Below are 144179 nucleotides of genomic sequence, written 5' to 3'. Positions count from 1 at the left end.
ATGTGGAATTTACTTCTAGTGCATTGTGAAAGCAGGAAATCCAACTCCTAAACAGATATTACACAGAATATTAAAACAGAAGATACCTTTTTACACCTGGAGGAGTCTACATGGAATGATTTGGGTTGGGAGGGACCTTTAAAGGCTATCTAGTCCAAACATCATAAGGTACACAAGGGGAAACCACTTAAAAATTTACATTGTGCTCATAATTTCTATACATTTTAAATACCTCTTGATGTAGTGTTTTAGATTAGCATTTTGTTCTGCACCATTCTTAAAAGAACACTAATGTAAAATAATGACTGGATAGGTGCAGTCTATATACCTCATTTTTTATAATTATGTCCACTGACATGAATGGTGTGACATATGATTAATTATTTTAGACCCTTCTATATTTTTTTCCAGAAAACACAAAATTATTTTCAATAGGTGGCCTAGATTATTAAGTATTAAAATTGTCTTTAAACTCTTCTCATATCCATTGTGATACTCAGATTATGTAGCCAAGAAGCTGGCCTATATTATGAAGATGCAAGGTTTACAACAGTTCTCACCAGTTTACTGAATGTGCAAGGTTGTTTCCTTAATGTTTCAGAAGCTTTCCTCTTTTTTTCCCCTCTTTTTTTTCCCTCTTTTTTTTTTTTTTTTTTTTTTTTTGTAATCAGCTTTGGACACACTTTCCTCTCTGGTTAACCTAGCTTTTACCAGGATGAAAAAGTCATTGTCCAGTGATGGAAGAGTTATGTGATGAGGAAACCACTTCTGCAGGAGAAACGCTTGTGGTCAATTTTCTCCCTGTGTACAGAGCAAAGAAAAAGCCTTCTGTAAAGAGGAATTTAAACTAGAGTTTTCATGAATCATTGTTTTCTGGACATGTCAGGGAAATCTAAATTAAGGAAGACATCCTTTCACTTAGTTGGGGAAAAACCACAGTTCATAATTCTTTCAGAAACACACAATGGCAAACTTTGTACTATTTAGATACTGAAAGCCAAACCAGATTAGATTAAAACTGGCTAGCTATATTTTGTAATTCTCCAGGAAGTTCTTTTTATGAGAATTGGAAGGACCAAAACTTAACTGCAGTAGGACTGATCAGGAATTTTTGACTACATGTATTTTTATTTGAAAATATTACAGTTCAAAACCTAGATTTTTATAGAAAAATTGAAGGTTTGGAATTAATTACTTTTGGAAAACTTCAGTGTCAAAAAGAGATTTCAGGCTTTATTATGATTAGACTAAACTGCAGAGATCAAGAGCCTGGCAGATGTCCCACAGCCCTGAGGCAACGGCAAAACAGGCTTCCAGTGTAAAACATGTATGACATGAAACATGAACACAGATCTGTTATATTCCAGGTGAATGTCCTAATGAAATTGTACATATGCAGTGTTTTTCTTGCTCGTTGTTATTTTTACAAGCTCAGACGACTCCAAACAGGAGAATTGCATGGCTGCTGCTCAATAAACTGGTGGTAGGACATGCACCTGAAATATGGGATGCTGAGAAGTAGTCCCCGGCTGCAAGGTGGCCAGAACAGTAACTGTCTCTCGGTTGTTTCATAAAAAGAGAGGGAGGTAACCTAATTAATCAAATCACTGCCATTATTATTTATTGGTAATAGCATAACTGAAATTGCTAACTGTGTCCAAGTCATCACTAAACTATACTTCACTAACTAAATATCTTCCTACAATAAACTGATCTTTCACCATTCCTACCACTTTGTTTATCTGGGAAAATGTTTATTTCTTTCTTTGGATGGTGAAGTTAGAAATGAAGCGTCTATTAACATAGTTGTGTGAGGGAAAGATGGTTACCAAAATTAGTGCAAAATAAAGCCAAGATCTGAAGGATTACACCGTGAGAACTTAGTCTTCATTTACATCTAGAGCTTGCTGGAAGACAACATTATGGAGGTTCCTAGAGAAATGAATTATGAAGCCCTCAATGAAGAATCAAAAGCCCTCAAATTAGGGGTGGTTTACATTTGAATCAATATGATAGCAATACAATCATAAAACTTAAAATTTTTTGAAATATAATAAAAATATGAAAGAAAGTTAACCTACATTTTATTAATAGTTTTCAAATTTTCTGTTATTTTACTTATATTTAAACTTCATGGTCAGCATTTGAAACAGAAACAGGTATTCAGGAAGGATTGGCAAGACATAAAAAACCCAAATTAATCCCATCATTATTAAATTTTTATGATCCATTATAATTTTTTATTAACTCATCCCTTAGCTCCAAACTTTAGTATTGGTCTCTGAATTGGTATAAAATTTTGAAAAACTTAGAAATGTTACTAGCTTTTTACTTGAAGTTAGGCAAAACTTGGACCAAATATTATTTTAATTGGATGCATTGAGTTAATTCATGGCTATGACTAAAAATGTGAGAAGATGCAAGTCCATATGGATGAGGTCAGATATTTGCAATTTCATTACTCAGCTTTGAAAATACTGTACACCTCTAATTATTTTTCTCTGAATGTCCTTGCTTGGCAAACAGACTAAGTCTTAGACTGAATGAGTCAAGTATAAAAATTGTATTACTACATCCACTGTGGCATTGGGGTGTTAGAGAAAAAAGTGTCTGCAGAGATGATTAATTGAACTGTTGCTACAGAGGGGAAAAATGAGGGCTTAGAGCCAGCCCTTTCTTACTTAAGTAGAAGCGAGTTAGATACATGTTAACAATAATAACTCTATTTCAAACATAACTGTCATAGTCAGTAAACCAATTGGAAAGAAATGGGTGGTTATTATCAGAGTGGAATATCAGCAAAAAGAAAGTGGCAAAAGTTATCAGCTCTGTGAGTTACAGATGGTGACGGTGACACAAAGGCTCGTACCTAGAGAACTACCATGAAGAGAACAAAAATGTTTGCATGTATCATGAAAATAACATCTCTTTATTTAGTCCATGATCATTAGAGACATCACAAACATTAATGCTGAAGGCCATCATTAGTAAAAGTTTTAAGTGTTAAGAGGTTGAAGGATGATGAATTATTTTGGAAAGGTTTTCTTCCTCAGTCCTTCACTGTCTTTGTGAGCTCCTTTGGATGCATAGGTATAATTTCATAGATGATTTTAGATGTATGAGCTGATGGATGCTGTGTGCTGGAATACACAGATTTCAGTCTGCTGGATTTAATTAGTTCTTTCAGTGTTGGGGGCAGGTTTTTTTGGTGTCTGTAGACAGGAAATGGAAAGATTTGCTAATACAGAAACTAAGAAATGGTCCTGAAAGACTGAGAGATAAGTCGTTGATCATGCAGATAGAACACTTTACTAGGAAATCACAATTTTCCAAATTCTTTTTGGCATTATGGTAAGCATTTGATTTCTCTGTGGAAACACTCAACAGCCAAACCACAGAAGCTTGCTTCAAATTCCACTGAAGCCAGTGCACAGCATTGAATCATGTCTCAAATTGGACCTAGATATAATCAGCATAATTAAAAGTTGAATTCACAAGCAAGGGCCAGAACATAATTTCATAACAAATAAAGGCCAGAGAAACCAAGATGAAGCAATAAAAAAGTCTATTCTCAATGTAGCCATCTTGTTTCTGTGGTTCTTTTCCTACTGGCTTATATCATCCAGCTCCTGGGATATCAGGTGCTTCCTGCCAATTGAAGATCATTAACACTCTGAAAACAAACACATGGTTTTCTGTAGATTCTTGTTAGTGTAATATTAAGGCTCTTACTTTATGGGAATACATTTTGATCTAACCTCAGACAGGTAGGTGCTTCAATGTGTCTTTTTAGCTTAAAAGAGACAAATGCTCAGTTTATATGAGATCATAAATCAGGATAACGCAGAAGAGACACAAGAATGAAATTCATCTCAGATAACTTGGGACATTTGTAGTGGGAGATGTCTGCATCTCAGCAAATAACTTCCTAAACAACCAGCTCAGATGTCAATGCTTACAGTGTAAACACTTGCATCAATTCAGGTGAATCCCTCTCTGAATTACTGCAACATGTAACCTTTAAATTATGATGTCATGCTCTTTAGTCTGAGATGATTTCAAATCAGTAATATACTCAAGCAATAGCCTGATTTTAAGCAGATGAATAGTCCTATTAAAGTCAGTGGAATACTCACATATTAAAGATACACTTCAGTGCTTTGCTGAACCAAGGCTGATGTGAGTAATGTGGCACATGTGTTTTTTCTTGCAATAACTTTGTTACATCACTTTACCTTTAGGCAGTAATTTCACTGTACAGTGGAATGAATGTTTTCAGAAAGCTCTCTTAAATTTTTAAGATTTTGGCATTTTTAGAGCAGATGCTAGTAAATTAGTAAGGCCTGTATTCTTTGCTCTGCTTCATAATAGCACTGAAATCTAATAAAATATAATTCAATGTTTTGGCTACTGCACTAATTGAACACTACAGATGTTTCCATCTCTTAGTAAGGGTTCAAAATATAATTAGAGACATACTAACTTTTTTCCATGTTTCATGTAAAAAAGATGAGCCCAAATAGTAACACCAGTTACCAAAGGAGTAAAGATCTTTTCAGCTGTTTCACAGTTAGACAGAGCAATATATCCATCACTCATCTATGAAATCTCTAATTCTTACAAGCATAAACGACCCTAACAATTTCTGAGTGTATCTAAATTTTTTAGTGTTTTTGTAATTGTTCTTTGTATACAATTTATACAATTTCATTAAAGATAGCCTAAAACTGGGGTTTGTTTTAAACTGTGGATTTTTTATGTGGATCAGTCTCCTGGTTCAGCTGAAATAATATGTCTCAGTCATAGTGAACTGGAACCTGAAGCAGTGAATCAGGAAGAAGGAAACCCTACTTCAGAGGTGTTTGATGCTTTGCTTTGTTTTGATCTCAGTGGACATTTGAGCAGAACACAAAATTCTGGGTTCAACAACATCTGACAAATTTCCAACGTAGCCTTGGTAGGGTCAAGGCTTGGCCTCTTCTTGAGAAAGTAAAAAATCCTGTTCTGCTTGTAGTTAACTTCCATATCAGTCAGCTACTCTGTATATTGAGATCTTCCCAAACAGGCCTCACTGTAAACTATTTTTATATCAAGATATCCTGTAGCAGTCATTATAAAAATAAATGAACTACTGACATTAAGCTGAAAGGTAAGCAAAGGTGCTGAGTGTTAAACATATTAAGAGAGGGAAAAAAATCTGTTAATCATTTTATTAATGTTTTCTTTTCTGCAGAAATCCTTGAAAATGCTTGTAATTCTTTGCAGCTGACAGGCTGTTGATCTTGCAGAAAGAAGAGCTTTTTGAGTCCCTTAACTCCAAGTCACAGTTGTTCCTTGTTTTGACTGTTGGAGAATTAGTTCAATAACCTCCCGAATAGTAAGTGCCTATGCTCTTACAATTTAAGTATAAGAAGGTCCGCATCTGAGAAAAATTACAGTCAAACAAATACTACATTGAAACACGAGCTTAATGAGTTACACTTAAGCTGTGTAAGAGACTGTCAAAGACATTTTGCTCCCATATGGAGTTCTACATCACTATTTTTTCACTTGCTTTGCCAGATTTAGTCCCTGTTTGAAGGATTACTCTCTTTCACACACACTAAGCGTCACTTCAGCATTCCCAGGCTTGTGGGAAGCAGCAGTCAGTATGAGGAGCTGGGTCTGCAATCTGCTCTGTCCCTTTATGGTGCCCATGACAAAGTCCATGAGTCCCAGTCCCCATCATCCACTCCATCTAGTGCTAAAGCTGTCTGGTGGACAGTCATGGCAGCACCTTTTGAAATTCTGGTGGGGAACCTCCCACTTGTAGGCATGCCTCTTATAAATGTCTCTAAGTAGACCAGATAATCCCCACTTTGGAAATGCACACACCTCCCTACAAGAAGCTCCAGCTGCCCAAGTCCACCAACACATCTCCTGCAGACCTGCAGCTTTCTCAACTAAGCCAGCCTGTCCCTGTGACTTCGCTTACGGAATCACAGAATCACAGGACATTATGAGTTGGAAGGAACCTCAAAAGATCATCTAGTCCACCCCCCCAGCCAGAGCAGGATCATCTAGACTGTTTCAGTGCTCTGTCACCCTCACAGTGAAAAACTTTCTCCTTACAGTCACATGGAACTTCCTATGCTCCAGCTTGCACCCGTTGCCCCTTGTCCTATCACTGGCCATCACTGAGAAGAGCCTGGCTCTGTCTTTCTGACTCTCACCCTCTACATATTTATAGACATTAATAAGGTCACCCTTCAGTCTACTCTTTTCCAGGCTAAAGATACTTACTGTTCAGAGAACATTGCACACCAGGTTGACCTGTCCAACCCTGCTGCCCACACCACATATGCCAAGGAGAAGACAAGTTCTTCTTAGAGAAGAGATGTGCTGCAGACAAGTGGAGACAGGAGAACATTCCCTCTGCAATAATGAATTGAAAGTTATCCAGGGACACCATTCCCATCAAATCCCTGAGGATTTTTGGCTTTCCTAAACCATGTGCTCTAGTACCTGATGCTCCTGCTCTAGCCAGCCACCAAGACTGGGCTTGACAGCTGACCCAGGTCTGACTAGCTGTTGGCTTCATATGATCGGCAAGTAAGAAGAGCCATTCACCATTTTTCATAGTCACACAGCTCTCTACCACTGAGTTTTCTTCCCTTGCTCTGCTGAATTGATCCCCTCCCTTCCCTTTATCTTCCAAGTCAGAGAAAGGTGTATTGACAGCTCAAAAATGAGTAAGAGAATTTATCTCTCTGATCAAGAGCCACTGCTTTGCAGAACAAGCAATTGCATCCAGTGTTCTTACAATAAAAATGAATTTGATAGATTTAGACTACATTTTAAAATACCTTTAGTCCTGATCTGATTTTCTTTACTCTTGTATCTTACTACTAAATACATCTTCAGATTTTGGCATGAGTGTTTTTGCTGCAGTGCTAGGCAGGCTGAGGTTCCTATATGAAAACACCTATGACATTTTTCACCATCTAATGTTTTATGCTGACAGAAACATTCTAGAATCTTTTTTCTGTGTACCAACACATTCCAGAGACACTGAAACACCGGACTGCAGGGTTTCAGGTTGCAGAAATCTGGAACAACCCCATCACACCGTTCACTTCCTAGCTTGTCTGAAAAGCAGTGGCTCTTAACATACTGTTCTTGAACGAAATAGGCTGAAGAAGCCCAGGCCTTCCTGGAGACAGAAGAAAACAACAACAACAACAACAAAAACCTCTTAAAACAAAAGAAAAAAAGTAGTGTCAAATCATGTTTAATGTGAGGCGTGAGTATGCTTTTTGTATTTATCTGCAGACAATGTTAAACTTGGATAGTGAATTGGGTTTAAGAAAACTTTTTAAAGGCAAGATACTACTGTACAGTCAAGTATAATTAGAAAAGTGAACAAATTTATTTTGTTACATTTCACCCTCTAATTTCTAAGAACCATATACACTAGTCAGCCTTTTCAAATGCATGGTCTCACACTCATTTTTCTTGGTTCCATCCTATTTCTTGTTATCTGAACATTACATTATTCTGTGAATCAGCCCTATTATTTCACAAGTTTGATGAAATAAATGATGATATAAATGATGAGATTGAAACAGACTTCTGCCATCTTTCTTCTTTTCTGTTTTCCTAATTTTTCCAATGTAGATTCTTTTTATTTCTAAGGATTTGGCATCATCATGTATTGTTCAGTCTAAGATAAAATATATACTTTATGCCAGGAAAAAAGTATTTTCCAAAAATCCTTCTTTTGCCACTTTATAATTACCTGGTCAGTCTTAAATCCTGCATTCACCACAAGATATTATGGTGCCATTTCAGAGAAATTACTGGGTTAACTAGGGTCACTGACTTTCTAAATTAAATATTAGAGCATCAAGAGCAGTAAATGAGTAAATATGAGTAAAGTACAGTTGCAGTAACATATAGGATTTACAAAGAGTTTGCCAGAAATACCAATCTCATGTGGAGACAGGAAGAATTACCGTGGGGTACATATCCTCACATGGGGAAGAATGGGGGAAAGAGTTCTTATTTCCAGCAAAGGAGAGTGGAAAACAAAATACACAGAATACATTAAAAAAAACCCAACTAACTTTAACCCTGCATTGAACAAAGAGGCAGGATCAAAGTTGCCAGCAGCCCTGAGGGTAGTGCTCCATGGTTTTAGGACCATGCCATCATATCACTTCTACACCTGTTTTAACCCCTGGCTCCCTTGTTATCTCCACACAATCTCTCCGCGCTCTGTGGAATTCATGGGTTTTTTCATGGCTAGTGGGCATGGGTAAAAGCCAATCTCTGCTTCAGTTTATGTTGGCATCTCTCCACTTTGCAATGAGAATACAAAATTACTGATGATCCTCTTATGACCTTTCTGTATTTCACTGGACTTTTGCAGTTAAGACCTTTTGCAACTGATGTTATGGGCTTCTGGTAACTGAGGACAAAGGAATGATGCAGGGATTTCCCTATGGAAATCACCATGCTCAGGGTGGTTAACCTCAACTGAAAATGAAAACACAAATGTGGATGTTGGTGGTATAAAAGATATGAGCTGGGAGATGAGGCTATCTTAGCAACTATCATTCCTTTGGGGAGCAGATTGGGCTCAGTTCCTGCTTAGTTAATATGGATCCACTCTAAATATGGCATTAGTGAATTCAGCAAGCAAATGCTTCCAAAATTAATGTTCTCAACATAGAGTTAGGATATTCTTAAAATTAAATTCAGTGTATTACTACTTCACTAGGTACAGTATACTTTGGGCTACACATTGTCTGTCTGTACTTAGCCAAGTTCAAAGTGGGCTGTGCAGTGTATTTTGTGATCCTTCTGGAACTTAAGCAGTATGTAAAGGTGGGTGGAAATGGCATTCCGTGTTGTTCGGAAGAGTGTTATGCTTTTTTGATAACCACTGGCAAAAGCTTTAGAGAGCACTTTGTTTCTCAAATATAGAGTGAATTATAAATTTAGAAAATTATCCCTGTTGTGTTAACTCTCTTTCCTTTGTTTTCAGTGAATTCCAGCAGCTTTGAGGAAAGCTTCAGAGAATTGATGACTGTTCTCTTAAATCTGAAGAAACACAAGGAACAGAGCAAAGAATCAGAAAATGAGATAAAAATCTGTTGAAGTTGAAGGGGATAGAAATGCCTTTCTAATATCAACAGTGGGTTTGGTTGGTAGATGAACCTGAAAGTGGGATGTAACCCACATATTTAAAGAGAGAGCTTCAGATGACCCAGATATCAAGACTGCAAGTGGCTCCCTATTGTGCAAAGGCTTTGCCTGTCATTTGTTTACACAGGTTCTTTGTAACTGCACCACCAGCTAAGTGCAGATTTATGTGAAATGCTCTTGGATGCATATTGGTACTGACCCACAGAATAGAAACCCTTTGGTAGATGGTCCTTGCGGTGCTTGGGATAAGAATACTTAGATGATGGGATTTATCTTTCCTTAATCTTCTCCTGTCTAGACCAAGCCTGTTTTCTACATTTTTCCTAATTTTTTTTTCATTCTATGTATTCTTTTATCCCTCTTCTTCTGTTTTTGTCCCTATCCAATTTGTCTACCTTATTTTTATAGCAGGCTAGTCAAAACTGGACTCCAGCTGAGGCCTTATGTGTGCAGGATAAAGAATAATTACCTCCTCTGTGTTACTTGCCGCAACCTGTTACTTGTTAATAGCATCACATTTTTCACCAGGATTTAGCTGCTTTAACCTTCCTTCCTCAATCTTTGTTTTTCCTTTTTTTTTTTTTTTTTTTACTAGCATGTTGCCTAGCTAGTTATTCCTGATTTTCTGTAGTGTGTTCAATTTCCTCTCTCAACTGTTGCCTCTCTATTTTTCCATTTCATCGTGTTGCTTTTGGACCATTTCTCCAATTTGTCAGGATCAGTTTGGACAGTAACCGCAGCTTCCAGTGCTTTCAGCTCCGTGTGACTTACAAATGGCATGGGTAGTCTCTGTACTGTCATTCATGTACTTAATGAAAGTAAGGGATAGAAGAGGGTACAGCAGAAATGTGTTGCCAATTTGTGAGAGGAATGTTGACAACTTCTCTCTGAGTGTGTTTTTTCAATCAGTTGTGCATTTGTCATAGAGTTATTTGTTCAAGCCAGTTTTCCTTCTTTGGCTTAGGAGAATGTCATGCGAATCACCATAAAAAAAAAAACCCTCTCTAAACTAGATTGGAATATGTTACTGTTTCCAATTTATGATCTAGCAGACCTTTCCAAAAGGAAATGAGGTAGAATGTAATAGGTTTTTATCTTTGTTCTCCATTTGTGTCTTTTTTACTTATTTGTGCCATCTCTCTCTTTTTGTTCCTCCTTCTGAAGGAATTATTTGATGTAGTTGCCGAGCCACACTCCGTGATATTTGAAAAGTCATGGCGGTCAGGTGTAGTCCCTAGTGACTGGAAGAGAGGAAACACCACAGCCATTTTTAAGAAGGGTAGGAAGGAGGACCCTGGGAACTACCAACCTGTCAGCCTCACTTCTGTGCCTGGTAAGATCATGGAACAGATCCTCCCAGAAGCTATGGTGAGGCACATGAAGGACAGGAAGGTGATTTGTGACAGCCAGCATGGCTTTACTAGGGGCAAGTCCTGCCTGATCAATCTAGTGGCTTTCTACAATGGAGGAACTGCATCTGTAGACAAGGGAAGAGCTGTGGATGGAAATCTATCTGGATTTCTGCAATGCCTTTGACACACATCCTTCTCTCTAGAGAGATACGGGTTTGATGAGTGGAATGTTCAGTGGATAAGGAATTGGCTGGATGGTTGCATCCAGAGGGTGTTGATCAATGGCTCCAATTCCAGATGGAAGATGGTGACAAGTGTTCCCGAAGGGTCCGCTCTAGGACCAGTGCTGTTTAATATCTTTATTAATTATATTGACAGTGGGATTGAGTGTACTCTCAGCAAGTTTACTGATGACAACAAGCTGGGTGGTGAAGTTTATGTGCCAGAGGGACAAGATGCCATCATCATTTGCTCTTCTTTTAAACAGCTCTGGGAATGATGACTCAACCACCTTCCCGGGAAGCCTGTTCCAATATCTAACAATCCTTTCAGTAAAGAAATTTTTCCTAATATCTAATGAAAATTTCCCCTGACACAATTTCAGACCATTTTCCCTTATCCTGTTACTAGCTACCAAGGAGAAGAAACCAACCCTCACCTCACTACAACCACCTTTTAGGTAGTTGAAGAAAGTGGCCATTGGCCATTGGCCTTCTTGGCCACCTGGGCACACAGCTGGCTCATATTCAGCTGGGTGTTGATCAACATCACCAGGTCTCTCTCCCACGGAGAGCACTCGAGCAACTCCTCTCCTGAGCTTTGCATGGAGTTGTTGTGATGCAAGTGCAGGAGCTGGCACTTGTTGAACCTCATGCAATTACCCTCGGCCCATCAATCCAGCCTGTACTCAAAGTCAGTCTTGATAGATTACTGCAGGGGGGCTGGAGTAGACCTTTAAAGGTCCTTTCCAACCTAATACATTCTATGATTCAATTCCATGAATCTATGGTTTTCAACCTCAAACTGAAGTGATACTAAACGCAGTGAAGGAGAAATGTGCACCATAACACAATATAGTACTGTTATGGTGGACAAGAGGAGATTAATTCAGCTGATTTGCTAAGAAATAACATTGAATTCATAGGCAAACTTTACCACCTTTGATCATAGCACCCCAAACTTCATATACTCCTATTGACTTCAGGCAGATGGGTACATTGAGGCATTTTTCAAGAGCCTTGAGCAAAGTAATGGAAAGAATCCTGAATAAGTAATGTCTGCATCTGCCCACAGAAAAGGGTGGCTCTGGAAGTTTTTAAAGGGAAAGCACACTAAGAAAAAAATCACTTTATGTAAAACAAGTGCTTCCTGATATTTAGGAATAATTGGTTTTGATTTTTTGCATGCATAACGTTCACATTTCATCCAGTATATCAAGTTCCGTACTGATATTTTTCTCATAAAAGTTGTCTCACTCTTATCTTTTAGTCCCCACTTAAAAGCAAGAGGCAAGGTGACATTCAGTGGGATGAAGAGTGTCAAATGTCCATCTGGCACGAAGAAATGCTTTCTACAGAATGCAAGATGATTCTGTGGAAATTGCTGCCTCAGAAGATAACAGCGACCAAGGGTTTTTTAGATGATTTGACACATGGATGAACAACAGATGATCTCTCATACATGAGAGAAACTTACAATGAATGATGATAGCAGTTTTGAAAAAAATATTTCATTTAATATCTCGAGATTTGGAAAAAGGACTAGTATAAGAGTAAATTGAAAGGGCAGACTAGTGCTGACTACAGGGTTTTCAAACTGTAGGTCTGGTTTAGATAGACATTGTGTCTCAACTGGTATGACAATTTTTCTGCTTCTAAGTCCCCACATTAAACGCTATGAAGAAAATTATTAGCAAAACCTTAAATGCCTTCTTTTCCCTCCAGTGTACAAAAATAGTACCAGAAAACCAGACTGGTTTGCATGGCGTAGGATAAGTCAGTCACCTGATCCTCGGGCTCTGGATCACAGTTTTATTAGTTCCCTCCAAATAACAATGGTAGCTACTGGCTCTGTGCTGGACAACATATGATTCTGCAATAGGAACTGGGTTCCCTGTTTTCTTGGACAGAAATTGTTAAAACAGTTCTAAACTGGTCATCAGCTAAACTGGAGATGATATAGAATGATTAAATTCCCTCAATCTCAGAATTTGCAAGAAGAACAAGTAAGCAGTTGAATAAATTGAAACATGTGACCTCTGAGGTTTCAATTACATAATTTATAATAGGTTATGGCTTAGTCTTCATTGATAAAAGAACTTTTTTAAATTTCCAAGTTTATACATATTTCAGATATTGTGGAAAGGAAAAGGCCGAAGTAGATGCAGAAATTTTGTCCCACATTTTGACCAGATGTATTTTAAAATGTATTCTAAAAAAATACTTTTGCCTATTTACTCTCTGTGAATAAACCTTATTTTCTACATGGAAATAACAGAAATTAATTCAAGGGAAATTACTCACATATGTCAAGAAGGTAATGTGCCCCTTCACTTTCAAAGGTTTGGCATCAGTGTAAATTATTGCTTACAGGTGTTAAGTAACCTCTTTGATGGTTTTTTTTATTAGCTGACTCACATTTCTTAGGAAGATAAAAAAAGCTACTGTAACAGAGCAGTTATTTAATTAAAAAGAACTAAGGATTTTCACAGAAAAGAAATGGGTGTGGACGGGTGATTTCTGTTGAATGCACTTGGACAGAACTGAAAACATTTTACCAGGTATTCTCTTTGCCTTTCACTTCCACATTGTTATTTGTATCACATGCTTGAACATTATTTTTGTTGGAATAAAGACTATTACACTATTTTTTTTGTCATTCTATTGGCACAAATCGTGATATTTAAAAATTGTGTAGGTTCTTTTAAGTTCTTAACACAAAATAGTCCTTCGCATTTACTGGTTTGAATCATGTCCTAGATACTTTGCTTTCTGCAAGTTCAATGGAAATGAAACTTCAGTCAAACGTAATAGACATGGACAAATTCCAAGAAGACTCTTGCCGCAGTGTTCTCAAAGTGATCATCAAAAAGGCCCAAATTTAATAACTTCCTTTTCCTCCAAGTTCAAAATTTGTTAAAACATTTCAAAGTGCAAAAGGCAAAAACTAATTCTGTCTTGTTTAAATACCAGTAATTTCCCATTGCTTTCCTTTGTAGTGAGGATAGATAAGAAATTTAATTTATGATTTTCATACCTCCAGAATATATTTGCAACAATACTTGTCATCCTTTGCAAGAAACTTTATGATGGAAAACTATAAAAAGGTTTGTTTTTCTCTCCCCTTCTCTAAGACAATATGCTTCCTTCCCCCAAAAAAGGAACATATAAAGTTCTGCTGCTGTTTTGTGCTGCAATAAAGCACCCAGACACATAGTTTTATCAACTGCTAGTATGCCTTTAACAAATCACAATTAAATATTAACAGCCCATGGAGCAGCATGGAGGGCTCTGCAATCCTTTGAAGGCATATTTGCCAATTAAACAAAGTCTGACATTAGAGTAAAGGTGGCAAGGATCCAAACCAGAGAAATGAAAGTCAACCACTTCAGTGTCATTCATTAGCTCAACAGACATTCTTTGTGTGGCCTGTTTCTTTACTACTGCCAAATCCACACCCTGTTCAGGAACTTACCCAGGCTCAGATAAGCTTATTATGGAAATAACACTTTGTCACCCTTTACAACTTGCTTCTTGTTAAATTATCTTTTATCTTCTTTGTAGTATTTGTCACCTCTCCTTGGGTGCCCCTTGTGTGGCCAAATGGTATTGTGTTTGATTTGGAATAATCAGGTTCCAAAGGTTAATTGAAGTTAATAGGATCATATTTTAAAGATTCCCTCTTCTGAATCATCACAGAATGGTGGTTATGGAGAGACATTTATGCATGTACATCATGTTGGGGGGGGTTTGACTGTGTGGGGGGTTGACAGTGTGTGAATGTTTAGATGCTTGTTTGGGTCATATGGAAATAGGCCTTGATGGGGGTGGGTGCAAAGGAAAAAATCTCGATGGGAACTCTCTAGCCTGTACATGGCCTTCCCAAATGTGTGTTGCAACTCCAGACCCTGTGCTGAAACAACAGAAATGATTGCTGCTGTATTTGTGTACTGAGAACATGAGAGGGAAAGAAGGAACTTTTCCACCACTTTTTTTTCTGTTAGCTGAGGGAAAAGTTAGAAAACACTGGTGTCAGACACTGAGCACCCTCAAGTAAAAGCCTATGGCAGCCTGGAGCATGCATCATCCATGAAACCTACAGACCGCATGCAAGCTTGTGTCCACTTTCCTTCATTCTGTAGCTTCAGTTACCCTGCTAAAGGGCTCTTCTTCAAATACTTGATCTGGCCTGTGCCTGGCTTGATCTGTGCCTGGAAGTATAACCACACAAAGAAAGCTATTTCTGCTTTTGTGCCGCAAAGAGATAAAGATGTAGCATGAAAGAGTGGAACTGTCTCCTCAGACACAGTTCAAACAATAAAACTAAATATTACCATCCCCACTGGGAAAGGCTAAGGCTTGGCAGGGAGTAGGAAGTGGATTGGTGCTAGGATGGAGAAAGACAGGTGGATAGCTGGGCTTGTTGCTTCTACCGGAAGGTACAGAAGAAGTATGTATGAAGACCTCCTCCTGAAGTGGTCCTAATTCTGTGGCAATAGCTAGCTTTGCACAAACCCTGACCCCAGCAGACACTGAGAGACCTGGCCTGTGTCTGTGGCTGGCAAAGCAGGCACCAGGACTGGTTTTCTGCACCTATATGCACATTTTGCCTGTATATATCCCTGCCTGTTGGAGATTGACCGTTCCATATAGAGTTGTCCCACCTTGCTGGCAACACAGACATCTTTGATGACATTTTCAGCTCTGTGGTTTTTTATCTTTTATTCTTTTCCTCGACTGAAACACTGCATTTCATTTTGCTCATCCTCCCATGCTGACACAGATAAACAAGATAACCATCAGCAGTAACTACAAAAGACAGGAGAGCCAGGTGAAGAGAGAAAAGCAGTTTCTTGGGCAGACACTTACTTAAACGACCATCATATTTTGAATGGGTCTTTGTATTTGCCATATTTAAGCTGATGCCCTGGTCATTGTCATTATAATACTTATCTGTTGGTACCCAGAATTTATAAGAAGTATTATAATAAACATCATAGAATAAAACACTACTGGCACAGAAATTATTTTATATTTTTCTTTTCTATATTCTATATTCATTTGTGTATATACATCACACAAATTCACCATGGTCACATGAAATGCATTTTCTGTAGATGCATACAAGTGTAGCTTTCACTGAAGCAAGAAAGAACAAGAATATCTCAGAGTTGCATTGGTCTGCTTAGGCCTCACTGGCAACACTGAAATATGTCTCATTTATAGAGAGATTCTCAGTTCTGCCCAATTCTCACATTTCTTCAGTTTGACTGCTTAAAAAAAAAGCCCCATTTAGCATTCTCTACACTGGAAAATTCCTCACCCAAAGTCCTAGCGGCATTCCTAGGGGGTTGGACTCAATGATCTCTGGAGGTCATTTCCAACCCCTGCAATTCTGTGATTCTGTGATTCCCCTTCCTGAGAGATACAAGAGAAAGGGAATTAAAAAACAAGCCTTCTTTGTGAACATCAGGAAGGAAACATCTTTTTTTTTTTCCTTGCTCCAGTAACACAGGCTTCCTCCCAAGCTGCTGAAGCAGTGCCTCAGCAGGTGTCTATCTGCCTCCAAGTTGCTGGTGCTGTACAGATTTGCAATAGCAAGGGGGTTTGCTTCTAATCTGCTGATTTTGACATCACCCTCACTGCTGATTTAATGAGCCCAGTGTCATAAATAGGATTATAGACCCCAGAGGTCTAACTCTCAGCTCCTGAATACCCTGAAGAGTAACAGTAACTATGGTAAATAATTACCTCAAATCAAATCAAAATTACAGCATTAAAATTTGAATGCCAGAAATATTTGTTCAGTGGTCTGTATGGCAGGAGTCACTTCTCTTTATCTAGCTCCCAAAGGAACAAGATAGCACCCAAGGAACAAACATCAGCATCACAAATAGCATCTTTGCAGACAGGTGGCACTGAAGTCAGCTGGAAACAGCTGAAACCAGTGGTTTTGCAGTGGGAATATAGTTGAACTGTGGCTGTTCTTTTCCCTCAGTTGCTATTTTTTTAAATCTTTTGGATTTACGTAAAATCAGGATCTGATTCTCGAAGTACAGATGTATCATGAAGTTCTTAGTGTGATAGGAATTACATGAATGCTTCAGAAAGCCAATCTTTATCAGGATGGTTAAGGCCTATTCTGCCCTTGATTTATGTCCCTAATTTTCAGATACTGTCTGATTACCAGAATGTCCACATGGGATATTTGGTCACTGTGTAATGATAATAAATATTCTGCTTTTGTCTTATTCATACATAGATTTTCAATTGTGGTTTGTAAAGGAGGATATTTTGTAGTAGAGAGCCAGTGAAGTCATTTGCTAATAACACGAGGAGGTCCATAGAAGACCAAAGGATGGTACTCAGGTATCCTGTATCTCATCTGGTATTTACAATCAGATTGTCTTTTTCATTCATCAGCCAATTTTCAGCTGTTGTCAGTTGGACTAACACTAGTGAATGTGATCTGCTTTAGGATACATACATGCAAATTACTCAGGGTGTTTTCTAGTACTCATCAGCAGTGCTAAGTATATGACACTTCTAGATGTGATTAGCTCTGTGTATCCCTAGATACAAATGCACATATGTAAAATAGATGCAGCTATATATTTTAATGCACACAAACATGCTGTCCTGTGCACAGAAAAACACTCTTGAACAGATATGCATACACATATACTGCCCGTGGCAGATAAGTATGTCCTAGGGAGGATTTTTAGATGAACATGTAGTGTGGTTCCTTATTATCTTGATGAATTTGACTATAATTTGTGCAATATTGCAGAACTGTTTTCTAAATGAGGTAAAATACCACAAAGATGCTTATATAGATTTTATATAGGACCAGTTTCCTACATGGAACAGCTGAGTTAAACCAGAGAAGGCAGAAAGCAGTAGGCAAGCAGGAAGGGAAAAAAATGCACAGTTAGGAAAAAGACTTGAAAAATTAGGCAGCAAAGGAAAGAGCAAATTGAAATCTGCTTAGATTTACTGTAGCTGTAATGTGTGTTCTGCTTATTTACATAAGGTCTGTGTGATTATCTTCTTTGCTGTTCAGTAAGAATAGTCCTCACTGTAGTATCTGCCGCAACACATGGTACTTTTGTTATCTCGGATAAGCAGCCCTCTTATTAAAGGAGCACAGTAACCAATATGTAATGTGAACTTTTGACCACTCGCAGTGTTTGGAGGCAAAGAATTTATCCCGCCACTAGCAGATGCAGAGGGCCAAGTTTGTGTTCCCAAGTGTGCAGGTTGCCCTGCTTTTATTTTAGGCTTTCAAAATTTCTGTTGGTTCTTTGATAGTGGTGGTGGTGTCCATTTGAAAATGCAGGTTCTCCATTCAGGATTTTATTTTAATGCATTTCTGAGACCAAATATTGCACTCTGTTACTTATGAAACCAAGGCCTTTTCATAAAAATTCTGGACTTTCTTCTGGGCTTTTATTTCCCTCAAAGGTTCTTTACTCACACCACATGCCTAAATCTCCATTGTAAATGTTCTCCAAGTATCAGCATTCAACATTCATTTGCCAAGGGAGAAGCTTTTCCCTTTGCCCTCCTTCTGTAGTACTGGTAGATTAGATGAATATCTGCTTTTCTTGTCAGGTTGTCTTTGTGTGTGTGTGCGCCTCAGAAATCCATTTACATAGTATCTGGTATTTTGCTCATCTGCAGCAAATTCATCACCATATTCTAACTCCAAATCCTCAGAGCAATAGCTCTTTGGTGACCTATCTTTCATTTTACCCATGGCAGGCTCTGCCTAGTTCCTCAGACAGAAAGAAGGCAGGAGTCAGGGTCTTACCACCAATGGTCTGACACAGCACTGGTTCAGTTCTGGGGCAAATAACAATTTATTTGTAGTTCCAGTAAATTTATTTTTTGTACACTTGTTACACTGGGACTGTTAAGTCCTTGCTGGCCCTTTGCAGAAGCATCAATCCGATTTCAGCTAAATGGCTTTCCTCCAAAGGAAAACATCATTCAGATATTGGGTTCTTCCCTGTTCATTCTTTCTAAGGTTTCCCATTGGTAGGAATGCAGTATGACATGAGACATATACACATTTAGAAATAAAATGTGCAATTTTTTCTGGTAAGGTGGCTTGACAGCTTTCAGTTTTCAGATTATATAGTTTTTGAGATTTTTATGAACAGGACAAAGCCGAAGTAAGCTGGAAAACATTTTTTTTCACAATCCAACAAATACTATTCAGCAAGACAGCTTCATAGAAAGAAGAGGTAGGCTTCTTAGTAGTGATTCAACCCTTTATGGGTTCATTCATAACACACACACCTTTTTTTGCTGAGAACAGTGGGTACGTGCTTCTACGTGGGTACTCAGTTACAGATTCATACAGAGGAAATACTTCTCCATCTTTCAAACTTTTGTGCTTTGTTTACTCAAAAGGGCTTTTACTTTCTTTTTTTAAGTTTTGCATAGTTACCACTTTCAATGTGCAGGAATTGTCATTCAGATCCCAAAGGGTAGTAAATAAAGTACCCCAACACATCCTGTAAAAGACTTTAAAGCTGTTTTAAGGATTTCTTCTTGGAAAAGCAATTCTCACGGATATTTTAAAACAATAAAATGCCTGTCTTAAACCACCTTAAAATGCTCATGCTGACTTCTACATCAGACAAAGGAATTTTGAATTCACCAGTGACAGAAAGTTATTAATAAGTTATTCATCATTTCATCATGAGAGTGAGATCTTTGTGCTTTTTTCCAGACTGCTTTATGTGGGAGAACATTTCACACTTTCACAATTTCTTCTCATTTCTTTTCCTTCCTAGAATGACAGGATGACACTAGAGTAATGCTACTGAAGCACTTGAAATTAATCAGCCTATTGTTTGAAAAAAGCAGAGCATGATATTGCTTATTAGTTAGGTGCAGGAAATATTTTATCAACTGTTTAATCTTTAGTCAGTATGTACCAGGACTGGTCTCTGACCTATGTGTCTGGCCACATATGTGTTATTAAACTGTCTTTTCCTGGTGGTCATCTTTACGCTCTCTGTTGTGTGCTAAATCTATACATGTCTTCTGGTATCAAGCACAATAGGAAAATTAATCAAACTAATTGCACCATCAGCTAAGAATAGCCATGCAACATCACTCAAGATATCAAGAAAAAGCTAACATTCCTTCAAACTTGTCCACTTCCAAACAGGTAGGGTTTCTAATGCTGAATCAAATTTAGTCTTACACTCTAGTCCTGGTAGTGCCCATACAACCAACCAACCCCCAGAACCCAAAGGCTTGGGTGTTCTGAGAGCTTGGGTGGATAGTGGTCACCGGATAGTGAATTGTCCACAAGCCTCCAGCTTTTGTTCTTAAATAATGGAAACATCCTTGGCAAATACTTTTGCTTTAGTTCATCTTTCACTGGTCCAAGAATTCCAGGTGAAGTGGCACAATATGAATGCCCCTAGCCATTGCTCTTAATCATAGCCCTGCTTCCAAAAGACAACAAAAGAGCCAGAGTCCTATTCTGTTATTCCTGGCTGGAGTGAATCATTGGCCAGCCAGCTTTGAAGACTTCCAGTTCTTCAGAAAAATGTATCAAACTTCACAATGAGTGCACTCTAAAGCATTGGGTTTTGTTGGTTTGGGTGTTTTTTAAGTTTTTAATACTATTTTTAGTGGAGGCTAGCCCAACAGAAAGGACAGTCTGGCCAACAGTATTTTCTTACAGTTTCTCTGGCTGAATGAGTTCTAATGAGCATGACCAAGGACGACTCCGGATTAGCGGTGAGAAGAGTTGGGTTTTCTTCAAAGCTTGCTTTCTAACACACAGTGTAAAAAGTGCCTTGTTCTTCTCCTTCTTTCCTCAGTTTACTTCAGCTTTAAAATGGAAGTGATCATTTCTGTTGTAAAATACTTACATCTGTGGATGGAAAGCATTACAGGAAAACTAATTATTGTTATGCTTAAACATTCCAGCATTGCGATTAAGTGATTTTTATGCCTTGATAATTATATTCCACTGGGGAAGAGTGGGCAACCATCCATCAAACTTCCTGGCTGCAACTGAAATTCTAAGTTGACAGAAATTTTGCAGTACAGTCATTGATAACCATGGTTATGAATAGCTCTGAAACAAAGCTGTGAAAGAATTCACAGCCTCTTCAGATTGACATTATTTATAGCACACCCCAGGATGAGGTAAATTTCAGTCACGTACAGCTTGCTTAAAAGCAGAGTAAATTTTTATCAGTCTCCTGAACGCTAACAGATGAAAGTCTGTGTTCAAATCTTCAGGCCTTATATGGTAGATTACATAGCAAGAGCTAATTGGTGCTGCTGCCTTCATTGGCGAGGTTAACATGAACTAAAGCTGTTTTACAAAACTATTATTTGTTGTTTTGTACAGATGGATTTGATTTGTAGCTTGGAAGTTTCACAAAGCATCTGTAGTACCAAGAGGAAAGTAAAAGGAGTAGAATAAATAGAAAGTGTAAAAGGTATGTAGCATGGCTTTAGAAATATATCCACTTCAGACAGCCTCACTGTAAGTACAACTTCTGAAGTCCTTATTTGGCATACCTTCTTACTGAATCAGTGTTGAGCAAGGGCCATATGATTTTACTGATAACTAGGTAAGAGCAGTTTGTTCCAGGCTTATATGGGACAGAGCTTTATTTTACAGTTTCTTCCTTTCAACCCACTGGGATTTTTGGAGAGCAAAGATCTCAGTAAATCAAGAACTGCAAAATATTGGCTGAGGAGAAGTCATAATTTGGTCTGACTACAGTATGGCTAAAGCAGACACCATGTCCTGGCAACCCAACTTCCATCCATGCATTTCTACAGTGTTGTCCCTTACTGTGGTGTGACAATGTCAGAGCTCCCATCTCATGCAGAAAGGCTTTTTGTTGACCTTGGTTGCCTTGTGGCAGAATAACACCTTTGCAAGCCTCTTCAGAAGAAAATAGTGTACACTTCGGTTCCCTGGATGTAAAAGGCAGATCGACCTCTGATGACAGCAGCAGCAGTCTGACCAGGCATTGCATGTTGGCATAAAGGAAACCAACAGAAAGATACAATACTGCTGCTGAAAACCAATGCCACCATAATGTGGAACAAAGGTGACTTCAGTATGACTAAAGTCTCAGTGAAGGAGAGCTAATATATATTGCATAACCTTTTACAAATGTACAAAATTGTAATTTTTGTTCAATAAATAAGGAATGCCTGGGTCTTGGACTTAACCACTAGCACAAAGCACTGCATTGTTGAAAACTTGGGAAACCTCTACTTTAGTGGTGTTGAAATTGCTGCATAAAGCTCCTAAGTTCCCTAGATATTGAAGAGAGAGACCTGGATGCCTAAAAATGGGATTCCCCAGGCCTAGCACACAGCATGGAGTGGAGTCTCAGCTAGAACACAGAAAATGCCTGAGAGGAAAAAGCTGTTTATTCAACTCCTCTCCCCACCTTTCCCATTGGCAGCTCTGTGGTAGGTACTAATGTGAAATGGGGATTCAGAGCCAAAAACTCTTTCCAGATTCCAGGCTCCAGCTTCATACATTTCCATAGAAATGACTGACTCACTCTCTTTCAAAATAGGCAATCAGTTCATCCTACTCCTTCCAAATTAATTTAATGGTTAAAATATTTACCTCCTTACCCTGAAGCATTCAAAGCTGCGCCTTCTGCTCCCCTATCCAGGTGATGGGCAGCAGCAGGCGGAAGAGATCTGTGTTTGCTACTAGTGTATCTGGGCCACTCTGTATCACAGGACAGAAGGTCCCATGGAGGGAGTTGCTTCTGTAAGCCTGCAGATCAGGACAAGATCTGAGCAGATTTGAAAACTCAGGGCTGCCTTCTTCATCAGGAATACCCCTTCCACAACCTTTAGCCTCTCTTGTCTGGTTCATGTGAGCTATTAATATGGGCAGCATGTAACTCCTAAGCATTAACTTAGGGGGACTAAGATATTTTATTGCTATCCTTTGTGTGCGAGCATTTGTCATTCTATACCTCTGACTAACTTTAACAAGAGTTGAGGGATTCACATTGAGAGAAGACTTAAACTTTTTCCAGTGAATGACATCAATGCAGCCCTTGGCACATTTTCACAAATCACTTCTCTGTACTACATAGTAGTAGCGTATGGAGAAATAAGGGCAAGTATTACTCCTGGAGTTCAGCTGGCTGAACAATCCATCTCAAGAAAGAGTGCATGAAATAATAGCTGCTATGGGCAGTGAACTTATAAAAGTTATTTCTTTCTGTTATAATAACCCTAGTTGATTAGGGAGGAGGGGATTAAGAAAACCCAAACAACTGGGAAGAAAAAAAAAACCCAAAACAAAACAACTCTGTATAATAAAAGGGTCATATTGTGCATTACTGTAATTTCATTTAACATCTAGACAGCCGTATGCATTTACTATTTTGCTGGGAGAGTTTAAATACCCTGAACTAATTATAGGACAGTATTTTGCAACTTACAAGGGTTAAATTGAAAGCACTGCTAATGAGCTATTAAACTGAAAGAAGAAGGGTCTATTTAATTATAAAGTATGTAAAAAAAGTATAATCATGTTGTAATGTAATAGCTCTCATCTCAATTATTATTTTTGTGCACATTTATAAACACTGCCTGGCATATTATTAAATTGTTTAACAGTATTGACACCATGGGTTAGTCTTTTTATTTCATCAAGAATACTTTGTATCTACTAGACATATTTTGTCCTTTATCAGAAACAGAAAATAACAAACTCCCTCCCAAAACCATACAAACCCCCCAAAACCACCAAAAAGACCATGAAGGAGTTAGGAAAGACAGGAGGAACTATTAATGTTTTCTGCCAACACATCTGTATGTAGTGGTCACTTAAAATACTAATCCATTTTGCTAAAAAGAGCAAAAAGTGTACTGCATCTAGGACTTCTCAGTAACCTATGAGATGAACTAAAAAGCAAATTATGTTGTTTTCCTCATTCTAACTCAGTTACAAAACCGTTTTTAACATAGGCCGCTCTTCCAGAATAACTGAATATATGCCAAGAGTTGCAGAGATGTCACTTACTGGAAAACTTTTATCCCTCTTTTTTTGCAGCAGCCAGGTAACTTCTGTTAATTCTTTGCTTTCTTTTGTTTGGCAAAAGCTGCTGGGAGTCTTTAGGTGGCACTAGCTGTACCCACTGCAAGATTACCATGCCTGGAAAGACGATTGAGATCCGAGGCAACTGAGATGAGCCATGGAAGGAAATAAGATGGAGGAAGGTGATTTCCATAGTTTGGCTGATAAGGAGATACTACGCAGCTAAAGGACTTGAAAATTTCAGAGCACATCACTGAGCCACTGTGTAGGGTCTCTGGGAGACTGCCAGAGACTTCTTGCTGTGGCAGCTGTCAGCAGATAAGTTGGAGATGTTTATGTCTATGGGTTTAAGGACTAGTTTGTGCAGTTAATTGCATGCCTAATAGAGGCTTTTCTTGAACTTCTTGAACGCACTGAACTTCTGTGAAGTAAGCAAAGCTTTTGACTGGAGGGAAGCTGTACACGTCTCGCAGTAGATCAAAGAGAGAGTAAAGTATATATATTATGGCTCTACTGGGGCATTATATATCACTTCAAGAGGGTGAAGTATCTTAACTCTTTATATCCTGGATTTAAAAATGGACGTTTTACTGGACTGGCTGTTCTGAAAGGTCACAAGTAATTATCAACTGTCATTAGCTTCCTGATAATAGCTTTTTGTACCATAATTTCTTCAACTTTATAATAGAAAGTGAAAAGGTAATTTTTTATAGTTATTGTGTGGGCCTCAAATTTGAACAACAATTCTGACCAGATATACTGGAAGATAGCATTCATCTTATTGAATTGAAACAGAGGTAAGACCCATAATTGCATATATGCGGTTACCCACATATGTGCTGGCAGGAACTGTGGACAGTTGGGTCTGTTCCATTATCTGGAAGTCAAGCATGTGAAAGACAACTGATGTGTTGCTGTCCTCCTGTCTTACACTTTCCCCTAAAACACACAGGTCCACATCTTTCTATCACTGTTTCCCAGACGACTTTCATTGATTTCTTCTCTTATTAAGCTACTAATTACCACGTTAGAAGCTACTGGTATACAAGATCTTGCTTTTTGTCCCTGAGGCTTTTTGATGCTGTCCACATCTGTCACTTGCAGCAGCTGACTACTGAGTCAGAGGTGGGGTAACTCTAATAATCTTGTCTGAACTTGCACATTAAGAAAGGAAAAACTCTCCCTGAAAAGCCTGCCCTATGAACAGTAACCTGCGGAAGTGTTGCTCTAAATTAGCAAGCCTACATGTTCATGTGGGGAGGCTGGAAGAAGAGCTAACTCTCAGTAGATTCAGTCCAGACTTTCCAGATCCCGCTTTATGCAAGGGAGAAGGAGGACGCCTAGGATTTCCTGGTAGCTGTGTCATTTGAAAAAACATAAAGGGGAGAGGGGAGTATGGAAGAACAAGAAATGGAACAAGTTGCAACACAATCCTCATATCCTTTTAATTACGTGGGAAAGAAGAGTACATGGTTAATGTTTTCATTCACAATTATTTTACCTATTCTATTTCTCCTCACCTTGTTTTTCATTTCTCCCAGTCTTTTCCTGCTGTCTGAACTGTCTCCCATCTTCTTACTTATTTTCCCTCTAACCTAGCCCTCAGGTTTGCATCATTTTCTGTGATCTTCATCTTGAAAACATTTGCATGTGGGTTGTAGTTACTTTTTGAACATAATTTGGGCAGTTTTATGATATACAGTGATTATGTTTCCCCATAAGGAGAAACTAACACAAAAAAAGTGCTTTGCTAGAGGCACAGAATATGTCTACATTGAGCAAGTGGAATGACCAAACCTAGTAAGTGCGTATCTGTGGAGCAAAACAGTACCAAGGACCCAATGCCAGCAGTGAACATACTTCAGGGCCTTTACTTTGGACTAGTTCTAGTCTGACCATGTGGCTTAAATACTTGGTAGCTATCACATGGTGCAAAGCAATATTTAGTTGGAGTGCACCTACACCGAGACAAGACTGCTCCTATTCAGTGAATATTGCGTATTACAGCAGAGTACGTAGCTCTTAACAGAAAGGGGAGTACATATTTCTTTTGGCAACTACGTCTGCGAAGGCTCAGTGTAATATGTTTTGCTTTGCCTTGATATGTTCCTGTATGGAAATATGATTTTTATTTTCAATTTTGGTTTTGATCCTTTTAAAGCACCTATCTGGAAATCATGGAGCTGTGGCTTTTTACCCATGTGCTCATGTTGCTTAATTCATTTTGGTAAAGAGATTAAAAACATTTATAAATTTAGATTCTATTTCAGTAATACTAAGACATAGTGTTGATTACAAAAACATAATTATTATGATGGGTCAGAAAAGAAGTTTTGCAAAATATGTCATTTTTTATATTTGTTACAATTGGGTATTCCCTAGAATTTTGCATTGTCATGTAATTATGATATTCAATTCGTGTCTGACTTTCTCCCTGTGGCTTCAAAGAAATCTTCCCAATTGGACACATATATTTCTATGAAGATGTGACCATTTTAAGATTAAAAATCAGAAACAGTGACACGTACAAGGGGGTTTCTGGGACCGCTGAGCTTATTTTCATGTTGCTGCAGGCAGACATGTTAGGAATAACCCTTTTTCCTAAACCAATTCAGTATTATATGTAGTTCAGATTTTGCTCTCATTACTGCCATTGGTAAAATGCTCTATTATCTCATTTTTTTATGGGCAAATTAATTTAAATTATTTATATCTAGTTGTTGTTATACCATACTGTGCTTCCTAACATGATATTGAATTTCTTGATATCTTAATGGAAAACTTTGCTATTTTCTTTCAGATTTTCAGTCTTCATTTTGACAAAACAACACAGCAAACATCACCAAATGAGGAAGAATTTACTGTATCATTTTGTAAAACAGCACAAGTACTTACCTATGTTAGGTGATTTAACTTAGGATCTCATTTACTTTTTTCACAGGAACAGCTTGTTGATGATGTAATCCTTTTGTTAATAAATGCATGTCCAAGTCTCAGTGGTTTCTAGCTGAATACCTGGCTTATAACAGAGATGTGTTTTATTAGTCCGTAAGATAAGTTGCAGCCTGGACTATTGAATTTAGTCTATTCCTCTGGTCCTTGACACCATTCTGCTATTCATCTTTCCTGTTACTAATCATTAAGTCACCTACTTCTCGGGCACTGAACCCTTTGATTGCTTCTTCTTTCAACACCACCCATGGCCATCTCTTTCTTTTAAACAATACATGGCCTATTTTATAATCCCTTATCATTTGCTTCTTTACTTTAATAACCTACGTGATACTTTAAAAAAATTGCTTGTAGTAGTGGAAAAGAACAATTTTTTAATCCACTGTGTTTCATTGCAGAAAGCTATCAGAACAGTAAGGCACAGGCAAACCTGAATAAATCCATGTTGCACTCAAGAAGATTTTTTCAGTGAACTACAAACCTAACCTATCCAAATGTTCAGGTTCAATCTTGTCATTGCGTACACAACTTTCATCTACTTATTTAATTGCTAACTTACTATTCTCCACTTATCCAGTACTACTCACAAAGACAATTATTAAAATTACTTGCTGCCAATGCAGCAACTTCAGAATTCTGGAAGCTTTTCACACATTGTCATATTAAGTTCCTTCATTTACGCTTTTAAATCAATATTATAATTTCTATTTTACTGCCTGTTTCTATACTTTCATTCACACTAAACCTCTGATTCCATATTCAGCAGAACTGCAAATGTTAAAAATTGAGGTAACTATTTTTTCAGCCACACCTTGAAGTATCTCTACCTTTCAACCAATACGCATTGCAGAAGAATTTTTTTTTTTAATTGCCTTGTCTTATTTATTTTCTACTGTTTTAACTGCAGTGTTTAATTGGGTTTGTTTCCTGACAGTTGTCCACACAGAATCACAGAATATTAGATGTTGGAAGAGACCTCAAAAAATCAACCTCCATGCCAAAGCAGGATCACACAGATTAGGTCACACAGGGACATGTCCAGGTGTTGGACATGTTGAATGTCGCCAGAGAAGAAGACTCCACAACCTCTCCGGGCAGTCTGTCCCAGTGCTCTGTCACTCTCACAGTGAGAAAGTTCCTCCTTATATTCACATGCAACTTCCTCTGCTCCAGCTTGCACCCGTTGCCCCTTGTCCCATCACTGGCCATCACTGAGAAGAGCCTGGCTCCATCCTCCTGACACTCACCATTTACATATTTGTAGACATTTATGAGGTCACCCTTCTGTCTCCTCCAGGCTAAAAAGGCCCAGCTTCCTCAGCCTTTCCTCATAAGGAAGGTGCTCGACTGCCTTAATCATCTTGGTGGCCCTGTGCTGGACTCTTTCAAGGAGTTCTATGTCCTTCTCGAACTCCGGGGCCCAGAACTGGACACAATATTCTAGGTCTTACCAGGGCTGAGTAGAGGGGGAGAAGGACCTCTCCTGACCTACTAACCACCCCCCTTCTAATACGCCCCAGGATGCCATTGGCCTTCTCTGCCAGGAGGGCACATTGTTGGCTCATGGTCATCCTGCTGCCCACCAGGACCCCAGGTCCCTTACCCCTGTGCTGCTTTCCAACAGTCCAGTCACCAACCTATATCGGTACCTGGGGCTGTTCTTCCTCAGATGCAAGACTCTACACTTGCCCTTCTTGTATTTCATTAAATTTTTCCCTGCCCGATTCTCCAACCACTCCAAGTCTCACTTGAATGGCAGCACAGCCCTGTGGTGTGTCAGCTACCCCTCCCAGTTTTGTGTCATCAGCAAACTTGCTGACAATGCACTTAGTTCCCTCATCCAGGTCACTGATGAATATATTCAATAGCACTGGTTGTTGTTATGCTCTTTCATGACTTGGCTTCAAAATATTATTTTCTTTACAAAGCAGTCCTTATTTTATTTTATATGGGGTTTTTTTTTTGTGTTTTAGTTTTGTTTGGTTGTGGGATTTTTTTCATTTCTTGTAGAATCTCTGCTTATTCTTAAATATCTTCTGTGATTTAGTAAAGCCTGGGTTTAAAAGCTTAGAAGTAAGTTTTCTATAGCTGGGATAGGAGTTTTTTGTAGCTTATGTACAGTGAAGTTTATATGCTCATCAGTACAGTTGACTTTGTTAACTAGATGACTTAATTTTTAGAAGTACAACCAGATCATAAACACCTCCTCACCCCTCCTTTCTTAGCAGACTTCACTTTAGTCATGATTTTGCTCCCTTCTTCCCCCTCATTGTGGCACGGGGAGGGGCAGGGAATGGGGGAATGAGGGTTTTCATCAGTTCCTCATGAGGTGTTTTCCTTCTTAGCCAGGGGGGCATTCACTCCTCACACCCTTCCCCGGCTGCACCATGGTGTCCCACCCACGGAAGACAGTCGTCCACGAACTTCTCCAACATGAGTCCTTTCCCATGGGGCTTCAGCTCCTCACCAACTCCTTCAGCATGACTCCCTTCTGTGGGGTGTTGACCTTCAGGCCCAGAATGCTCCAGCCTGGGCCCCCATGAAGTCACAAGTCTCCCCAGCAAACCTGCTCCAGCATTGGTCCGTCTCTCCTCAGGCTGCAGGTTTCATTGCCAGGAGCTTTCTCCAATGCAGGCTTCCCACAGAATCACAGCATCCTTCAGGTGTCTCTACCCACTCTGGCATGGGGTCCTCCAGGGGCTGTAGATGGGATCTTTGCTCCCCGTCATCATCCATGGGCTGCAGGGGGACAGCCTCCTTCACCATGGTCTTCTCTGCAGGTTGCAGGGGAATCTTTCTCTCTGGCGCCTGAAGCACCTCATTCCCCCATTCCTTCTTCACTACTTTGGTGTCTGCACCGTTTCTTACATCTTCTAACTCCCTTCTCTGGTGGCAAAAAGCGGCTGCTTGAGGCTTTTTCCTCTTAAATGTGATTCCCAGAGGCACTGTGACCATTGCTGATGGGCTTGGGCTTGGTCACAACAATTCCAGTCTTGAGCCGGCTGGTGTTTGCTCTGTGGAGCCTGCAGAGAGCTTCTGGCTGCTTCTTGCAGAAGCCACACCTGCAGCCCCCGTCCTTCACCAGAACCCAGCCACACAAAACTACACCACCATTTGAAATTGAAAAACCTACTTACAATCATACTCATGAATATACTTCCATTTCATTTAAACGAATCAGACAAGGATTGGCTAATACCTAATAATTTTCTGTGAATACCTCTGAACATCGTGAACTTTTAAGGCTAAAATGACCTTAATGTTGTCTTTGTGTTTGTTTTATTGTCTTTTCTGTAAAAGAAAGGTCTCAGAAACTGTTGGGTCTTGTAATTATTAGCACCATTTGTCTTTCTCGCTATACTTGGAAAGAGAAGCCATTCATGCTACAGTTCCAAAGAGTATTTAGTGGCTTATACATTATTCAAGTTCACCATTATGTTTAGAGGCACAGAACGTGCTACAACTCTCACCAGGAATGATGCTGACATAGGCAGGTTTTACTCCCTTCTCAGTGTACATAGTTATATTTCATTAGTTTGCTTTAAAGTCAGTGTACGAATATGAATATGTTGATCCACTAATTCTTGCTTTAGTTTTAGCTTTCTTGAGCAACACATACCCTCAAATGCCTCTGTTTCAGTCATTTTTCCTGTCTGACAATCCTATAATATTTGCTGTCAGTTCTTTTGCAGCATATGAAGTCTCTCCACTGGATTTTGCAAACATTCCTATTATTTCTTACTGATCATACTGATTTTGCAACTAGTTAAGTTCTTTTGCTAATGATATTGCCTCAAATCAGTACTTTTCCAGCATTGTTAATAGTGGAGTTTGGGGTGGGATTTTTTTACTTGTTGTTTGTCCCCCAATTTCTGGCACTGCTTTATAGCAAAACAAAGCATTGACCATGTCCATTGCATAAATTAATGGAAAAGTCATTGGGATGCAGTTTCTAGCTTAATTGAAATGCACGCAGATAGAGTATATGACAGGGTGGATATAGAAAGTTACAGTTGAAATTTAAAGGAAGCCAAACCCAGACCAAAGCCTAAAGCTGCACAAATACATGCCAGGGGTCCCAATGTGTGTAGAACACAGTCCTTGCTCCTGGTCTACAAGTTGTGGAGGAGACCAAGAAGGGGAAGTGTTGATCTGCCTGAGGGTAGGGAGGCTCTTCAGAGGGATCTGAACAGACTGGACTGATGGACTGAGACCAATGGGATGAAGTTTAACAAGGCCAAGTGTAGAGTGCTGCACATGGGACATAACAACCCCATGCAGCACTACAGGCTTGGGGGAGACTGGCTGAAGAGCTGTCAGCCAGACCTGTGGGTGTTTGTTGACTGCAGGCTGAATATGAGTCAGCAGTGTGCCCAGGCGACCAGGAAGGTGAATGACATCCTGGCTTGTATCACAAACAGTGTGGCCAGGAGGTCTAGGGAAGTGATTGTGCCCCTGTACTGGGCATTGGTGTCGTGGTTTCACCCGGCTGAGGGCCAAGATCCACGCAGCTGCCTGCTCCTTAAAGGAAAAGAGCAGGTTAAAGGGAAGGAGAGGGGGGGTTGAGAAGTAAGGGAAGGGAAAAGGAAGAGAAAGGGGCAAATAACCCCAAGATCAAGAAATTAAAAGGCCCGTGGGTTGGGATAAGGATAGTTTACTAAGATAACAGAAAGATACAATGTAACAATACTAACAGGACTTCAAAGCAGAATATATATAAAGCAGTTGATACACAATGCAGTTTCTCACCAAACCACACAACTCAGGCCGTGCCACCCAGAGCCGTCCCAGAACCCGACCGTCCCCCAAGAACCGCGCGTCCCGGAGCCGCCCCAGGCCTTCCTCCCGTCAGCCCCCGATATCCTGGGCAGGACGTAACTGGCGTGGAATACTCTCTTTGGTCAGTTGGGCCACCTGTCCTAGCTTCGCCCCTCCTTTCTCATGAAGAGCTGAGAAAGTCCTTGACTGTCTGACAGCAACTAGAAACATCAGGGTGTTATCAGCACTACTCCCATTTTACTCTCAAACACAGCATTCATCTGCTGTTACAAATTAACTCCATCCTGACCAAAACCAGGACAATTGGTGAGGCCACACTTCAAATACTGTGTCCAGTTCTGGGCTCCCCGCCATAAGAAGGACATTGAGGTCCTTGAGTGAGTCCAGAGAAGGGCAATTAGGCTGGAGAGCAAATCATATGAGTGGCTGAGGGAGCTGGGGCTGTTTAGGGGAGACCTTATCACTGCCTACAACTACCTGAAGGGAGGTTGTAGAGTGGTGGGTGATGGTCTCTTCAGCCAAGTGACAGGAAGTCAGACAAGGGGAAATGGCAAGAAGCTGCACCAGGGCAGAGTCAGATTAGATATTAGAAAAAATTTTTTTACTGAAAGAGTTGTTGGGGCCTGGAACAGGCTGCCCAGGGAGCAGGTTGAGTCACCTTCCCTGGATGTGTTTAAAAAAAGGGTAGATGAGGTACTTAGGGATATGGTTCAGCATAGGACAGGAACAATTGGGCTTGATGAACTTCAAGGTCTTTTCCAGCCTTGTGATTCTGTAGGTGATTCTGTGTGTAACTTCTCCACTGGCATCCTTGTTGGCCTGAAGGTGCTGATCCCACTCAGCAGAACTTGGAGATCTGAGTAGATCAGAGAATCTGGACATGCGATCTGATCTAACTGGCTGTCGTCTCCATACTGTACACCTCACACATGCCTTCATACTACACACAGAGAAATGTTAGAGAAGAAAAAGGGCATGAAATGCTAAAGGCACAATGTGCCTCTGCTGCCTGTCCAGTGCTTAATGTATGGGTTCATCTATTAATTTTTTTCTCTGTTTCACTCAGTGGTAAAATACAAGTAGCTACTATGGCAACATCACATGGTACATTTGTTATCTCTGAACAAGAATGTGTTGAAGGAAGTAGCAGATCAGTATGCCATGTGTGCTTTCATTTTCTGGAATGTTTTCAAGGGAAAACATCTGTTCAGATATTTTTCCTGGGATTATGGCTTTAGTTGAAAAAATGTGAAGAGGAAAGGATACATTTCTCTCGCTCTGCGCTCCTCTCTATAAAATTTCAATTTTTTCTTAGAAAGTACAGCTCTCATATCCTACATCATGCTGTTTTCCCAGAGTAGGCTCTATTATTTGGATCTTTAGTAGCTTCTTTAAATGAATAAAACCTAAATATTCCTTTGAACATTTATGTAGGGATATTGTGGGTAGGTGGGAATGGAAGGTATGGCTGGGAGGTTAGCCAAAATATTTCTGTACTAGCTGGAAGCATTATTTTAAGATGTGAAAATTTTTATGTACCTACTCATAACACCTCATAGAAAGGATGATCTGTGGTTAAGTTGTTAACCCAGAATTCAAGAAATATATATTCCATTCTTGGCATGGCTACTCAGGTGTCATCTGTGATGCTAGGCATGTTCTTTAACATTTGTATGGTTCAGACTTTCCTCATATGATATCCACATTCTTGTTTTTGGGTTGTGAACTCCCTGGATTCCTTTCACTTAACTTCAGACATCTGCAGTGTAGACATTTACATCTGAACAAGCTGTCTAGACTTCCTTTATAGTCAATGAAAAAATGTAGAGACTTAGGATGTCATTCATCTGGACAGTTTTAGACATCTAGGTTAGACTAAGATAAATTGTATCTTAAGAGTGCCTTTTTCTTTCCATGAGACACAGGCAGAAATTCCAAATGTATATATCAAAATTTGGATAGAAAAATGTGCATCTTCTCTGAAGTGCCCCTTTGTTGCTGCTGTGGTTTCTGTGTGTACTTGAACACAAGCTACAATCAAAAAGTAAACTGTAGGAGGCCTCAGTGTTCTTTCTTTCTTATGGACCAAGGCAAATTTCAATCACAGGCACACAGATGAGAAAACTGGTTGAGAGAAAGAAAAAAAAAAATGCTGGCCAGAATCCCAAGCATTTGCTTTGTTAAATACTAAAAAATAAATTTTCTATAATTGCAAAACAGTTTTAGAAATTGTTGTTTAAATAATATCTGTTGCACTGGTCAAGTATTTCAAGGAAAAAGAAAAAAAAAATCTTTACTGGAAGGTGCTTGTTGTTAGGGACTGAAATATCTTCTGCTGTGAAACGTTTTCAGATCCATGCCAGGATGTCTAGCTGAAATGCAATTGACAGAATCTGACTGACAAGGGAGAAATGTTCAATTAATTTTTGTCTTCGTGGCTAGTACCACTTGAGATGCCCAAGTCTCCAAGATGCCCCAATGGGTCAGGCAGCCAGTACAACACAGGATCTATGAGAACCTGTGTCTGTCTGGGACGGCACTTGGAAAGCAGGTGAAACAGACTTGACATCTAAAACAGAACTGAGATGCTTAAGTATGCACAACTGAGCTGGGCACACAGGCAAGGATAGTCACAGTTCCTACAGTGAGCATTGCTTCTCAGATGCTTAAACAGTTGGTAATTAATCCCTCTAAAAGCCAGAACCTTACTGTCAGAATATTTTTCAGAAGAGAAAGCTAGGTCAGAGGCTCTGAATTGCCTTACATAGGTTTTATCTCTTCCAAGTAACTGCAGCAAGTTAAAAGGGCAAGATCTGGAAATCCTGCACTTTGAAAGACCCAAGGTAGGATATGACTTACTTTGTAAAGTCAATGGGGAGAGGTGTTTCTAGCCTGAAATTAGAAGTTTATATAGGCAGAGGAAAATGTCTTAATCCAGAAGTTCATTTATTCTTCTTTCTGTGTCTAAGGTTAAGATGACATCATGCCCTACTTATATTAGCAAGAACCCTCACACAAATAAAAACACAGCAAAAGAGTAAGAGAATTGAATCTGAAATGTGTCTGAGACAACCTTAGGACAAACAGTATCTATTTCTTCCAATTTTTTAATCAAAGGCTAAAATTTCATCCAGATGCAAAATTCTAAAATTTCTAAAATCACAATAGTAATGAGATATATTAGACATTTACTTATACAGTTTTGGCACATTTATCTTGTAACAAGGGCAGTTTTGTGAAGATTAGCTAATTTTTGGGCTAAAGCTCTTCAAGAGTCACTATAGATACAGGTTAATCGCATCCATGTCACCATTCCAGTAACTTTGATGCAGGTGGGAATAGAATTATTGAACAAAAACAAAAGCATAACTTTAATTCCAAACATGTAACTTTAGTCACAATGGTTTAGAAAGTGTGTCTTCATCGTGCCTCCATTGACTTGAAAAGTGTTGTAATGTAAAAAATCTATGAAGAAGCCAACTTCTAAAATACATGAAGTGTGTTTAACAGTAACAAGGACAAGAGACAATGAAATAAACCTGAAATGGTAAGCAATAGAAATGTAAAGGAGAACAGTTTTAAGGAGAAAAAATAAATCAGAGGACCAAGAAAATGTAGGACTCTGCCCTTGGCCACATTCTCAAAGCATTTGTGATCTCATGGGAGAAGACTCAAGATTTTTCACTGCTGCATGAGCTGAAGGAATCTAGAAATACATGCTTACTGTTCCTGCAGGATGGGATTTTGGACACTGCTGCTACTAGGAAGGTCCATTGCCCCCAGGCCAGTGGATGCTGCTCTGACTTCTCCCTTTGGGACAGTAGCAGCTATGTTTTATTTCTTTGCTTCTGGCATAGGAAAAGCTGGAAATGAAACTGTGGCTGTTTTGCCACTGTCAATAACCCAATTCCTTGAATGACTGCCTGCTTTGCTTCTGCACATAGTCAGTCCTGGTGGGAGGGTTTAGATTAGTCTCAGTACAGGAAATACTTTCAAAGTCCCTTGTTAGTTTTCTGTCTTTGATGTCAATCTCAGAATTCTTACCTTTCCTGAGGACTGTCGCTTGCTGCACATTAAGAGCTCAGCTTTCTGTCAGCCTGTGAATATCTGCAGGATCAGATCTTTTCCTGGTAAATGTTAAAAAAGGAGTTTCCTCCTGAATTGTTTTACATTTTTGCATACTGTGCACTAAAAGAAGCAGGAAGGATTTGCTGATGGCAACCAGGCTTGGGCGGAAAGATGCTGTGTTATCCTCTGCAAGGCTTTTGGAGTGGGCTGGGAAACAGAAATTCAGTGCAGACTGAAACTTCTTGTTAGACAGATACTGTGAATCAGGTGAAATCTGGGATGGAGCCTAGACAGAACCAGCATGATCTGCCTGAAAAAATTGAGAGCCTCTTTCTGTAACTCATTCATATTCAGTTCTATAGATGGACTATATAGGCTTCTTTTATGGGATCTTGTAAAAATATCCCTGACAACAGATGGACTTTGAGTCAATGAGAGGTAATTACATTTTAGAATTCTGCAGACATGTAAATTTGTTAGGATGAAGGAAGGAAGGATTCTGGAACCACGAGCGGGGTTTTTATTGAGTCTATATTTTGAATACAACCTGAGAAATTATCAGGCTTATGTCGAAGCTAATATTACGATTTTTTTTTTCCTTCAGATGTTCACTTTTTTCTAACCTGATGTTTGTTCAACATGTTTGTCCATAATTCCCATTTAAGCAGTGCTCTTGGAAACAAAACAGTATTTCATTTCAAGTGTTAAAAGCGTCCATTTCTAGGAAAGGTCACATACAGTGTATGTGATGTATTAATCTCTATTAGTTTAATTAGGATAAGTGTCCAATACTGGAAAAAAAGTCATAATATAAGAAATGTCCTAATGGCTCAGATCAGCAGTTGTTCTGAATATTCTGCTTCTGGCAGTGGCAATATGAGATGGTCTTTTGGGAGAGAGCATGAACCTGATCACACTCTGTAGTCCATCTCCCATCAAAATTTGTTTATAAGAAATGGAGAAGACACATCTCCGCTTGGTCTTATCAGCATTGATTTATGAATCTGTTGTCCATGAATTTATCTAATATACTTTGAACCTGCTGAAACTGTCCTCTCCCACAGCCTCCTGTGGCTGTAAATTTCCAAAGTTTAATCGGCCACTGCATAAAGAACTACTTTCTGGATAACAGTTCTACATACCATCAGGATTTTGCAGAAGTTTATTATATTCCTTCCAGATTTTTCCTCTTTAAACAAAAGTGTTCAAACCTTTCTAATGTTTTCTTGCAAGACAGTTCTTCCATCACCTATGTACTCTTCTCTGTACTCTTTCTAATTCCATTATGTCCTTCTTGAGATTACAAAACCACGTACAGCACTGAGGAGGTAGGAACATCAAAAGTCTAGTTGGTGTCCCAGATATCAAATGATCTGGTTGGACATGTTTGACTGCAACCAAACACACTTGCAAGATCATCCTGCTGTTTCTTGTCATTGGCATGATGCTTAACTATCTGAAAGATCCAAATTTGATCTTTAGATTTGGATGTGTGACTGTTCACTCAAATTTTCAAGTCATTGATGGAGAAGTTGAATAAAGCAGGTTCTAGAAATGATCACCGAGGGACCATACTGTTCTCTCTTCTCCATCCTGAAAAGTAGCCATTAAGCCTTGCACCTTGCTTCCTATCCTTTAATTCACTTTCAGCCCTGAAACTCATATGCCCTTGCAGCATATGAGTTGATTTCTATAACAGGTTTTTTGTTCAAAGCTGGTTTGAAATTTCAAATACATATTGCCCACTTCATTCTCTTTATAATTTGACACAGTTGTAGGCATGTTTGTTCCCTGGTTGTGTGCTTTGAAAAGCTTCCAGTCTAAAGAATAGCATAACTGTATCTGTTACTTTAAGAAGCTGAAACACAAAATTTCTCTTTAAAAATGTCTCACTTGCTCATTTGTGACTCAGTTGGGCCCACTTCATTACAGTAAGATCTTCTGTAGCCAGGCTTTGTGCTCTCTGCTCCTACAAAACCAAAGACAAAGTTCCTACTCAAGTGAGACTTTTGAAAACAGCAGTAGCATAACAATATCTAAATTTCATGTTTGGCTTTCTGTCAGTTTATCTCAAAGCATTCATCATTTCCCTTCCCAAGGAAGGAAAACCAAAGAGGGCAAGGCACTCAAATGGAAGAAGCAGGAGTTGAACCCAGGTCATATGTGACGCTGGGCTCTCTCCTAAGCCCCGGAATCCTAAATGTAAAGATGCATTAGAATTTTGACCACATCTCCTCTCCTCTCTTTTCTTTAGCAGAGAGATGAACTAAATTCCTGCACCTAAATAATGAAAATACTCAAATTCTGTGGAAATTCAGGTTTATATGCATTTCATTTTTTTTTCTGTTTAAGCTCATCCTGTATGTTAAAGAGATTTTTTTGTACCTAACATCTTTACATTTTCCCTATCCTCAAGCTTCCGTTTACTTGGCAAGAGTTCCCGCCTCCAGCACTGAACCAGCTTTTGACTGCTTGACACTTAATCACCATTCCTTTATTAAAAAGCTATTAATTAGCTTCTCAGTGGCCTGATCTACTATTATGATAATTGTAAAACTTTTAGAGCTTTTCCCCCCACTTTGTTGACAGACCATTGGACTTGGAAACAGCACCACAAGGAATGCAGGCTCATCTTTGTTTCAACATACTTAAGGTGCTTTTATCTCTAGGTTTGCCTTGAACAAAATCCTGTTCAAGTTGTATTAAGCCCCAGATAAACCTCTCTTTCAGATTATGGTTTCCAACTGAACTGCTGTGCACTGAAGAGAGGGCACCGAATTCTTGATTGTTTCAAGAAAACCTCTTTGAGTAATCCCTTGAGCTTGCCTACAGGGCTTGGATTTCCTAATGGATGCTTTGATGACAGGAGATAAGAGCCAAAGGTACCTTTATTCTCTTAGAAATTGCTCCAAACAAACAACCTCGATGATTAAAGCTAATAGAAATACCTGGAAGATTGATAGCTTGCAAAGCACTGCTGAGTGAATGAATAACTTCCCCTTTAGTTCCAAAGCTAATATTTGTCCACATTTGCTGCCTTTTAAGAAAGTGCAACGTTTTTTGTATGCAGAGTGTTGATCAGGAACAAACAGACACCATTCAGCTATTATTTGAATTTTAAACAAAGCCTCCCTACTTCAGCTATTGAGGCAGCATTCTGCATGGGCCCATTTATAATAATTCAAACATGGCACGGGGAGGGTCACTAGAGTAAAGTACATATAAGTGTGAACATGATACTCTTGTAAAAGTCTTTAATGATGTGAATGGGCAGCGCACTATGGCATTCTATACAGGGGTTTTAAATTGCACAAAGGGCCTGTAAAACTTCTATATCTGTTCCCAAGCAATACACCTATCAGAGAGTTTAACAAATGGAAACCAAACTCTGCAGCAAATAAAAGCCTTAAATTTACAATGCTGGATTATAAAATGGTGTCTTTCAACAGCAGCTCTGACTTATTTCATGTCCTGATGAAATCATTGCTTGCGAATGCCAAGAAATTCAGCTGTAAACTTTTGGCAATAAGTTGACTCTCCATGGAACTGCTGGTTTTGAAAACATCTGTAAGTAAGGAATCCACTGCAGAACCAATAAAAGGGGCTGAAGAGACCAAAACTTTCACTAACACCTCATAACACAGGCAGTGCTCAGAGTGCCACCAAGCCCTGCTCCCTGGTATGTGGGTTGTGTACATACCAGAGTTCATTTCCAAAATGGGGTTTTTATGATTCCCAGTGTCACAGAGCATGCAGTCGGGTGGGGGGATGGGGGGGTAGTGGTGTATCACATAACAAAGCAATCTAACAATAGAGCTGCAAATAGTTGAACATTTGGTTTTGAAGTGATGCAGCCCAGGGGTGGGGTGCTCTGATATTGAAAATTCCTCAGCTTTCTTTCGCACAACAGAAGCGAAACCTTAAAAGGATCTGCTCTGAGAGAGTGGTTTAAGGAATTTCCCCTTTTATAGCTACACTGAGGAAGAATCCGAATTAATCTCATTTTCCTTAAAAGATAGTGGAGCGTGGAGTTAGAACTCAGAAAAGCAGCCAGGCAGTTTCAGGGAGATCTGTGTATGGATATGTTTGGACAGTTGAAAAGGAGGTGCTGTTGACTCAGAGATTCCTTCCCTTAGTCCAGCTCATCAACTGGCCTTTGGAGTTCAGCTTGAAAGACCTACTGAAATGGAAACAGAACTGTGAAGGGAGATTTGAAATTATGTTTGATTTGGCTTTGGGTATTCAACAGCCTTTAATGTGTCTTCTCCAGAATCAGCCTTGAGAACCAATTCTGATATAAAGAAGGAACAGGTTTAATTTAACTCTTCCTGGCCCCTTCTTTCACTTGTTCTCCCCTTACTGCTTTGACACAACCTGTGGTCCGCAGAGGATGAGGGTTCCCAGGCAAGTCAAGAAGGGAGCTTAAGATCCTGTGCCTTGAGTAGTGCTGCTCTGATTACATCTGAAACTCGGTGATCAAATCCTTTCCCTGTCCTCTGCACTGTGGAGGGAAAATGCTGTGTCCTGTCTTCTCTCTCCTAGTCATCTGATCCCTAGAAAACTGCAAGTCCTCTGCAGCTGGCAACAGTGCAGCTTGTTCCTTGATGCTTAACCAGCAGGAGGGCAAACATGGCTCTTTTTGCCCCTTACTTGCGCTGCTTGGAGAGAGGACAATTAAATATTTGGTTTTTTTCATTACCGTTGTTACTGTTTTATTAAACATGATGAAAAACAAATTGAAAATCTTATTGAAAGGCATCAGAATATTTTTTTCATGTTATTTTTGATGACTGGATTCATGAGGCTACTGGCTGAGAATGTGATTTTGTTTTCATAAACAGTCTTGGTTTTATGCTGGGGAACACAATTGCAGTTTTGAAGACTTCTTTTTCACATAGAAAATCAAGAAAATCAATCATTTACAACTTCCAGTTCAGGTTTAGATGATCTCCTTCCTCCACTGACATGTCTTCCACAGAAAAGGGGTTGCATTTGAGGTTATTACATGGGACTTGTGGGAAGATCTTTTTTTTCTTTCACAGTCCTTTAGAAGACTGGAGCACAAAGCTCTCATCCATCTGGAAAGCTTTTGGGAACACAGTCCACTGGGCCAAGGTGGAGACAGGGAGGCTGGGTGGAGAATGAGAATATGACCTCCACAAAAGTTTTGAGGAAGTTTATGCCCTTATGAAGACTTGCACTGGAGAATTTTGGAGTAAAATCTGTGGTGGTCTTTCAGTCAGGCACTGGCTCATACCAGGTTATACTGATGCATGTGTCCCCTCATCCACACATGAAAGTCTATCATGATATACAGTGTTCAGTAACTCAACCTTTCAGAAGAAATCCTATTATATGTAGCACACACTACTCAATGACAGTAGCAGAATTATTAAAATATTACTTGGCTGACAAGACTTACCATGATATGCTTTAATTTGTGCTTTCTGTTTGCTCCCAGTCTCCTGTTTTCATTTATGCAGTGATCTAGGAGCAGTCACTCTGACTCGCTGACGGTATTTCTTAATTGTCCTTAACGGGAACAACCCCAACAAATCTGATCCTGAAAACCTAGTTTGTGAGTATGGAAAAGAGTAGATCAGTATTTTGGAGCTGTTGCATTAATAGCAAAATGAAATATAAATAAATGGGGTTTTACCCCATATGCTAGGAATATTTCTTAAATCTGCATCTCAAAAGCCTTAGCATTTATTGAAAGAAAAAGTTACTTATAAAAGAGCAAGTTGAAAAGATCCTAACAACCAAAACAGAGGTGTTTGTTCCTAGCATACTCCATTTTGTATAAATAAATAAATAAGGATATGATTTCATTTCTCATGGAAATTAACTACTGCTAGTCAGAAAGTAATTATTCAATTCAGTTTCACGATACATTTTCAGTTTCAGCATCCTGGCTTTGTTTCACATTATCAAGAATCAAAATTGCTTGTGATCCCTCAGCAATTTGACATGGAAATCATTCAATATACCAACAACCACACTAAAGAAAGTGAGAAAAAAAAAAAGCTCTGATTGGAATAAACAGTAGCTTCCTACTTTCGTTGATCTTTTAAAACTGGTGGCTCAAATCCTTGATCTGCTCTTCTCAAGCCCAAATGTTAATGCTGATTTCCTGCATCAAGTACTGTGTTTCAAAACATTGCCTTGCTGATGCTTCTGGGAGCAGAGAAACAGAATCTTTTTTGAAGCATGTTTGTAAAAAATGGTATATTCTCAGCATCAATAAAAGTAGAACAAGTCTGTAGCTACACCTGAGCTTGGGAAAGCTGGGGAAGGACCCCATGGAGTATGGGATTGCCAAATGTCAGAACAGGGTTCTTCACCCATTGAAGACCCTGACTCATATTTGTGATGATAGCCGTGGTGTCCATTACCCACTCCTTCTGAGCATAGACATCCACTCTCCTCCATGGACAGAAGGATGATGAAAGGTGAAAGTTAGTGTTCCTTGATATTACGGATACTTTTGCAGTGTGATAGTTCAGACATCTTTAATGAAAAAATATTCTTGCTTCTCCATGACTGGTCATGTTTGTAGACAACTGCAGCCAAGATCATCTCTTTCCTAGTTTTGCACCTGCACAGTGCATAGTGTTGCTGTCATGCTGTGGTCTGTAGGGTAAAATGGACGACCAGAGTTCACTCACTTCCTTGTTAAAGGCCAAAAGTACATACTTCATCCCAGCTAATCCTGTTCTCCTTGCAGAAGCTGATTAAGGAGGCAGTTGCTTAAAGAGAAAAACCTTTGATGCTCAGTTGGTTTCCAACATCTATAAGCCACCAGAGAGAAGGAGCTAGGGAAGAAATTATATCAATAAATCTGTACTATCCTATCCTGCCTGAAAATTTTTGGTCTATCACCAAAAGAAGGCATGAGAGACAAATAATGAAGAATAAGAGGCTGTCGAAGTTTACTGTCACTGTCCCAGCTGATGAGTGGGGGTATACCAAGTCCTCAGCTTTTGACAACATTGCTCTCAGCTTTTGGGAGCTGAGGTAGGCCACTACTGAGGGCGCTTGAAAAATCCCACCCTATGAGTCAAACAAACTATATTAGTCTAGTGACCTGCGTTTGAACCCACTTGCCTTTTAAAAATAAACCCCTGTACAAATCCCAAAAGCAGCATATGGTTAGTTCACATCATGGACTAATAATAGCTTACATCATCTTATTTTTAAAATCAGTCCTTTTTTGAATTATGGGAATGCCAAAAATAGTGTTGGAAAATTCCACAGCCCACCAATCCTACAACTTAAAAGTGGCCAATCCATTTTTTTTTAATCTATTTAAAAATAATAATAGTTAAAAAAAAAAAAATCCCAACCTCTAAAACTACAACCTTTGTCTGCCAAGTTTCAGCCTGGAACACATTTTTACAGCACTTATAATCCCCTGAACAAACTAGGTTTATAATGGAAGTGCTGACAGACCTTTAGCTATTTCAGCTATCTTAATAGCTCAGCTGTATTTATTTTTCATTACATTTAAATATAATTGGTTGAGGTTTAGCTCCAGTTCAATTTGATGAGAACCTTTTCACTTAAATATCAGATCTGGGAAAAGGGTCCTTTCTTGGATGCCTTTTGGGGTTATGATGAACATAATTTTGGGGGTTTTTTTTATAGTTTTCTTACTACCCTATTTGTGTGGTTTTCCTTTTAATTCAAAGTGTAAGATGAAAAATAAGCATTCTCATGGACCATATGGTACTCAATTGAGGTTTGAATCCCAGTGTGAGGAATTCCACTAGAAGTTTCATACATTCCATTTTGGTCTCAATTAAAAATTATTTGAGCTAGCTGGGCACATCAGTGGAAAAGCAATGTGCTGATGTGCATGGATCCTTGATGTTCTCCTGAACTTCTTTTGATAAGTCTGAGTCAGGGCAAAGGGAAAAGAGGTGAGGTGTGAAACAACTTTGGAAACACTGATATGCATGTGTTGGTGGGGTGCAGGTGGGGTAATTGTGGGATTATATGAAATATGAGGTGTCTGTACTCTCTAGACTGAAGAATAGTTTTCTTTTTTTCTGTGTGAAACATGACTAAGACAGAAGACCTTTGGAAGTGAGAATTAGGAAGCAAGAAAAACAAACTCAGCAGAATTACTTTAATATACCAAATCTAGCCAACTGTTATCCCATAGGAGTAAATAACTTCTGAAGTGAAAAATCCGGGATTTGAAGTTTATGTTTGACTACTGTCATATAGAAAAGTTGACGGCAGTGAAGATGGAGTCACAGTTATTAATACTATTACTGATATTAGTTAGACGGTAGAAGTATAAGTTTAATGGGGAATCAGTACAGCAATGTTTATACCATTAAGAGGAACCATTTATTTCAATGACTCAGTCCAGTATTTTGCATAATACAGGTTAAAGAAACACATCCGCTCTTTTCTAAATGAAGACTTTAGCCTTTTGCTAAGGACTGTGGGATTATTTTCTAGATGTGATGTAGATAGGAAGCCTCAGAGATAGATATTCCACTAGAGAATTTGTTCCAATTGATCTCCTTTTGTTGAAAATATTATTTCAATTTTTTTAAATCCTTTTATGTCTCTGTCTGCATGAGTATAGAGCTTTCAGTATCTCTTTTCCTTATGATAACACTATTAGTGATTATATGTAATCACCATTTTGTTTATTGGTATACTATTCCGTAAAGTAAATAAACTAAGCTTCTTAAATCTCCTGCCAACAAAGATATTTTTCCAAGCCTTGAATAATTTCTCAGGGCAAGGACTAAAGTGACTGATTTAGCTGCATTATTACATTGGATGTTCATATGGACTTGGTTACCCAAGTGATCTGTAAAGCCTTTTCAGAATCACTGCACGCAGACACAATTTGCCATTTTCTGGAAATGGCACTGTTCTTTTCTCTTTTAACATGGATTTTCCTCTTGCTTGTACTGTGTTTGGAAACATGCTTGCTGGCACTCATCAAGCAATCTTGAGAATGCAGTATATAGTGGCTTTTCATTATCAATTAATGAATTAACAGCAATAATTGAATATAATATTTTCTTTCAGATAATTGGAAAAATACTAAATTGTAACTGCTTTAGAAACAAAATATATAGAAACAAACACTTTCATGATTATCCATTCATAGATAAAATGAAATATATTTGTCTTTTTTTTTCCCAAGATTAGGTGGGATTATTTTGGGGTAAGTGGTATATCATAGAACGTGAAATGAGAAAGACCATTGGGAGATGGGTAATCAGGTAAATTAAGTGAGAGAAACCAACAGCATCTGGGGAAAAACAACTAACCAAACTAAACAACCAACCATACATTCTTGTATTTACTCATGCAGAACAATTTAGCCCACATATAATGAGATCATTTGGTGAAATCCTGGTCAATATTCCTTTTAGTGACAGTGTCTTTATCCTTAGAGTGGCAGTGCAATTTGAGAGTGAGAAGAAATTAAATGCTAGTGTTCTTTAACTTGAAACAGAAGTGACGAGCATGAGAAAGATGTAAAAAAGTCCTGGTGGGCAGCAGGATGACCATGAGCCAACAATGTGCCCTTCTGGCAAAGAAGGTCAATGGCATCCTGGGGTTTATTAAAAGGGGGTTGGCTATTAGGTCAAGAAAGGTCCTTCTCCCTCTTGACTCTGCCTTGGTGACACCACACCTGGAATATTGTGTCCAGTTGTTCTGGGTCTCTCAGTTCAAGAAGGACATAGAACTCCTTGGAAGAGTCCAGCATGGGGCCACCAAGATGATTAAGGGAGTGGAACACCTTCCTTATGAGGAAAGGCTGAGGAAGCTGGGTCTCTTTAGCCTGCAGAAGAAGAGACTCAGGGGTGACCTTATAAATGTTTATAAATATGTAAATGGTAGTGTCAGGAGGATGGAGCCAGGCTCTTCTTAGTGATTGACAGTGACAGGACAAGGGACAATGGGTGCAAACTGGAGCATAGGAGGTTCCATGTGAATATAAGGAAAAACTTTTTCACTGTGAAGGTGACAGAGCACTGGGACAGACTGCCCAGAGAGGTTGTGGAGTCTCCTTCTCTAGAGACATTCAAAACCTTCTTGGATGCGTTCCTGTGTGATTTAGTCTAGGTGATCCTGCTCTGGCAGGGATTTGGACTAGATGATCTTTTGAGGTCCCTTCCAACTCCTAACATTCTGTGATTCTGTGATTAATGCATCCACCTTGAAAGTGCTTATAAAAGGAGGTGGTTCAAGTCTGCTTCTACATGCATAACGCATTCACCTTTTAGTATGCCCTTTTAGAAAAACACTGTTGAATGAAATGAATTGCACTATTGCCTGCATGACTATTTCTATATTTTTCTTATGTGTTACTTACTCTTGTATGGATGTCAAAGGAAAAGCTGAAAGGAAATTAACTTTTAAGTTGTGAAATCTCAAATAGAAAACTACACACGGGCATTTATTTCAGGTACAAAATTTCATAATTTCAGGATACAGGCAAAGAACATTTTGTTTTATGTGGTGGTGTTTTTCTTTGTTTGCTTGCTTACATTTTTTTTGCTTATTTTTTAAAATTTTAAGTCTCATGAAAAGATCTGCTTTTATTCCTTATTCATTACTTCAGTTAAGGAGTTCATCAGCAGGTTTAATGCTGAGGTTTGATGGAATGATGCAATTATATGCTTGATGAAAAAAATTGGAATAAAAATTGTCTATTTAAAAAAAATGGATATAAGGGAAAATATTTTCTAATACTAAGTCTAATTAAGCATTATATGGTTTAGGGACCCCACAAAACGTAAATTATTTGAAGTTTAGAGAACATACTGGACAAAGTGTGCTAAAGGCTTCCATTCTTTCTGACTAGCAGAGAGAAATCTGAGAGATGACCCCTTAAAATTCCTTTCAACTCCATTTTCTATCATTCTGTCTTTTTAAATATATAATTTGTTCACATTTTAGATATTGTTTAAGCCTTTGTACTGACAATGCTCTGAATTTATTCTCAGCTTGCCCAACAAGAAATGACTTTTTGGTTACCTTTAACAGATGAACCAGCTTTAAGCTGAATAGCTAATTTGTGCTAAAAATATATAATACTTACATATAACACTTAAATTTCTGTATGATTTCACAGTCTATAACCCAGCATCAGATATTTTGGCAGGGTGACATAAATAAGTTCACCCTTATTTTCCTTTCTGCAAGACAAATAGTGTAGCAATACTTTCATCCTTTGGGAGAAATTTTCAAGGTGTGAATTTTCTTTTTAAATCTGAAGTGAAGGTAAAGAAACAAATTCGATATCATGCAGCAGCATTCAGATTGCAGTTCTGCCACCTACCAGCCTTGAGAGGCCTTAGATATTTCTTCTTTTTCCTTCTTTTATCTTTCAGACTGCGTGCTTGCTGGGGCAAGAACAGTTTACTTTATCCCTAACACAAAGCAACCGCATCCTGTGATGCTGTTGCCCAATACACTTTTGCACTTAGGAAGTAAATGCCTAATAACAGTATCAAGCAACCTGTGATGAAACAGAATCAGAATGCAGTGTGTTAGCAATGTATCGGGCTCTCAGAACAGCAGTAAAGAATAAGATCTCTTTCCCTCCTTTTCCTAGATTTTAATGTATGCACTGACTGTGTGAAGCAGCTGTACAAGGCTTTGAGTGTTCCCATGAAAACTGCCAGGAAAGCCCCCTGCACACTTCGCAAAGAGCAGTGCTGAGCAACTGCTGCTCTACGGACTGACATGCATTGTGCCACCCCATCCACGCAGGCCAGCAGACACAGTTTTAGCTCTGATGTAAGCAGAAACCTCTGTGACATGAAAAACCTTCACAGAACAAAGCCCGCATGAAAGCAAGTTTCCAGTGACTTTTGCTTTGACATCCTTTAACTGATTTATGAAAGCAGAATAGCAACAAACAGCATTGTGTCATTACTTGTTACATCACGGAAATGCCTCCAGCACTACAAAGGACAAGAAGAGGCAATCTCAAAGAGAGATGATAGAGATGTAACAAGCTGGGAAAACTTAAGAGTTAATTTAGGCCCAGATCCAAGTATCTGAGAAGTCATTAGGATTCTTTCCACTAACTTTTCTTTTAGTCTTTTTTTAATGTATATATTTTCAGTTAAAATTACTTTTTCTTCCCTAGCCAAATGTAAAGTGCTGTTGGACTCTGTAGGGAAAATTATTAATTTCTTCTTTTTTCTAAAGGTGATAGCAGTTAAATGTCAGCTTCATTATATCATCAATTATCTAATTTATGACCATTGCCACCTACAAGATAAAATATTTTTACCTGCAACACAAAAAGCTAAGGGAATTATAACCATTTATACCATTGTTTTAACAGCAACATAATGAATTAATGTAATTTATTAATTACTATAACCCATTAAGAGTCATTAACATATTGTGGCACAAATTTGGATCCACATTACTGCATAAGAGGTGGATCAATTTGAGTAAATTCATACCTTGGTGTAACTGAGATAAAAATCAAGACCACCAAGAGATTAGAAGACTCTCTGAGTATTAAAAAACTCTTTCTTTTTTGTTTTTAATAGTTCTTTAAATTTGTGTATTATCATCTGCTTCTAGTTGGGTGGTCATTTTCTTAAATGCCTCCCTTCTGAACTGCTGCTTCATGCGAAGGAGCTTGCTCGTGGTGCACTCCTCTCTAGCACAAGGGTCAGGGAACAAGGGAACAGATATTCTTCTGCAGACAGACCTGCCAGTTTGTTGCTCTTTTGTTCCAGTATAAAGTAAAAAGACATATTTAAATTTAATTAGAAGTCTTTTGATGTGGAACAGAAGAGAAAGTTACATTTTCTACTAATGTTCACTCCAAATTGAAGCAGAAAGTAAAAAATTTTCTGAACTGAAAAATTCTGAAAAGTTCTGAATTGGAAACCTCCAAGAGGAGAAAACAGGTTTTGAATCTAATTGAAGATAGTCAACATAATAAAAGTATTAAATACAGAATATTTTTTTGTTTAGATTCTCCTGGGGAAGAAAAAAAATCAAAAAAAATGTTAAAGCAGCATGACCATGTTTTCCAAAGCTAATATTATTTACGTTGGAAAAATCTATTAAAATAAACAATACTTAATTATTGATTTAAAGCAATAATAACTATATTCAAACCTCTATTTGTAGATCTGGCATTGTCAGGTACTTCTCTCCAAAGAATTTCACCGAAATTCTTTTTATTTGTTTCTCCTTCACCCTTTAAACTTCTGTCCAGTAAAGTCTTCAAAATCAAGTTGTTTGTTGTTTTTTTTCCTGAAGGAAAAATCAAGTTCAGAAAGTTGTTTTGTTTTTTTTGTGGTTTTTTTTTTTTTTTACAGTGTTCTCCACTCATGCACCATTTCTATGTAATTTGAAGGATCCAGTTCACATGTCGAGGTGGGAGGGAAGGGACTGATGACCACAGTTCCAACCAGACAGCACTGAAAGAGCTGATAACTTTCAGGTAAAATAGACCCAAACTTTCCATCTGCAGCAAGAATTTGTGGTCATTTACTGAACAGCAGTTGAATTTATTTTCCCTATTTCATACACAATAATACAAGACAGGTTAAGCAATTTCTGAAAGCCCTTGGAGGTCATAGGAAAGCATTACATCCACAAACTAATACAAAGCCACAAGGGTGGATTTACAAGATGCTTTTTTATTATGCTGGCTGTCCATTTGCAGTCTTACTCTAAGGAAATATGATGCAGCTTACAGTACTTTCATCAAGGCATAGACTTCTTTTCATTGACTGTAAGGATGAGCATGTAGGAAGTAATTTATTGTAGAATATCTAATGAATAACAAGTTTATGAGGTATTTGTCTTATAAAGTATAACTCATTTGTCTGCAAATTCATCATTTCCTGAACCTAAAGGAAAGCCTTTAAGGACCAATTGCCCAAACATTAAGGTCAAATGCTGGTGTTAAATTAAAACATTGGAAAAATACTTTAATTCCAGCTTCCTAACTAAAAGGGCTGAAAACATGCAGAGGTAATTATCAGTGATTCAAAAGCTATTGCTAATGTGGTAATTTATAGCTGTGTTCTTTTGAGTGTCTCTTTACCTTCTTTGCTACACAAATAAGGTTATTTCCAGAATCGTTCTAACCTAATTAAATCTCCTATTATCTCTCAGCCAAGCATAATTCACAGTTTATTCCACCAACATCAGCCCTGGCAAGCTTTACAAGGACTATGAGGTGGAAAACTTTTCAATGAAAAAGCTGAAGGATGTCAGCTTTCTACATTCAATTATCTGATGTTCTGATGAATATAAGGAGAGAGATAGAGGTAGAGATAAAGACCACTGTGTGATAGGAGGAGGTTGGATATAGTCAGTCAAGGATATAATCAGTCAAGGACAACTTTGTTCAGTAAAGGTTGCCATAGGTGAAAGATAAAGGAAAAAACCGAAGTAATGTGAGAAGGAGTTGTAACAAATAGAGTTTCAAACCAGGATTGCCACTTAATCTTTGCTCTGATTACTGTTTGAATCCAAAATATATGCATTTTGCTACTATCTAAGGATGTATACAGGAGATTTTATTACTGATGCTTGAGAGAGCTACAGAGCGGAAAGGGCATACATCCGCAGAGATGGAATGAACAGCTTTCACACCACAGGCATTTCATGTACCAGTTACCATCTCTTTTTCCTGTCTATGCAAAGCAAGAAGAGTAACCCTTCTGCTAGTTCATACTGGCAGCAGCCAGCACTGTGTTTACTTTCACAAGACCATCTCAAGAATACTCCTACCCCCTTATTGGAAACGAAAAAGAAAAAAAAAAAAGCCTTTTCTTTTCCTAAGTGGTTCTTCCCTGCATATAAGCACACTTGAGTATATTGGAAAGAACTAGACTGAAAAGAAAGAACAGAAACAAAAAAACTATGTGGAGTTCAAGTTTATTTAGTTAAGAAACCTCAAAATAGTTCACAAGGACTGTGTTTGGTGCACATCCTATCAATACCTCCTTGAAACCCTAGTTATGTGTCAGGGTGGGTAGTCCTGGTAATTCAAGAGCCATTCCCCACACCCATTTTAGCTGTCCCTCTTGCAGATGTCTGCCCTGTTATTCTACACTTTGCTTCAGAACCTTCAGACCACCAGATCTTTAAACCCTTTGATTAAAAAGGCATTTCTTCCCTTATACCTGCTTATCAGTACAGCTGATTCTACTGGTCACTCTAACTCCAAAGAACAAGACATATAAATTAGGCACAACTGACTGTTTCTTTCTTCTCTCCCTTCCACATCAACTAGAGATGAGGGAAACAAAAGGTTTTCTTCACTCAGTGCTGTTGGCCTCATGCTGGATCACAGCCTGGCCTTCACTAGGTTTCTGTGCATAGGAAGACAGCAAGGATTTTCATCTGGGCTTCAACCTAGTTGGTGTCCTCCCTGCAGATGCCCTTGCACTTTCAGGGTATTCACAGAATCACAGAATGATTAGGTTGGAAAAGACCTTTAAGATCTTCAAGTCCAGCTGTTCCTGTCCTCTACAATTTTATTACACAGGGACTGTATTGTATTCCAAAATAAGACCCAAGATCTATGCTGTAAAACTTATTTTGAAAACCTGACAGACCAAGTAATTTCTCCACAAGGTTTGTCTGTGAGCAGTTATACATTTTAAAGAGTTTTTGTTTAAGTAATTGCCATTTCACTTAGTCCATTTTAGACATAAAACTAAAGAAAAGCAGGCACTGAATGAAATTTTCAAATCATCTTTGGTCATGTAAGAACTTTCAATGATTTCGACCTTAGACCTCAGAGAAGGAGGGAAGGAAGGAAGGAAGGAAGGAAGGAAGGAAGGAAGGAAGGAAGGAAGGAAGGAAGGAAGGAAGGAAGGAAGGAAGGAAGGAAGGAAGGAAGGAAGGAAGGAAGGAAGGAAGGAAGGAAGGAAGGAAGGAAGGAAGGAAGGAAGGAAGGAAGGAAGGAAGGAAGGAAGGAAGGAAGGAAGGAAGGAAGGAAGGAAGGAAGGAAATAGGATATACCCTTTCTTTAGTGCAACATTTTCACTACTGCCACACAATCATCAAAATTGTATTTAAAAAAGACATTAAAAACACTGTTTCTGGGAGTACAGATGAAGAGCCACCTTTCTTGTATGGTCTCTGCACAGAGACAGGCATGGATTCTCATGAATTTTAACATATTTATTCTGGGGTTTTTTGTTATTTTGCTTCCCCCCCCCCCCCTAAGAATCAAACTAGAGCAAGCTTTCCTAAAACAGTTGGTAGAGAGGAAGAAGAGGGAGTACAGATCATCAAGCTGTCAAAGTGATGTGTGGACAAGGAGAGGACTTAGCTTACCAGTGCAGCTAGTTCTGTAGCCAAAGGGAGAAATATCAAGATAAAGGATCTTTTTCCTCCTGGCAGAGGCCCTGGAAGTATGCTAGGAATGCTGCTCTCCTTCCAGAGGAGCCGATTCAATTTCACTTATGGAGGTTTAGTTCCCACTGTCATCACTCTTGCAGTGACAGTTGCTATAGTGAGTGAGAAAGTGCCTTGCCTGGTTTTGGGTACTAACACAAAAGGCTGCCTGTCTCCTCTGCAGTTTGGCAGGAGACCCTTTAGTGCAAGATGATGTGTAGCTGTGCAGTTCCTCACTGCAGACCTTGCTGGAGCTTACCGGCACATTCCTGGAGAGAGCAAGCAAGTACAAGCAGTGTTGACTGGCCATCTCCCTTAGAGGAAACCTACCACAATATCTGCACTTGACCCATGTGTTTTATCAGCTGTCCCTCCATCATTTTATAGACTTTACACCTGTTTTGCAAAAAAAAAAAAAAAAAAGGATAATATTTGTTCATTTGAATGAAGCATAAAATGTCTCAGCTGGCCACCAAAGGTCCCCTTGCATGAAACCTATGAAACCTGACCCAGGTTTAAGAATTCAGAAGTACAGAATGGCCCTTGGGATACAATTCAGTAAAAGACTGTATTGCTCTCGTTTGCCTGCCAGCTCCCAAAATGGAATTCAGGACACTATATTACACCATTGATCTCCCTGTACAGCAAGAAGAGATCTAAAAAGACATTGATTTAAAAAGGAGCTACACAAAGTCTTCATGCTGCCATTTAGCGCCAGGTAAGGATACAGGCTTCCTCTCCACTGTGAGACGAGATACATCCATCCACTTAGGAGCCAAAAAGTGCAGAAAGTTACTTCAAAAGATATTCTAAAAAATTTTACTCCATGTAGGTAATTAGTGCTTTTCCTTTCAAAATAGAGTAAACCAGCCCTGTACAATACAGTGGTTTAGACTCTGGGCCACCCTACCTACCTAGAAACCCCAGTTTCTATCCCTTCCTCAGACAGAAGACTTTAAATCTGTCTCATAGTGACCAAAATAAAAGTTTCTCATGCAATGAAATTGGGGTACTTTCTTAAATGACAAGGACAGTCATTTACCTGTAATGCTGTGGTCATAGGAGAGCTGCACAGATTCAAACTTCCTGAGCTGGGCACCGAATGTGAACAGGAAACACGGGCACTGCTTTTCCCAGTGAAATGAAAGGGTTGGCCACCACTGCTTTCTCTGAGTCTGCATCTTAGTATGCTCTGAGAATGTCTCCACACTGAGTGTTTCACACAACTAAAGAATATTTTGCTACTATCCTCTGAAAATACACTGGTGCCAGCCCTGAGTCAAATACTCAAGCCTGATTTTTTGAAGAATTTCTAAGAATATATAAAGTGCAGCTCCAAGGAAGCCAGAATTTTGTTGTTGCAAATTGAAGTGCTGTTAGCATTTATCTACCTCTGGATTTGGGCAACAACTACACAAAGGGGTTATTATTCTCCAAGAGGATATGGTAGTTGAAAAGAGCTTGAAATCCACTTTAAGACTTTTTTTTTTTTTTTTTGCAAATAGAGTCTCTTTAAGCCTGACTCATTTTAGAACACCTAACACAGGTGTTTCTGAAGATATTCTGCTTTTCTGGTTTTGTGTAGATTGCTTTAAAGAAAAAAAAAATAGAAAAAGCAGAAGAAAGATACACCTTCATTTCACAAATACCTGACCCAAAATGGAACAAAAGAATGGACTCCTGTTTAAGGGATTGAACTGTTATTCAGGAATGACCTGGAGCAAGTCATTTAATCTGTCTATACCCTGTTTCCATAGCGAAGGTGTCTTTTTCTTCCCCAGCAATTTAAGCAGTAAACTCTTTTACTTTGTGCCTATGCATCTGTATTACAGCAGAGAGTTCACCACTTCAATATAAAAATATACACATAGAATATAAATATAAACATGAAGAAAACTTTACCATTTTTATGATTTCTGTTGAAAATACTTCAAATTTTGTAAAAAAAAAAAAGGTTTTCCTCAATACATATTTTGAGATGTTGCTTTAGATATATAAATTTACTATTGCAGAATACAGTTTCATTTGCACGCAGTCTTCAATGAAGAGAGCATAATCTGGAAGGATGATCTAATGTCATCTTCATTTGGTGACAGTTTATCATGGGCTATATTCCTATATTCCCTGAAAGCATCATTATTGGAGATGTTATTATTACTGCTTTAGGAATTAAATTATCTCCAAGAAGGAGCTATAGATATAAAATGGAATGAAAGCCCCCTTATCTTCAGCAGTATTTATGTTATAAATTATCTCAGGGACCCAAATTAGAATGTCAAAGGAATTTGGCAGTGGAAAACAAAGGAAGTGCATGAACCTCCCTTAGGACAAATCTGATAGCTCATACTTGCATGTCAACTAGGCACTGCCCTTACCATGTAGCAATCAGACCCCAGATCCTCAGCTGAGGTAACTTATCCCCTCCCTACCAGTGAACCCCTGGCAGTTTACACCAGATGAGGATTTGGCTCATTTGTAATTTATAGCAAGCTGCCATTCCTTAGACTGTGCAGCACAGTGTCTTCATCCTGGGACACTCACAACAGTGGAGATAGCTTTTATTGAATTGTGGCAATTTGGATTTTTGTGCTTGGAAAGAAAATTTTGTTCTTTAGCTTATGTCAATAATGGGTAAATGGGCACTTCAGAGGTTTCATGGTTTAGCTTAAGGAGCAAAAATAACATAAGTGGTCAGGAAGGTCATAAAACACTTTTCTCTTAACAAAAGCTTATTATTTCTGATTGTGCTGAAATAAACTCCACTGTGTACCAAGTCTGCTTCCAGTATATCATCTACGAGGAGTTGCATTGAATATTTTATTAAATAAAATCAAAACTCAAATAAAAATTTTATGTCATGTGCAAATAACATTAAAATTGCCAACATTCCTATTTCCACATTGTTTCATGGTAGAGTCAACTGGAAATTATGCACAAAGTATTGTATTTGTGAGAGCAAAGGAAGAATGAGATAGGCAGCCTAGATTTTTAATTTTTTTTAATATATATCTGTTATTATCAATCAGAACAGCATATGCTACAGAAGAGGCAGGACTTTTAAATCTTGTTTGCCCTGCAAGAATGGGAAAAAATAGGGAAATGCTTCTGAAAGTTGGTACTGAGAAACATTGAACCTTATTCTGAGCAGTAACATTCCACTATTTTTACTACAAAGATTTAAGCATACAACATAGTGGCTTGCAGGGTACTATGCATCAGGAGATGGTTCAGAGGCTACAGTGGTCTAGCGCTTGACAGTTGAACTTGGTGATCTTGAAGGTCTTCTCCAACCATGATGATTCTATGGTGTCTGTGACCTATGTGACCAACTCTCAATTCCCAGGGTTAATGTGGTCATGTTGGTTTTGTACAAGTAAGTTGAGGAAGGCAGAGCTCCACACAAGGATGCACAAGAGCCTGTACTGGAACACATCAACCAGCCAACAGAAAATGCCAAAGGGAGGCTATATCTGAATTCTGCCTCTTAGAGGTACTCACTTCCCTTCCTTGACTCTGAGGATATCTCTGAATCTAAGATTTGAAACCTTAGAATTTGAAACTCTTAGAATGTCTTAATTTGGAGAAGTATCAGGATGCAGCCTTTTGCTCAGTGGTCTAAAGGTCAAAGTCTTTGCTACTGAAGTGGGACATTTGACATCCATGTCCTCTTCAACTTGAGTAGGTTTGAAGTTCTTGTCAGGTGAGTACTGCCACCAGCTGGCTAAGCAGTTCCCTGAACCAAACGCTCTCCTCACTCCCCAGTTGAAGACGGGCCACACTGTACACTAGAAAGAAAGATGTTAGAATGCAGTAAGTAGAAATAAATTATGTCTATCTCTCATGAAATGAAGAAAATTCTTCACCTCTGATTATAATACTTACTATGGAATCCTAGGAAAGGGGATTACTAATACCAAATGTGTAAGAATGAATGTTGACGATATGAAAAGGAACCCAAAATTCAGAGCTGTGAAATGCTGGAATTGGGAAATCCAAGTAACTGGAAGCCCATTTCAGAATGCTGCAGGAAGATCCCTGTGGAACTACTCCATTAAGAGGATTTCCTAAAATGCCATTGTACAAGGCGGCAGAAAGCAGTGGTGTGTGGAGCGTGGAGTATAGTTCAAGTTCCTCATGTGCGAAACGGATAAATTCAAAAGGAAAAAGACACAAGAAAGAGCTACCAAGATGTAAAATTAGAACACCTTGCTCTGACTGATTTGGGAAAGAGGTGTAAGATTGTTGCTTCTCTAAACATGTCAGTAAAGCAAGTACCAGGAGGAGGAAAGAAGGATTTTAAGCTTACGCTGTTGGCACAAAAACAGATGGATGTAATCTGGCTAGAAATAAATTATGCTGCATCAAAGGAATGAGGTTCTGGAACAGCTATCCAGTAGCAGTTGCAGAGGCAACTCCCCCAAACGAAAATAACAACAACAAAATTAGTTTTTAAGAGGACTTTGATCACTTCATAAAAGGATTATACACCATGGTTGCCTCCAGTAACAGCGCATGGGTTTCCATGATCCAAGAGGTCCCTTTCAGTCTTGAGTTACTGTGAATTTAGAAGTTGTTCCTAAAGTAATATAAATACCTTAAGGTAATTTGAGTACTTAAGCAAATAGGTAGATACTGTTCCCCATATCTAAGACTGTTCATTAGCAGCACGATGGTTATCCCTTATCTGTACTTAAAAGAAAATGGCTTTCCATTTCCCACCGTTAATTTTTCTTCACTGTCTGCATTAATTATTAAAGTCTGTGGGGTTTTTTGTTGGTTTTTTTTTTTCACTATTCTGGAATGTGTTGGATACCAGCTTGGTTTGTCCAAGGGACCCTGAGAGATGGATGAATTACCTGCTACTACTTTAGCTGGAAAGCATGCTTTGTAAAAAGTTTCTATTTTCAGTTGATCAAGTGCACAAAACTCAACTTGTAACACACACGCAAAAAAAAAAAAAGTGTCCAGCAAGTTAAATCTGAATCCCTGTCTGCTCTGGAACTGTCATATTTGTTATTTTCCAGCAAACGGTATTATATACCAGAAACACTAGTAGTCTTCACCCTTCTTCACCCTGTTGGTGCCCAAAGGCTTCAGTAACAGCTTTGGGGCAGTAAAAAACGAGCCGGAGCCAGCAGTGGGTACACTGGATGGCTGCTACATTTACTTCCCAGCACCTTTTGTCTGAAAGTCACTGATTACCAGCAGAAACAATGTGGGAAGCACATAGAAAGTGTGTAATTAGATTACACATTAGATTCCTTGTAACTGGAGTTTCTTGCAACTTGTGACCATGTTTTGTTTTCGGCAGCAAGCTCATTGGGATTACATTACCGTGTAACAGACACTGTTCGCTTCAGTCCAAAGCAGCTGGATCTTAAAACCTCATATTGGCTCGTATTTTCATAGTCTTTAAAAATTAAAGCAATTTTTTTTTAATTTACAGTAGAAACTTTTACTACATTTTTTTGAGCTTCATAAAACTAAACATAATGGGTAAATGCAAGAAGTACCTGCTTAATTCTACTTCAAACTGCAGTAAACTCACATCCGTCTGAAGAAAGATATGATAATGGATAGTCATCTCCTCACTTATGTATTACATTTCAGTTACAGCAAGAAATTACAAGCATAATGGAAAGGAATGGAGGTTGTCAGGGCTCTGAAGAGAAAGACAATGACAGATTCATAGGCTTTCTAAAAAATATGGTAGCGGATGACCATTGATGAGTCTACAGTTGCTGGGTTATTTCATACATTTAGCACCATTTGGTAATGTTTACACACTCATAGGCTAATGCATATTTTATGGAGAAAGATATTTTAAATTATCTGTATTTTAAAAAATATTTCTATCCGTCTACTTTCTTCTCAGAAAGGCTTCATATAATTTGTAGTATTGTTTTCCAGCAGAAAATCAAAACAAAAAAACAATCAACCAAAAAATAAAAAACAAAGCAAAAAAACAAACCCCACAGATTTCCAAAAAGAATATTTTTGTCTCATTAGAGGAACTGATATGAACAAATTAATGAACAAAAATGAGCCTAATGTTCCATATAGCATTTTGAATAGTTGATTTTTGAACTTGAGGTTTTCAATCAAAAAAACTCCATATTTATCAAAATTCCCGAGATAGAGAAGAAGTTCGTATTCAGAGCCTCTGCTTATCCTCAAGCCAGACTCCACAAATTACAACTTTACACTGGTTTCATTTGTATTAAACAATTTGGAAGGACTGAGTTCATTTAACTTTGTTATTGTCCATAGGTTTTAAAAGTTTATTAGTGATTAAGAAGTACTGGTAGCTATTCTGAGTTTCATTGTAGCAACAGATAGCTACCTATAGCTTACTAGCAGAAATTGTTGAAATTTCCTAGGTTACAGGAGCCAATCCTGTCCTTTTATATAAAGGGTCAAATTCCATTCTTGAAATTGGGATTTTTCTCTCTGTTGTTCCTTTCAGAAGGATGTGTTGGGCTACCCTGCTTTCAATGTTTTAAAATATTTCCTGCATCTTGGCTAGTTAGTTCGTTTGTGGGGTTTTCTTGTGGGTCTTTTTTGTTTGGTTTGATTTTTTGGTTGTTGTTTTGGGGTTATTTTTTTGTGGCAGAACTGCCCTTTAATTTAAACAGCTTAATTTTATCCCAGTTGCTGCATTTATCATTTGGTTGAATCAACAATTATATTACCTTTTCTTTTTCTAAATTTTATTTAAAGGAATAAACTAATTTTCTCAAATAACTACCTATCCCTTAAGATTTTTATAAGACCTACTAATCTGTCAGAACAAAGCCAAAACTTTCTCTCAGAGAAAGATTTCCAGTCATGATCTTCCAGTGCTTTCCGAGCACCAAGCTAATGGCCATGCAGAGGAGGTGAAAAAGTGTTTTCAATTGATATTCTATTAAAACCAGAAGACAGACTTCAGGATTGCCTAAACTGTGAGCAATGAATTTATAAACACTAAGAACTACCCTAAAAAAACCAGGACAGGTGAGCAAGCCAAATAAGGATTCTGCCGTTGAAACACTTTGTATGTTACCTCTGAATTCCTAGAATTGACTATTTTGTGGCTCTGGTTTCTTTCAGGGGCAACATGAATGTCTAGTTTAAATTGAGAATTCTATTTTTGGTTACTACCACTTGGTCACTGCCACTCCACTAAAAATTGCTTCAATTACCTCAGATACAACCTGACAGAACAAGTCTTAAGATGTATGTCTGTATTTTATTCTGATGTCTAGTTCCCCTGACTTCCCAGTTGTTCTCCACATTCTATTTTCTGAGTTCATTCTGCCACTAAAACTTTACATTTTAAAAAAATATGAAATAGCCACTTTTAAAATAATGAATTATTTAAGAAATAAACAAATTTAAAACTACTGAATAGTCAGGGTCAAAATATGAGAAATTGTCAAAACCAGGGGCATAGTGGGCACCCCCACCTTGGCAAGTGTCTGCAGCTGATCACTCAGTCAAATAGAGTTGGGTGGATAAGTCCTCTTTAAACAATTGGAAGGAGTCTTATGATCACAGTCCCAGACAGCATGGTGGACTTAACTTATGCAGTATTTACTGAAAGGGCAACTCTAGGTGTGTGGAAAAACTGGTTGGATTATCAGTTTAGGGTCTAATATTTAATGGTTCAAAGCCTTACTGATGGCCAGCTGTGAGCAAGGTTCATTATAAGCTGATTCTAGAGTCAACACTCTTTAACATCTTCATCAAAAACCTGGATTAGGGACTGTTTTCAAGTCTGTAGATGGCATCAAACTGAGTGGGAAGAGCTGATGTGCTGGATGGCAGGGATCACAGAATCACAGAATTGTAGAGGTTGGAAGGGACCTCGAGAGATCATCGGGATGTCTCAGGTTCTGATAGATCTTGGTTAAGCTCTCGTACAAGCTACTCAGAGAGACTGGAATCCTTATCTTTAAGTTTTTTACATGTGACTTGCTAGACCTCTGAGCAATCTCTTCTGACTTTGATGAGGTTGGACTGCATGATCGTCTGAGTGCTCCTCCATCTGAAACTATTCTGTGATCATATTATTAAATTGGTGGGGTAAGATCACAAGTCTAAATAGATTCCTATATTTTTTTACCTGGTGGTTTGTTGAATTTCTAGAAGGCTTTTTCTACTTCTGGTGAATCTACCAAAGCTACAACACAACCAACTTATTTTTCACTGGATAATGTTAGGATTTAACAAAAAATTAGTTGTAAAACTAATAGGTAAAAGGTAGATGAACTAGAAAAGGCAGATTTTTGAGGCATAGAGCTGACTAAACTGGATTTTAGAAAAACTCACCCTCCCAGAGCTGTGAATCAAATTCAGAATGAAGACTTCTTTCATGGAATCAAGTTGGAAGGGACCCACAAGGATCATCAAGTCCATTTCCTTTCTTCTCACAGGACAACCTAAAACTAAATCTAACAGTATCATCTAGGTGCTCCTTGAACTCAGATTTCCCTACTTTGACCACTTCCCTGGGGATGCTGTCCCAGTGACCAACCGCATTCTCAGTGAAAAACCGTTTTCTAATGCCTAATCTGAACTTTCCCTGATATGGCTTCGTTCCATATCCTCATGTCCTATCGCTGGTCACCAGAGAGAGATGATCAGTACTTTGAAGTTTGAATATGGCTAGTTCCTAGCCCTCTTCCTTACTGCACCTTCACAGGCAAAGGTTAGTTTTCACGCTATTTCATCCCATCTCCTCTTAAAAGATGTCGATAAAACAAATGCATTGCATAATGTATTTTTTATAATAAAAGATTTGTGCAAATACAAGTATCTGATAACCACTGATGCTTTGGGGTGATGTTATGAATTGAATTGCATCTTTGTATAATTCATGGTTTGTTACCGCTACCCTGTTCACACCTTGCCGAGTGGAAGTTTAGAAGTGACTCCCTGTGGTGCAAAATGCAAATGAGCTTCATTTTAAGAACAAACTCAGCATGAAGCAGTGCATTATGACTTTCCTAGAAAGTAAGATATTCTGGAAGTAGTTTTGATACTGAAAATGCAGCCAGGTAATCATAAATTATAGAACTTTCAAAAACTTCCTCTTTTATTTGCAATTCCTTTTATTTGTAGTGTTGCAAGCCTGCATATGATATATCAGTACAGCAAAAGCCAGGAAGTCTCTCTGGATTTAAGCACTGTAATATATTTAACAAACAGTATTTCAGCGTAGGGAAAAAACAGCTATTATTTACTAAGGTACAGAGGAAAAAGTGTGAATCATATACAAATACGTTAGAAATAGAAACTATAAACATAGAAAATGAAAACTATTACTTCTGAGGCAAATAATTAATTTTAAAGATACTGTCATATTTGCACAGCTCTTTCCACCTCTGCCTAGAATTTATCTGCAAAAGGAACATTGTAATTCATTAGTACTATCATACTGCTAACCTAACTAACCAGAAATTTGGGGTTTCCTATGACATGGGCTGCAAATAAAAAGCCAGAAAATTGTGAGCTATGTCTGATTAGGTCGAGAAAAACATGAATTAAGGCTTCTTACTTAACTTTAATATAAGATAGAAAACAGTCTAGACTGTCAGAAATCATATATGTGTGAGTTTTTTAAAATTTGATTTAAAATTTGATTTTGAAGTGGTATCTAAACTAAGATAATGTCAACTTTATATAGCTTGTTGGAGCCACATTGTAATAGGCAGCAGGAAAAAAATATACAGAGACAATAAAAGAAGAAGACTATTAAGACTTATAATGTAGAGAATGTTTGGACAAGTTAACTACAAACCAATATTACAAAAATCATCAGGCTAATATGTTCAAATATAGATGATGTAAATAACTGGTAGCATGAACCATTGGACATGTAAGGTTCTGTTTCTGTAGTTGGGGCCTGTGTCTGCAAGGCATTTTTTCCCACTTATTATCTATGTTTGTGTTGCTCTTAAACTAGGAAAAAGTGACACTCAGTATTTTTACAGCCCTCACCAGAACTAAACTAATTTCATTTTAGTATAACCTTTGGGGGCAAAACCCAAGGCTTTTATCACTTCTGTAAGTAATTCTGTGTATTACTGCCTTGCAAGATGAGGCAGTCTTTTCAAAATATAAACAGGCCAAGAGCAAAACCATGAGATATATCTAACTCGTAAGGCATGCAGAAACAAGCCCAGAGGAGACCACTAAAATGCTGTGTTAGAAAATCAATGAAATTTTAACTTGTAGCCTCTCTAAGCCCACTTTACATGAGCTACAAAAATAGGACTCAGATATGGTCAAACACATTAGAAAAATTTTTACTGTGAGAAATAAGACAACATGAAAACATACCTACCTTGTGCAACACAGTAGAAACTCAAAGAGGGTCTTCTAAACCCAGATCTCATCAATTAATAGTAAATATAATGGGCTTCTTTTAAACCTCCTTTGTTGAAAGTTTAGACATCCCATAAATACCTTTTTTTTCTCTCCCGTCTGTCCACCCTACTTTGCATAAAGATGGAACAGGAAAAGCCACCACTACACAGGTATCGAGGACATGTGAGGAACTAGGAGCCATCTTCAGACCTGAAACAAGCTACAGGTCCTGACAGCTACAGCTGAATCCTTCCTCCTTATTCGCCCCATTCTCTCAAACTGATTTTGGTAAGGTGAAACTGTAAGGCATGATTTAAAGATGCTGCTAGAAAAACGTTTGGATTAAATTCATATAATTCTCTAATTAATTTAGCATATATTTATACAGAGTGAACTAAGATGTGTGATGTCTGTTCTATGCTATTTGGCAAGTTGTGTCATTTTAACTTAGAAAAATAGAATTTCTGTCTAAAATTGCAACTTTTTTAAAAAAAATTACATCTAGTTTATTTTCTGCTATTCTAGGTTATGCCTCCTAGACAGATCTTTGTCTGGAGCAATCTGTAGCTTCCTTGCAGAATTCCCATGTGACCTTCAGCAATTATTTTGTTTTATCAAATAACACAATGCTCTGACTGAGCACATGCTAATAAAACTTCCCTACCTCATAGGCAGGCTGTGGGAGTCAACAGCATTAAATACCTGAAGTGCTCAGTAGTCTGGTGATTCGGACCATATAAGTAGCTGCATAGTCAATCCCCGTACGGTTAGAACTCTGTCAAAATGTGTGCTCCATGTATCTGTGCCTGATGTGACATTTTCCTAGTACCAAATTATCTGGAGACATTACAAGCAGAATTGTGGAAGGATCAAAAACAGCTCGAGTGGCTCACCCAGCCCCTTGTTGCAAGATAAAATGGCATGCAGCTGACACAAAACATCTCAAAGCCCTTGATTTGCTTTAGTGCCTTTCAAAGTACTTCTTCTGAAGAAAGAATATGTGTGTGCACACAGAAGTTATTACCAGCTAAAAACTCTGTCTGCTGATAGCCCACCTTAGAACACTGCGTGTATCTATTCTAAAATCAGATCCGACATTGAAAAAATATTTGACAGAGGTATGGTTGTCTTTTGATCTTTATGAATTCCTGACATACTTCTACTGATCGTGACCTTCCTGCTACTTTCAGAGGTGTACAGAAATGGGAACCATCCCTTACGTGCTGCCAATTTTTATCTTACCAGTGAATAGTGATTGTATTTTTTTCTTTTTGTACGTTTACAGGAGTCACTCATAGGGCTGCACGGGATTTTTAACTGCATCAACTAGAAGAAAGCGTAATAATATAGTGATGATTGTTAATGCAATGGTGGGTCCTATAAAACATAATCAAGAGACTTGCTGTCTTGTACATTAATATTGACTTGAAGCTGAGATCACTTTCCACAAAATTTAATGCAGCTTTGGTCAAAATTGCAAGTAAAATTCTTCAGGCTTGTCCTGTGTCTAATGGGACCTTTCAGCTGTGACAGAGGGTTCATTGGTGACTGAATTAAACTGGTTCATACAGTAAATATGGGATCAATCCAGGTGTTCCAGTTTTGTGATGATGATAAGCCTGATAAGAAGATGGGAGATGTGTTTGTAGATGCTCTTCATTGCTTCTCTGGGCCTTTTTATTTCTCTCTGCTCAGTTTCTTCTAATTTGAAATTAAACAAATAATCAGAAGCCACTCTATTTACCCCAAGGTCGATATCTGGACTCCTTGTTACCCATGTAAGTTAGATGAAACCTTTAAAAATTCTTAGTTTTCATTTAGTCTCCAGACTATTTAAGTTATCTTACACCCAGTGAAAACCACCACAAAAGATCCTAAGGGCTTTTTTTTTTCCAGTGCTTCAGCTTGCAGTAGACAAATTATCAGTACTTGCTAACATAAAAAATTCTAACACAAGTAGCTGCTATTCTAAAATTGTTGGAAAATGCATGAAAAAAAAAAGTGGCAAAATGCATGAAAACCAAAATATAGTTGCCTTTTTTCTCTCTTGATTTTTAACAGCACAAAAGAGAAATTGTATGTAAAATAAAGTAAATTTGCAATCTTTCAGAAGACCTTAATTCCCTTAAGTTTGATGGTCAGTAATTCTACCTGTGCCTCTCTTATCAGTTCTAATATTCTAGAATATGAATATCAAATTAATTACTCTTATTAATTGTAGCTTGGGTTTTTTACATTGTGTACACACTCAGTTTGCTCAAATGTGCATACACATGCATGAGAAAACTTTCACGTGTATGTGTGTGGAGCTGCTTTCACTTCCTATCAAAGTCAGTTTGTGGTTTCAACCACTGTGGCCTTTCACAGATGTGAGAATGTGGATTTTTGAATGCCTATTATATTGTTCTTAAACAATTTGTGATTATTATTCATACGTTTTTAATTAAGTTCTGCCTCCTGCCTGATCTGGTTCATAATTGTTTTCAGCTTTTTGAAACTGGTCTTTTGAAAGAATCTAGAGTATATATCATTAGTTTGGACTTTCTTCTTTTTAATCATTGCAAATATAATTAAAACAAAATCACCTCTCTCCCAGACTAATGACATTCTCTATGAAGATCAATTATTGTCAAGTAAATAGTTTGATATCAGTGAGATTTTTGCATTTGCGTTCTTATCCCTGTTTGATTTATGAGAATACCTCTGAGAAGAATTAGCATCTTGTAATGCAGCTCGGGTAAAAGTCAGTGCAAAGTACAACATGTAAGGAGCAGCCAGAGCCAAGTTATTTCTGAGGTGAAAACTCAAGACCAGCCTTTTACCTACAAGACCCAACTTTTCCTCTGTTAGGGTTAGTGACACTGGCGGAGTGCCTCGCTGACTATCTGCATGGGGTCGAAAGAGCTTTGGGTTATTTTCCTGCCCTCTGTACTCACTGGCTTGCAGTTATGGTACCCACATGTTTTAAAAGTTATGATGCTTTAAAAATTGTGAGTCCATCTTCATAATTTCCTCATTTGATGTATCATTTAAAAAGATACATCAATTCAGTTGTTAAAATATTTGGGGTTTTTTTACCAATCCATGAAACCTGGGATCTTGGAGAAGGAGGACATTATTCTGTGTTACTATAATCATACAATTATTTTGGTTGCTTCTGCTTTAGTCCAAATACATTTTATCTTATATTGATAACTGGCAACTGTGCAGTGTCAGGACCATCCTACAGAAACCTGACATACGTGGAGAGCAATGGAATGGAAAAAGCAGGGTTATTTCTTCCTCTGAAATCTGCATTTGGGGGTAGATCTTTTATTATTTATTGAACCCTGAAAGGCAGAAACTAATGGTACTGGAGACTTAAATAACACCAGTGATATCAGCGCTTGGCAGAAAGCTTTCACAGAAAAAACACACTTCTTTCTTACACCTGACTGCAGGTTGCTCGAATTTCCAGCAGTCCCCCCAGCAGGTCAGATGGATACAATCAGATCTCCAGGTCATACTGAGACTACAGTCTGATCTTCTCTACACTTCACCCAAAGGACCTTGGGCCTCACAGGCATGAGATCTGTGGCGTCTGTTGTTAAAGATGTCATCAGCTCACCCTCTTAGTGTCCGGTTATGGTCTCACAATTGCTCACTACTGATAGAACTCCAACATCTTTCACTGAAATCTCTCCTTTGGAGTGTAAATATGACAAAAAGAATTCCATTATTGCAAAGGAAGCTACAGTGGAGGAAACAGGTTGGTTGAACAGGCGTGGATGGTTTTTGCTATGTTTCTGTGTCTTTTGAGTATCTTCGTGGTGTCACAGGTGTGACACAGAGCAGGAAAAGTGGCTTAGAGCATCACAAACCTCCATCTGTCACACAGTGGGTGCCTAAAGTAGGTCTAAAGTGCTCAGCAGTACTTGCAAGTAAAAAGAATACATATATATGATTAAACCTGTATCCTCATCTTTTATGCTTCTGTTTATCTGACCTGTATGTCCATGAATCAATCACCTGGGCTACCAGTGTGGGAAATGCAGGGAAGGCGAGAGAGCCTGGGTCTGTCAGGCATCACAGCTCTGAGTGCCACAGGGGCTGAAGAGAGCAAAGGTGAATTCTGAAATAAAGTTCTTGATCTCTGCCACATTAAAAAAATAGCAACCCAGAAAGCAAAGCCAAACCACATTATGATATAATTTGAAACAAACGTTTTTTTTCCTCAGCTTTCTTGAGACAAAATTAAAGTGTTGAATTTTTCAGAAAAGTGTAAGATTTTCCCACAGAAAAACCCTTACTCAGCTGTTCTGAAGATATTTCCCTGTTCCTTCCATCTCCTCTACAGCTCTCTGCACTTTGTCTGTGACTTAATATTTTGAATGGGGAAAAAAAACCAACCCACACATGGAACCTGTGGTGTATTGAGTCATTTACTGGAACAGAGCCTTGTTTAAATATCTTCTTGAAGTGGTTGGCTTGGCACTCCCTATCTCTGAGGATTTCTAATGGATCATTCTGCCTGAAATTAGGCCAAGCAGTTTCCTCAAAAGAATTGACTCTTTTTAAATGGTTATTACCATTCCTTTTCAGTTTAAATTTGTCAGCTGATTTCATCCATGGATTTGTAATGCTATTCCCTGCCCCCCATTTAAAAAAAAAATTCTGCTTGCGCTGTCTTATCTCGTCTCTGTTCTGAAAAACAAAGAACTTCTCCAGGTCCATTTCTACGCTCATGGATCTGGTATTCACCCATGAAACAGATGACTGCTGCCTCAGTAACACACTATCAATTTAATAAAACAACATTTTCAGGAATACTACAATTATCTGGAGGATGGTTAGGCAGTGGAGCAGGCTGCCCAGAGAGACTACTCAAGCTCCATCCTTGGAGGTGTTCAAATCCTGCACATCTTAGTCTGTCCCCATATCTGCCCCTGCTGTGAGCAAGACATTGGACCAGAGACCTCTGGAGGTCTATTCCAGCCTGCATGATCCCATGATCCTTCCTGAGTGTCTGTTCAGTAACTGGTTTAAGTACAATATTCAAATTCATTTCTAGTTAAAAAATTTCATCCAAATCCTTAAATTCACCCATGGCTTCCGAGATAACAGATATGGAAACATACATCACTGCGTCAGCAAACCACACTTTGGGATTCTCTTCATGTAAATTTATCAGAGCTATCTCAGCAACTGTTGTCATAGCATGCAGTGCTTTCCCCTTCACTTAATAGTTGATTTACGATGAAGTGGAATAGACTTAGGTCAGCTAATAGGAAAAAATTCTACGCCATGAGGTCAATGAGACACTGGCACAGATTGTCCAGAGAAGCTGTGGCTGCTGCCTCCCTGGCACTGTTCAAGGCCAGGTTGGATGGGGCTTTGGGTATCCTGGGCTAGTGGAGGGTGTCCCTGCCCATGACAGGGAGTTGGAACTGGATGATCTCTGAGGTCTCTTCCAACCCAAACCAGTCTGTGATTCTATGATTCAGTCTCCAACTTGTCCACTCACCTGGCATTTTTCTATATATATGGTCCTACTGATAAACAGCAGTAGCACATAAAACTATGATATAATTTGCTGTTGAGTTAGAACTGTGTTTTCTCACATGAAAATGTTCCTCCACTTTTACAGATTCATTCTTACCCTTGAATTTAACGACACTGTCTGGGTGAGTCTAACACACCAGCCAAAAAATGTTTCTGTAGAATTTTTCTGTTCAAAGTCAGTGTCATATTTTCTTGTGACAGATGCTGCTTACCTCAAAAACATAAAGTAACCCAGCTCCTGAAGGTATTTATAAGAATGAGAACAGTTTCTAACTTTACAGGAATATTTTCCTTGACGTATGCAACAAACCAATATTTTTCTGGGAAACCAAAAAGATTTGTTTTCCACCTGAGATGCTCCTAAACAATCATCTCTACAGCCCTGTTGAGAGTAGGAACATTAAATAAATTACAAAGTGTCAAGCCCTTGTTAAGCACCTGATTGAACAGTAATGGCAGAACTGCATAACATAATGTACAGACCTGTCCAAGGGAGTGTTTGTAGGAATTCCACTTCTGTTTTTTAAGTTCAGTATTTTATATAGAAACACTATTCTCAAGAAAACTTTCACTCTGATTTTTTTACAAAGGACTTGCTAGGAATTCGGTTCTAGGAAAGAAGCATTCCTATTCGATATTTTGAGGATTTGTATAAAATCAGTTTCTGATATTCATTTAAATCTCACTACTTCTTGTAATTTATTTTGCAAATTCATTTCAGTATATCTTCCCAGCAGAAGTCAGTATACTGTTAGCATGTTTAGTGTTTGCTATAAAATTAGATTTACTCGGCTTAGGCAAGCTAGAAACAAAACTGATGATGCTGCAGAGTTGATGCTGAATTTTACTGGAAAATGCAAAGTAAATGTTATTTGAAAACATGAGCATAGTGAAGGTATCACTGCAATGTCTGTTAAAAATAGTTTATACTTGACCAATTTGAGATCTATGTAGCACATCTAACATATTTATAATAATTATATTAATATGCAATTACTTACATAAAGCCACGAGAAAATCCTGGACTAGTGAAATTCATATGATTTTTTGGCATTCATTTCAGAGAACCAAATTTCATTCAGTGTGAATTTCCAAAAGTAATACAATAACCTTTAAAAAGTGATAACATACTAGTTCTCAGCAAGTTAATCAGTACTTCAAAATATTCTGTAGAAGGGGAAGAGGGTCGTTAGTAGGTTTCTGTGTCTATTTTGTGCATCAGCAGCAAATGTTCTAAACTATAAATTATTTAAAAGTGTAGCACACTATGACATCTCTCTAGGTTCAGATCACTGAATTTATAATGCAGTTGGCTCTGTAGATAGAAGCATTTCTACATGATGCATGCAAAACATTTGTTCACTGAATTAAATAATGTAGTAAATTGTATGAAGTCCAATGGGACCACATATTAGGCTAATCTAAGCTGTCACGGAGTCATGGACTAATGAAGAAAGGATTGAAAGAATTAACCCACTTTCCTTCTCTTATGAACTGTCACAAGGGGAGCACGAGTTAGGGGAAGGTACTCAGTCGTTGATTCTGCCAAACCTACAGAAATGTCTAATATAATTATTGCTCCCATCTTCAATAGTATATGTGACAATTGTATAGCTTTTATTCTTTTTGGTCTATCTAAAAACATGTTGCAAGTGGGACAAATGTCATTATTCTGTTATATATAGTATAATTTATTTCATATATCAAATATATAAAGAAAAGATTCTTTATAAAAGGAAAATAAATCAAGCTAGAGAGAGGAAAAGTGTCAGAGTTGTCCTTTTGACAAGGGGACTATTTGTATTATTACAGTTCAGTATTTCTCTAAACTGGACAGAATCAAGCATGTGACTTGCTTCCATCGAGGCACTGGGGTTGTGGTAGTGACATCTTTCCATTAGGCAAACCCAGCACCATCCTGAAGGCATGAGCATATTTGCATCACATTGCTACAGTGAAAAATGTTAGAGGATGTTGTGGGTTTTTTCTTCATAGATATTAAACCCTCTCCCATTGGGATAGCAGCAGGTTAGCAAGAATAACAAAAGCTTTTCAGTGTGTTGAAAGAAAAAGCCTTACCCACTCAGTAGCTCTCCTCTGCAGCTGTCCCTCATGGCACTTAAATGTCATTTCAAACTTCACTTCATCACCTTGGTGAGCTAATGCACTCTACGGCCTCAACAGATGTGTTTCTCTCAGATGCAGTAAGCACTTTACATGGCTTCAGCCTCCCACCCTCCTCCTGGGAAACTGTCTTGAGAGGATGTTTATATGTTAAATTGCAAGAGGACTATGGATGAAAAATATCAGTTCTGCTGTAGCCTACGAACTGATCTACATTTCTTTCCACTCACTGAAATGGGGTCATGCAGTTAGAGACACAAAAAACAGGGAGGAAAAAGCAGCGGATTACCTATTGTAAAACTGGAGCCAAAGGCCAAGGATATACTTGAAACAAGAAAGCAAGAAGCAGAATTATAGTGGTAATACTATATAGAACACATATCTCCAAACATTCTGCACTCAAGACTTGATTCTTGTATTACTTATCAATATAAATCTATTTCCATTAATTGCATTTATTTCTGCTTTTTACTAAATTGATGGGCAATAGAAAAACATATATTGATGCCCAATCATTGTCTCTTCTTCTTCTGCCAAGCAAAATAGGTCCTTGGGAACTTTGAGACTGACTTCTCATAGAACCATAGAATCATTTAGGTTGGAAAAGACCTTTGAGATCATGGTGTCCAACCATTAACCTAGCACTGCCAAGTCCATCACTAAAATATGTCCCTAAGCAACACATCCATGTGTGTTTTAAATACCTCCAGGGATGGTAACTCAGCCACTACCCTGGGCAGCCTGTACCACTGCTTGACAACCCTTTCAGTGAAGAAGTTTTTCCTAACATCCAATCTAAACCCACCCTGGTGCAACTTGAAGACATCTCCTCCTGTTCTATCACTTGTCAATTGGGAGAAGAGATCAACACTCACCTCGCTACAACCTCTTCAGGTAGTTGTAGAGATCGGTAAGGTCTCTTCTCAGCCTTCTTTTCTCCAGGCCAAACAACCCCAGTTCCCTCTCCTGCTCCTCATAAGACTGGTTCTCTAGACCCTTCACCAGCTTCATTGTTCTTCCTTGGACACACTCCAGCACATCAATGTCTTTCTTGTAGCGAGGAGCCCAAAACTGCACTCAAGGTGTGGCTTCATCAGTGCCAATCACAGTCCTTCTGGCAACACTATTTCTGATACAAGTCAGGATGCTTTGGACTTCTTGTCCAACTGGGCACACTATCAGCTCTTATCTAGCCAACTGCCAACAAACACTTCCATTTCCTTTTCCACAGGGCAGATTTCCAGCAGCTGTTACTCAAGCCTCTAGTGTTGCATGGGGTTGTTATGAACCAAGTGCAGGATCTGTCACTAGGCCTTGTTAAACTTCATAAAATTGACCTCAGCCCATCAGTCCACCCCATCCAGATCCCTTTGTAGAGCCTTCCTACCTTCCAGCAGATCAACACTCCCACACACCTCACTTTCACCTGCAAACTTACTGGAGATGCACTCAATCCTCTCATCCAGATCATTATTAAAGATGTTAAAGAGAACTGGCCCAAATACTGAGCCCTGGGGAGCACTACTTGTGACCAGCCATCAACTGGATATAACTCCATTCACCACCACTCTCTGGGCCCAGCCATCCAGACAGATTTTTACCCAGTGACACCTGTCTAAACCATGAGCAGTCATTTTCTTCAGGAGGATGCTGTGGGAAATGGCGTCAAATACTTTACTAAAGTCCAGGTAGACAACATCCACAGCCTGTCCCTTATCCCCTAAGTGGGTCACCTGGTCATAGAAGGAGATCAGGTTAGTCAAGCAGGACCTACCTTTCATCAACCCATGCTGACTAGGCCTAATTACCTGGTTGTCCTGTATGTGCTGCATGATGGCAAACAGAATTGTGGAAATAATTTTCCAGCTCTTGGAGTCAAACACAAAGGTGTCAGCAGCTATTTACTGCAAGAGGGGTTAAATTGACAGAGGTGTTTGCAGCATTTCCTATTCCATGTATGGGAAATACTGCAAAGGTATATTGCTGGCTGGCAGCAGGCTCAGTATGAGCCAGCAGTGTGCCCTGACAGCCAAGAGGGCAAATCCCATCCTGGGATACATCAAACTGAGGATAACAGCTCATCAAAAGAGGGGATTATCCTGCTGTGTTTACCAATGGTACAGCCTCACCTGGCATATTGTGTGCAGTTCCCACAATTTAAGAAGGATGTGAAGTTCCCAGAATGTATCTAGAGGATGTCAACGAATCTGGTGAAAGGGTTGGAAATCATGTCCTGTGAGGAGCAACTAAGGACTTTGGGTTTGTCTAGTTTGGAGAAAAGGAGGCTGACGGACCACTTCATTGCTCATTGCTCTCTACAGCTTCCTAAAGAGGGGAAGTTGCGAGGGAGGTGATGATCTCTTCTCCTTGGGATGGAGTGATAGGGTGTGTGGGAATGATTGAAAGCTACACCAGGAGACTGGACATTAGGAAGCATTTCTTCACTGAGAGGGTGGTCAAACACTGGAACAGGCTTCCTAGAGAGGTGGTCGACTCCCCAAGCCTGAAGTGTTTAAGAGGCATTTGGACAATGCCTTTAACAACATGTTTTAACTTTTGGTCACCCCAAAGTGGTCAGAAAGTTGGACTAGATGATTATTATGTGTCCCTTTCAACTGAAATAATATATTCTATTTTATACTGTTCTGTTCTGTTATTTCTTGTGAATGATCATTTTCTTATGGCTTACTGTACAGTACTATATCAGTTTTTATTTTTCTATTCATTACAGTATCACAGAATGCTGTTACTAAACCATATTCAAGATAAAAACCCAGTGTTTCTGAAATCATGATGGTAGGGATGCAGCCATGGCCACAAGAACATTCAATTCAGTCATAATTTAGCACAACAAACTACATTACACATCAAAGAGGGCACTCCACATCTTCTGATTGGCATTTATAGTAATTTACAATATAGAAAACCTGACACCACAGAACAGGATAAAATATTATAATAAGAAAACTGATTGATTAGTTTATGTCTGCACAGCACTTTTAAATATGAAGTACTGCCAACTTAATGCTAAGAAAGCACTTGGATAGACATGACGTGTATAAGCTGAGACTGAAAATTACCCTTCTAGTAAAGTAATGTATTTCTTAGACTGTGGCATTAGAATTCGTTTGTGTTCACTTCAATTATTGTTATGGTCAAGCATTTTCTGGTGATCCATTGAATAAATCGTCAATTATCCTGTTGTATAAAATACAGAGAAGCTGATACTACAAGTGCAATCCATCTAAGACAAGCTTTATTCATTAGCAAAACAAAACATTAGTCCTTAGAAAGTCAGTCATGGCACTTCTTGAAGAAAGCGTGAGGGAAATGACATGTCACACCAGAAAATTTCTGCTTTAAGTAGATGGCTAGAGTGACAGGAAGCTTTATGAGAATCCTTTACACTGGACCCAGAGAAATTGATTCTGTTTAATGGAGTGAATTCTATTCAACAGAGTAAATATCAAGTCAGTACACAAACATACTTTAGATTATTTAATTTGCAAGTAAATGGAAGGGACTGGGGATAAAAGTAGAAATAATATAGAATTTTCTTGATCAGATGACTTTAGGGATCTGAATGATACAGCCAGGAAACAATGATGTTCAGGACAAAGGTTTCCAGACTAGAAGATCAGCAGCTTTTCATGAGCTATCAAAATCTCAAGATTCAAGCAAATATTGGACATTTTTTGCACTTAGACATCACTAGAATGTCTGCAGTAGCAGCAAGAAAGAAAGGCAGATTTTGGCAGTAGCATACAACCTTTTATAAGAGTCATAAAAAACATCATTATGAACTGGGTTTTTTTGATATGCTATGCAGCTAATCCAATTGAAAGTCTTGCTTTTAATTTTTATTAATAGTAAATTATGGACAGAAATGATGGCATTGCCTTTATTACAGCTGTTGAACTCTCTACACTGCAAGAAGCTATTATCCGACCTCAAATACTTTCCAAGCTAATCCTTTGTTTAATGCTCCACGCTGGGTTTCCTCCTCAGGCTGGCTATTTCTGGGAAATTTAAGACAAAACAGTTTTCTCCTTACTACTTTCTGGTAATATTTTCTTTCAAAAGCTGTGTGGCCCCCTTTTCTGGATGAAGGTTTAGCAATACGACAAGCTGTGTTTACTACTATCCCACAAAAATAAACACGAATGAAGCCAAGGTAGAAGGCCTTGCAACAGCTCTTTCTTCCCAGGAATTACATGCTTGAGTGTCGTAGGCAGTTTTTCAGAAGCCTCAGTCCTCATTGTGTGTGTCTGCCACAGTGCTGACCAGGCTGTCTGTGTACCAGATGCAGCCCCGCTGCAGTGAAAGTTGAGATCCCCACTGCAGTGAGAGGTGGGATCCCCGCTGCAGTGAGAGGTGGGATCCCCACTGGCTATTATGCTCCGTGTCAGTATTGCAGAGGCCAGAGTGCAGAAGTACAACCTGGTGCACGTTGCCTCCAGTATACAGCTGCACTGGGCTCCAAAAGACTGCAAAGCTCATGATAGGATCATGCTGGGTTCAGGCTCTCATAATGGGATTTTTATCCAGATAGCTGTGATTAAGCCAGTTTAGATATGCCAGTCATGCATAACTGGACTCACACTTTCTGGTTGCTAGATAGATGTGCTCCCAGTGTCTAAGCACCAATGTAAATCAGCCTGTTCACCAATCTTCTCAGAGTTGGCTTCACAGGTATATTTGAGATTTATCTTCATTTTGGAAATTAGAGCTGTTTGCAGTTTAATCACAAAGATAGCTTGAAAGGAATTCTCTATGTGCCTGTTCTGATCTCTTCTTTAATGCGGCTTAAGTTACGACCCAGTCCTATATAAGATCTAGCTTCAGTGTCTTCCAGATGGGCAGTAAATCTGAACACAAAGGAGAGGTTCTCAGCTGCTCTAAGTCAGCACATATCCAGATGAGGCAGCTTGTGCTGAGGGTTATGTACTCCAGGGATTATAAAGCCATAGTTTCTGTAAATGATATACACAGCCATGGTGGTTACTCGGCAGTGCGGCAGGCTGGGGAAAATCAAAGTCAAGGAAGCCCAAGCTGGAATGCAGTAATGGACAATTCAGGACAGTGCAGGAAAATTATAATCTATTTCTATACCTAGCATTTAGTTGTTAGTACTCACTCTGCAGAAGATATATTATGGACTTATACTGATGTGTACTATGATTTTGGCCCAAGAATAAATTTTGAAAGAGGGAAAAATAAGTGGATATAAATGTAAAATGGAATAAGATTTCACCTTGATTGTCCGTAGCCACATCACTAATCCATTTTGCTTTTGTGATAAGACACTATTTTATTAATATAAAAGAAACGCGTAGATTTAAGGTGTCTGGCCTCTGGTAAGGTATTCAGTATTGAAAAATGTGATAATTATGATCTGGACTGGAGAAGATGTACATAAGGTACACACAAACTGCAGAAGAAATTAGCCAAAGAGATAGTTCATGACAAACATGTCCTGAAGGGGGAATGACTATCAGAGAAAGGTTTTGTGTGAAAGTCTCTGTGGGTCACTCTTACTATTTTCCACAGTTACCTCTGTGACTCTAGTGACATTTGCTAATGGCACAAACATGGGAGGTGTAATGGCTATAGAGGGATATGAGTGGTATTTGAGCACATCTGGGAACCTGGTATATGCTCTCCACTTTTGAAATACCACAGGAAGGGACTTGTAAATGCTTCTTGTTGCTTGCTCAAATGCAATCTGCTTAAAATATCAGATGTACGAGTAAAACCACATTTTGTTTTACATGCTTCTATTCTGTGAGAAGACCAAACTATATCAATATCTGATGTATAGAGAGAACAAAACAAATGACAGCAAACAAAATTAAACTATGATTATTCTCATGCAGAAAAATGCAAAAAGTGTGCAGTCATTAGATTTGCTATCAGACTTGTGGGTAGCTGGAGTGGGAGGAAGAGGATGAACAACTTTTTAATGACTTCAAAAAGGTAACTGATCTCCATTGCAGAAGCACACGCATTTGATAGAGTGCCATGGATATCTTCAGAGCCTGGATATATAAATAGTGATCAAGCTTACCACTGAAATAAAAAAAAAAATTGCTTGGGCCTTATTGCTTAAGTTATCAAAGAAAAAAGAATTTCCCCAACTGAAAAAAAGCAGGGTCATCAAAATAACTGTGAAGTGCAAAAACCAACAATGATTAATGATAAAAAGCCTGGACATGCAGAGATGGGAATGATTTACAAAAGCCCATGATGTTCATGAGATCACTAAAATGAAACAATGGAGGGAAATTTAAAAGAACTGTTCGAATAGACAAAACTCATGAGCCACCCAAGAACAGATTAAAGTGCTGCCAGAAGCAAACATGAGTAAAATGAGAATTCTGATTAGCAATCAAACATTTGCATGAAAAAGTTATAACTGTGCATGAACAGGGTCATATTCAGCCAGGAAAGAGACATGCATAGTAAGGGCAAAGATGCATTAGATTTGCTTTCATCCCACATCATCCCACAGAATAAAAGGAATGCTTTGTGTTATGGAAGATACACATAAAATGCCACAGGTAATTTGTTTGTATAAACATGCCACTAAGCTAGTCAGAGAAAACTTTGTAGAAGAGAAACATTTACACTGGTAGTGCAGCATTTCTTTAACCTCATACTGTAAAGTAGGAAACAGAGCAGCTGTGACTATATAACTACCTTCATATTTCCAAAGGATGTGCATTAGCTATTCTGAATATTCTTTAAGGTAGATATTTTCAGACATTTTCTTCAGGATGTCATTCTGGATGCTATTGATAGCTTCAACAGAAATTCAATTTTGCATGATCCTGGAATGAGTTTAGCCACATCCATATGAGACTGACTCTAGTCAACTCTCATCTTAGACTAGTTGCATGTGCCGAAGAAAGAAACAGCTGAGGCTTTAGGACTAAGCCATCCTCCAGAAATCATTGGGTTTTAATGTTACTTACTGTACGGACACCCTTCTGAGAGGTCACTTTTCTAAGAGGAAAAGCACCACAGAACTAGATGTTCCACAATCAAACAGCAGCAAGGTAGGTCACACTAGGCATGCAATAGCTGGGTTTGAATCAGAGCTGTAATATGATGCCTGGGACTTTATAGGTTACACCAGTTATCCCTCACATTCCTACTAATAGGAGCTGATGTGCTGTAGGCAATAGAAGATGGAGGCTCTTTGAAGGAAGAGGTGGAGATAAAAGGAAAGAAATATCAAGCAACAACTCCATGTATATTAAATTTTGGGGAAGGTTGTTAGACAGATGCAAAGTTTAAACATTTTAACAAAAACCAGGCCACTCGGTGTTCTTTGCACTAGTGTGAGAACTTCAGTGTTCTGATACCTCTTAAAGCATTTGATGAGAGACTAATAGCCTGACAGGCTAACACTTCACTTCCTTCCAATTAGGAGACTTTAACATCAAAGCCAAGGTCCTCCACTCAGCAAGGGCTTACTTGAATGAATTATAGAGGAGAATAAGTCCAGTAGTTTCTTGTTTTTTCCCTTGCGGAGACACAGTCCAGCATAGGCTTTAATAAGATGTTTGAGGTCAAAAGGTTCAGGTTCCTCACTGTGAGTGCTAGGAAGCTGCCAGAGTGTTTCAATATGTGTGGTGTTTGTAATGCAATCAGACAAAGCTGAAAACTCTATTACACAGTGTCATGTGGCTGACTTCCTTTTGGAGTGCTCTCCTGTATAGTTAGCAGAGAAGAGTATGAGACTTTTAGGATGCTATGAATCTTCCACGTTGCCATTTCAGTTTGCTGAAACAAATAATGCCTTCCTCACCATTAGTTTTTGGTGCAACTATGGTTTCCTCCACGGTATTGTGTCAGTTGTTCAGGTATCGATTGGCAACAGATCTCCAGGACTCAGAAGTCTTCAATGGGAGATTATTACTACACTTGATGTGTCTCGTTATTGACTTGCTAAGCTCAAATCTCTGTCAGAGACTAAAAAAACCTGCCATAAACTGTTATCCCTTTTTTACATCACAGTAAAGTAAAATATATTTAAATCTTTTCAAGGTACACACAGAGGTATTGTTTCTACTTCTGGTCAAAATCTTTCTAGATACTGGACTTTTTTTTCCTGTACACAATATCCAGGTTTAATTTTTACTTTTCAATCTTTTCTACTGTCAGGGCTGGATCTCTTCACCTTTCAGCAACAGCTTTTGTTCTGAAGGAGTTTAGAAGGTACATGTATCATTTATTTTCATGCATATTTCACACTGAACAACTGACCGCAATACAGCAGTTGTTTGCTGAGATATTACAATGGAATGAGAAAAAAGGAGAAAGAGATGAAGAATATGTCTTCTGTTTAATCACACAAGGGACTGGATTCACCTGACCTTGCTTTAAGTCCTCTGTGGTTAAAGGAGAGAGATCAACATGCACTGCAGAGTAGATACCATGAAAGGTTCCTACCACGTGAAACAGCTAAGATACAGCAAAGACCAACCACCACTGCAGAAGTAAAGCAAAGAACTGGGAGACATAAGACCTTCGTCAGACATGAAGATCTCATACTGAACATTTTGAGAATAATTTCTATAGTATGGGGTCCCCATATCAATAATCAGCAAACATTTAGCTGAAAACTGTGTATGTAGCAGTTCACTAGTTGCCATGAGAAATTCTTCGTTGCTTCCAGGTATTAGATTCCAAACCACAATACCTAAATCCATGCCCCCTTACTGCAAAAAAGGTGCACAAATGAAAGTGCTTTTACTTACCCCCTAAATTCCCAGGTAAATTTCTCTTTTTTTCCCTGAGTTAGTGATGGGTTTATTAGTTACTTTTTTCTAGTTTTAATTTTCTCTACATGCTCCTAACCTTTGCATACACATAAACACACACACACACAGATTAACCAACCTAGGTAAATTGATATAGAATGTAACCCTCTATCACCAAAAGCAAATCTAACTGCAGTGATACTAATTTGGTAAAAGACGTGTATTCTATGTGGAAGGAACAAAAATCAGCTTCAATGTGAGGTACTTCCATAGTAATATAGCAGTAACCACGCAAGTTTTGGAAAAGTATTACTATTTTTATTTGTTTTGGCTTTGTTTGGAGATCACAGTACCTAATGAATTGCCATTATTGACAAAGAAAGATCCACACACATACTGCCTTGTGGTTTTCCTCTAGTAATAGCACCCCCTAATTACAGCAACTAACTGAAACACACTGTTTTACAAAACTTCTTGTTCACTGGAAATAATGAAAAGTTTCTAGACTTTCTACTCCTGTAAAACAAAAACATTTAAATCAAATCCTTTAAAAAGTCTGTTTTCTCAGAGTTCCTTTATGTTAATTTTTTTTCTTCCAAATGTTTTCTTTCCTTCCAATCTCTTTTCCCTTTCCCAACATACTTGTTTTTCTTTCTTTCTTCCTTAAATTTTTATGTGAACATCAAAAATTTGTTTGTTTTAAATTTACAGTTTAGGATAGTGGTTGAGCCAATTAAAAGCGTAAGCTATCCCTGAGCAATAGTCCTTCAATATGAAGACTTCAACCTTGAAAAGACTGCACTGGCAGTATGTGACTCATTCAGGGTTGACATATTCATAAGCAGTCATGAAATTTAGCTTCCAGAAGGTTGTGTCACAGATTGTCTCAGGGATATGTTAGGCCAAGGAAAAACTTAATGAGTGCAGTTGAATGTTGGAAATAATATCTGGTGTCCACAGAAAAGAGTAGGGAAAATAACATTTTTTTTTAAAAAAAAAGCTAGATTCTGTATTCTTCTTGAAATTTAAGTTCTTGAAAGTCTGTTTCTTTGTTACTAAATACATATGACTGTGTAGTTCACAGGAATTCATCACGTATACCTCCCCCATAGGGGCCCAGCTCCCAGTTCTTCTAAACCACTTTTGGTGGAGGAAAACCCTGACAGAGTTCCAGCTGTTTGAAATTCAGAATACATGTAGTCGTGAAGTGTTCTAAATACAGATCTTCGGCGATGCACAGTATCTTGAAAACATGAGGTGATGGGAGTGCATAAGTCTTTAAAGACTCTCCACATTGGTGAAAACATGAATGAAGTTTCAATGACACTTTTGTACTTTTCATCAATCTTTAAATAGTATATCTTGAGTCTCTGGACTTATTCTTCACATCTAGAGACATTTTCAGTTTATATCTAACTCATAAAAAAGAAATGTAGATAAAAGAAGTGTGCTCAATGATAAGGAATTAAAGGCAGCTCCCATATGTGGTTTAAGAAAAGTGCATGCACTGCAGAGAATTAAATCTAAACAACAATATTGTATACTTTTTGCTGCATAAGTGAAAAAAATCTTATCAAAAAATGTTCTTATTAGTCATCCATTACTGGACTAATTGTTGTTTTTTAATAACTATAAAGTAATAAATCACAATTTCACAGCAAACTGAGATTTATTTTTCAGTTTTTGATTTTTTAAATCAATAAATAATATCCATAGGTAGATTTTTTAATTAAGAATTCTGAATTAAGATTTTCATGTGCTTTTGTGGTGTTGAATGAACACAGATATGACTCACACTGATTCTGGCGCGTGTTTACTTTTACTGCATAATAGAGATTGTGTGACATTACAGTAATCAGATAAAGTTTATTTGATATCCATTAATTTCCATTTGTGTGTGTCTACAAGGTTTCCCCTTTAATGCAACAACTAAGTAACCAGATGAATTGAAAAATTGAATCAATAAGTCTTCAGTAGGAACGACTTTAAGCTGATCATTCATATGGGAAAATCCTCTATGGAAATACATTTGCCTGTTTTTAGTACACCATGGAAGTCAGTCTTAGGAAGATTTTGTTTGATTCCTTGATGCAGCTGAACAAAAGATCATCCTGAGTATTATTTACAGTCCGTTTCCATTTTGATACTAATCATATTATTCCAGAAACCCAGTCTATATTCACTTGCCAGACCCCACTGGTGAAAGACAATCTTTATTATGTAAAAAAAAAGGACATCAAAATATTGTTTTTGAAGTGCAGTGAAATGATTTAATAACGATGTATCTTCATATTTCCTAAATGATTTTAAAACCTTAATGCACTGCAGGGGTCTGCCTCAGTGGCATGATGAAATGGGACAGTTCAGATTGCAACATGCTGTGTGAGGTTCCCCCTGTGTACAGAGCAGCATGACAGCTCTGTCTCCTTTCCTTTTTATCTTTCTTTTCCTCTCCAAGCGCTGGGTAATATTCTTGAAGAGGGGGATGTCACTCAGTATCTCACACATCCAGCTGGTGATTAATTTACATGGAGTAAAGATGAAGTACTTCTCAGAACTAATTCTACCACCACAGAGTGATCATGAGGGTTGCCAAAAGATTCGATATACAGCTCTGCTAACTATGAGATGTTAGCAGAACTGCTAGCCATTTACTTTTCATGACTAGCAAATTTGCCCACACCCACACCCTGGACATATATCTATAAACATATAGCTAGGCATATAGATAAACCTGTGTTTGGAGAGAAAGAGGGAGAAAAAGAGGCTTGCACACACATGCATATGTACAGGCTGCTGACGTGATGATTTTATTTGTCTAAAACTACAGGCAGCTGCAAGTGAAAAATGCTTGCAAAAAAAAAGGTTTAAGCAGCATGAAATAACTTCACAAGAATTCGAGCAACTCTTACAGGAACCTTCAGGGTGACCTCTGTGAATTTAAATCTTCTTTTAAAGCACACTGTGTGACACTATTTCTTTATGTCTTTTTTCCCCCGGCTGCTTTCAAATGTGGCTGGGCAGAGCAAAAGTAATATCTTAAGAACATGTAAATATACTGATTGCTGCTGCAACCTCCTAGAGAGAATGTCTGCAGATCAATAGCAATCATGAAGGAAGAAAGTAAAGCAGTTGTATCTGGAAAGGACTTTAGCAAGGAGAGGGAAGGGGTAATACTGGCTGACTATCACTGTTTACCAAATTGTCTTATGAAGCAACAGGCCATCAGAATCTACTGGAAAAGTGACAGCATTGAATTCAAGGTATTGTTTCACTGGGGTGATCTAAAGTACCTGTCCTGGGTTAAGTCTTGAACTAAAATCTACTAGGCAATGCACAAACAATAAAAGGGGGGAAATTTTACTCCCAAACTGTAGCTAGCCTTGACTAGACATTCAGAGTAAAAATTATTTCACCTAACTTTATAAAGCATAAATTTCTGCATCTCCTAGAGACCCATTCAAATCAGATGGGCACTTCCAGGCATTTCTCAGACCTATTTTAGATGTCCACTTAAGGATAAGATGGATTGTACCCTGGAAGTGCCAATTTCTCTTCATTGATAGAGTGGAAGCCTGGGGTGAACAGTGCTCCTAGAACAGTGAGTGCTCAATTAATGTCTCTGATGGCATGCTCACTAACAGGGTTGCATTCCTGTATGAGTATTTATAATGTCAGTGATCGTTCTTATGGAGGATGAATACATACCTTGGCAATGAGATGGATTTTTTTTTTTTATCTGGAGATGAGCTAAAAGTTATTTTGAGTCACATCTTATTTAATATTAACAGTGTAATGTGTCATTTTGCTCTGCACACATTGTATATCTAGCTTTTGCAGTCTTTGAACTGTGACACCACAACACACAGATACTTCAGCCTATAATGGGCTTAACATAGAGGGAAGAACCTGTCCATCAGCAGCTCACCTGTGACATGTAAAATAGCATAGGCTTTTTATTACCACCCTGCCCTTCCTGCCCTACACTGCTTCTAATTCCATCATCATGTTTAAGTTTTCATCTCTTTCAGGGTTGCACTTTGCAGATGCTGTTTAAACAGGGACACATACTACTTTACTATCAGACAAGAAAGGAAATCTGCTCCAGATCATTTGACTCAGTACCAGCTAATTTCCTATGAATTTTTTCTGATCCAAAGGGCAGGAAACTAGTCTTTCCATACATTTCAAACATTTCAACTCAGTCCCCTAACGGTGACCCTGCATGATCATATTCTTCTACAGTCTTTTGTACATGGTTCCTTTTCTAGGGCTAAGAGCTAACTGTTCCTGAACTGTGAATGTGGAAATACTGTTTCTTCATAAACTTCTACAGCAGGTAGCTGCCTGACTCCCTTATCTGAAAGTATTCACTTTTAAGAGTGATACACTTTATGATCTTAAAGGAGTGTGACCCATATTACTTCATTTCAGTTTTGCTATTGCCTAATCATTTATTTTCCTTTCAACTGCTGTTGCACCCAGGCTATAGAAGCAAGAGGAAATAAAAATTTCAGTAGAACTATCATGAGTTAGATCTTTGTTACAGTCAGAGTAACAAAAAGCTTGAGCTTTACCATAACTTAACCACTAATAGCAAAAAAGAGCAAAGATAAACTGACAACTGAAGACCTAATTTCTTCTCTTACACTTTTTTGCAAAGATGACTCACAGAATCACAGACTGGTAGTGGTTGGAAGGGATCTCTGGAGACCAGCTAGTCCAATACCCCTGCTAAAGCAGGATCACCTAGAGCAGGAAGCACAGGACTGTGTCCAGGTGGGTTTTGAGTATCTCCAGAGAAGGAAGCCACAATCTCTGGACAGCCTGTCCCAGCATTCTGCACTTTCGGAGTGAAGAATTTTTTCTTCATATTGAGATAGAACTTCCTGTGTTCCAGTTTGTGCCCATTGTCCCTTGTCCTGTCACTGGGCACCACTGAGAAGAGTCTGGCCCCATCCCCTCGACATTCACCCTTTAGATATTCATAAGCATTAATCAGATCCTCCTCCAGGTTAAACAGACCCAGCTCTCTCAGACTTTCCTCAGACGAGAGATGCTCCAGTCCCCTCATCATCTTTTTAGGCCTCTGCTTGACTCTCTCCAGTAGTTCCTTGTCGGTCTTGAATTGGGGAGCTCAGAATTGGCCACAGTACTCCAGATGTGGCCTCACCAGGGCAGAGCAGAAGGAAGGGAATAACACTGGCCACAGACTTTCTCATTAACTTCAAGGATACCATTGGCCACCTTGGTTATGTGGGCACACTGCTGATTCGTGGAGAGCTTGTTGTCCACCAGAACTCCCAGGTCCTTCTCAGCAGCACGGCTTCCCAGCAGGCCAATCCCTAACCTGTAATGAGCAGTTACCCTAACCAGTAATCCTAACCTGGGATTATTCCTTTCTAGGTGCAGGACCCTACACTTGCTCTTGTCGAATTTCATTTTTTCCTCTCCACCCAATACTCCATCTTGCCCAGGTCTTGCTGAATGGCAGTGCAGCCTCCTGGTGTGTTGGCCACTCCTCTCAGTTTTGTGTCATCAGCAGACTTGCTGAGGGTGCACTCTGTCTCCTCACCAGGTCACTGATGAAGATGTTGAACAAGACTGGACCCTTGAGCACACCACTAGCTACAGGCCTCCAACTAGACTGTGCACAGCTTATCACAACCCTCTGAACTCTGCCAATCAGCAATCTTAACTCAGCTCATTGTCCACTCATCTGACCCACAGTTCCTAAACTTGCTTGTTAGGATGTTATAGGACACAGCATCAAATGCCTTGCTGAAGTCAAGGTAGATAACATCTACTGCTCTCCCCTCATCTATCTAGCCAGTCATGCTATCGTAGATGGCTATCAGATTGGTCAGGCACGATTTCCCCCATCAGCAAGAGGTATATTCATACTCAGCTGCTACTTTTTATGCAAAATGATCTGAATAGTTTTGTGGGTCTGGCTGCTAATAGAAAATGCCCAAATTTGCAGTGTTGAGCAGGCATAAATACAGATGACTTGAGCCATCAGGAGCTGGATTCCTTCGAATCAGCTGGGCTGATTGAGCCAACTGATCTACAAATGCAGACATTGCATGCTTTCTCTGCACTTAACAAGAAATTGAACTGGGAGAAGGTGATTCACTCCACTTCAGATGTCAGTTGCCCTTTAGAAGAGCTGGTTTACTCTTACCATACTAAAGCAGATGAAGGTGACCATGCCACCCCCCTGCCCCGGCAAATGGGCGTCTGCATAACCCTCGGGCCACTGTTTCTCAGCAGGGAAAATAAAATCACCTCCCTGAAGCTGCTGGCATTGCGGCACAGGGGAGCAGGAGCTGGCTAGGTGAGCCGCAAGGGAGCTGGCTTTGCAGGCCCGGCAGGTAAAGGGCTTCGTCAGAGGAGGCGGCGAGTCCACAGCTGGCGGTTTCCTAGAGGCTATGAAAGCAATTCTCCGCTCAGGCCTGGCGTGTTCAGGCAGCATCAGATAAGGAAGCAATCGGTATGTTCACACCTGCTTACATTCAAACTATCTGCTAACTGCTGACACAAACCTTCTATCTCCCTACTGAGAGCCAAGATAAATTCAGAGGAAATGGAGCTGGGGGGAAAGGGGGGGGAGCAGTAAGCCACACTTTGCTAAATTGAGTGATTCCTCTAGGCTCTGACCAACAGTTTGAGGTCAATGTAAGCAGGAAAGACAAAAGAGAGTCCCTCAGGGATTATTCAGAAGCTAGAATAGGGAATTTGCTCAGCTGTTTATCACCTGGGTTTGACCTCACAAGCTTTTTTTTTTTTTTTTTTTTTTTTTTTTTTTTTTAAATAAGAGGGTAATGAAGGATTTGGCATGAATGAAGAGGAATTCATCTTCCCAACATTTTGTCAGTGACACTCTGGGGCTCTGTCTCTGACTTGCATTTCCTTCGGCATTAGATCCTTAGGATCTCTGGGCTTTTTTTTTCCCTTTGTATCGCACTGCATCCAGGACCAGGCAGCGCCAGATATCGTGTATGTTTGTAAGGTATAATTGTAGGAGCCAGGCTTTACCTGTTATTTTTTTTTCCACAACTCCTTCCAAATAAGCACATCAAAAGATTTTTCTTTTCTTTTTTTCTTCTCTCTCTTTAGCAAATCTGTTGCCATTGAAAGGACTGATCTTACAAGATGTCTCGGATCCTCCTCTCCCATAGATACTGCCGCAGAAGCAGGTGCTTGGCATCTCTCAGGATCAAACCCTAAAATGCTAGTTGCCATGGTGACTGAATTTGAAAGAACAATAAAGAGCTGTTTACCAGGGAAACTTATCAGCAGGGCTCGACAAAGCACCACAAAACTGTAATTAGGGTTGCGTTGAAACAGCTTTATTTCTGCAGCTAAAACTAGGCAACAGCCTTTGCCTTTGATTTCTTCCTGATATTATGCCTTGTATATCCCTTGCATCCCTTGTGTAAGATCTCACCCAAACGCTAAGTAGATTATAGCAGAGTAGGCAAAAATTAGCATTTTGAAAAATCCATGAAAAACAAGGCTGCAAAACTGCATGCAAATGACTGTATGAAAACTGACGCTTTGAGAAGGAAAGTGCTTTGAAGTGTCCTACACACCCAGAGGTTGCTATACTCCATAGCAATCTGGAGATCACGATAGTTTACCATACATTTATGGATGGGAGGTTTCTTTTCATATTTGATCGAAAGAGCAATACCCTAAAGAGCCCACAGAGTCCTTAGGTCTTACATATTAAATTTTGCTTGGTTTTTTTTTTTGCTTCTTGGGATTCTGGTTTCCTACGTTGTTAGCAGAACTCTACCACGGCTGACAAGTTACAACAGATATTGTTAGCAGTAGTAATCAATGTTGATTTGGCAGCTCTGTGTCCTGAATGAATTTAGAGGTGCACTGTGAAAAGCATTTCACAGATGCCTGTGAAGGGAAGGTCTTTACAGTGCAAAGCCTTCGCTTTAATTAAGCAAAACAGATGGTGCTGGAAGGGAAACAAAGGCACACAGAGGTGAAGCATCTTGCTCACAGCTGATCAATGGCAGCTCTCAAACAGTTATTCCCAAATTGTTAGGACTCTGAACCAATGCCAGTCATCAGCACAAATCACTGCACACCTTTAACACACCATGCATGTGACATCAGTCTTCAGATCAGTGGTGACATCGTGGGTCCTGGGTCACCACCAGTTCATGGGCAGCAGTTTGAGAGCCTCTGAAGCAGATGCTCATCAATACTCCTGTTTCTGAAGAGAAAAAGACAGTGTCTAAAGAGAGTGTCACTCTTTGGTCAAAGCATTCAGAAGGGTATCGGCAGATTTTGGCAGCTCAGCAGGAGATATTGGGAAGCCTCATGTAGTAGTGTATCCAAGTAGTGTCTCCAGTTATGTGCTGGATTATATAATGAGAAAAGTAATGGTAGAATAAAATGAAATTTATTTAAACAAAATTCTTTATTAAGGATGACACAGGTAGTGATACTGCAGCACCCATTCTCACTGCTCTCTCACGCGATGTTTTTGTGATGCCTCTGATCTTCTTTCTGCTGATTGTGTTGCTTCTTCAAACTTTCATGCAAGTTCTTCATTGTATGACTCTCAGGCACAGGAAATAAATGGGGAATTTGTAGCACTGTTTCTGTCAGTGCAGTGTTCAAATCAGTTAAAGTCTGAAACACTAACACTGCTATTTTTAGGTTTCGGTAGCTATAGGTACCTAATAAGTTCACCTGAGAATAATTCTGCTGAAAGTGTGAAAAACATCTCCTGTGCATCTTCTAAACTCTGCTTTTATGTGTATAGAAGAAATGAATCATCTGTGCTTCCAGGCAGCACCCCTCAGCAATGGATAGGGAAGGATTTTCTAAGAAGGAAAAACTCTTTCCTTTAAACATTCAAATCTCTGAAGTGATTACTCTTCCATCTCAATGTAAATCCACTCCCTTTGCTTCGGTGTGTTGCAGCTGGATGACAGGGGGAAGGTCAAACTCTTTGAAGTGATATAACCTGAATTACAAAATCGGTCTTGAAGAGAGCTAGTGGGTGGAAAGAACACAAGCCAGGGCTGATCTCTGCATAAACTGCAGCTGCTGTCAGTGTCAGGAACACTGAAATTTGTACTAGTGGTCTTTGCTAATTAGCTGCTACATGAAGTAAAATGTCTGGTGTGCCCCAGGTAACTGTTGTTGTGAGAAACTAGGAAAGAGAATAGTGTCTGTTTCCTGCGATCGTTTCTGATGTTCCCTCATCTCCATCACTCTGTAATCAGCAGGAAATCTCCTCTGATGCATTCCTCACCCCCACCTCACCCCTACTCTCCTTGGGCCCAGGGGTGCTCTGGCTCTCCCAGGCAGGGCACAGAGGGAGCTGCCCTGAGGCAGCTGATGGGACGCAGTTGCTGCTCGTTTCCTAGCACGTTCTGAGAGACTTCAGAAATAGTGTGGGAGGGAGGAAAACATACTTCCTGGAGCAGAAAGAGTTGCCAAGACATCGTCATTAGGAAATAAGAGAAAGGAATCAAATGCTGGATCACAGATCTGCGAGCTGTTGCCCTCCAGAATGCACTGCTCTTCTCTAAAATTCTACTTTTGCCACCAAGCACCTTCTTTTTTCTTTTCTTTTTTTCAATACAGGACTCTGTGCTAAGGGTCCAAGTTTCCCTCACAGTAAAAGCAGAGGCAAAAAGCTACCTCTAAGATCCCAAATACATGTGGCTTGGGAGCTGCTGCAGTTTCACTGCTTTGCACACGGATACTGCCTTGTTCTGACATGGGTATTTAGACATCTACCTCTTCATCCCAGGTGAAACCCTGCCATATTTGCCCATGTAAGACTTGAAAGGACACAGAGATCTTTGTGTTAGTCCTCCCATAATGAGTTTCACCCACAACGAAGATGATTTCTTATGTCACATAACTACGCAGCATCTGAAATTAACTTCATGAGAACAAGGAAGTTGTTTTCTCACTAGTTCACATGGGGCTCCAGGAGTTGAACATCAGTGACTGTTAGCTATCTGAGGCATACCAAAACAGCAAAAAAGAGTTTGGTGAAAAGAAAAAAATACTTTGCTTAAGAACAAGAGCATTTTGGTTATAGCTGTTTTAAGTTAGGCATCTGATGGAAATGTTCAAGCTCCTCCTACAATCAATGGGGCAAGCAGACACCCCAGACTGTTCACGTCACCCATTTTGAAAGCACTTTCAAATGGAGCTTCTTACAAGTTATGAAGTAAACCTACATGGCTATCTTAAATTAGAGGCCTAATTTTGACGTGTGAGATGAATCCTTTCTTGTAAAGAGGCATAGTAAGTGCTCATGTGTGAAATGTGTCAGATGCAGTAACTAGAAAACACAAGCCAGTGAGAGTTTACCACTTTAACACTATAGGTGAAGCCTCAGTATCAATCCTTCACCAACACACACACTTATTGAACTTATTTATTACATTTATTTTTTCCTTAAAATTTGCATTTTCCTCCTGAGGAGTCATTAAGATCTATTAAACTGGATGAGCAGCTGAGCAAGATTGTATATGGGTGCCTCTGAACTGTCTCTGAAAACAGTGTATAGGAATGGACAGTTCAGGGGTGCCAGAAATATTTCACCCACCTACTAAGAAATCGGGATTTTACTCATATGTCCATTTCTTTACAAGCAGTCTTCATACGTAGACTCGTAACAAGGAAAAAAAGAGAAAAGCATTTCTGAGACCAGAAAAATAGCATAGAAAGAAGTAAAAAGTTACATATATGTGTTGCAGTATGTTGAGTGTCAGCTTGTAAAACGGAAGCTATTACTTCTTGGGAAAAACAATCCAAAATACAGACATTCCATGGTATATAGAAGTCTGTGAAAGTAAGGGCAATGCTGATGGACTAAGGCTGGTAGTAGACAGGAAATTAAACATAAGTTTACAGTGCATCCTAAAAAGACAGCCGTCTGGCACTCCATTCAGAAACACATTCTTGCCTCACAAACAAGAAGGTCAAGATTTGGTAAGACTTTTCCTGAAATACTGTTTTTAGTTATTGACACATAGTTAACAGATAAAAGCAGGAAAAGAGCCTAGAAATGATTGTGACAGAGAAGAAACTATCAGTAAAAAAAAAATGAAACACAATATGCAGTTTCCTTCAGCTGCACATTATCTGTGAAAGGGTAGCCCCACTGAATATCAGTTGCAAAACCTCCGGTCAGCTTGGGTAGACTGTCAACCCTGGTGCAGGGGAACTGATGCAGAAAGTCTACTAATATTTGTCAGAAATACAATGCAGAGTCGAAAAAAAGGACAAAGGAGAAAGAAGCAGCACAAGAGGAGTGTGTCAAAGGAGAAATCCAGAGATCTGAGTTATTTCCCAGATTTACATAGACTTTCTATTTAACATTGTCCAGAATCACCAAATTCATTTTTATCAACTTTCTTCCTCTAAATACCTACGCTGTTTTCTTTGGCCTGTTAAGATTACAAGTATGATCAGTCTTTATTTACACTGCTGCCTATGATGGGACCTGGTCTATAATACTGCTATAACTTCTCATACTACTTAATCATGCTTCCTAAGACGTGGGGCAATGTAGAAAAGAGGTAACAAGTGTGTCCTTGTGGTTTCCAGGGGTGCTGGCTTGATGCTAGATTTGTTTAAAACTGGACTCAATGAAATACTGCAAAATTTTCTGTTAAGAGGTCTTTGGCTGTATGAAATAGGAGACCAGCCATACAACATTTCCACCCTAGGGATATTATATGTAACCATGTCAGTCTTTCACTCTCTCTAAACACAGACATACAAATACATTCACAGTAATCTGGATAATAGAGTGCTAGAAATCACTCTATGCAGCATTTTTTAAAAGCAATTCGGAAGTATTATTTCTCAATAGGACAGAAATAACTACTATTCTATTTTTTAACATTTCACTATGAAAAGAGATCCATAAATGACAGCTCAGATTGTCATATTTTTCTGTTTTTCACTTACTACCAAATAAGATTTAAACTGAAGGCCACTAGGTAGAAAACCTAGTTGTAATTAGTACACTACCATGAAAAAATTATTAAAGATCCTTTTCAGATTCCTGGAAAAATTCTCCAAGTTCTCATGTCAGTGGTCCTGTTACAGATTTCTAGGTGGAATTGCCCAGCAAGGACTTAGATCAGAATCAAACATAAAGTTAGCATCTTCTGAGCTTCCTTGTTTGTTGTCTTTCCCGTTCTTTCACTTATGTCAAGGTAAGGAGAAACTAAACTTGGAATTCTTTTCTTCCAGAGGACACTCTTTTAACATGTGCATTGACCTCCAGAGAGAAAAACTACACATGCACACACACAGAGGAAGCAAAAATACACCCCTCAGCTGCCCCCCGGATCCTTACTAAAGCACGAATTCCAGCTTTAATCTGGCCCACATTATTTTCCTGAGTATGCAAACTTCAATAATAAAGCCATTTATAGAGTAAGCAGTTTTATTGTTGCACTAAGCACACTCTGCTGTACTGTCTGTATACTTTGAGTGAGCCTAGAAACAACGGTGGGAGAAAATACCAGATTATTAGGTTATACTCCAGAATTTGTGTCAACAAATAGCTTCTAGTTTTCTAGCTATGCTACCTGTCTTTCTCTGTCAGCTGTCAATGGCTTGCTTCTTTTTAATGAATGCTGGGGCCTCCAAAGTTCCCCCAGGCACACATACATCAAGAAAAATGCTGAGATTTGTCAATTCCCCTAACATCCATTTAGGATTATTGTCAACATTTATAAATCTATAAGCAAAACATTCCCTTGAGACTAATTCTTTTTGACGGTTAGTTGAGGTAGGTCACCCAGCAGGGAAAATCTTCTTGGTGTATACCGGGGATGTGACGCCTTTAATGCCTTATTTTTATCAGTGATCTTTGAGTCTTTTGACTGCTTCTGGGATAGAATTTATCATTTCTATATGTGTCAAAAAACTTGATTTTTTAATGATGTCTGTGCATCTGGGGGGGTTGGACCCGATGATCTCTTGAGGTCCCTTCCAACCCCTAAGATTCTGTGATTCTGTGATTTACACTGAAAGTGCCCTTTTGGGTTTGGACTCAGGATGGGAATGAAGTATAGAATGGTGTAGAAATACCTCTGAACTTAAGAATAAACTAGGGTATTTTTTATTTTTTTTTTAATAAATCTCCTACAAAAATGCTTCATTTGCTCACATAGAAAAAGAATTATTGAGCAGCTAGAAAATCGTTTAAGTCCTCTTGTAAATTTGTTGGTTCTTTATAAAAAAGGAAAGCTTCTACTCTGTTGCACAGGGCAAGGAACACAGGTACACACCAAGGAACTGATATTGTAAGGCCATCAGTTATCATAGGCTGTATGAGTAACTTACATCTAATATGAAACTGGTTTAGTTTACAGAGTTCATAATGTACATCAGGATTATGCTGAGAGACATATTTCTCCAGTTTTTTTAATTGCTCAGACATATGCTAATCTACTAAATTTACTGGGACAGTCTCTTGGCATTTCAGCCAATGAACAAATGTGCTTATTGACAATTATTCTTAGGAAGTCCATTTAAGATCTCTGCATAGATCTATAGGTAGAAACAACACTAGGAAGCTAATTCAAATGCTCTCCAGCCTCCCTGAGCATCCTTGTCAACACCAAGTAGCTGGAAACTGGTTGAAGACTGGTGAAGATTCCCACTGTGTAGAGGAGTCCTGCACAGCACAAAATTTCAGAATATAAATGAGTTTGTTAATGGTTTGGGTCAAAAGTTCATCTAACTCAGTACTCTACCTGCTCCAACAGTAAGCATATAAGGACTGCACAATGTAATTTGTCATCTGCATAAGCTCCCAGCCTCCACAACCTGAGGTGTATGGGCTTATGGGTGTAACAACTCATTTCTTATGTGAAGAACTGTCCAGCTCAGTTTTGAGCCACTGTGAATTGTTTGTTTCAGTGTGCTGTGCTTAATTTTACATCATGTGAAGTAGAATTGTGTGAACTGCGGCTGCGTGAACCTAAGATCTACTTGTTACCCACCTCCTGGGAAGTCTCAATGAACCTGATATCCTTGCTTTTAAAGAGTCTTATGACTGGCAAGAGGAGAATGGTGTATCAGTTCATAGACTAGAGAAGACCATGAAGACTAGAAAGAAAGAAAGAAAGAAAAAAAGAAAGAAGTACCAGCACTTGAAGCTTCGAGATTTTAGTTGAATCTGAATGTGAGTTACTAGGAAAAACCAAGTGATACACCTACAGAAAGAAAATATTTTTGAAAGTTTGATGACTTGGGAAAGCAAAACAAAAAGGTTTTGTTACTTGATCCAGTGCAGTAAATTGTAGGTTATATCTGTTTCTTCTCCTGTTAAGATATGCACAATTTTGAATTCTGTTTCGGAAGTGGTTGTCCCATGTGCCTGCCAACTTGTCTAGGTTGGTTTTCAAGCATTCAATTGTGGCTGCCCAGGCTTTCTGAAAACCAGTGAATGCCAGGGAAGGGACAAGTTACGTGCAGTGAGCAAGGCTTGCTCAAGACTACAGCATTTCTCCACAGAAAGAACTAAACTCAGTAGAAACTTCTAGCATATGAAGTATGCAATTTGACTTCAGGATTTCTTACCAATGGTTGTAAGTGAACTTAATAACAACTGTGAGAAATGCCTGGTTACTGGAGATAAGGAAGCTACTAAACCCAGTGTTGGAAGAAGAATTTAATGACAGCTCATATTTGATTGCAAGGCAGCAGGATTTGAGTAATAGTGGAATTTCTCTCCCTCATCCAGCTAATTAAAATTTGTGCCAAAGGCAAATGACTAACAGTGGTATGAAAGTCCAGCACCTCAGTGAAGAAAGCTGGGCTACAGTGGAGAAAATAGCAATATTTGGATTTGGTACTAGCAGAATTTATTCTTTGTACAGGAGTATACTGCTGTCTCCTTAGGGAAGTTCTCAGCAGTATCCCAGTGAAGTGCTCAGGCAGCTCGTTTATGTCTCTCTATCAGAGAGAGGGGGGAATTGGAGCAGAAAGTGAGGGAAAGGGACTTCAGAGCATGGAGAGAAAGAAAAGAGAAGCCTTAGTGTACAGAGGAGGAACAGCAAAGAGAAAGGCATGACGAAAAATGACCCATGAAAGGTTAGAGCTCACAAAGAAAGGGATCATGTGTATGGCAATCAGGGGAGCAGAAAGTCCTCCTAGGTTGACTAAGCAGAGCCAGTTAAAAGGCACTCAGTCATACTAGTGATTATTAGTCCTTTGAAAGCTATTAATCCTATTATAAGGCTGTGGAGCAATTTTAGATTTTAAACACACAAGCAACTGTATTTAATTTTTTTCAATATATTTTCTTTCTTTCATTTCTCTATTTACTTCTTTACAGTTTTGTGGTTGGGGTTTTTTTTCTCCTTTGCATTTTTCCCTTTCTTTCTTGTTTCCTTGCCCCTCCTGGTTCATTTTTTTTTCCCTACATTTTATTTAACTGGAGATTAAAGGGGAAAAGGCTGTCTGTCCTTTACTACAGGCATTCCTTAAGTTAGGAGAATGGGGAGGCAAAAGAAAGGTCCTGGAGCCTTTCAAGCAAAACAGAATATTACACAGTAAAATAGTTCATAAAAGTAGTTTAGAAAGGATACAGTAAGCACAAACATAAGTGGCAGAGTTTGGCCTTGGCCCACAAGCTCTGCCAGGCAATTGAAAGCTCATCAGGAAGAATGTTAACATAGCCAAACAGCTGTGTGTTCCTCAGAGAAGTTGTAGAAATACATGGTCTTTTTAAAAATAATACAATAAAATAATCTTTCTTTTCTTTAGTGCCCCAGGCATTCTGTATGAGTCAAATTTTGTCTTGCCTTAACCAGATCTCTGGTTTACACCTGGAGAACTGTGGGGTGCTTGCTGCACAGGCTCTAGGATTTAGGCAGTTATGACCCACATGTAATGTTGAACCTGTAATTATTTGTTCAACTGTAGTGAGAGACATTTTGTTAGCCTGGAGATATCCCATCCCCTGACTGCCCCAGCTATTGTCATCCCAGTACAGGATGATCCTTCCTTGGACAACAGGAGTAGCCACCATATGACTGTCTATGTTTGCTTCTCGTTTGGATGTGCAAAATCACAAGGCACATCCAACCCAGAAAAAGCAGTTCTGGGTTGATTTTAGGCCATGTGTATATAAAGACACTGCTGCTTGCTTTATAAAGCAGAGCTGGCCTAGCAAAGACATTCACAATGAAGTATCAAGGGTGCTGCAAAATGCAAAAATACTACATGCTGTCATATGCTGACATGAAGGACACGTTGTCAATTTACTATAGGACATCTATGATCTAATTGGATGATTGAGTCAAAATGTTGCCAGCCCATTAGATGTAAGGGGAAGCCATGAGAGGCTCAGGAATATTTCCCTCCCAATCTGCAAAAATTATACAAGCCACGGGGTTAGAAAACCAGCCAAGCAGCATCTGTGGAATTCACAAAGGGCAAAGTGCTATTCTCCATAGCATGCATATTTATTTTGATGTGGTTGTCTGTGGGTAGCAGAGTATGAAATCAAACCACACAACTGACATTTACACTATGGCAACTTCACTGCGGTCTGGCAAGGGGGAGAGACCTGAGTGCAAATATAACTATGCTTTCATCTATGTTCCTTCTTATTACTAGGTGTAAATGAGAACAAGAGCCAAGCAATTGTATTAAGATCCTTGATCTTACTGTTGGAGACTGGATTGTTTTACCATCCACTTTACCTTTTCTTTTTCTTTCTTTCTTTCTTTCTTTCTTTCTTTCTTTCTTTCTTTCTTTCTTTCTTTCTTTCTTTCTTTCTTTCTTTCTTTCTTTCTTTCTTTCTTTCTTTCTTTCTTTCTTTCTTTCTTTCTTTCTTTCTTTCTTTCTTTCTTTCTTTCTTTCTTTCTTTCTTTCTTTCTTTCTTTCTCTCTTTCTCTCTTTCTCTCTTTCTCTCTTTCTCTCTTTCTCTCTTTCTCTCTTTCTTTCTTTCTTTCTTTCTCTCTCTCTTACTCTCGTACTCTCTTTCTCCCTTTCTTTCTCTTTCTCTCTCTCGTTCTCTCTCTTTCTCTCTCATTCTCTCCCTCTCTTTCTCTCTTTCCCTCTTTCTCTCTTTCCCTCTTTCTCTCTTCCTTCCCCTTCCCTCCCCTCTTCTCCCCTTCTCCCCTCCCATTCCCTCCCCTCCTCTCCCCTTTCCTCCCCTTTCCCTTTCCCTTTCCCTTTCCCTTTCCCTTTCCCTTTCCCTTTCCCTTTCCCTTTCCCTTTCCCTTTCCCTTTCCCTTTCCCTTTCCCTTTCCCTTTCCCTTTCCCTTTCCCTTTCCCTTTCCCTTTCCCTTTCCCTTCCCCTTCCCCTTCCCCTTTCCCTTCCCCTTCCCCTTTCCCTTCCCCTTTCCCTTCCCCTTTCCCTTTCACTTTCCTTTCCCCTTTCCCTTTCCTTTTCCCTTCCTTCTTTTCAATGATAAAAGGGTAAATCCTTCTGGTATGTTGATTAGTGTAAGCACCTTCCATCTCACCTTGTGTTTGAAGAAAGAATAAATGTGAAACATCTATGACACTTGTCCTCATGCTAATAAAGATCTAAAAAACCTGCATATGGATGAGGATATCTGTAAGGTATATTCATATCTGCTGTTCATCATGTCTATAGTGCTGAAAATGTAGACAGTAGATATGCATGAGTCAAACTATGTTACTAGCTTTTCCAAGACCTCATTAGCCACATGATCCATTTTGTTGCTATTAATTCGTTAATCATTTTCTAGCATAAAAGACTGTTTCATAGGAAAAAATAGTTCTTTCCACACCACTTGTTTGCATGTATTCTACATTTTTAGAAGACAGGATTCAGATTTCACTTTTTTTACATATGTAAAAACACCATTTTCTAACTCAATGAGTTTTGGAGTTTGCCATGATTAGTAGGTTATCTCAGCTCTTCTGAAAGTGTTGTTACTTTCCTATGTGAAAGAAGGCACATTTCTGACAGGAAGGTTAACCTTTGGAACAAACTCCTCAAGGATTCCAACCTCTACAAATAGAGGCTGTACACCTTGCCAAAAGATGTTCTTAACACAAATACAAGTTATTGGTCTCCACAGTAACTACTACAAATTAGTATGTGACTCGATTATTTGATTGGCTCTTAGAGTCTTAAAATAAATGAATGTATGAGATCAGAGTTTGAACAGAGGAAGAAAAAGTTTCCTGTTTCCCTTTTATAGCCTAAATTCTTCTACACATGAATTCTATATATGAAGATGTGTAATAATACAGGTATAATTTGTTAGGCATGTTCTTGTTTTGCAAGAAATATTGTGTTGTAAAATAGTACAAGTTTCAGCAAACATGAAAAGGGAGAAAATAGGAAAAGCATGAAATTTGACTAAAACAAAAAAAAAATAAACTCACTGATAGTAGATAATTGGCACTAAATACATTTATAACAATAAGATGATCTTTTATTATTTAATCAAAGGGGATTATAATGTTTTTTCACTAAAATTTATCATAAATATTTCACTGCTATATGCCAGTGTTTAAATATTTATGGAAAGAGAAAAGCTCTAACACAAGAAATTGGGATTGTACTTAAAGCACTCAGAGAGGATATTGGGAATCTAGGTTCAAATATCTGCTCTGAATCAGATTATTAAATAACCCTGTCATTCTTTGAAAATTCTTGATTTTATTCCATGCCAAAACCAGGAAAGAAATTGGAAGCTCAATAAACAAAAACTATTTCTGACCTCCAACTGTCAGAAAAATTTCATGGCAAAATCAAAATATTGTATTTCACAAGCCTATGGAGTTGGTTTAGACATTGTGCAGCTACTGTTTTTCTATAGAAATATCTATTTTAGAACAAAAGGCTGGGTTACTCTGCTTGCTGTATTTTATTGCCAAAGTAATGATCAAACTAGTTCTACTTAGCTTAGCATCTCTTGTCTCACAGCGAACAATGCTTAATGCTTCAAAAAAAGGTACAAGAAAATCAATGGTCAATTATGACACACCCCTCCCAGAGTGAAAGATTTTCTTTTCCCTATAATTTGTGTTAGTAGGTTGCACTTTTACATCTTTTATGTATTACTTATTTAATGCATCTACGATATTCCTAGTCACAGTTCTTAAAAATCTTGTTCCAAATATAAACATCTTGTGGTAATGAGTTCCACAGATAACTCCTGTTTTCTAAAGTGCACTATTTCCTTTTTATCAACCAAAAATATGTTGCCTTTCAATTTAAACGTGTTACCTTTTTGATCCTGTGATGTAAGAAAGAAGAAAATACACTGGTGGCAGAGGCCATAGTGGTAGATCTAGATTCAATTTACAGCTTTGTTCCTGTATGCAAATGCAGAAAATAACGTTTAAACATGAGTTGGGTTCCTATGGAGTTTTATGAATTGAGGTCCAGACTGAGGAATGCATTAAGATTCATAACTCTTATTTAGACTTTATATGTTGAACAAGGCTAAAGCCAAATTTGTTGTTGTTTTTCCTGTAACACTTATAATTTAGGGAAGTGGTTGAGTCACCTTCCCTGGATGTGTTTAAAAAAAGGGTTGATGAAGTACTTAGGGATATGGTTTAGCATAAGATGGGAGTGGTTGGACTTGATGATCTTCAAAGGTCTCTTCCAACCTTGTGATTCTGTGATTTCTATCATTAAATGTAAGTATTATCATACATCTGCCTCAGAAAGATAGCATGGAGGTACAGCAATACATATTTCCGATGAATGACTCTCTTATAAAGCAGTAGACCATGGACAAAGAGGGCATTTTGAATACATAGTATGATCAATGACATGATAACAGCATCTGTTTTCTTGTGTATTTTTACACATATAGTCATTATTGGCACACTGGTGCCTCTATAATCTCAGAAGTGGTGAGAAAAAAAGCAATTTGAGAGTCTCAGGTTTGTAGAAGGTACACTTTAGTTCTGCTCTGGCACTGACAGGATGCACATCTGCTTTCTTATTAGGGTTTTACACAGAGCATTGTCTAAAACTTTGAAAGGCCAAACACTTCTCTACTCAGAGTGTTTTGTTTCCTGAGGTTTTCTTGGGAGGAAAAAAGAGGAAATGTCTAAATAGTTAAACTGACTAGATACAAAGCAGCAGATTTGCAGGATTCAGATACCACTAAGGCACCTCAGTAACTGGCCAGATTCTTAGAAATCTTGGCATCCAGCATGTCCCGCTAAGGCCAGTTTGCTGGGAACAATGGCAACCACTGCATGCAGAGCCCTTTTCAGAACCTGGCCTTTGTGCCTGACCAGTTTCAGTTCTCCTCCTATATGGTCAATTAATGAGTTAATTTCCCCTGGTATTTGTGTGGGCCTTTGACCCTCAATGAGGGAGAAAAGAAATGTTTCCTAAGAGGAATTACAGTAATTGCTGGCAAAGGCTTAGGAACAGCAATACTACTTGACCCAACTTTGAAAGTACTATTCATGCCACTAAAAATATTTGTTGAAGTCTGGTGCTCTTTTAGATAACCTTCTGCTGGTTTTCAGCCTCCAAATATGAACCAGCATGTGCTGTCACCTGCTGAATTACTAGTCCTGTATGAAATTGATGGGCATAATACTGGTCCCTGTTCATAACGGAGACATTGCTTGTATAGGGGCAGAACCCCTATACAAGAACCCCTATGCACCTTCCTCCGAAAAAGGCAAAGCTCCTCTGAGTTCTGCACTTAGGCTTTGTAAAGGAGGGGCCTAGCCACCACCAGGATTCCTGTTACAATAGGATTAGACAAAAAGCTACTACAATAGATTCAGAATATAATGATACTCCTGATGCTTTCACTTTTGATGTTTTAAAAGCTGTCTTTGCATTATATGCTGCTGGCTCCGTTGCAGACTCTGGGGCATTAGGGTAAGTGAACATGCAAGGAAAAAGAAAATCAATCTCTAGCCTCAGATAATGGAACTACTGGTGCAGATGGTCACTAAACACCAGCAGTTTATAGGCTTCCCTCTAGGGCTTGAGTTGCCGAGATCATTCCCGGTGGAAAAGTAAGAGGAAACTTATGAAAAAATAAGGAATGTCCTTCTTATTGGGATCATATGTACTTCACTGCACCGACTCTCAGTGTTTGATTGTAGCCTGCTCTGCATTCACAGCTTGGTGCAAATTTGGGGAGGGCTCAGTTTTGTTTGTTTTAGTTCTATGTTCAGCCTCTGCCTCTTTTAGATCTCAGATATCACAGTTCACACTGGAAAGCATCAAATGCACGGCCAACGTCCATGACAATGAATTGCAATGTTGTGTGAGTTACACAGGAGAGCGCCATTGTGTGTGGTTTTTCATGTAATTAGCCAGGAAATGGATCTTGTTGGGCACATGCAGCCTTTGAAAACGGAATTTTTATACTGCAGCTGACCCTTTCCAGGGGGTCTCACCGAGGCTTAGTTATCAACAGCACTAATAAATGACAGTGTTCTTACATGTAGGAATAAAACCAGAACTTAATGAGCACAACTCTGTGTGGTTTAAACAAGTAAAATACATATCTAGAAAATAAATTAAAAAATTGAAAACATGCTTCCACTTCCCCACATAACTAAACTGGCGATTCAGGTTCTCATGAATAAAATTCAATGTTCAAATCCCTTTGGATTTTAGTGACTTTATCTTTACTCAGATGTGTGTATGTATTAATGAATCTAAGGTTTGCAACCTGATTTTTAAAGTGGCATTTTAAAAAACTACTTAGTTATTTCATTAAAAGCAGAGCTGGCTCTTCAGTGAAAATCTTTTAAAACCCAGCTTAAATACTCCTCAAGCAAATGATGAAATGTCAAGCGAGATAACTTGCGTGCCCAGTGTTCAGGGGAAGAAAAAGAAGAAGGATTTAAAAAAAGTAAGATTTAAAGAAAGAATGGGAAGACATTCAGGGCACATCTTTCTGTAGGCTTTTTAGATTCTAAACTTTATGAAATTCTCAAAGAGTGCACAAGCTTTTTGCATTTTTTACAGCTACCACTACATATATTTTTGTATACTGTGGATATGAAGGAAACTAATGGATGATATAAGAATAGGTGGATTAAACAAACTGATAGGTACATTTTGTGGATAAAGCCAATGGAATTTCATTACCTTTTGTCGTATCACACAAAGTATTAGTGAGGACCACAGCAACAGTTACAGACATATGCTCATTTGTATTTTCAATTTCATGTGAGATTTCTGTGGAAACAAAAGTATTTGCTAAATTATTTTGCTACTTGCTATGTAATTTTCATTTATTTGAATGCAGGCTACTTAGGCTTGTTTAATTTTACCAGACTTTAAAACCAAATTATATTTTAATAATGCATGCATTTTGCATGGTTTTCTTTTATGTTAATTGCTCTTAAAAACAATGTTAAAATATGCAATAAGCAATTTATATATATGCTTTAAATTACTTTTATTTAGAGTTTATCAGAGAACGACTCCTGACAGGCCCTAGTTACTTCAGCTTGGCATTTTTGTAAGGCTTTTCTTTCTTCTGCCATTATGGCTTTTTTTGGGCATCATTTTACACAGATCAATACAAACCTCTGCTCACGTACAGCTGTAATCTCATAAGAAGTCAGTACAGTTTCCTACATAGTCGATGGAGAAAGGCAGGGTCCTCTGGGGAGTGATTCAAAAGCTAGGCTCTCTTCTCTCTCTCTCCTTCTCTGTCTCTAAAATGTTACTGCAAGGGAGTCTAAAGAAAATCAATAGCAATAGTCAAGAACCTGAAAAAAGTATTTCTTACAAGAAGGAATAGAAAGGACAGGTATTTTAAATGGACACAAATCAGGGGGCAACATGATGAAATGATGTGATCTGACATCAGAATGGTCTGAGAACAAAGTCTGGGAAAGATGATTATGAACTTCTCTCTGTTTCCTGCAGTAAGAACAAGGAGCTATGAAAGATAGGAAATCTGAAACAGAAACAGCAAAATAATTTTCCATGCAGCTTTGTGATTGTAGAGTAAAACTTAGGAAGCTGCTGAGAGCAAGATTTTGGCCAGGTTAAAATATGGATGTGCAAATTTAAGAGTGTCAGGACCTCAATTAAGAAAAATAAATACTTCCAAAGGGTTTTTAAAACATTCAAGTCTTAAACCTGTTAGAAGACAAAGATGTTGCTGGAGCTGTTTTATTCCGTTTACGCTTGTTAGGTCTTATGAAGCAAGCGTTGGAGTCCTGATGGAAAAAGGCTCACTACCATAACCAGCTGTGGCTGGCACTGTGCCCCTGCTCCATTTTTAAATAAATGCATAAAATTTCATGTACTTTGCTGAGATGTGAGTGTTGGCCCCGACATAACACAATGCTGTTTGTGTATTGGATTCCTCCCAGTTTCTCCTGTTGCAGGGTTTCTCACATGCTGCTACTTCATTTAGAAGTTCAAGGAAGGAAAGGAAACATCTGGAGCAAAGGCAGAGGGTAAAGAGGTCAACGACTGATGGAAAATCCTGTGCTTACCTCCAGTTCAGTAGCCACAAGGACTCCTAATTCTGCATTCCTTTCCTCAGACAAAACTCATGCATATGTTCACCAAACTATCAGCATTTGGTGTTGCAGTGCCAGGCCTCCTTCACTTTCTTGTAGCAATCTGGATGTTAAAAGTTTTTTTATGTACCTAAGACCAGGCAAAGTGACTACAATGATGATGCATGACTTGGAGAGCAGCAGAGGAATCCCATTCTGAGTGTGATGTGGGAGCTCAGTGGTCCCAGGGCTGCAAGGGTGATAAATTGGCAGAAATCCTTTCTGTAACTGCAGCCTTCAAACCAGGTAATGAACCTTCTTGAAAGCATCTGGTTTATAATACTAATTTGTAGTATAATACCAAGTATGATATAATGCAAACTATAATACTTATCTGGGTTACTTCTGTGGATCTCTAATAGCATTTAATTTCAGTAGTGAAAATAAACTCCCTTTGTGCTAAACTACAAATTGAGGTTTCTAGGCAATCACTTTGGTTTCAAGCTGCTGCTTTCTCGGTTTAAAGGAATTTTTATATTATGCTTTCCCCAAATAAATTGGGGAATTCTTTAAATTCTTTGGAAAAAGCAAAAATGATAGCATAGCATTATTTAAAATGGAGATGAACCTTTTTTGCCTTTTAGACAAACTATATAATAGACTGTTTCTCTCAGGTTTGAGTCCAAAATTTCCCTCCTTTTAGCACGTTAACTTTGGCAGCCCTGTGTTTTGCTAAGGCAGGCAGGCTGCCCTGGATTTATATTCCCCTCTGAAATCAATAAAATAGTAATGAAGCAACAGAGGACACAGTCGGGCTCTTACACCAGATTCAGACCCCGTGCTGGGTTAATGTACTAAAAGATTTTGCAGTGGCCAGATTCTCATTTAATGAATTTCCTCTTTCTTAGCCCCTTTTTTCCTGAACACCTCCACATTTCGGCTTACTGCCCTTGCTCTTGCCCGCTTGCTCCCTTTCATGTGACAGTGAGATGAACTTTACCAGCTGTTGCAAAATAGGAGCCATGCAAAAGATTGTCAAGCCAGGAGGGGCGATAACTGGGTCTCCTGCTATGTGGGGACTCAGCAAGTGGATCAGGAGGTGAGGTCACTTGCATACATCCCTGCCTGGAAGTTGCTGCCTGTCAGCCTGCAGAGGTGCATGGTAAAGATGGCATGACTAGCAGGGATTCAGAGTAGAGGAAGGGTCCCATCAATATTTTTGCATCTCTGGAGATGTCCTGGGACAAGTAACAAAAAGGGGTTGGAGGGCAGGGGTGTTGTGAATGCTTGCAGAGGGAAATGCAAAGAAATGCAGGACACTATGAGGCTGATTATGACCAACGCAGTGTGAGAGTAATCAGGGCCAGAGCACTTAAAGACCTGCTAAAAAAAAGCCAGATTACATTTCAAGCTCTGGTGTCTGAAAGTGTGACTTCGGGGCATCTGGTGCAAACAGCAAAGGACCATGCAAGAAGGCTACACGTCACAGGCTTGTTTCTGAAGTCCTATTTGTGCAACAGAAGAGTAACAATCATTCCCACTACACCTAAGGGTGAACACAGTTTTGTTTTCTCTCTCCTTCCATGAAATAAATTCAAACTTTGTGACAATATTGCACCTCAGGTTGAAAATTTCCAAACAAGGATTGTGTTGTGGGTAAATTTCATGTTGTTAGACACATTGGGGGTCAAAAACAGTCAAAGATTTTATGATCTTATATGACAATTACACTTTCTAATTTTAAAAAGTGCTATTTCCTTCCCTGAAAAAGGAGAAGAAAAGAAAAATTCCTGTTTTGAGAAATACTCAGAAAGCTTCTGGTGTATGATCTGCTCCATAACTGTATTGTTGCCAGCACTCCTACATTTGCATGCTTTCTCCCTACCTAGTGAGCATCTCCGAATCCTGGGCGTAAGGCTGGCATGAAAGCCAAGAGCAATCCTGTCGCACATGTGCAGCGACTCTGATACATCAGGGAGCATTTGAATATGCACTCTGCATGCCAGCCAGCTTATCTGCATTTGCACAGCAAACCCAATACACTTTGTGAGTGTGTCAGTCTTGGTAGATGGTTCTTTTTTTGCCGAGGAAATGGCAATGGAGAGGCAGGGTCCACTTCTGAATTTTTAAAGTTGGCAGGTATGATAGATTTGCAGAAACATTGCAAAAAATTGCTGTGTCTCAATACCAAAGTGTTTAAGCAGAATCTAAGGGGCTGTAATGTGTTTGTCAGTCCATATCTTCACGTCTTCTGCTTGCTAAATCTATGTGTGCTGCATCCCCTGGCCAGGAGAGTCCAGCCACACCGCTCCGGCACTGCCTGCACGAGCTCTTGGTATTCAAACCTGTCCTTGGAAACATAAAATATACTGCTCTCATAACAGGTCTGTCTTAGGTATTCCCAGCACTTGAAATACATTGCTGAAGCTGACTGCTGACCTTAAAAACAGCTTTGAAAGCCTAGGAGTAGTTCAATTGCCCCCCACGCACAATGAGTGTATGCTGGCTTGACCGATCTGTGAATAACCTTTCATATGGATCTGTTTCTACCGTCATGGAGAGAATATTTTCATTAAGATTAATCATTGTCACACGTGTTCCCTTGTGTAATCACCACAATGATGCTTAATGAAGCCTTAAATTCCTTTGTGCCATCTATTTTGCCTATCTTGCTTCACGCACACTTTTTCAGTGCAATCCAGTAATCTGCACTGGATTGTTAGTGAAGATGGGAAATCTCACTGCCGAATCTTTAATTCTTTCATATGGTATAGAAAAAGAGAGAATTGAATATGCAGAGTGGAGATTAGCCACCTTCTAAAAATGCCTCTTTCTTTCCACTTACAATAAAGAAAGTAGTTCCATCAACTAACTTTTCTAAAAATGACACAAATGAAAAACTGAGAGAGAGCCAGAAGAGCTCAATAAGGTTGGTAGACTCACTAGGCAGGTACCCGAATTCACTGTTTTCTTGTCGGCTATTTACTCTTTGGCCTACATCAAACTGATTCCCCATTAGAGGCAGATGTCTAACAGAAGGAAAAATCATCTTTTCTCTAGGAAGTACAGTGATTGCCTGGGAAGCGCAAGATCTGGATTTGGCATCTTCTCTGCCCCTCTTACTGAAGCTGTACAACTGGCCAGAAAAGCATCAAGGGGGGAGCAGTAAGTGAAAGCACATCTGACTGTAACAGACAAAGACTGTGTGCTGCTCCTTATGATGCTTCTACATTTTAGTCTATGAGATTAAAATGCAAAATTCCTAAGGAGTCTCTGGAGCAAGACAAGAATTCAGGTTGTTTTCCTAGGTCAAACTAGAGCAACCATAATAGTCTTTTGAGCTCACAGTTAAATATTCACCAGTGTGGAAATAAAATTTAAAAAAGCTTTAGGAAGTTACTCGTTCTGATGGCTTTTACCTATATGTAATCTTATTTAATTCATGTCTCCCTGTGTATGTATGCAACACTGGAACTCAGAGATAAGTTTCAAAAGAAGGTAAATGACAGCTTGATAAAGGTTAAAAATTGCCTAAATATAAATAAAATGGAAAGTCATACTATAAGATTCTAGAGCTTGTCTCTGAATTCTGCTTGAGGCACATCCTGCTGGTAACAAGTGAAATCCATTGTGTTGTGAGAAAGTATTTACATGTACCCCTGTCCTATGATAAATGTCAAACAGCCACAGCAGAGCAGATCTGGATTTGACATCACTGGCATCTTAGAAAAGGAGGACAACTGTTCCCTATGATCAATAGATGCCTTTTACAATATGATACAAATTATTAAAGTTATTCTTACATTTTTAATGGAACATAGCGATCAGTATGTTTAAAACAAATTTTTTTTCTTTTATTTCATCTGAGTAGAGAACAGATAAAGGGGACATTTCAGTCTTTAGGCAGAACTTCAATTGTCCTTAAGGTAATTTTGCCAAATTAAGGACTAGAAAAAGAAAGTAAAAATAACTCTGATGCAAATGAAATTTACACACATGCTTAGAAAAAAAAATCAGTATTTTTAGTGTATTCAATGTGTTTAACATAAGGATATTGCTCACATGTTCAAAGTGACACACATTCTCAAGTCTTTGTGAGAGCAATGACAACACTGAGGCAAAAATCTACTTGAGTATATCACGCAATTATGTCATAAAGAAATGCTTGGTATTTCTACTGATTGTACAGGGTTTCTATGTGCAAGCCATACAGTTAAAAAAAGTCTGTGTCCTTTGGTCCTTTTCAGAAATATGTCCCACAACACATCATCCTGATTCAGATAATAGAAATAGTGTGCATGCATACTAAGAATTCATTAAATTACCTTTTCATATTGGCAGACACATGTATATTTTCTCTTTAAAGCCTCATTTACTTTCTTGCTTTTTATATAAGCAAAAAAATCCCAATTTTGTAGCTAAAATTGCTCTTTTTTTTTTTTTTGTATGGTTTGATTCAATCAGCTTTTAGCTGTACTGACATTTACCGGATGGTCATAAAAAGAAAACAAAGTGAAAATGACAAAAAGCCCCATGTTTTGCAGAAGTTCACATTCAGTGCATCCAATCTGCAGTCCCCGGAGACAAAAAGAGAAAAGAGCAGGTCTGTAATGCAGCTGCCAGTTTAGTGATCAAACCCAACAGATTGTGGTCTGGCCAGATCTGGTGTCCAGATAAAAATGGTATTCATGCTAACCATCTGCCTACAGGTCAGTGGGGACAAAAATTAAAAATAATTACCTCTAATGAATGAATAGACAATGACAGTCCTGTGTGAGGTATAGTATCATCTCTGCATGCACACACATAAACACACACACATACTAGTGCAGACTGCTTGGGTAATTTTTATTAGAATGCTGGCCTGACTTTAATTATCTCACTCTCTGGGTTTACTTTATTGTAGTTTTAAAATACATAACTGTTTTTCATGAAATTAAGTTGTGTTCATGATGATGATGAAAATCAGCACCTCTACTGTGTCCAGTACACGACTCAAAAGTCAGCTTCTTGTTCCTAAAATCCAACTAAGTCTCAAAAAGCAGAATTCTAGGCCCTAACCCTCCAAAAAGCAATTAGGACTGTATTTTCAGGTACAAACCATGTTTAGAACTAGGAGCCTTGAAAGACCTCACCTGGGCATTACCTACCACAGCTGGAGCTACAGTGCTCCAGAGGTAGGGAAAGATCCTGGACTGCGGTGTGAAGCTGCCTGGGGCTGTAGGATCTGTCCTTCAAATCCACAGATCCAGATCCACCATTCAGAGCTGCAGCTGACATCTACATGGCACATCATTGTCATTTTTAAAAGAAAATAAGAGGATTGTATGTGATGAAAAACGCAATAAATCACTGAGATTCACAATTGTCTTTTATTAATAACTTCTGAAGTAGGGCTGTAGGTGCTAGAGGGAGACCAGACAGTCAATAGTTTAATTTTGAGAGATTACACATTTTTGTGTGTTTGTTTCTACAGGTATGGAACAAGATTTATTTCTATGTTAATAAATACACTCTCCAACTAAAATTATTCTATTGTCTTCCATACTCAACAGCCACTACTAACACATTTTGTCTACCTGTTCTGTAACTAAGATACTGAAGATATACTCCAACTTAACCACTGTCTGCTGGAAGTGTCTTCTTTGTATAATCAAAGTGTCTGAGTGTTCACTCAGTTCATTTAGCTGTAAAGGAGGCAGATAAAAAGTGCTTAAGAAGACTTTACTTACATCTCAACAGCATTCCTTGGGTATGTCTCCCCACTGTGTTATGCAAGATTTCATCAGGCGAATAGGAGGTCACTGCATAAAGGGTACAAAATGAGGCTGTTTGTGCTCACTGTTCACGTGTCCAAATAATGCACTGTTCTAGAGGGTGAAGAATAATAAGCAGGATGTGGTGTCGGGTGGTCAGAAAGTTAGTAAAGTGGACAAAAAGACCCTAAACAAAGCAAAATGGGAAGAAACTAAAAACGAGGAGGAACACTAAAGAAAAGGACAAAGTTAAAGCGTATAATTTGGCTCAGCAACAATTTATTGGGTTGTCATGCACGAGCCTGAGACTGAAGCAAGTTCAAGTATCCCTGTCCCTGAAAGAAGTTCATGAGACCCATTATGGGCTTTATCTGCATACAAATTCTGTCTTTTCTACATATATTCATATTACATAATGGTGAAAGATGTCAACGCCACCAGTGTAGAAGGGTTACAATGGTAAGGGATCATAGAATTCAGGAATGACAGAAAATGTATAAGGAATATGGATGCAGAAATGCGTATTTCATCTTTGATAGAAGCAGCCTAAATTTCCTGACTTCTATATAATCAGCTCCTATTTTGTATCAGCTGAAGTTCAAGGCCAAAATGTTCTGGGCTCATCTCACTGCCTAGAGCTCTATAAGAGCAGCACTGCTTGTGTCTCGCAGGACCCAGCAGAGATTTCTTACAAAGGTGCAGCCAAGCTACTGCTCTATGATTTTTATTACAAGGCTGCTCAGACCATTTTAAAATTTATTTTTATTAGAACATTTTGCCATGGAATCCACAGAAACAAAATCTGTGAAACAAATGTAATTACTACAACTTGCAGATCAGTGCTAATTTCACAGCTGCCTTAAAACACAAAGCTCACTTATTTGCACCAGGCTTCTCTGTACAGTCCAGAGAACAATATTTACATCTACCTACACAGACATATACAGACCGTTAAATACAAAACTAAGAAAAGGCCCATTATCTATCAGAGTAAATGAGTGGCAATACACATGATACTCCTTGGGACTGGATGAAAGAATTGCCTGTGGCCCGTACTGTTGAGTTGTGTAATGCAGGAGGCACTCAGGCACAATAGAAACTGAACTCTTATATATGAATATAATAATGAAGTAGAATATCTCATTAAGTTCTTAAAACAATATTCAAAGCACTATGTTGTTCCTGTCACTATATAACATCAGGACCCCAGAAATCCACAAGAAACACAGCTGAGCTGGAATAATTTTTTGCAAAGCAGCATAGGAAACGCACTCCTTTCCAGGCTTTCTCTTAACATTCCTCCAAACAAGCCAGGTTGACAACCAACCTAGCAACCAAACATACTTGCATATAGCCAGCCTGATTTTTACTGGTTTCAGTAAAACTTCACATCAACATGAAATCTGGTTTCCTGGATTTTGTTACCATCTCTTGGTCTGAAAGACAAACAGTACATTGAGGCATAACCACAGGTGAGCAGAGCTATCTCGTGTTCACAGGAAAGAAAATCATGGAAACATAATAAAAGCTACAGATAAACTTCTCATAATTTAAAAAGTATAATTATCCTCAAAGCACTTTAGCACAGTGACTGTAGTTCTGCAAAGAATTTTTTTTTTTTTTTCTTATAGAAAGATTGGTGCTATTCAGGGTCAGAAGGAGGATCCGGGGAACTACAGGCCTGTCAGTCTGACCTCAGTCCTGGGGAAGATCATGGAGAGGGTCATCTTGGGCGCTATCATACAGCACATGCGTGATGGCCAGGGGATCAGGCCTAGTCAACATGGGTTTACAAAAGGTAGATCCTGTCAAACTAACCTGATCATCTTCTATGACAAGGTGACCCGCTTAATGGACAAGGGGAAGGCTGTGGATGTGGTCTTCCTGGACTTCAGTAAACCCTTTGACACGGTTTCTCACAGCATTCTGATTGAGAAACTGGCTGCCACTGGCCTTGACAGGTGGACCCTCAGCTGGGTTAAAAACTGGCTGGATGGACGGGCCCAAAGGGTGGTGGTGAATGGAACAAAATCCAGCTGGAGGCTGGTCACGAGTGGCGTCCCCAGGGCTCAGTCCTGGGTCCAGTCTTGTTCAACATCTTTATCAATGACCTCGATGAAGGGATTGAATGCTCCCTCAGTAAGTTTGCAGATGGCACTAAACTAGGAGGAAGTGTTGATCTGCCTGAGGGTAGGGAGGCTCTTCAGAGGGATCTGAACAGACTGGACCAATGGACTGAGACCAATGGGATGAAGTTTAACAAGGCCAAGTGTAGAGTGCTGCACATGGGACACAACAACCCCATGCAGCGTTACAGGCTTGGGGGAGACTGGCTGGAGAGCTGTCAGGCAGAGAAGGACCTGGGGGTCCTAAATCATTACTCTCTTTATGGCTGCTGTAAGGGGTCTTTTCCTAGTCTGTGGAGGAAGGAAAAGATTGTCTTCTCTAAGAGAGATGGGGTGTACACAGACTGCTAAGGCTAGGACTTACTAGCACAGTCTGGAACAAACTTCAAGAGAGTAAGAGATGGTGGGAATAAAGTCAGTGAGAGCTTGTGAAGAGCCAGAAGTTTGAGAGGAGATTAAGACACCACTGACAAGTGCAAAGCAGACAGTCAGGCATGAGGCAGGTCATGGCAAGGAGGAGACTGCTAAAGCTCCTCTGGGTAGACCTCGCTGTACCTCAGAAAATTGTTGTCAGTAGGCTGAGAGCATGATTGCAGGAAAGAGCTCACCCTGCCTTACTCCGTGCGAGTCCATCTATCTATTTCAAAAGTATCTGTTTCTAGAGTTCGTTAAAATAAAACTAACTTTAAAATTTAATAGCCCTGGCCCACAGTTCTGTTAAAAGAGGAAAAGGCTTTGTAGTTTCACCTTAAAAACACTGACATCTCATCTACATATACTCTTCTTATTTTATTAGTGCTTTTAACTGATTTGTATCAAAGCTACCTAGAAATCTGTAGAGTGGGGCAAGTTGTTTTCTGATTTTATCTTCTAGTTATTTCTCATTAGAAAGTGTTCTTTTTTACCCTCAAAACGTTACTGTCTCTCCATATTTTCACATCCCTTCAGCTGCTGACTAACCAGTTTCTGATCCTTTTGTAGACTGCACATTTTCCAGAAAATGAAGAGCATTTGCCTGAGACAGCAGCTGGCTCTGTGCTTCTACAGTGGATTTCCCTGCTGTGTAGTTAGCATTTACCCTTGCAAGTAGCAGCTATGACCATATTGTCACACAGTGTGCATCAGTCACAATATTCTTCTCTAACAAGGTAATCACTTTGAGCCCAATACCAGCTTGTATGTGATGCAGTGGTGACCCCAGAACATAGGTTTCTTAGGTACTATTTGCTTTTGGGGACTCAGTAATGCCAAATGATATATGAGGAGACATTTGTTTTCAAGCTTCTGTGCCATGCTTGGCACGAAAAAGAAGCTTAAGGCATTTTATTTGCAGTGTTACGCATACTGCCCATCTAAACCTATTGTTGCTCAGTGTCAATGCCCAAGGCAAAAGTTTTGGCCAGCTTCTGCCTGGGCATCCTGCCATCCTGACAGATGGGTATGAGTGTAGACAATCAAGAAAGTGTGTTTGTTCATCAAATAAGAGTGGTTGGGGCATTTTTCCCAGCTGACACTCTAAAAACAGCTGTCTTCCTTGAGCATGCTTGTTTCTGGTTAAAAGGTCTGTGATGTTAGTAATTCTTCTCTGAACTATGCAAACTGACAATAAATAAAAGAGTCATTTTACAATTAGCTATGGTTACTATGTTTGAGGCTACTTTTAAAGAGTGGCGTCAAATAAACATTTATTTTTGCTTCCAGAGTTAGGAAGTGAGGACCAAGTGTCCATGACTCATCTGAGTTGCAATTAAACAGAACTCACAAATGTGTTCTCAGTTTTCATGCGACACTGCAGCAGGCTGCCCTCCGATTGATTACGGAGGTGACCGGGAACTGTGATACTTGCACTCCCTTCTCAGCTCTGCTCTTGGCATACTCCCTAACCTCAAATAAGATGTTGGCATTCTGTTACCCAGAGAGGAGGAAATGTGGAAGATTTACCTTTATTTTCCAGTGAAACAGCTTCCTTGATTTCATTGAAATCCCGTGATAAAGTCCTTTATTGGCTGTGGATGCATTTCAAAATCTTCCTTTCATGTTAAATAGACACACAAATTTTTGCATTTCATAATCTTCACACTTAGCTATGTGATATTTATATTCTTGGGAAAAGATTTTATCCAGCAGCAGGAGGGAATGAACAACTCAACACTGACTCATCTACCAAGACAACAGCAGTGGTTATGCTGTTTCACAGAGTGTCATAGTGATCTATATGCTCAAGATTTTTGCTGTATAGCATTTGGTGATTTATAGACATCACATGTTTATAGAACTGCAAGCGCAATGGCTCTTCATTAAATTATTTACTTGCCATTTTGCAACCCTTCTAACACAGCTGGTCAAAATCGTTCCTCCTGTAAATTGGTGATATTTTACTAAAGTCAGTGGATTTACATGGGATGAAATAGATTGTGTATGTATCCTAATATGCCTCAGACTACTGTCACCATGGCATATGATGAGTGTTTTGAAGTCTGTGTAATCCCAAATTGGTTTTGAACGAGACCCCAGAAAAAGACTCCAGACATCAAAATTCAAGGTTTAAACCTCAACAAGCATGTTTCACTACAAAAGGTCCTGTGTCACCACATGAGCATGCTGAGTGTCAAGATGCATAATACACACATTGTCATGGTTTTGCCCCAGCCAGCAACCAAGCCCACACAACCACTTGCTCACTCCCATCCAGTGAGATGGTGGAGAGAAAATGAAGGGTAAAAGTGAGAAAATTTGTGGCTTTAGATACAGGCAGTTTAACAGGTAAAGCAAAAGCCGTGCACACAAGTAAAGCAAGACAAGGGATTCATTTCCCACCTCCAGGAAAGCAGTGCTACACCACACCTAATGGTGACTAGGAAGACAAATTCTAAACCTTCCCCCTTTTATATACATTTTATAAACATTTCCCCCAGCTTTATATGCTGAGTATGTCATCATACAGTATGGGATATCCCTTTGATCAGTTGGGGTCAGCAGTCCTGGCTGTGTCCTCTTCAAAGTCCTTGTGTACCCCCAGCCTACTTGCTGGTGGGGTGGGGTAAGAAGCAGAAAAGACCTTAGCTCTGTGTAAGAACTGCTCAGCAATAATGCAAGTGTCTCTAATCAAGTTTTCAGTGCAAATCCAAAACATAACCCTGTGCTATCTGTTATGAAGAAAATTAACTCTATCCCAGCCAAAACCAGCACAACATACACAAAAAAGCACTCACAGCATACCATGGTTTCCCACAACAAAACCTTTGAGAACTGAAGTTATGCAGAATGTTTTTTTCCCAGTGTTTAGCACAAGAAGCCCAAGCCCAAGGATAAGTTAAGTACTTGGGGCCACTTGGCTGTCTTCTTGGGATGGCAGCACTCGGCTTCCTAAGGAAACATGCCACTATATCTATCACACATCCACATTTGGACCCAACTCTTCTCCTTAAGGAGCTTGAATATTTACAGTAAGAACCCCTGGGAATCAAAGCATTAATTCACATGGCTATTTTCCCACAGGTTTAGTGGGGAATATCTTTGTGCTTGAAAATCTGCCAGGTCCAAGCAGCATTTATACACTATGGGGCACTCACTGAATAATCAGAGGGATGAATATGCACCCTTTGGTCCTTGTCAGTCTCACTAACATAGGCAGCTACTGGCTTCCCCATGAGAGACAGACAATTATCCTAGCCCTTCTGCATGTGACAGTGCATTGTGTGTCCACCAGGCTGCCCTTGTCCCCTGGACTGCCATGGTCCCAGTGGTGCTCTTGCTAGGGAAACATGCTGACCCACTTCCATTGCAAGAAGTGCTTGATTTCCATGAGAGCCTCGAAATGGGGGAAACAATGAAAATGGGATGCTCAAGTAAGTCTGGAAAGAATATTGGGCAGGAATGGGACAATGGGGCACTGCTGCCTCTCTGGTGAGTGAGGCAAAGTCATGATAGAGTCATTTAACGAATGGAAAAAAATAATCCTGGGAAGGGGAAATTAACCCTGTACTTTTAAAACTTTTTTTGGTTAATCAATAAAACTCTATTTTTAGCAGTATTGAGATTATATTGGGCCACTGCACTGGAAGCATACTTGGGCAAAATGATAAAGGACCAGCTATGACAGCTTTTCCTTGTCATTGAGTGATAGATCTCTGATCCTGGACAAATATGGAAGGGGGAGCTTTTGTCAGGACGATAATTCCCAAATTACTTGAAGTTATTTTAGCAGAACCATGGAGCATAGAGGAAGAAAGGTAGAGGAAAATGTTTACTTTACAAAGACAGAAAAACTTTAGTCTCTAATCCTGACCCCCACCCCCATTCACAACTATGTTTAAAAGGGGAACTTCTCCCAGTTTCATGAGGAAACTAGCTTCAGGACCACCCAGAGAGCTCTATTCCCTCCCCTTGTCTAAATCACACAAAGAAAAATAAACAAATGAACACAACATTTGCCTTCTCATCCCTTCTTTTCACTAAAGGGTCAGGAGGGTCGGGGATCCTTCTTTTGCCATCTCTGGACACCCTCACCCTCTTCAACAACCAATCCAGATGGATCATGGCCTTTGAAATCTTAAATCCTTTAATCAGTTTCTCCAACTTTCTCTGTTGGCTCCTTTATGTCACATTCCTGGGCTAATTCAGGTACCTTCATACAGAGTAGGATTTGGATGACAGAAAACACATGGGGAAGTACAAGTCCAGAGATCTGTGCAAGTGGTGGGTTGATTATCCTTAGCTTCATTAAGGTTGCTCAGCAACATGAGCTTGTATTAATCATGTCAGAGCAGCCGCATCCTGACAAGCTATCTGCACTGCCAGGATACAGACCCTTCCCGCACACTGCTGAGAAAATGTTCCCATGAACTGTTCCTCTTGCTGTCAGTGAGGTAATGGGTGAATGAAGATTTAGACTTGTCAAAAATTTCATGAAGAATTATCCTCACTACAGTAACGAGTCCAACAGGAAAGGAATAGACGATGCTGTACAAAACAGTTTTTCAGTGACAGCAAAAGACAGACATGAAGAACAGCAATTGAAAAATTTAATAGCATGGCTAGATGATCTAGGTGATTAAACAAAGGGTAAAGAAATCCCCACTAGATAGATCACTGATTTCACAGTTCACAGCTTTGCTGTGCCTGGAAAGATGGAGACAACATATTCTTGAGAATGTCTGACATTCATTAAGTCTGAAGTCATAATTTCCATCTGGATTTTTTCCATTTGATAATTTTATACTGTTAATCAGAGCTCATCAGATATTTCAGAAATAGCATTCAAGAACTTTGGTTTAAATTCCAAACAGCTTCCTCATGTCTTTTTATTTCTTATTAATATGATTATGTCGCACTCACAAATGTTCTCTTTTTATCTCAGCCATTTGATTATTTCAAATTACCAGGCATTCAGTGGAGCAGCACCTAAAGTAGCATTACAGAACAAGGCTGAACTCTTCCATGAACTACTCTTATACTGTCAAGCCAAACGGGAACTTCTGCAGACTTCCAGATATTTAGTGTTGGCTCTATCAAGCTACATCTGGCACTTTAAATTTGGAGCGGGGTTTACTGAAGAATTACTTGATCAAGTGTTACTGGATTCATATTTTAGTTATGGCATTTCTGGAAGTGTTTTCCTATTAATGATATGTGCATGAATTGAATGGGAGTGATGTCAGCCCTTTAAAATGGTGTAGGGGCTTCTCAGATACCTCGCAGATGATTTTATGACTCCATCCCCAAAAGTTAAAGCAGATAACACTGCACCAAAGTCCCCCAAAAGCTAAATGGGGTTCTTGAAAAGCCATAGGGTTTATTCCCTTCCGACAAGGATAGAGAAATTTGTGCTGTAACACTCTAGAGAAGATATATACCCATGTCTGTATACACATCTACTTTTATTGTCTACCGTCACTTCATTCTATACAAAGTGAGTTCTAATTATAAATTGAATGACTGTGCCCCAAGCAGTGTATAGCTGACACACTGGCACCTACTGCACCAAAGGTGGCAAACTGTCAGGAATGGCTTTCCTCCTTTTCCTTTTTTTTAAAATCTGTCACTTCACCTGGCAGAAAAACCAGCATGGAATTGCAAGATTTACCTAAAATAAACAAGCAAACAAACAAAATCAGACTTCAAAAGACAGATTTGGCTCCCATACTCTTTACACAAAGAGAGAAAGATTCCTACTAGTTTGTTCATACTTGAACGTATGTGTATGAAAATAGCCCCTGAATGAGAGAGACAATTGAGGCAAGGGGGTTTTTGCTTGTTTGCTTGCTTGTTTATACACTTTCGCTGAGTCTTCAAATACTTTCAAATAAAGAACACTTCAGGACATTGAATACTATGCATACTCCCACACACATTTTTTTATTGTCACACACACTGAAAGAATACACTCACTGGGAAAGAAGACTAGTTTTGGACCAGTATTCTGCAGGATAATCTTCAGTTTGCTAATCTGTGTCGTTTTCTGTTTAGGGGTCCCCCCCCCCCCCCCCCCCCAGCTGTAAAACTAGGACAATGCAGCTTCATTTGGCAGTCACTATTTACAGTCTAGACTGCAAATTTGAGCAGTCAGGAACTGCCTCGTCCTATACAAGACATGCTCTCAGTTCAATTTTGTTTATACAGGTAATAATTTTATTCTTTCTAAAAGAACTTGGACTATGCAATAATTTTTTAGCAGTTGAACATTTTTAATATTAAAACAAAAAATTGTATCTTTGGATAGTGATGTGGTTACCAGTTATGTGTCTATGGGTGAATCCATTAGGTATGCAGAAATTCTGTGATTTAATAACTCTATATGCCATATATTTCAGGCTTAAAGACTTGCTATATTGCTTGTTCAATACATCTGCCAGTTTTTACATTGAAATCTCTTTCCTTCTAGTGCAACCTGAGCAGATGACTTGTAAAATAATGCAAATGTGAAAAGTAATGCAGTATGTATATATCATGTACCAACATAGTAGATCACCATTATGTTGTTAATGATTTATTCATAATAAAAAATCATATGTTACATCAGTATAAGAATTGGTTTATCCATGGATATTCATCAGTATATGTATAGTATGGATAAAACTCATTTTCCATCTCAAAGGTTTATTCATAAAGAAAAGTGGTCCATCTACTTCATAGAGTTCCTGTCCTTACTGCTTTATTTTGACAAATCTTTCATCTTAGGCATTAGGATAAAATTTTGCTCAGAGTAGATAATCTATATCTGCCAACTATGGGAGTTCCTTATTTTCATCTGAAGAAAGCATCAGTAACTAATGTCAGACTTAGGACACTCGAGTAGGTGTATCTGCCATCTTGTTTTATCAGGAGAATTTGAAGTTGGAAAGGTATTTTCCTGTTGACTTAGAACATGCAGGAGCTACCTAGCAGGGTAAGTAAGTATATGATGCCTTCTTAGCCCACACTGCACTACGTCAGTGACTGGGTCTGATACTCATGGAGGTCAGGCTTCAGCCAGCTCTGCCTGTTCTGTCGCTGTTCAAGGGCAACATGGACTTGCTAAGGGAAAAGCGCTTTCACCTCCGCACCCCACATCCAGACAGCAGATAGAATCATAGAATCATAGCATGGTTTGTGTTGGCAGGGTCCTCAAAGATCATCTGGTTCCAATCCCTCACTAGACCAGGTTGCCCAAAGCGCTAGATGCTGCCCTCTACACTGCACACACAGTGCTTTAAAGAAAATGGAAACAAGAACGAAGAAAAACAACTTAGGGAATCTATGGGAATTATGGAAAATTTAGAGTTAAAAAAAAAGAACCTTTGATTCACTGACTCTGGACTTATGACATAAGTCATAGCTAGAGAAAATTCACAGGACACTGTCTCATTTTTGTTTTCTGTCGTGCAGTCTATAAAAGAGTCAGCTTAGTGCCAAGGATAGGAAAGATCAGCAGGATAAAAGGAATGAAAGCAGAAACTAAAGAAGCATTTGTCTTGCTGTAGGATGGATAATAGAGTGCCAAACCCATAGTGACGAACAGCTATGCTAATCACATCACAGACTTTGCAAGCAGTTTGATGGTTAGATAGCTGAAAGCATCTTGTGGCATTAGAAACTATGTAGGAAGCAACTTAACTGTTCCATACACTTAATCCTGGCAAAAAGTGTGTTCTTTGTGAAAATTATTCAAAAGGATAAAGCTCAGAAGATGGATTGAAGTGTTAAAAAAGACCAAGCTGTCCTGCCTTTTCTTGCAGTCATCGCTTCCCTCCGGCAGTGGCAGTACTACAGTTGGTTGGGAGAAAGAAGCTGGAGTTACTGCTGCCAGCACTACTTACCAAAACATCTCTCAGAAGCATTGGAAATGAGGATCACTGACTGTAAAACCCCAGAGAACTAGAGGAGTCCAGACTGGGTAAACTGAGGAATTAACCATCTGCTTAGAGGATGCAAGAAGGGTAAATGAGAATGGCAGGTTAGCTTGGGTGTCCTACGACTTCATCCCTCTGCCTTAGTAGGGACCATGGCTCTCTTGCTTTTCTCTCAGTGAGCCAAGACTTCATTCTTTCAGATTGTCATTGTGAACTTCTGCACAGGACTTGATTCCACACCCAAAATTTTCAGCATAAAAGCCCCACACAAAGTCTGCACATAAATCTCTTTAAAATAATACAACTTAAGGTTCCGTCCCCATCTTTCTTTCCAACTCGTGTACACACTTTAGAAGGAGATACAAGGTTACTGAAAATACTGATGTACAAATAATTTAATTCTTGAGGTTATTCTGAGCTACAAAGTATCTGTGACTTTCCTTCTAGTGCTTTCTTTTGGATGGAGGAATCTTTCCTGCCTTGCAACTGCTGCCATCGCAGAGGGAACCCGGTCAGGTTTCCTGCTTCTCTGTGTCCTCCTCGATCCTTCCCCTGCAACTCTCACTGGAGAGCTCACCCCTGAGAAATTCCCATGCTGGTGGGAGTGGAGGAGGGCAGTGCTCTCCAGCTCCACCCCCTTCCAAAGGAAATGTCATGAGAAAATGTTTTCTTGAGTTCTTTCCTGTTAACATGCTATGAGAATGCTAGCTATCAACTGCGCATTTTTATGGCATTTTGACTGGAAGTAATGTGAGAATGTTCTTTCTCACATTATTTCCAGTAGAAATACCCTGAGAACATTGTTGTTTGTGATATTTCTACAAAATGTACTTAGAGATTGGATGTGACTAAATTTGCCTTTATAATTCTGTTTTTTCTTCTTTCTTCCAGCTGAAATTTGGGCAGCATCTTAAGTCTCTCCATTTTAAACATTTCTTTTATCATTAAGACTCGTCCAGATTTGTGCCAAATGAAGCCTTCAGCTGAAATAGCCGATTTGTTTCTTTTGTGCCCTAAGACCTATCCAAACTGAATCAAAGGTTAAGAAACCAGATTAAACTCTACAGCAATTACAGTATTTATAGGATTTCCTTCTGTGATGAAGTTGTTTCGACTGCCCTTTCTGTTTCAAAGTGGACCTACAATAGGGTTGAATAAAACTGTGGAGGAGTAGAGACCTGGAAGCACAAAGACCACATACTGTAAAAAAGCCATTCTAATTAAATCAGAATGAAAACACAAGAATGCCTTTGCTTTCAGAGAAACAAGTAAGCGACCTAGAGAACCTTATGACTTGGCAGTCTACACATTTCTTTTTTAAAAAGCAACCCACATCTTTAAAAGGAAATAAATCCTGGAAAAAAATATAAGATGTGTCAAGTCAATCAGCTATTTATGCCATTTCCTCGGATCCTGATGTTTCCCTCATGAATTATGCACTTTCAGCTGCCACTACTTACATATGTGGGCCCTTGTGGCATGTTTCCCAGGACCAGCATGTGATTACAGATCCTAAAAAATGAACATACACATTGCTCCTTCAATAAAGACTGAGATGCACAATTCCAACTGCTCCGTGCTAGAAATCCCTCTCTGTTTGAAAAATAGCAGATGTTATTAAAAACATCTATAGCTATAATAGCTGCAGCCGTGAAAACTAATCACCATATTTTCATTTTAAATTGCAACAAAGGAATTAAGAAACAGATGCCCATTAAAAAGGAAAAAGGTAAAGTAGCCACTAAGAGCTTCTCAATAGCCAGAAGGTGGTGCTACGTTGTAGTGTAGTCACAGGGGGTCAGGTTTGCATCTTTGATAACTTATGCTGTTTGATTCAATTTTTAAAGCGAAACAGAAGGAGAGATTAAACCATCACAACTGTGCTGCGGGGAAGTGTTCAGCAGAGGTAAAACGAAGCGTCAAATTTAGTTCCTGATGTATTAAAATCCTTCGGTTGTGGTAATGTAAGACTGGGTCTTTCAGCGAAAACTTTGTTATCCCTCTGTGTTTCTTCATTGCTGGATATATTAAACTCACTTGCTTCCTTAACTCTTCTGTTTCCTCAGGATAGACAGCAATTCAAAGCAGAAAAGTACTACCAACCATCCTGCTGTGTAGTTTCCTTGAAGAAATTATTCTTCTTTTAGCATTTCACATAATTTCTATAAAGAAGCTTTCAACTTCTCCCTTTTGTTGAATCAAAGCCCAGATATTCGGCCCCAGGTAGACGCTGTTGACTTTGATGAAACTCTGCCAGGTTTTGCCGACTGAGGAGGTGAAATTGCCTTCTTTAATAGTGGAAGAGAAAGGGAGCAGAGCCACTGTCACACCATGTATAGCTGTGCAGTGAAGAATGGTGTTACGCAGAAGTAGACGGCTGCATCCCAGGGATTTAGTTCAGGTAAAGCAGCATGGGTGCTTCTTCTGCCCTCATGGTTCACATTGCCTCAGCTATGTGTGCTGCTTCCCTGGACTGCACGTGGATATGCTTGAACTGCTGTTTTACTTAGGGCCAGAAGTGACTTTTTGAACCAGATATTCAAGGGACATTCTGTGCCTGCCTCTGCATTTTGTAGTAGTCTTGGAGAGCAGGTGTTGGATGACTGTAAATGTGTTGATGTGCTCCAGCAGCTCACTCAGCGCACTGTAGTTCGAAGGGGCAGTCAGGACACAGGATATCTCCTCCCTCCTCTCCCTCGCTCCCTCTCCTGAGTGCTGCAGGGGCTGGGTGTAGGGCCTCAGCACCAAATGTTTCTTTCCTACAGATTCGTTCTTACCGATCTGCTTTACTGGCTCATGTGGATATAGCCCACGGGTATCTCTGCACAGGCTTGGAGTCATGGGGACAATTCCCTTGTGTTCTCTGATAAGAAAGATACTCCAATTTGATGTGATTTGGGGGGGGGGGTGTGTGTGTGTGCATGTGTGTGTGTGTAAAAAGGTCATTTTTTTTTGCAGGCAACTGCCTCATGGGGATAAAGTTTTGACTGGGAAGAAAATGACCCTGATCATCAGAACAAATCATCCCAGGGACATGGAAAATTATAGCCAAGTAATGCCATCGTTTGCATTGTTGAGGCACCACTCATGTCATGGGCCGTGCTGGCATTTATAGTAACTACTAACAAAAACATGTATTCTACAGCAAGGAAATGATGCTGCACGGATTAAAGGAGAAACACTACAAGTTCAGGGAACTGAAATCCTTTGAGAATTAATGAGCATGCAAAAACATATCCAGTTCAGGAAACCAGATGCTGCTTTGACCACTGCTCAGCCTGGTTGGTGACAGAGGAGAGGCAGTCCTCTCCTGTGAGGGCAAACGCAACCTATTTACATGATATGGGCTTAGGGCTGAACACCTTCCTCCTCCTGAGAGGCCTGATGCTTCCTGGGGAGATACCTGTGCAGATCCCCTCGATTCAGCTAGAGTAGCCTCTGTGTGGGGGGAATAAAAATAGGATTTGGTCGTCTGAATTTTCAGGAGAGAAATTGCCATCGACTCACTATAATTTGGGCAAATTTATCCTTGGCACAACCTTTCCGAGTGATGGATACTCTCACATCAGCACTGAACCCGTGAGTATAAGAAGGCAATATATGCTTACCCCAGCCATGACAGCAATGGAGAGATCATCTGAAATGGAAATAAGCCCTTTTCCACAGGACACGCTGCCTTCGCACTGTGCATAATGTTTATGACTGGTTGTAGGACCTTTGTGGATTCACTGAAGTTTTCCCTAAATTTACTGTGCCACAAAGCTGCTTCTAGTTTTGTGGAAATGTATCAGCTCTGCTGACTGGGGCCCGGTGGGTTAAGGCATATACAAAAAGGGACACAGACTTTGATCCATAGGGAGAATTAATGGTATTTTCTTTCATATGACAGGATCATGTGGTTTGACCAACCTTATGTAGAATAACTGCACAAAAAACATTGAGCTCCCATAAAGATAGAGATGGCTTCATTTTTGGTATGCGATACAAAATTATGTTTTTCAATGTAAATATAGCTATATATGTATAGTTATACAGTAGATTTTAAATTCACCAGATGCTTTATGACTGCTTTCAATAAGAAAAGTGGCCTATAGCAGATGGAATATGCCTAACCATTTCCAAAACCATGGAGTTTTATTGTCTTAAGCAAAATGAATTTTGAACAATGAGTAGGGAAACCGAAACCTTTCTTTAACTTGTGTAATGACAAAATAGTCGAGCTATTTATATAAAATACTGTTTAAAGCATCTATAGATCTAAGACCTGTACTGGCAGAGATCATATTCAGCCTGGGATAAGTACTTGTGTGAGAGTTTCTTATTGCTGGAAACAGAGGCCCATAATGGAAGTGGTGACAGACCTTAAATTAGTGCAGTGCTACTGTACAATAATGTGTATTCTCAGTGCCATATGGTTATGATATGCAGACGTTTTCCTATGCTGATTATAAATTTGGACTGTCTGGCAGACATTGCAGCAGGGAAAGAAATCATTGATCATTTTATCCATCCACTCTGGGTCAGCAAAAGATCATTCCTGACAGTCTCAATTTCTATTTTTTTTTCTTTGCACTGCTGTAGTGACCAAAGTCCCTAGGCAGACCAGCGTCCCCTTGTTCTGTGCATTATACATCAGGGTAAAAGTTGCCTGCTTTGAAAATGCAGAGCAGATAACGTGCAGATGTAATCCGAGGCATGTAGGAACTGAAGCTAAGGTGACACCATACCTAACATAAAGCCAATATATTCTTAACTTTTGTTGTTTACTTTTGGTTCTTTTATTATAACCAAACTATTCTGGCTTGCTTACTAGGTCACCTTAACCAGCTGAAGTTTCACAAACAGCTCCCCATGAAGAAATGCATGAGGGACAGTCCAGAAACAAGGACCGTCACAGGCAAACTGAAGTCATTTGTCTGAGAAGTAAACAGGACAGTATCACAGGAAAAACAGTGGAAAGACAATGTTATGGGACAGAAGAATGTATAAAAATGTTTGCAGAGATGTGAAAGACTTCATTTTTTAAAACTGCTGAAAATTTGTCTATGACATGAAAGGGACCTGTAGTAGAAATCTCTCAACTAGTGGAAACTTGTGCGATTAAGTTCAGACTGTATATGTAACACGGCACTGTGCCACAGTGACCTGTCACTGCATTCTCTCAGCAGGGTTTATTAGCTTGGGCACAGCACTGTCTGATGTGGGAACAGTGCATCAGATGTGAACTGGCTCAAGTCCAGGCAACTCAGTGCATCCATGTATCACACGCCCCAGCACACCAGCTCTGGGATTAGCTTGGACAGACCTCACTTGGGTCTGTTTTAATTGGTCCATAAATGATAAGAAGCCTTCATTGCTTCTCTTATCCAACTAATCTCCAGTTTAATAAAGGAAGTTCCTTCTGATTATCAGACAGACCTTTACCTTTTTTTAAAAAATATTTCATCCCAGTATAAATTAATTGCCTTCCAAAACCAGAGCAGAGTCCTTTGAAAAAGAGACATCCTGGCAAGCCAAGCAACCGTGTGTTTTGTTGCCATTTCAGAGGACTTACACTGAAATCCCAGCGTCTGTTGCCTTTCTCCTGCTAAGGAAGAAGTACCTCATATCACAAACCAGCAGCCCCTTCAGGCAATTGCCATTTAAAGAGTGGCATTGATGGACTCTGTAAGGAGTCCTATTCAGTGCTCTCTGGCTGGCAGCATGATGTCAGTGATGTGGGCGGCAAACCCCTGAATTTGCTTTGATGGTATTTGTGCTCTTTTTTTTTCATTTTTCACGAATGAGTGATTCATTTCTTTGAAACAATGTGTTTGGAAAGCCTGCCCCGCTAAGGAATTGTCTACGCAGTGGGGGAGGCTTGGAACATTGTGTGTCCTCATGGAAGTACCAACAGGGGTTGTGCCAGATCCCCAGTGCAAGAGGTAACAGGGATGCTTGTATCAAAGCCAAAGCTTTATGTATCAAAGGCGCTGACTCTCGAGCACAAGTGCCAGCATTTGGCCAGATAACCTAGCCCGTGCCAATTTAGGGTGAGAGGAATGCCCCAGACTAATCCTGTGGATTCAAAGAAACGCAACGTAATCAATTTTAAGTATCCCACAGCCCCAAGACTCTTCTTTTCATTTACAGATGTTAAATGAAGAAATAAGTGTGATGATGTGGACCCATTTCCCAAATAAGAAAAAGCAGAACATTTTTTGCACCATTTTCTACCGAAAAACGATGTTACCTTGGGTGGTTTGTTCTAAAATGTAGGGAGGTGGGGGGAAGCCGCACTGGAATAAGAAACTGTGGATGTCAAATCACATGTTTTGCAAGTCGATCAAAGACAATGCAAATGTTTATGTGGCAGGTGATTAAAAAGATTTCGGCCATTGTGAGGGCTGTTGAATAATTCTGTGCCATCTTCAGTAGCAAGTACCTGACACTTGACACTCACTAGCAGGTGATTCAGACTGCTTAGCATTGTCTGTCTAAGGCAAAACTCTGTAAGCGATGGAAAGCACAAGGCGCCCCTGAAAAATCATTAGATATCCTGCATGCAGAATGGACCCGGAGGCAGCATTAGATTAAACTGTAGAAGCAGGGTCACATCTGAGCTCCTGTCACTCTCTATCGATGAAGTTTCTGAAATGGGATGAAAATTATGTGCCTGTGGTCACTTAGAAAGAAAATGTGGAATCCCCTTCTGCTCAGAGGTGTGTAATCAAGCATTTCCCATTCGCTTATTAAGGTAGCTGAAAGACAGGGTGACAGCCCAAGTTTTGCATAACTTTCTTGTGATTCTAAAGGGGAGTGTGAACATGGCTTTGCATCTTTGGACAAACACAAGGAACTTAATTAATTTATCTTTCCATTTCGCATATAAAATGGTCATTGCAACAGCTGGTCCTTACCCCAGTGAAACAACAGGTTTCTTCTAACAAGCCCTGCATAGGGATGTCCCCATGGGAAAACTGATCATCTGACTCCACAGTACAACTGATCTCTAATTCAAGTGATGGAACCCAAACAGTAAGACAGAGGACTTTCCATTAGCCGATTCCAATGTATCATGTATCTAATTGGTGTCTTCTCAACCTTTTGCATAGTGGCAAACTGCTTATATTACTTGTTTAGGAAATGGAAGACCTGACTATCTTCTGAGGTTTGAATCCTTAAAACCTACATTACAGAAAAATGCTTTAACCCAAATCTGTGATATTCTGGATTGGATTCATGCCTTCTGTTAAGAAGGGGCTGTTGTCTTAAATTCAAGATTATTTGCTTTAGGTCTGTTAAATGCATCTTGGATAGAAATGGATGTGTATGCACTTTGCAGCACAAGCACAGAGCCTGACTCAATCATTATTAAAATGGACTGATACAGAAACCTAAAATTCAGTAAGTCGCTGTTCAAATTCCATCTCTTCAACACAGGATGAAATCAGTGAGCTTAGAAACAGAATTTTATGCACTCTCCAATCCCACAAAAGCAGAAAACACCCTGTTTTCCTCCTCTCTGCTTCCCTCTTCCAGAAGACAACATGCAAGAAGATGCTATCCACAGCAGCTGCAGTGCTCAAGTTTTCTAACTTGGTTTGTCCATTCATTTCCTTGAGCTCAACAGTGCTCAATAAAAATAGAGAAAACACTGTTCTTGTTAAACTTTCAAAAGTAGCTCCCCATTTGTCCTGCAGTAATGTGCACACCACATAATGAGTAAAGACAAGGAAATGCTTTGAAATCAGACCTGTTTCTTATTTTTTGGCTCTGGAACTTGGTATTCCATATGTACTGAGTAGATTTTTTCCTTCTAGCTTTGACAATAAATGCCATTGCAAGTTTGAGAAACTTGCCTGGTTGAAAGTGTTGTCAAAATGGCATACACAAAAATTCATTTCTTGACAATCATTTTAGTAGGAGATCCCCAACCAGCCCCCTTTACTTACTTACAAAGTTAATGTGTGGAGCTTTGGATTTTTGACTTCAAATGTTACAGATATTTTTTTGAAGAGGTATTTACAGGAGGAATATCCTGTCAAGAAGAAATGTTCCTGGAATCACACAATTCCATGTTTTATTCATGTTTCTGAAGCAAGACAAAAAATCAGGTCTTCTGCAGAGCAGAAATTCTGAAAAAAAGTCAGTAAAAGTTTCTTACTTCAGTGATACAGAATTGTAATGTTAAATATGAACTATTCAACATTTAACGTCTATCTTTATATAAACAGTTTATTTTATGCCTCTGATAGTCTATTAACATTATGAAATTAAAACCAAAGGACTTTCACATTTAAATAGACATATATATACATATATATATATACACACACATACGCCAGCATAGCCAGATTCCTGACAAATGTCTTGGTTTTCATGGAACTGCATTTCTTGGTGCAAATGAGCTTAGCTCAAAAATTTTCAATGAACTCTAGACTTATACATAAAGGAAAAGACAACTGAGGCTGTGATATTCAAAGCACTAGTGGGAATGAAAAGCATATGAATCTTATTGAAAGTTACCATGATTTGGGTACCACACTCCTAGAGGATCCTTCGAAAATCATGAAAGAGTGTGATTTCTCAACAAAATATGCACTCATTGCCTATTACTTGCTAAAAATGAAGTGTCTCAGGCACATGTTTGGGAAAACTTGAAGCACTGTCTACTTCTAAGTAGCTGTAGAACAGTACTTTTTTTTTTTATCCTGACATATAGTAGGACTTTAAGTTCTGTTACATGCTGTTCTTGGTGGTTTCGGATTTGTGTTATACACTTGTATCTCAATAAAGGCCACAAAAACAAACCCAAGAAAAACAAATATCTTGCTCTCATGTTAAGCAAAGACAGACTACCACCCAAACCAGAAATGCTTTAGAATTTTATTTAAAATCTGTGAAACACTTTTAAATTTCATTTGAAGCCTAGGAAGAGATGTGAAAACATCAAATGAGATTCCCTGCATTAATATAACTGATTGCAATTCACTCTTAACTTCAGTTGTGTCTCCGTGCGTACCAACTTCACAAACATAAAACTTCCCACTGCACTTTTATTCACAGGCTTGTCAATCAGGTGCTCACCGTTCCTTTAAAGTTTAAGCCTTATTAACCTACACACTGGATTTGACTGATGATAGGCCACAACAAACAAAGAGCACCAACTCTCAGGTTCCAAATCCTGTCATCCTAGTTCAGAGGGTCCCTGCAAACCCCCTGGAAGAGATGAAAGGATCACTCAAATGTCTGATTATTCAAACACACAAGCAATGAGGGCACATTGTGGAGGAAAAAAAAAAACCCACCACGTTAGCAGAGTCCCCTGCTGATTGAGATATCTTCCAAAAAAATAACTTGCTGCTGATCTTTGCACACAGATAGCACTGGTTTCTAGCCCAGGTCTTCATGGGTTATGTCAAATGCACGCTGGGAACACCATGTGCAAGAGCTGGATTGAACATATATTTGGCAAATATCGTTAAATTGAAATCACCCCATGCCAGTGTTGCCCAGATACGGTAGGAAGCCAGCATGTTTTCAGGGGAACTGAAAAATAGCTGCAATTGTAGCAAGAAGAATTTTTATTTCATTCATTTTCATATATAATTCTATAGTTTAGGGCTTCAGTATAGGCATAGACTTATGCCCCGATTTGGGATTTAACAGAGATTATTTTATTCTCCTCATTAATGGCCTGGCATGTTGGGCAAATGCAACTCCTGCTGACTAAGCCCCATTTTATTTATCAGTATTTTCATTACTGTTAATTAATATCACAGCATTGCTCAGAGACTGCAGCCAGGCATAGGATCCTACACATGAAAAGTAATGATTTTTTCACATTCTAAAGAGCGAATCTAAATCATAATTATAAAAAAGTAGAGAACTGAGGGGAAGAGAAAGATAATGTTAGTGAATACATCTGGAAGATTGTTCTGTTTTGTTTTTTAAAATAAATCTGTACTTTAATATGAGAAGTGTCTTGGGAACAATTAGCAAAAAAGGGATAAGGACCATGAAGGCAGAGTATAAAATAGAAACTGACCTCAAGTTTTACCAAAAATATTCTCTTCTATTCCTGTTTACCTGCTCTTTTTTATTTCAGTTTTCTCCTAAGTAAAGGATGAAAACTGCAAGATACCAACAACTGTTGATCCTGCATTCAGTGTTCAGCTTATGACCGTGATGGCTTGTTAGCTTCCCACTGAGCTAACTACTAGTTAGTAAAATGTAAATTACACAATAAACAGAACTGATGAGACGATGAGATCATAAGTACAACAACTTTATACAATATATTTTGAGAAGGGGGAAACAAGTGCAGGTTATAGCTAAATAGTGCAGCAAGCATCAACAATTCTTCTATTCTGACTACCAAAGCAAACTTGTTTTTCTGGGGGAAAAAAAGGTGTGACAAACTGATGGGTGAAATACCTTTGTCACTGAAAGACTAATTTTCCACCGCAAAATGGCAGATTCAAAATACAGTTGGATATACTGACATGTCTCTGGACAATGCATTCAAACAGAAAAAAATAAGCGCAACAAGAGAAAAACAAAAAATCAAAAAACTATCTCAACAGGATATGACTTTCTCTTAAGAAGTTGCATATCCCACTTACACAGTATGAAATCTTCTTTCTGACTCATATTTGCATAAACTAGATGTTTTAAGAATATTTTTTCTTACATGATGCTGTATCACTTTTCCAAGCTATAAAAAATATGCTTTGCACTTACTTTCTGTTGTCATTCCGTAAGGCTGATCGTTTCTTTAGAAAATTATAACACTAAGATTTTCATCTGGTTTCTGTGTCAGCTATGTCTTAATACTTCTATCCTTTAAGAAGATTCCTGCTCATTCAATAAGCATGTTAAATAAGGGGTAAATGTATGAATAAACTTGTTCTTATATGATTCAGAAAGCTCACAGCAAAAAAGCAACCAAGCATATACAAGTAATACGCTGTTCCTCTGGGAATACAATACTTGTACCATAGCTTTGGCTTTATGTTGCAGTGTTGGACTGAGCCAGAGAGATGAATGTAAAAGATAAAGAAGCATTGTAAGGTCAGTGACTGAGCTCCTCTTTTTGCTAATCGGCTTCCCTTGTTATCCATCTAATTTACTAGAAGGTTAACCTTTTCACTACTGCTAGAAACTAGCTACAATTTTCTATGAAATGATCATGGTTACAAATTAAACTTTCTTCTGTTTGTACATCTCTGTTACAGTACATGATGGTGTAAAAAAAAAGAATTAAAAAATCATCAACTCAGCAACATTTTACCCTCCAAAGAGCATTGAAATGCAAATAGATTTACATAAAAGGAGCTACCACGCCTTCGTAGGTAAAATATTTCATGGAGATAGAGAGCTTCCAAGGCCATGGAAGGAATGCCAATGTCACATATTAATTAAGAAAGTATTTAATATGGGCTGATGGAATTTTCCAAGGGAACATATTCCTGTTAAAAAAACATGTTCTTTTAAACTAAAACTCTACATGGATTCTTGAAAAAAACCCGCTTCCAAATGAACTTTAAACAATAAAACATAGAATACTGTATTCCAGTATTTTTAAAATATAAATAATCTTTTTCCAGGTTGAATGGAATTCATTTCCAGCCAAATAGTTCTAGATAGGAGAATAAAACCTAATTATGTATCCACAAGTTTTTTGTGGTTTTTTGCTTTCTTCTTGGATGAAGAGAAACATTTGTTCAAAAAAATGTTGAAGTGCAAAATTAAGTTTCTTTTAACTACCAACATTGAACTACCAAGAGGTAGAATGAAAGAAAAATTTTAATCAGGATGGATAATCCAAAAGTGAATGGTTTTTTCTACAATTGTAAGATTGAGGTTGAGTATTTGGTTCCAGTACAAGGTATGTGTGTGGCTTTGGCCCAGACACTTAATTGTATTCAGCTGTCCTGAAAGGTGAAAGCTGTTAAGTACCTAGGTCTCAGAGAACTGTTATTTGTCCTCTAGAAGAACATACAAGGAAGGAGTACTAGAGCAATGCCTCAAGACTCTCCAACCTAAAGAGGTAGATGACCATACCTGTTAGGAAGTGCTGGTCCTACGAAAAGAATTGATCCTAAATTTGAATAGAAGACTTTGTAGAGACTAATATCCTAACTAATGAGCTTTGTAGAGTCTATAGCAATAGAAGAGAGGAATGGAAGTACCCTTGTTCAGAAAAACTGTGAGAAATGTCTGTATTTTGAGTTTCTCTCTCTCTATATATATAACAATATAGAATATTAGGAAGGAGAAGATATAAAAACTTTTCAACTACAGTGAAGCAGAGCTGTAAATAAGAAGAGAACTCAGACCAACAGTGATTGCATAGCATATTAAGGAAATTCAACTTTAAAGGCGAAGCGATTGATGCAGTGGCATCAAGAAAAAGAAAAAGAGAGCATCAGCGATAGTTCCAGGCTGAAAAGTCAACTTTCAAAGTTCTGAAAATGTGATCTTTATACTGATAAAGATAATAATTGTTCAATCCAAAAGATCACTTTTCTAGGAAAATCTACAGGGACAAAGTCAGTTTGTCATATACTGTCTCAGTGGTGAAAAAAGAAAGTTGATAATTTTTTGAGAAATAGTAACAAACCAGTGGACTCTTCACAGGAGAGGTGCTTCAGGCTCCTGACCGTCTCTGTGGCCCTAGACTTTCTCCAACAGCTACATGTCTTTCTTGCACAGGGAACCCCAGAGCTGGATGCAGTACTGCAGGTGGGGTATTCCCAGATCAGAGTAGAGATGCAGAATCACCTCTCTTGACCTGCTGGCCATGCTGGTTTTGATGAAGCCCAGTGTATGGTTGGCTTTCTGGCTGCAAGTACACCTTGCTTGCTCATGTTGAGCCATCCATCAATGTCCTTCTCCTCAAGGACTTCTCTCAATTCATTCCATGCCCAGCCTGTAGTTGTACTTGGGATTGCCATGATCTATGTGCAGGACCTTGCACTTGGGCTTGTTGAACTTCATGAGCTTCACATGGGCCCATGTGTCAAGCCTGTCAAGGTCCCTCTGGATGGCATGTTGACTGTGGTGACAGCTTGGTGTCATCAGCAGACTTGTTGAGGGTCCACTTGACCCTACTGCCCACGTCTCTGACAAAGATTTTAAACATTGCCAGTCCCAATACCATCTCTGAAGCCATTTGTCAATGGTCTCAATTTGACCATTGAGCCATTGACCACAACTCTTTCAGTGTGACTGTCCAAACAATTCCTTGTCCACTGAGCAGTCCATCTGTCAAATTCATGTCTCTCCAATTAAGATACAAGGATATTGTGTGCGACAGTGTCAAATTCTTTGCATAAATCCAGGTAGCTTATGTCAGTTTCTCTTCTCTTATTCACCAGTCCTGTAACCCCATCACAGACAGCCACCAAATATGTCAGTGAAGCCATGTCGACTGTCACCAAACACTTGTTTATTTTCCATGTGCCTGAGCATAGGTTTCAGGAGGATCTGCTCCATGATCTTGCCACAGAGGTGAAACTGAACAATCTGTAGTTCCTCAGGTCTTCCATTTTTTTCCTTTTTAAGAACATGGTTTACATTTCTCCTTTTCCAGGCAGTGGGAACTTCATGAGACACCCACAACTTCTCAAATATGATGGAAAGTGGCTTAGACACTTAATCTGTTCCCACACACTTCAGGGTTTCACAAACCCAACCTGACCCTTTGTACCTTCTGAGTGCATAAATTACTAATAGAGAAATAGTTTTGTGGTCTTTCCATACTAAAAAATTTATACCAGCTTTGAACTTTTAATTTTGGGACTCCAAAGTGCAACATTTAGGAATAGGTTCTCATTTTAACCTCAGTATGTATTGCAGGTGCTTGACATGTCTAAGTACTGCGACTCATCATCTCAGTTTGGATCACCAACAGTTTAGCCTTACTATTTTGACTTAATGTTGGCATTTATTATAATCATGGATAATTATGTATAATTATCATTAAGCCCTAATCCTCCTCAATTACACTGACATAAATTAGGCATAATTTAATCAAAATTAATGGATTTGCGCCAGTGTAGAGCTGACACATGGATAAACCCAGATCTTGTATCTTATTATGAAGTACAGCATTCTAAATATGCCAGAATAAACCCGTCTTAGAGGTAGCTATTGTTCAGTTACATGAAATGTTTGTTATTCATTGACTGTCATTGCTAACAAAACAGGGGAAATTAATTAATTCAGAAAATAAAACAAAAATTTCAAAGGCACTGAAATCTAAAAGAATTTCAAATCTTGTAAAGAAAAAAAGTAAGATCATAAGGATACATAGAAAGATTCCATTTGTTTAAAAAAAAAAATCAAAGAAAAATTCATTCCCCTGGGCATTTTAAATGTATGTGATAGGAATACTCACATCCAGATGCTACCTTTTCTAACTGACCAAGAGTGGCCTTAGAGAGGCTGTTGGGGAAATGATCCTTTACAAAACATGGGATACAAAGCTTATGTTGTTGAAAGGAGAAGCATGTAATCAGCTAAAGAATTCCTGAGAAAGACCGAGGGCAGCAGATACCGAAACCTTGAACTTCCTTGCTTCAATGCATTTTTTGCATGCTTCCTGAAGAAAGGAGCAACCAAGGGAATTTATTAACTTTTAACTTAATTAGGTTGATGCCAAAAAAATGTTCATTCCTGGGGTAGTCTATTTAGACATTGCAGCCTTCAAAATATTGTAGTTCCACTCTAGGACTCCAGTGGAGATTTTTTTTTTTAAGAGACTATGTGAACCTTTTTGTCTTCTAAATATAACAGAAGAGAAGTTTTAAATGAGAATTAAAGTGCACAATTGCATTGAGACCATATGTAAGGCAGCAGGCAGTGTGGTATATGTATATGCATATATGTTTAATTCAGATATTCTATGGAAATTTAAAATAAACCTTTAGAAAATAATACAACAATCAGTTCCTGTGAAACCTGACACTAATCTATTTATCTATGCAAAAAATACTTTTTATTTTTGAAGTTTGATTCCTATACCTTGCTTTCTGTGAGAGCATACATAGCCTAACTCTGCATTTCTGAAGTAACAATGTGGTAAATATACAGAGTTATGCTCTCCCTTTTATTTGTATAAAACTTTTTTTTTTAATTGGCTGTTATTGTGAAATAATTGGTTAAATGAAAAGGGGCATTATTTTAAACCTCTTCCACTTTGTGTACACAAACAATTGCTAGCAGAAGCAACAGCCTTTGAACAACTACTGTCTTTATTTAGAAGTGTACAAAAGTACTCAGATGCCCAGTTTCCCCCTAAGCTATAACCTCTATTTCACATAGTGTCTTCCATGTCAATCAACAAAGATGAGGAGACGGTGCTGTCCCTGGCAATGGAAATTCAATGCTGGCATTCCAGCCTGACAGCAGCCGTGAACTATGCCTATGTACAGGGCTAAGAAGAAAACAGGATTTTAGGAACTGCTTTTCCAGCAAAAACATGCTACAGGTGGATAACAATCACTGTATGCTAAAACTTACTCAAATTAATTTTGTTCACTGGGTTGAGCATTGCAAAGGAGGTGGCAATGAGTCCTGTTGACAGAAAAAAATCTAATTCTCTAGCCTAATTCACCATCTACTGGTGTAGAATTCGTTGGACTACTTAAAATGTGTTTGAATTAAGAGCAGACTAATTACAGTAAAGCTGCTAGACTTCCTCAAAGCCAGGGTCTAGAACTTCAAGGCAAAATTTATAATTAATAATTTCATTTTCATAATAGATTCTTAAACACATTCACAGGTATTCTCTGTTCCATCCCCTTCAAGGCATAAACATTATACACGGAACAAGACACAGATGAAGGATGTCACAGTACTGGGATAATAATAAAAAAAGCCAAATGTAGTAACTCCAGCATTATCATTCCATTGGTAGACTATGTTTTTTGATTATTGTTCACAGTGAATGGGAATGCTACAGTCTTTTCACTGATCTCTTACCCACATTACCAAATCTTACTGTTTGCCATCAGTGTTGCAGCCCTTAGTAACAGTGTCACCAGCTGCATATGCAATTGCTGAATCAATAGCTTTAATCATCTTTACGGTTGCTCTTTTATACATCTTTATTGATTACAGTACCACAGCATAAAACAGCCGGGAATGAAATGATAGAGGGTGATCAGACAAAAACAAACAAACAAAACAAGAAACCTTTGAAATGTAATAGTTCTTCCAAAACGCTATTGCTGAAGAATTCTGATGCACTGGGTGTTGCACTCCATTCAATTATTTGTCTAAAGGCCTTGGTAAAGCTTTCTGTGTAATACATTTCAGTAAAGTCAAAATTAATTTCATTTTTTGGAAAATTCATATACATTATTATTTTCCTTAACCACAGAAAATAAATAGCATGTAGGAACTGAAAAGCTGAATGAACCAGCATAATTGAAGGACTAGAACCTCCCTGTTATACATACATTACTTGGACATTCCTGAGTTATTCTATATAGTTTATTCTGACTTTGGACCTAGGTTCATAAAATTAGAGAAAGCCCATGTGTTCATTTACTCCTTTGTTTAACTTATTTTTTAAAGTTGACTCTTTTGTTATAGTCTTGGGGAGGCCCTTTGCTCCAACTCCTTACTGCCCAGTTAGGAGACGATCTTGAGTACAGGACAGAATTTGAATTTTCTGTTTCTATCAGCATTACAATTCTGTCCTTGGGGCAGGGGTGCAGGAAGAAGTAACCCATAACAACAAAAAAACAAATAGAAAAGATGTTGCATTGCAGAATGAGTCTCAGAGCTTTGATAAGATCTGAATTACCTTTGGGCTAGGAGAACTTCTACAGTAATCCTTGCTTGAGGCTGTGTCTGAGCAAATATGAGTCTGTTGGCAGTTTCACATGAGTGTCAAGAAGTACTAGGTTCAAACCCTTAGAGTTTACCTAAGAAAGCTCTCATAGAGGTTCATAAGAGTTTCAATAGAATAAAAGATTTTGAGAAGGAGATACATGCACATGCATAGCACTTACAGATTATATCCCTTGCAAAGGAAAGTGAAAGAATGAAATCTATTTTGATGTGTTGGAAGTCAAAACAGCTTCCTGCATGTGATTCATCCATCTCTGTTACATTACACAGAACTGGATCAAAACAAGTTCTCATTTTTTTCCAGATTGAAATGTGGGCGTCAGGGGACTAAAAGAACAGTTTTCTCTCTTTTTTTTTCCTAAACATTTTTCCCCCTCTTCATTGGAAACTTAATGCTGTCAGCTGTCCCTGCCATCTTCCAGTATCAATTTCTTTCTCTCCATCTGTGTTCATACTTTTTTTTAACTCTTAATCAGGTCCTGCCTTGTCTTTGTATAGGAATTCGTCATCATATGGCACCAATTCAGACCTGTAACATGAATAAAGGTTGGTATTTATCATACCTGCTGTAAAGGAAGTGCCTTTAAAAAGAAAGGGAGCATGTAATTCTCTGCCCTTCACTTTCTCCTCAACCTTTCACCTTTTAATCAGTAGCCATAACCTGAGGAGATCTCACAATGGAAAGTTAATTATGAGGTCATGAAGATGAAAGCATCTGACTTGCATTTTCCAAAGGTACTTTACTTTTAAATTATCCCTGATTTACCTGCATAAAAGGAAAGGAAGTTCCCAAAGATTATTCTAAATGGACCAGACTTTCAGATGCCAGCATTTCCAAGTGGAAATTGAAATGCAATCCTGTGAAAATGTCCTTTGAATATTTCTTATGGACTCTTCCATTTACCAATATGATCTGACTCATAAATTGGAGACATGTTAGAGGACATGAAGGTATGGATCACTCAAGGGCAATACTCCAAAGAGACTCCACAGCTATAAGACTAGTGTTTAAGAAGTCTGGATGCCTGTTCCTAAGAAACTAAGACCACTGCAGAATTTAAGAATTTTTATCTATCAGCTTTGAGAATCTGGTATGTACTGCAGTGTTTTTGTAGAATGCTGTCCCATTCTATGCTGTAAATTCCAGTCTTATTATGTCTTAATAATTGCATACATTGAAGGCAGCAGGAACAACTAAAGAAAAAAATATTTTGTTTTATAGCATCTATTATTCAGAATGCTAAGATAGAAAGTTTACCAGTTTGACCAACAACTGCAAATAGTAATAACATATTTAAAATTGTTTTTTATTATACAGGAATGAAGATATTCTGTTCAGATAGTCATTAAGGCTAAAACCCTAAAGAAAACCAAATAGTTCCACAATTTTAGAGCTATCCTAACTGAATGACCAGAGTATTGAATAGACAGTTTAGCCATTTGACCTAAGCATAACCGAACTTGAAATTTATCCTCTTTGAGAATTGAGGACTGCTAGACAGAAAGAGGGGCTCCATCATACAAGAGGGGGCAAGAGCACCTTTGTTAATGGGCCTATTAATCTAGAGAGGACTTCTCAGTGCATGATGTCCAAAGCATGAGGAGAAGTAGAGGCAGGGAAGAGACAGGTGCTGCCTGGGGGCCACTTACTCTGTCCTGTGGAAAGAAGCTTGACTGAAGAGCTATCATCTCCTCTGCAACTAACACATGACCACTGGACAGGACAGTGTCCTGTTCTTTTTGAGAATTTGACATTTCCCATAGGCAACAGTGTCTTTTCATTTACTTTTCATATGAATTACTGACTAAGAAACAGACTGTATTTCCTTCTCTGATCATAAATAGTATAGAGATACCAGCTTTCTATAATGTTATTATTGGCACCACTGTTCCTCTCCTAATACTGCTTTAAATTATGTCTATGTTGCTATTAATACTTCTTAAGTTGTTTTTGTTTCTCCTAAGGAATGAACGAAACATTTTCTTTGGACTTTTAAAGACAGCTAATGGTAGAGGATGAATGGAAAAAGAGAGGTTATGATTTGAGTTGGGAAAAGATTAATTACATATTGCTTCTACTGAAATAGGGCTTAATTCCAAGAACTGAAATCGCTTAGTAGAAATCTCAGCTCTTGCAGGATCAAGCCCAGAGTGTTTAGATGTGATAAAGTAATAGTCTTTTAGCAACTTTTTCACCACGAACAAGAAAATGTTTTAGGCAAAAAAATTTCCCTTATCGTGCTATAAACCATGAGGTAAGCTGCAGAAAAGAAGCACAAAGCTTAAACAAGAGTCTCATGTCTCTGGCATTTCCTTGAAATTCTTTGAAATTGTCATTTGATAGTGCTACCTAATTTTCCCGTTCAGTAAAATAGAGATGCTGAGTGTATGCATGTGGTCAGAGAACTGTATCTAAAATGCTATGTGAGGATCACAGAAGATTTTGAATAATAAAAGGATGAAAGAACTGCACAGAAATGTTCCAAATATAGTTGATATAATTTGTTGTATAATATTACAATTCCATGAAGAAACAGAATGATGAAACTCATTTTCCTTACAATATTATCAGTTCGGCTGTGACAGGAAGCCCTCTGGATACCATTCTCACAGGCTTCTTGTTCACATTTTCAGATAAAGGGAGTTTCTGATAGGTTTTGAAGTTAGGCTTGATTATTCAAACCAGAGTTTGCATGAATGAGCAATAGTGAGTTTATAATCTATGCAGCTGGTAATCCGTGCCTGTAACCCTCCAAACAGAAACAAGCCTCTTAAGTTCACCATGGAACTTGAATGTTTACTAATTTAATAGGCTTAAGCTTTATTCCTTCAAGGTAATTGTGCAGTTACCTTTAATAAAATACACTCAACATTGCCAGCAAACATTCTAGATAAATGAACACAAGAAATGTTAGATGCAACTTTATTATACTGTTAATCTTTGCTGGAAGGCTTCCTGGATTATTTGAGGGTAGTGTTAGTAGTGATGATAAACTAATTTGCCATGGCTCTTAAGTTCATGTTATCTTTTCTTATCAGCCTAAGGCTAGGTCAGGGACCAAAAAAAAAAAAAATTGGAAACATTTGCCAGAGATGGCAAAGTGGGTAATTCAAATGCCATTGTATAGTGTCAATCCATCCACATATCCATAACAGGGAGTTTAATGGTCCATTTACTTCTCCAAAGCAATCAAATTTCCACCCATATCCCAATAAGGTGATATATCACAGTAAAGTTGCCAGAATTTTTTTTTCTATGCAAGGCAAGTTTTCCTCAGCCTGATTTCTCCAGTACAGATTGAGCTAAGAGCAAAAAATTAATTGAGATATTTGTCCTCATGTTTTCAGAACCAAATAACATTTTAAATGATGGAGGTTGTTGGTTTCACTTGTTTTGTTTGGTTGGGGTTTTTAATTGTCCCGAGGTAGTAAGACTCAAAATTATTTATACATTACAGAGTAAGACGTAACATAGCAAATCACCAGTTGTTCCAAAATCTTAGAATGTTTATTCAACTTAATGAGAGTGAGGTTGCTAAGTAAATCTGATTACTGTCATTCTGTGTTGTTTGCTAAATGCAGAACCTCTCAGATCTTCCATTATTTGCACAAGTATGCAACATAAAGGATCCTGAGCCTTCTGCTCTACTACCCCTTTCTAGGCTACTTCACAAATTCTGCTTATGCTCCTACCATCCCTGTGAAATCCAACCATTGCTTGTCTGCAGCTGCCTTGATTCTCCTACTCTATTTAAGCCAGGTCACCTTCTGTGAAATCAAACCTCCCAGATTAAGACCCAACAAAATAGAGTGAAACAAGACTTCTAGACAAGGTCCCTGAGTCTTCTGCCAATCTATAGTTCCCACAGAGTCCATCCATTCCTGTTGGATTTGCAACTATTACGTGTCAGGACAACCTTCTTCCTATAGGCTGTGATATTTATTTCACAATTATCTTCATTTATATATGTTCAAGTGCAGGACCAGGTGACTATAGTTTCCAAAAACTGATGACAGACAATTTCCAAAAGGTTTAACATGAAAGATGTGGAAGCAGAAGGACTCTTTTTTTTATATAATACTTTTAACTCCTAGGTTTACAATGAATATTTTTGTGTAAATGACCTTCAGCTGACATATAGTTAAGAAATATTCATTCTCTTCTATCAATCAGGACAAAATTCTAAAACTGTGTACAATAACTTTGAAAATGCTCAATTATATTATCTTACACATGTTGTTATATATTTGTATTTTTTTATAATATCTGATCTAATCCACACCAGTAATGTTACAGTAATAGCAGTCCATAAATATAAAAAGCCTTTCCCAGATGAAGGTAGATGGAGAGTAATGACCTTATTTTCCAGAACAGAAAAGACATTGCACTCAAAAGTTGACATTGGTGAAGTTAAAAATAAAGTTGTGTTCAAGACAATTTCTGTGAAGAGTTTTTAAAAAAGTTGTAAAACAGTTAAATTCTTTTTGAAATCTGGTCAGGAAGGCATCCTTCACACTTCAGTGTTGGCTATGAAGAACTTTATTCAAAAGAAGAGTTCAGACCCATATTAATACCCTGGAAATGTACCAAAGCGTCATGATGTTATATATCCTTCTAAGATGTTAATGAGTGTTGTTCAGATTTTCACAAACAAGATTTGCTGATAGTAACAATAATCTGGTTTGCCATGCTCTTTCCCCTTTGTGGTGCATCATTACCTGTGGCACTGGCATTGTTTAATATTTAAAAATAGTATCTTTCCAAAAAGAAGAAATAAGAAAATTGGGGTTTTGTTGGTGATGCATTAGTTTAACACCTTGCTCCAACTTTCTGCAACAGCTTGCTTGCTTCTCTCAGAAAAATATGACCTGAACTGTTCCTTTTAAAAGAAAAGGCAAAAGCAATGGCCAAAGCAACACTTAAAATGGACTGAAATGCTTAAGAACAGGATCAGTTGTTAAACATTAATATTAGAAATCTGAATTATGTAAACATGTGTATGTCATATTTATAACACTATATAATAAGACACACATCTATAAAAATGCAGAAAATTAAATTAGTTTAAAACTGTGAAATCTATATTTAGATCTGCTTTCTTTGACTTAATCCAAATTTTTATGTTAGAATTGATAATTACAAACTGTTAACATAAAACCAAGAAAAGACATAGGGAAAAATACTAGCTTTAAATACTTTTGAAATGTCCTAGTTTGCTTGTTTTTATTAAAGAACATTTTCTTGTCTAGATGTCAGATTGACATTTTTCTTTGCTAAAGATAGTGCTCTGGCTTACAGTAGTCTCACCTTAAATATAATATTCAGTGAAAGAGCTAGTCTGGAAGTCATCCCATCATTTTCTTACTTTTTGAGTGCAGCCAAGGAAATGTGAACTAAATTTTATGGAAATCTTGATGCATTGTAGAAGGAACACTGAGAATTATTTAGGAAGAAGTACTGCAGTGTTTTGTTTTGGGGTTTTTTTGTTAACATGAGTGCTACTTCATCCAAAGGAAAGTATTACTCACTTCCTTCTTCTCACATTGGGGTTTTCATTCAGAAGCTATGTGGTACTCACATTGAAGTTTGTACATAAACACGCTTTAGGACTTCTTGAAGTTCAAATGCACAAATTGCTGGACCACAGTATCAGTAAATCCAGCCCTTCATGCCCTTGAGAAGGATATCTAACCCTGATTGCAAGATTCCTGTGTCTACTGAAGACTACATCCTGAGGCAGCCTGTCTTTCTTGAAGGTTTTATCTATTCCCTGAAAGGTCTTTGGCAGGAATTACCGGATGAAGTCCTCAGGTTTGTGCTATGCAGGAAGTCAGATGAGATGATCCTAAAAGTCATGATGCTTTAAGTCTGGAAACATGTTAGACTTCATTCATTTTAAAGAATGTTGGCTTTGAGATGGAAAATCGAAAACCTCATTGCTCTTGCTGCCCACTCTCCCTAGCACTTTAAGAAGCCTATCTGACTTTCAGAGAAGATTCGGGATGGTTTGATGCTTTGGAAAAAAAAATTAAAATTGCTCATCCTTAGGGTTTTTTTGTGACAGAAGTATACTCTACCACTAGTGAAAATTAAGACCTTATTTTTTGGGGTTCTTTACCAAAAGTTCATGAGTGAAATGAACACAGAGCTTCTCAGAGCCCAATAGGGAATTGCTCCTGCATTAAACAAATACTGTGGATAACAGAGAACAAGCACTCTTAATGTGCTACAGTGACAGGAGAGCTGGGGACTTACCCATGTTTCATTGTGGAGTCTCCATCAGGATTAGAGAACTTTGTTCCTTTAATTAATACAAGGCAAAACTTTTACTCCATGGCTTCTCATCCTCTTCTGTCCCTTTTTTATTTCTTTTTAACGTTAGTTCTTAAACAAATCCCTCTTTTCAGGGACCAAAAGCTGATATGTTCTGGGGAAATGCCAGCAAGATGTTAAAGATTGGCACAACTAGCTACTGTCATTCTATCAAGACAATAGGATTTGAGGGAAAGGGGTAGAGTTCTCCATGCAGAATTTAGCTGCTTAATCCTCTCTTGTGGGCTGGCACAAAATCAACAAAAGAAAGAAACCAAATTACCCAGCTCTGCTTTGGCAGATTTAGCCACTGTCAGCAGGCCAGAAGTTAATTCCCTCATATTCTTGTTTGCCACCAACTACGGCAGGCCTTGCTGAGCCAGGTTTCCTGTGTAAATCTGTCAGCTGAAATGATGCACAGCATGAAGAAGGAGAGAAAGGACATGCAAAGAGTGTGGTCCTTTCGCCAAATCAAGTCCCCAGAAGTCAGGAACTGGCACTAGAACTAGCTCTTTGCCTTCAGCCTGAGTGACATTTCTGACACAGGATGAGAAAGATTTATAATTTCTGAAACTGCCATCACACACACACACACACACACACACACACGCCCTTTCTTGCCAATAAGTAAGGATTGTTGTTACATTAAGCTTTGTGTGTGGGAGCCTGTTTCCCTTCTGGCACTCGGCACAAGCTTCCAGCTGCTTAGCATCTTTCTGAGACTCAACAGTGTGTAGGGTATGATATGTTAATAATGAGGACTACATAGTCATCAAGGCCAGTAAAATTGCAGTGAGGGTAGGAAATGCATCATCAGTTTGCTCTGTCACAAATACTTACTGACTAGTCGCAGCGTATGGTGCCTTTTATTGTGTGCCCAAGCTAAGCTCTCGGGGAGATAATGTGACATAGGGGGAATCAAGCTGTTGTGTGTCATTCATTATTCCCCTCTTTCCTCAGAAATCGAGTAACAACACTACTGTCAGAGGAGGTAAGTATTGCATATTTGTAGCAATATTCAAAAGACAAAAAAGAATCACACAGCTTTCAGGACCTCATTAAGAACCCCAAAATGGAAGTAGTTTCATGAAAAATTTCACTTAGGGATGTTTCTTTTAAAAGAAAGACAATTTCACAAATGAAAGTGAGAAAATTAGGAACAATATGAGGTGAAGGATATCTTTTTATAAAAGGTAATGGTTTTCACATGAAAATCACAAGTACCTGGGGTTTTCACATATTCTTAGCATGAAAATGGACATTTCCTTGAGTACTTAATGAAATATGTTTGACAGAATGAGTAGTCCAGCAAAAATGTAGATCCATGTGTGAAATTCTCAGATAGTCAAATTATGTGTTAACAGTTCTGGTTTGCCTTTTTTTTTCATAGTGGAAATGGTTTCCTCTCACATTAGACCAGTACATGATACATATGATATACTCTAATGGCAGTGTATGTCTGCAGTGTAAGCAGGGTAATTTAGTGTGTTCTGTTTAGGTTCTGGTAATGTGTGTGGTTCGGTTTATGTAAGAGTCAAAATGATTCTGCAGCACAATTGGAAAATTTTCTCTATTTTTTGCCTGCATTGAGACAAATTTTTAGACACTCATCACAAACACTTACATTGATTGTAACAATTGGATGAAATGGAAGGCTAGATGAACCATTGTTCTCATATCTGGATTCCTTTCTTGACTTCAGCAAGCTACTTCTAACTATAATCATATCACCTTATATAAATGCCAGACTTGGTAATTATGGCTACTGAATCTAAACATCAGTGAGCAATTTCACACTATTCACGTACGCCAAATCTCGACAGAATCAGTGGAGAAAACCTGTTGCAATTCCTAAATTAAATGGACAGAAACATAACACAAAAAGATCATCTCATCTATTTTGTTATTTCTAGCTCTAACCCAATACAGATGTTCATGTTAATAAAAAGACTATGGAAATGTTTAATGGAAAATTACCATCACTCCCAAGCAGGCTAACCTGGATAAAACCCAGGATGCTACCTAACAGAGACAAGTGCAAGATGACATACTTATGGGGAAGCAATCAACTATACAAACACGGGATAGGGAATATTTAACAGATGAGGTTCCAGTTTTGTAGGAAAGGATGCAATCTATCACTGGGCATGTCATAAATTGTTGTAACAGCCTTTCAGCACCAAAACTGGATTTTGGAGGGACTTTAAAAGGGAAGGGAAAGGGGCCAGGTCCAACTTTGGCCTCAGCTCTAAATCTAAGCACTGTATTGAAACACCTGACCCGGGAGCAAAATCACTGTGCGTTTCCTCTGTAGCTGATGGAGGGAAATCAGCACTTCCACAAGAACAGAAAAGATTTTGATTTGACTTTGGAAATTTTCCCCAGCTATCTCAATAAAGTGTCTAAATTTGCATGGAATGGATCCAGGTCTAAGTGTCTATTTTGATTTTTAGAAATGTCATTGATTTTTAGAAAGGCTTTGTCAGTTGCCTAAGCAATTTGGGCATATTTTTGAACCGTGCTTCTGAACTCTTATGCCAG

Source organism: Gallinula chloropus, assembly GCF_964237585.1.
Source record: "Gallinula chloropus genome assembly, chromosome: 3".
NCBI classification, from domain to species: Eukaryota; Metazoa; Chordata; class Aves; order Gruiformes; family Rallidae; genus Gallinula; species Gallinula chloropus.
This window is presented reverse-complemented; position numbering follows the sequence as displayed.